Genomic DNA, 135,496 nt, shown 5'->3' with positions numbered 1-135,496 from the left:
TACATTGCTCACAGTTGTGATTTTGGCAGGGAGGCACAGAGCAGCTGCTTTGGTAACCCAGACCTTACAGTGTCCATTTCATGGAGATGCCCTGGAGTTGCAGAACATCATTTACAGTACCCAGGCTTCAGCACTGAACCACACATCATGGGAGAGACTGTGGGAGCTTTTCTGATTGTCCTCTATCAACAAACAGCTGTGAGGCCAGTAAAAATGCCAAATTTTCTCCACACCTCTGTGTTAGCTCTGCAAACCATGTTACAAGAAAGTACATTGTTCTTACATGGCACCTTGTAGCAAAACATCTGTGACTGTTTAGACCACAATAATCATTTTAGGCTCAAAATTCTGCCAAATTTCACCCAGCTGGGGTACTCAGTTTAAGACAAAATGAGATCTAAGCTATACAGGGTAAGTAGGTAGCAGTATGACCCAGCCAGCAAAGCACTGATGAGTAAAGAAAGAGTTTCCTGATTTGAGGCACAGTCCATGTAGTCTCTGTGAGCAGTCAATAGCAGCTGCCATGGGGTCCATGCAAGGACAGAGTAGTCACAGAACAGTCTGAGTTTGAACGGACCCACAACGACCATCAAGTCCAACTCTTAAGTGAACAATTCATGCAGAATTAAACCCACAACCTTGGCAATATTAGCCAAGGTTAATATCTAATATTATATCCATTATCTGACCAACTGAGCTCGTCTCATACAGTGACTCTTCAGTCTACTAAACTCCCAGGCTCCAGCAATCTAGTTCAGGAACCTTATGAACCAGGTATACACATCCTTCTGCTCATTTGTGATACTTTATCATTATTCATATGGCTAAAATACAGTTTATTCTTACCTATTTTGTGAGCACAAACTTAGCTCTTAGCAGGTTTGAGCCACAAATATGTCATCCACAATCATATGGTCACATCAGAGCATGTGTCTCCCATCTGACAGGCCTGAAATAACATTTTCACAAGAACTGCACTGGTTTGAGTCAAATGGCAGGCATGTACAGTAAAGATGACAGTAGAATTAGATGAGCTTCTGCTAGACTTAATCTCATGGGCCCAGTTAAAAACATTGCTAAAATCACCTGGCACTAGCTATATTGAGGACTACAGAATGAGATATAATCCATTTAATGGACACACACTTTGGCTGCTGCTCCTTGCTGGAGTCCTATACATGACATCCTTGCCTCTGCTGCTACTGAAGATTAACTCAAGTACACATATATGTCAAAGTGTTGACGTGGCTCAATCTCACTTTCCTAAGCAATACAGGCATCCACAGGTAGAAATGTTCCATTGAAAGCCACTGGGACATGTGACCAAATTTCTGTTCATATAACCAGTCTGCATTTTTGATTTTACTTAGACACTCCATGTTTTACTGATCCTGTCCTGCTTCTTTGTTGAAGTAAGCAGAAACAGTAGTTGTATATACTTAGAAGTTTGGAAACCAGTTAAATACTCCTTCTATTAATGCCACCCTTGTTAGAGTCACTGTTAAGTCAAAGTACATGAAAGTTCAGAATGCAGAAATGTATTTAGCATGTTACTACACCAGAATTTTTCAACTCTCAATTAATAAAGCTGATACTGAAAATCTTTACACAATGCATGTTATTCTGACTTGTACTGCATACAATATATGTCACAAACAATAATGCAATTAAGTCTTACTTTTTTGTAGTGGCACTTGGGGACTATTTGGATTAAATATAAATTTCTTAATCACCACTTCAGTGAAAAGATTTAGCCACTGTTTTGGCATGGTAGAGCATATCACAAAGTATCTTGATCCTCACTTATGAGATTTACACAGCAATGTCTTGGGTAAGCAATCACAAAACATAGACATCTGTTATCTTTCTTATTCAGACAGCTCCAGAGGGAAATATTATTATACAGTGAGATTTTCAAAGGTGGAAAGGGAGTGAAGTATTCAGTTAATACTGATTTTCAGTCAGATGTCTAACTGCCTTTGTAGCTTCAGAAATTGTCTCATACATATTTAGCTAGTCCTGTGAGGAGCAGGGAGTTGGACTTGAGGATGCTTTTGGGTCACTTCAAGTGAGATGGTTTATGATTTTGTGATTCCATCCTCATCTGAGACCCTGACCCATTCTGGCCAGTATCAAAAAGGTAACAGATACATCAGGGGGTTCATCAGTGTAGTGACAGGGTCAGCAGAGAGGTAAAAGGAGGAATAAACAAATGATTTGGGATTTATCTTCAAAAGGAAAGAAATACAAGTTAAGAAGACAAAGATTTCAAGTAACATGAATTGTAACTCAGACACTGTTTTTTAGCAGTTTCTTTAAACAAAATCATTGTCTCACCCAATCAGACGAAAAGCAATATACCTAAATATTCCAAAGGTCATATTATTTCCAAGCATTTCTTCCACAATAATGAATTGATCAGTACTTTAGCTCTGACAGTGAGAAAACTGAAACTTGGAACCAAAGACAGTAACATTATTTCATAGAAGTAAATGTCATTATTTTTAGTACCACTGTAGCAACCACACATTAGGATTTCAATTATCAAGGAGCTTTAATTGTTTGTACCTTTTTGTAACTGTCCCCAAAACGTCATACCCTTTAGACACATTCCTAATACAATCTCTGCAATCATGCCCTACATTGCTCTAAATTGTCCAGTTTGGAAGCAGATAATCTACTAGCACAAAGCACAGTACAAGACAGTACACAGTAATCCTGAAAATATTTACTTAAAATCTCAGCAAGTGCTACAGCTTCCCCTAAGTTCTGTGATGGAATTAGTGTCCTAGGACATACCCACAACACACTAAATTCCCTGCATATAAATCATTATAAAAATAAATGACAACCGTAGAACACTGCCTAGTAATACTTTTGTCATTATTAGAAAAGAGCTTTTGCCAGAATTTTAAATATTTGAATTAGAAACATTTATATAAGTTTACAGGGCATAAATATTTCCTAATCAAAGGCAGCTTGGAAGAAATCATAAAGGTTACCTGAGATTTACTCAGTCTCATTTTTAATGAAAACTTCATTGATGAAGGTGGGAGGCACAGACACAAAGCACTTCAATTGCTGTAAGATTTTTGATGACTAACTGTCCTTAATTTCAATTAATAATTAGAACTAAACAGGCAAACACAAGTGAATTAAAAACGGAGTCGTTATTAAGATGAGATGAATCTTTGGTCAGTGGTTTTCCTGTTTTCAACACTGACAAAGAAGAAAATAAATAAATACTGATGAAGTTTGCAGGTAGCAATACATGGAGAAGTGAATCATACAAGAACCAGTCATTTATAATAAAAGAACAGATATAAAGAAAGCCAAATCACAGATCTGGAGCACCTCCTTTTTGACAGGATTAAATACTGTCTTGTGTCACACTTGTCTCTCTTCCTCCAGAGGATATCTGAGTGTCCTTCTTTTGAAGCAAAAAAAGTGGAAACTCAATAGAAAAGAAAAACACTTCATAAAAGAGAAATACATGTGTTTACACTCCCAAAAGGATTGTGGAATTCTGTCTTTTTGACAGTTTCTTAAAAACAGAGAAGCAAACATGCTTCTACAAGTAAAATTAGTAAAGTAGAATGTGGGATATGCTTTCCTTAAATAACAGCAAAACAATTGAACCAACTTATTTTTCACATCTTCAGCGCAGAACAAAGCAGTGTGGCAGTTTGCTGGAGGTCACAGAACACCTGATATACTCGTCTATATAGGATACTGTTGGGCAGAGTGATTACTACTATATACAGATCCAGAGGGCTCCCTGTTGTCAGGCAGATTGCTGTGGAGAATTTTAGGATGCTTCGAGTAGTTAATTAAAGAGAAGCACTGGGAGCATTGCGAGGCCATAAATTCCTCCCTCATAGCTTATGGGGCTCAGTGCTGGAACTTTCCATATGGCTGTTTTTAACTGGCATAAACTTGTTCTGACCTTAACCAGCATTTTAGACTAACACTACACAGGACAAAGAGACAAAAGGCAGGGAGAAGTTATTAGTCAAAGAGTCTTGCATATATACTCAATTATATATATGTATAATGGGAAAATCAGCACTCCTGATTTATCCACTGGTATGTTAAAAAATTCAAAGCAAAGACAACATGGCATTTATAATCTAACTGTTCCACACAAACATAAATTAACACACATTTTGCAATCAAACCAGCAAGCACTTGAAGAACAGGTTTGTTGTATCTGTAGGTATCAAATATCATAAAACATAAATTAACGAGTCTGTAGATTATTAAATGACAGTTGAGATGCCAGCTTTCCTTTTTTTATCATGGAAGATATTCCCAGGATCTGTGACATCTGTGGTGGCTAATCCCCCATAGAGAAACTGACATTAAAAGGAATTCACACTGTGGTAAAGCCATACACCATTACAATGTTAGCTGTGGGTTTCCAAAGCTCTCCTGCATTCTACGCTGCAGAGCAGAGCTGGAGTGAAAACTGACAAGGTTGGTTTCCACATTTGCATTGCAAACAATAGCTTTATAAACTGGGACTTTGAACTACCCCACTGTGGGGAAGATTTCCAACATCTTTCACAGGAAAAAAGAAAGATTGCTGCATACCACTGTTCTCATCTGGTGTCCTGAATGTCTTGCATCTTTCAAGAAATATTTCTTTTCAATTGCTACCTGCTTCATTTTCAGCATTAAATGTGATTTTTTAAAAGTTTGATAAAAATGGGGAGATACTGCTATGAAATATCACTGTAATCTCTCCAAACTGTGTAGTTGACATGTATAGTTATTCACAACAGTTTCTCAGAGGAAAAAAATCACCAAGAATAAGGAATGATCAAGTCAATTTTCTGTACAACCTCATCTCAGGTACTTAAATTTGATTTTGTTTCCAGTCCAAAGTCATGCTCCACTGGTCTTCTATTCCTAACTTCATTCTTGCTTTCTCTCATAAAACCCTTCAATTTAACTACTACTTTCATTTCATTTCTGATAATGACAGTGTTATAACCTTTTGTTTTCTATCTTGTGCTTTTGAATTGCAAATCTTTTATCTCTGCATCACCTCATTCTGACTTCATCAGAACCTTGGTGCACTAAAAGTCTTTCAGCACAAACTAGCTCAAAGTGTCACCATTCCTTTTGGATAGAAGGTTAATTTTCAATGATTCCATCATCCTTCCCAAAAGGAAGAAACCCAGAAACCAGCAGACCACTTCATGAAACACCACTATTTAAACTGAAACTTCATTTGTTTCTCCACATCAGCTGTACACAGCCAACTGTTTGTAAGTACCTGGGGCAGCAGTAGGAAACCAGCAACTAAACAGGACAAGCATCAGGAAGAAAACAGGCAAACTGTGTCAGTGAAAACAGAACTGCCATGGAACCCAGCTGCATCTGCATCCAGCATTTGCCTCTGCTAGAAAGATTTGAAATAGGAAGCTATTTCTGCTTCATTACTTTCAGAAATAAAACTTCTAAAAGGGACATGACCTTTAAGGATTTCATACAAGGAACTGTAGAGCTCAAGCTCATTTACAACCCAGGACTAAGTCTTTATAGTGGTATGGCAGTAACTCCACACATAAAAACATCAAAATACTTCATTTCTACAGCATTAATCATACTTTCCGCTAGCCTTGAAACACAGCATTCTTTCATCCAAAACAGCATCCCCAAAGTAATACTACATATTTTAACTTTGCTGCTATGATGAGAATAGCAATTACTGACACTGCACATAGTTTCCACTTATTTAGTTAAAAATTACCCACTCTTTTTAAAGCTACTATTTTTTACTGGCTTATATGACAGCAAATATATAAATGAGACCATATTCACTTCTCATGTACGTTAAATCACCCATTATGTTTATCTGAATTGCAACATTCTCCCTTCATTAAATATTCATATCTCACTAGAGCTTCATTCTTCATTACATTAAATAATTTTTCAATGACTACTTCACCATGCAATATATAATACCTAGGAATAAAGCATCAATAATTAGCACTGGAAGAGGGAAAAAATGGCACGAAAAAGTCTGAAATAATTAAATAATTAAAATAAAGGTTTCAATTACCTCAGAGGAATCACATCCAAAAAAAGGCTGACATATGATATTCTAAAAGAATATAAACAATGTAAATAAAACACTGACACAATTTTGTTCTCCCAGAAGCATCTAAGAAAGGACACCCAAGTTACTGGCTGGCAAACTCTGTAACACCACCAGAATTGCAGCTCAATCCTAGTCTACCTCATCAAGATTCTGCCCCAAAACTCTTTTATCTGTATAAGCACAAAATGAACATATTAATTGCCCTCAGAAACACTGCATCTGCTGGGCAGTGACAGTCTCAGGGAACTGGTGGTCCCTGAAAACACCTGTCTCACTGCACATAAACGCAACAGTAACCCTATGAAGGGCTGCACTTTCTATTTACTCTGTATTTCATTTATTTTTAACCCAGGCACATGACAGATCACACAAGCACTAATCTATGGACAAATGAAACCATCTACATGTTAAAAGCTTTAGAATTCTACTGGGAGCTGATGTAAATCACATTTTGAATCACTGAAAATAAGATTAGGTAAAGCTACAGGAAAATATTCTGAGCAATAACAACTCAAAATATAAAATGTTGTAGCTTCACTCTAGTTTGCATTTATATGGCAGGATATTTTGGATAAGGACCATCTTTCTGTGGGTAATTATAACATCTAGCACAATGAGCCTTTTACTTGTATAGCAGCAAAGCAGCTACCAGAACACACATCAGACAGACAACTTTTAATTGTTATATTCTAATGTTAACTGAAGCAAAACAATAGAACTAGGGATGTCAAAATCCATAAAAAAAATCTGAGAGTTATCACATGAAGATGAGATCAAACATGTTGCTAATCTGACATGATAATCACAAAGAATAAGAAATTATGAGTTCTAGATCATAATGTGTGAATATAGATCCACAAAGTATATTCTCCCAACTACAAAGAAAATGTGCACCTGACTGTGAACTAAGACAATGAATTATGGAACTTCAGTCCCACTAAGATGCAGTTGTTCCTGTGTTATCAAATTTGAAATCATGTCCTTGCATTTATACCCAAATCTCAGCATTTCTGGAGAACCAATGCTGACCTAAATGCTGAATATTATTCTCAAACAAAATGAGTCAAAAAGGGGATAGCACAGTCCTGACATTCCCTGTACACAAAAGCCTCTCAGTCCTCTTCCCAAGGTCCTTAGGTGCATGAACAGGCATTTGAGCTCTTCCAAGGCCTCATGGATGAACTGTTGTTCTACTGAAGATCAGGCAGCTCTCCAGGAGGGGGAGTTGACCTAGTGGTGATCTTCTGAACTGTCTGCAGCTCAGACATTAGGAGAGCAGCTCAACAGCCTTTTTTATGGAAACAGCCAAGAATGGCAGCCACCCTTCCCAACAGCCCTAAAGTGCTAGGATTTGGGCCAAGTGGACTGAGGTTTTCCTTCACGTTTCAATGCTAAAATCAGCCTGAAGATTTTTGGCAGTCACATCCAACTATACAAAGGCAATTTGAAGCAGCCAGAGGCAAAAAAAAAAGTAGGCAGCTGGAAAGTCAAGGACGTGGTAATACATCCCTGCGAGAAAGCAGGAGAGCAAGTGCACTCTCTGAAACAAAGGACTAAGAACTACAAGCCAAGAAATTATTTGCTGTAGTTTGATCCCAGCCATGTTTAGATAAGCAGCACTATAGACATTTTCTGTGAATAAGGAACAGCTTTTATGTGTCTTCCCATATGAAAATTTCTTCTCTTAGCAGAAACAGTCTGTAAAACTCTGAACAAGTATTAAAGTTCTTTGGCTATTAATAGCCCACATTTATGAAGTACCAGTTGTCATCAAGAATACTCAGTGTGCCAGTCACTCCCAGAGTCACAGACCCATCGTTAAATATCTAGCAAGGAGTTGTGTGAACAGTAAAGGACACTGAAACATAAATATACATTTGGCTAAAAATAAATAGAGAAGAAGGAATATGACCAAATTCATTATGGACATAAGAAATTTCTACATTTCTAGTTTAGAATATGTTCTTCCTAAATACCCTTGTAAATTGCCAACAACATCTACATGTTTTAACACATTTAGATAATTTATTTTAAAATAGTAATGTGATTTGCCATACCAGCTGCAGTAGATGTGACACAGAATTCAAACTGAGAGGTCAATTTAGCATTTTCCTTCAGGAAAACTCTTTTATCCAAAAGATATAAATTGTTCATGCAAATAAGTCAGATATTTTAGGTACAACTCACTAGCAGTGGAATTTACCAGAATTCTCCTCTTCTCCAAACATTGCCCAATCTTCCCTCCAGTGCCTTCACATCACATTGAGCTCTAAAGCAAGGGCCTCATTAAAAAAATCCTTGTTTGGTGGACATCCTTGTAGCCTCTGCATCATGAAATACTTGGAGCACCTGGATCTGTTCTTCTAAACTGCAGTGTTATCTTGCATTTAGATAATTTGTGTGAGTCTTTTGTATTCTTAGGGAATCACATTCCCCTGGTCAAACAAACAAGATCCATCACTTCCAGTTGTATTGACCAGCAGAGTTCTACAGAACCACTAATAAATATCCTTCCACCCAAAAGGGTAATCTGTAGGACTAACCTGAGAAGAAAAGCTGATGTTATTTTAAAATATTAACTCGAATCTGTGCTAAAATGAAAAGGAACACAACCGAGAAGTCCAAGATAGTTGCCGACATTTTTCTCCTTTTTTGTGTCCTCTAGAGAACAACCTAAAACTGAAACAGGAAACCAACATAATAGCATGAACGGAAATTTCTTTCATCTAAAATGACCCAAAATGCCCTCCTGGAAAAAAGAAAAAAATAATAAAAGAAAAAAAAAGGTGGAGGGAGGAACTAGTCTTCCCACACTACTGCTAAATTTCTGAGTTAAAAATCCATGCAAATCTAATGCAATGAAAAAAATGTGATGAAAATGAAATTAATGTACTTTTGTACATTTGAGGATTTGGAAGAATCCCCCTTTCTTTTGAACATATAAAATGAAAAGATCCACAACACCCAGAAGGCTGTGAATAATTATTTTTACTAACAGGACTGCCAGAAATTTTTAAACACTTACTAAGCACAAGATTTCAAGATTAAAAAAAAATTAACTTTTAAGTTTTTTCCCCAGATTCCTTTCCTCAACAGACTTCACATAAAGAACTTATTTCAATTTTCCCCTCTATTAAAAATAAATGACATTAATAAAGCCAAAGAGGAGCCATTTCTATTCATCTAAATTCTGCAAGGAAGCATATTTATGCAGATGGATTTGGAAATGAACAGTACAAATCATTCAGAAGTGTGGCTGCAGTGCCTCAGGTCTGGCCTTCCTTGTGACATAAACAATAAACTCAGTTCTGCTGTTAACTTACTGATTGCACAGTGCCACTCTAACAGCATATTCTCACAGCTAATACAAAATACATCTTCATCTTATTTCTTGTGAACTTTCAGTAGCTGAAGCTCTGTATCAGTGGCATATGAAGGCTACAGCACAGAATTCAGAACTACTTATAATGAAAGCCATCAGAGAGCTCAAATTCTTCTGTTGTTTGCACTGAAGTAATTCTAAAGTAACTTCATTTCTAGAACAAAATTGAGTTTTGATTGAATTTGGTCTAAAATACTCCAGGAGTTGTGTTAACAATTAACTGTAAAAGAGTGAAATAGTCTTTTTCCCCTTGTGGGCTGAGTTATACTCTTCCAAGGAGGAAGCACTTAACTGTTTGTCAACTACAGCATTCCTAAGAAGAAACAGTCTATCCTGTTTTGCTCTTCTCACTTGCTGATCAGCAAGTATTTCTATCAACTTTTGATCTCTAGAACAGGTTGGTGTGGGCTAGGAAATCCCCAACCACCAATTCTGACAAATGTTCAAGTATGTTTACCCCTTGTAAAACCTAATCCCAGTTCTCTTACATGGTAGCAAAGATGGTGGCATAACAAAACCAGAAGCTCATCCTGGCTGCAAAGTGCCTGGAATCTCATATTCACAGAATAAACTTTCTTGGTACAAGGAAAATATCAGAAAGCCTATGGTCAATGCTGTTTCTAAAACAAAGAGGTTTGTAATCTATTAGCAGAGTCGTTCTGACTCTAACTGAACAGGTTTAATCAGCTGTCTCTTGGCTAAAAGAGGTCATCACATTTACACCTTTGCTTCCTAATTTAGCCAAATTAAGCCAGGTGCTTTTTTCTTTGGTTATAATTGTAAAAACAGCAGGTATCTAGGCCTATGAAGCAAGACAGGTAGAACTCTGTCAGTGAATAGCTGCCTAAGAATTTAACAAATAAATGTTGTCAGTATTTAAGAGCAGCCCATATAACTTCTTTACTAAAAAATGAAACGTACTTGAAGCATATTCAAGGCAATTATTCACCTCTGTAAACCAGGTGAAAATATTGGGACTGTCATCTGGATTTTGATTCCAAATTTACTCTAGAAAAACAACTACTCTGGTTTATTAAATCAGTTTGTGAGGTGTATAGATAAGCATCCTTGAAAGAATGATAAAATTCTGACAGTCTGCAATAGCCTGGGGAGACTATTCAATTCATTGTGCTAAGGAAGTGCTGTACTTTTGTGAAATGCTTTAACACAGTGATATTGACAGGACCAAGAGAGCCTAAGGTAAATAAATATTGTCTCCCTTTTGAGAAAACAGTTTGCTTCACGGTATCTTCATCCTTAGTAAATGCTTAGACTCACTTTATGAATTACAGTTTTTTTCACAAAATAAGGATTATTTTAATCACTTCAGTGAAATACACCATGACACCTCTAGGCAGGTAAAAAGGTGTTCAGGCATTGTTGAGTCAGGCATCAACAAGCAGCTATAGAACATCTGCATGTTAGTTTTGAAGACCAGAGCCTTACATAATCTTTATATATCCAAAAAACAGGATACACCAAGAAATGGAGATTCATCTACCTAGCAGTTTTTTCTGTATTATTTCTGTATTTGCCTACATGGGAAACTGTAATAGAAGAAAATAATTTCAAATCAAGTAGAATAAAGCTGTTCTACTTCACATCCTTCAGTTTTAAGCAGATATTATCATTTCACAGAACAGGCTGTTACTTTTTGTTTATATTTAGTGTTATACGTCTTTCAAGATCATGTACTGAGCAACAATCTAAAATAAATTAAGACACTCAGCAAGAGATGAAAGAAAACGAAAATAATGAAGAGGCAACATGGTGTAATACTTGTTATAAAATAAAGAGTTGGTGAGATCAGAAGGAGGAAAAAAATTGGTGTAACTAAAGGTTTAGGTGATATTTGGGGTCAGACTCTACCTCTCCTTTGATTGTTTTTTCTCAACAGACCTGCAGCCCCCACATACGTGTGCTTAAGACAAGGCACCTGTATAACTGGAGATGTTCTACCTACCCTGCTCCCTGTCCCTAGTGGGCCTCTGTGCCTTAGCTCTGACATTAACTCCTCATTTCACCACTTCTTGCCAAAGCTGATTAAATATGGAGCATCTTAATGGACTTAATGGATTACTGCATATAAATATCTTCATCTTTATTGCATAACATATAAAAATACAAATTAAAATAGTTAAACCATTGGTAGGAAATACCATTGAATATTCTAGCATATTAAAACCATTAAGAATTTCATGCAAGAAATCTCAAAAATTGCACATACTCCTTTGTCTTCCTACCCTAGCAAAGTAAGAGGCAATATCACAGCCAACACTGCTTATACAATTCTGCCTTTGAATTCTGAACCCTGACTCTTAAAGTCAGCCTTAACTGCTATCTTGAGCTGGGAGTAGAGTTTCTAAATTAACTATTATTACTTTTGTCTGTACTCCTTCACTGTTTATCTCCAAGGCACCATGGCAGTTTGCAGTTGACCACCAGGGAACAAGGCAGAAAGCTGTTAAAACAGAAGCTTTTGTAAATCTTGGGTTGAGTGGCTCCTACTGCTGCTGTGGTAATAGAACAAACCAAAACTGTGACTGCAACACAGACCAAGAAAAAGTTCTGGAGGGACTCTGGGTTAACATTGCCCACATCATTTCTGTCTCCATTGCTGCTCTGTTAGGTGGACCAAACCACCACTTTGGTACAGATCTTTATAGATCCTTAATGCCCTTCACCTTGTCTCACCGATGTGTACTCACATCAAGCACAAAGCTCCTGATTTCTGCTCCTTCTTGAACAGAAGTGCACCTTCTTGGTGCACTTAGCAGTGCACCTCTGGAAAATGTTCTAGTTTTCATCATATTACCTGCTGCCATACCAGCATTATTCCCTTCCCATGTTTTACATCACAAATTATGTCAGAATAATAATGAATCAAATCAAAACACAGAATGACATTGTGTACCTGATGTGAACATGCTCTGAGAGTGAAATTAGACTTGCTAAAATGCACATGTATAAAACTCTCATCTTTTATATACATCATCCAGTGTTCTTAAAAATGTGTTAGTACATATTATGAACAAAGTGTAGTTCAGCACAAAATGAAACCAACCTGCTACAAATTCAGTGTCCAACAAAAATTAGCTTTTATCTGTTGTGGGAACACCTCTTGCATCATAGTTAAGGCCTTATGGATTTTTTTCTGTCATATCTTTCCTCATCAAGCTTTTCTCAATGGTTTTCCCACAACTGTTAACATAACTCCAAATTTTCCAATTATCTGTGAGTTTTGTCCCCATTTGCTCCATGTACCAGGACATGTTTAGCTATGGCCTTCTTCCTAAGCAATGTTTTCTTAAACCTTGCTATTTTCACTCATTTATTCCCTGAATAAAGTAAGTTTGTGAAATGAGGTCATTTTAAGCATATTACTTTTCAAGTTTCAGTCATTGCTATGTAAACACGTATTTGTCTTCTTGTGGTTGCACAAATGAGTGGTAAATAGAGTTAGGTTTACAAAATGAGAACTGAGATCCTAGCACTTTCTAAAAACTACAATTAGACTGATAAGAATTTAATGATCTTGCAACCTACTGGTGAAAACTCTCATTTAAATTACAGTCTTGTTGACTTTTCTTCCTTCACTCTAGTAAAAGCCAAACATATACATATCAATGGGGGGAAGGAAATGAAGTGATACAAATTATACAGAGGTATGTTTCAATGATATTCATCAGTACTTCAGTTAAATATCCCCAAACAATCATTCAGAGTGTTTTTGATGTTAACACTTTTAATCTTTTTGCACATCCAGAACAGATTCTATGACTTTTTTGACTTCCGTATTTTGTTAAAAAGAGAAACAAGACATAAACATGTTTCAGTAAATATTACATATAATATTGATTTGAATTTAACAAAAAAGTAAGCAACCTGACTAGCAATCAAAACATTAGGATTAAGAAAAACACTGTAAACTTTATCTTATTTTATCCTGCAATTCTTCTCAATAATGTTTGTTTATAGCAATAAAAATAAGTATTACAATGTGCTAGATAAGAACATTTTAGGATGATTAAATAAACCTAGTGCTATTTTATCTTTAAAAAGAGATCAGACTTGCAAAGAAATACTCATTAGTAATTTGAAAACCATGTTATGCTACACTTGCATTTAATAAGCTAACAATTTACATTTATGCAGTACCTTTTATCCCAAAGCAATTTACAATTTACAGCCAGAGATTATCACTTCATCTCCAGTGGAACTCAGCAACTGTGAAGTGTTGCTCTGTACAAATTCTGGTAGGTAACAATAAATATAAATAAATATAAGGTTTCAGTTAAATAACTGTGACTCTTATATTTATGCCTCCAATTAAATCAAACAAAAATACTAAATTATTTTTCTGAAACTGCATTGCCTTCTTACCTGCCATCCACTTACAAAATGAGAAACAGGTTCTATAAGAAGCAGAGAAACATTCACCCGTTACAAATGATCTAAAATACAGCAACACTGCTGTTTCCTATGAACAGCGTTTAGGAGTAGCTTGGGATCAGAAACAACATTTAGAAACACTTCTGATATTCAGGCATGTCAATATAGACAATGTTCAAGAGAAAAAAAGATATAAAAAGCATTCAAAATGTAACAAGTTCAACTTTATCCACTAGAATAATCATATTACCTTAAAACAAGTTGCATATTTCCATTTTCTGTGAATTTACTCTCTGGAATGCACACTTTCACCTGTATCAACAAGGATGAAAAAAATCTCATTTAAGAAACAATGAAACAAAACAAAAGGCGTTGAAGGCAATAAGTTATATGACTAAAAATACATTGGGTTTAGGGTAAAAACTGGATAGCTTGCTCTAAGGTTAAACATAATCAGTTTTGGTTTTCCAAGAAAATTTGGCATGAGTGTAACTATGACTGAAATTTGGCTTTCCTGCACAGACAAACAAGGATATGAATGAAATGGACAGAAAGTATAAAACACTGACAAATGTGAAAACACCTTCCTGTCCAATCAGCCTGTAGAACCACCTGACATGAGATACAGTGAAAAACAAAACATGATCTTAAAATTTCAGACACCAGTGGATCATTTCATCCTCAGCACGCAAGACAAAGTCCTTCAAGAAATAAATGCCCAACACTGGGACGTAACATCCAGACCTGACCATGTCAGCACACATTTAAATTGTCTATACAACTCTACATAAACTTTTATAAAATGTTAAGCAATTTTTAGCATTTGTAGTCTCCTTTGGAGACGCAATGACCACAGAAGGGAAGGAAGAGTTTACAAAAACCTACATGCAAGGTCCATTCCAGTCCCAGGATCAGATTCTGATTCTTGCCCTGGGGCCTCCAGAGGGCCGTGGTTCAGCTGACCTTCTACCAGAGCAGGAGAAGGAAGATCTGCAGCAAGAGGCACCTCTGTAAGAACCTGCTGGTGACAGAACCAGACAGATCACTGACCTGATTGATTTCCTTTCACAGGATGCACAAAAGTCCTACAAGAAGTGGCCATATTGTCATTTCCATGTTTTAAATTAATAGAAAGAACAAGTGAAGCACTAATTGATCATCTGCTGTGAAAAGATCTGGAGAAATACTTAAAGCAGCAACAGGAATACCCTGTCAGAATAAATTATAAAACATGCATTACCAGATATATATCTCAGAGTGAATACTTCATGCAGTCTGACAAGGCCATTTTGAATTGATCACACCCAGCTCTTCTTGGACACTCATGCATAAACACTTGCTACAACAATATTAACGAGCAATGACATAAGGAATTTTGGTCTAACCAAACAGACTCCATCTGAACAGTTCCATGCTTAAACCCTTAAGCTCCTTCCTCATCTCCCTTAAGCAAATGAGGGGTTTTTTTTCTTTAAAGTTGAAAAGAATTGATCATATAGCTGTCATTTCATACACTTTTTTCAGCAAACTCTCTCAGTAGAAGTGCAGTATAATAAACAAAAACATAGTTAGGCTACAGTGGAGCCATATTCCTCCTCACAGACTGTGAGGAGGATCCACCTTCCCTCTCATTACACCTCAGGCTAGTTATTTGCAAAGACTTTGAAAGAACTAAAATTGTTTCAGAGTTTTAGTAAATCAATCAGCCAGACAAATACCTCACTTAGTTTTCATTTAATTTTATTTTCTCTGCAACTGATTGGCTGAGGTCACTTTCTGACAATCTTTTCTAAAGATTGTATTCTACCACATGGGTTTAGAATGAAACAAACAAACAAAACCAGAAGTTTCAACCAAAAGTTCTTAAAACTTTCTAAGAGATTTACGGTTTGCACCAGGTCCTAAACATCTGGATATTAAAATAATATTATTTTGGTCACATATAATCAGTAATCTAAAGGGTCAAGTGACCTTACAGTACATTCTTTTTATGCTGCTCTCCTCCAAGCTTTCACTCAGAGAACAAAATTGCAGAGCCTATCACAGGAGCTATAGGAGCACAATACAAATTATGAGTTCCCATCCACATTACATCTTTGGGTGTCAGTACCACTGAAAAGTTTCATGAGACAGTATGTGTACCATAAGAAGATCAATTATCTGCACCTGGCTTGTGGTCAGAAAGTTAAAAAAATTTCAGCTCTAATTTATGCAAAAATTTGTGGAGTGCAGAAGGTATTCCAGGAGAATTTGATCCAGGATGTCATTATCCCTGAGAACAAGCACTACAAGCAGCAGATCACCACCACTGCTGTTGTCTCTCTTCTGAAACACCAGAGTACACCCTTTACCAGTTTAAAGTCAGTCCCTCCTTACAGACAACATGTGAAGGTCTCACTACTACTACACATTCTGGATTGCCAGGGAAATGAAGAAAAACCTAAGAAAGTAAGTTAGTACCTACTGGAACACTATGCTGGTTACTTATTCTTAACATGAGCAACTACTACTACTTAACATGAAAACTGCTACTTCTTTTAGTACCTAAATATGGTACATTTATCAAGGAGAAAGCTACATTAGATGTTCAGTTCATTCAGTCCAAGCTGAAGTTGTTCTTAATTTTTATTTCTTTCTAGGCTGTAGACTAAAAAGCCAAACCAAACTCAAGCCAAATACCAGTCAAAACATCTTTATTTTTTCCTTCCTCAGTCTGAAAATAAAACTTAACTGTTAGTTTGATGTTTCTGTCAAATGGGAATGGAAACGTCTTCTTTTTTCCCTCATTTTTCTTTCCCCCAGAAAAGAAAATTCTGATTACTGCTTCAGAACAATAGTTTGACTAACACAGACATTCCTTAGTGGACCCCATTTAGAAACTGTTCACTTCTGCTAGAATTTGCCAAGCAGCATTATACCGATTCTTCTATCTTCATTTCTCTCCCTTGACATGAACACCAGTGCATACAATATAAAATTCAGTCTCTGCACACACTGTTCTGCAGACCCTGTGGCATCCTACTGAGCTTAAACACCTTCCTTAAAGAAGCGTAAACTAAAAGTGACAGAAGGCTGGACCTGTAATTCTTCTTATTGCACAGAGAAATAAAAATAGGCCTCACCAACGTGCCCTTGCACACATCACCCTCCCCTTTGGTGCTCCCTGCACAAGTGTCCGTATGTTCCCTGCATTTGCCCGAGGCTCTTGGTGGCCATTCCCTCTGCTCTCTGGTCACAGCCTGGGGGGCTCAGTCCACCCCCGAAGCACTGCAATGCCACGGCTCCTCCCAGCTCCTCAGTCAGGGAGTAAAATACAACACCTGGGAGAAGCTGCCACACCTGGTGGGAGTGTGAAGGACACCAGGCTCCAGCAGATGAAAACCAAAGCTGATCCCATGTGGCCCTCTCCAATTTAAATTATCCATTTCCCACAGAGAACTGTATCAGGACTTCTGAACCAACTAACAGACCACTAATAGCTAGAATGGAAACACCTTCAGAAAGAGCTGAGCTAAACCCAGAATTTATCCCACAAAATCTGCTTTACTACTTGCATGAAATTAAAGGTCTTTAAAAAGTAACCATTCATGTAATGTCTTGTACTATGCTTAATCAGATAATAAGCAAACAAAAATGGTCTATTATGTAAATTTCCTTCTCTTGAATAAGTTGGGTTTCCTTTGCATATTACACCACCAAGTGGCCTAACGCTCTTATTTTTTGTTCAATGTGTTTCCTCTAGCGATACCACTACACAAAACAAAATTTAATTTAAAAAGATGAATTGCTACCTAAACAAAAAAAAAAAACAAAACAAAACAAAACAAAACAAAACAAAAAAAAAAAAAAAAAAAAAAAAAAAAAAAAACAACCAACCAAAACTGGAATATCATCTAAGAGATTCAGCTAGACACTTGTTTTAAACTTCCTCCTATTATAGCTTACAAGTGACAATTCAATACAAGTACAAATTTCATCATCTTTTTCCTCTTAGAGCAACTTAAAACTTACTAGGAAAAGGTTTCTCTCCACATTATTTGGGCAATACCCATATCTAATGGAGCATTGTGATGTGCCTGCTACAAGCACAGGCATTTTCAGATATTTTATTCAATTTAAAACACAACAAAAGTAATTAAAATACATACTCAAGGAAAAACAAATGTTTAGGACTTTAACTAAAGTCTGGCCATGTGAATCGAGGAAGTTCAGAACTGGCTGGTAATATCTTAATTGAACAAGCAATCATGAATAAATATAATTTGGTTACATCTCAAAATTTATTAGGTTGGACCCATCAGTTCAACCTAGAGATCAAACTTTTCATCCTCAATTCCAAAGCCCAGCCTTATGCTGCTATGAGATGGTGTGGTTCTATCTGGAAATCCACTCCATATATAGACTATATATATATGTACAGATATATATATATATAATCAACTGGCCTCTGCCAGTACCATCTCTCCTCCCCAAGGAAATTACCTGCTGCAATTGCTAGGACAGGCTGCAGTTCTGGCTTGCTTGCTGTTCAGGTTTCTGCCTTCTTTTCCTCCAAATCCTCCATTTGACTAGGGAAAAGCAGGGATGATGGATAAATCCCATTTGTCCATCAGTCTCCTCTCATGAGGATCCAGCTGAATCCTGTTTAATTTTCCCAACCTGTGCAGCAATAGCAGCCAAGAACCAAGGTCATAAATGTTTAAATTTCATGCAATTTCATGCATGTCTAGCAAAAATTTTGCTATTTTAGTTCAGAGGTGTGCAACAAGGTATTTCTTCAGGTGCACAAAATCACTTCAAAAGAGAGTTATTAAAAGAGGTGCCAGCAGGATTTGGGCAAGGTCACAGGAAAGTTATTTACAAAACACAGACTTGTACAAATATACACATACACAGACTGTAGAGCATGATCCATATGAGTGCACTATGGACAATAAGATAATCATCCCTATGACTGAATTACAATCTTATTATGAAGTTTATTACAGTCATAAGGATCTTGGGGTAGAAACAGATAATTGCCTATTTTCATGAGTAAATGAATTAGACACTTCAGTGCTAAACTGTAAAAAGAGAAAATACATCATAGTGATGAGACTGTCTATTCAAATTATGGGAAAAAATTCCATCTGTCACAGTGGATTTTCTCAGGACATGGAAAATGACAATGTCCCTTTAATACTCACAGAATCAAGAAAATAGTCATATTGATCACATTTTCAGCTAATGAGTAACTGATTTAAAAAGTCATATTAATAACTCAACAATCTAAAATATTGACTACATTCTTACCTCAGCCATATGTGTTCAAGCATTTTTAGAAAGGTGTGTTGGGGTAAAACACTGGTTTAAAATGAATGTCTATCACAAAAACTTTATTCCAATGTTTCCGTGTATCACAGACTACAAACCAAACCCTCTCACAAAAAGCTCCCAGTGACTAACATCCCAGGTATGTTTGTGCATTCACAGAAACCCGATTCCAAAGACTTTGGCACACTCTCCTCCTGTGCCTTGCAGCAGCCTCTGCACCTTTCTCTGTTACCAGGATCTACCTCTTCCTCCTGAAGCAATGATTAAAGCAACAAGGTTTCACTAAGTTTTTTATCTCTCTGTTAACACAGTAAATTATAATGCCTGTGCTATATACTCACTGAGCAAACTGAAACCCACAAATGACCCTGCTTATTGCATCCTTATTTCTTCATTTGGGGGGGGAAAATTACCTATTTAAATAGTTACGGTGTTTGATGTCTAGTTAAATGAATATACACTAATATGATCTTATGCTTTCCATAGGTCTCAATAAAAGTTCTTTAGGAGATGGAACAGGTACATGTGAAAACACTTGGACATCTTGGAAGTGTTGAAGGCTAGACTAGATGGAGCTCTGAGGAACCTGGTCTACTGAAAGATATCCCTGTCCACAGCAGAGAGGTTGGAACTAAGGTGGTCTTTAAGGTCCTTTCCAACCCAAACCATTCATGACTCAATGATCTATTTTCAAACATTTTCTCTGTTAGTAGCTCACAGTGATAACAGATATTATTGTCTCTCACACTTAAATGCTAGTTGCTTTAGAAACTTGACACAGATTAAGAACATGACCCTCAGAAAATATGCAGTGAATTGAAGTTATTAATTCTGCACACTCAACCAACAAGAATCATACCTTGTCTTTCTAATATCAGCGAAAATTCTTCATAGGCTTACAAATGATGTTTCAGACACTATGCCCAGCTAGAGTGTGAGGGGTTTGGAGAGGGAAGAAATACTGATCTTCTAATGGGAAAGCAGAGCTAGAGAAAAGGATGCGAAGCCAGAGTGTATTCTAGGTGTGTGTGAGGACTAACTGTGCAGAAGTATCCTTCTCTGACCCAGAGGATGCTATTGAAGGACACACCTAGCAGCTCTCAGTATTGGCCAGATCTCACATTACTTGCTTGTGTTATTCGCTGAAATTTTATTAAATTCAGGACAAGATTAGTCAGGAAATTTCAGAATAACAATTGAACAAATGATCTTGCCATATGACAACTAAAAGAAAAAGCCTCAGAAAGTCTGCCAATCTTCCTGTGGGAACAGAGGATATAGCAACATTTTTTTCATTCTATAAAACATGTCCTTTAAATATTTACTAGTCTTGTATTTTCTGCATGTGGCCACATCCCAAGCAAAAGCCCTCTACCTCTCACTAAAGTATTCTTAAGAACATTCACTGCATATGTAATAAGAGTTTTAAAGGATCCAGATGTGAATTAGAAAAACAACTGCGCCCATTATAACTGAATTTCAAACTACTGGAGTAAGATCAAGCAGGAAAGCTGTGGTTTATTCCAGAGCACCACCCACACAATTCTCTGAGTAGGATACCAAATGACAGTAATGTAACCAGCAAAATGCAAAACAAAGCTGTCACGTCTGATTACACTCCCAGTGACTGCATGGACAACAGACAAGAGATCTCGATCTTCACAAGCTCTCAAAATAAACCTTTTATTACTGTACAGCCATACATATAAATTTCTAATTAACTTTTTTTTTCTTTTTGGCTATAAAACATTACATATGATTCAACAAACATGAGGAATACTTACAGGACTATTGTGTGGGAATAAATTAAAACTTCTCTTTTGAAAGAGAAACAGTTTATTTTTACACTTAAAACTTGAGAGAAGTGGAATTTCAAGATGCACTGTTGAAGAGGTCTTGGCAGAAAACAATACCTACAACAGTGCTGTTGAAACAGCAATGGCTGCAGCTTAAGCAATAGCAACAAATACACTATTAACTTTGAAAGACTATACAATCAGTGTTGCATTTATTTTTAAAAAATAGTTGCTTTGGGAGCACTCCCAAACAAGGCAAATGAGCAACTTGCAACATTTTTAGGAGGTCAGAATTTCTAAGTTATTTTTGACATGTAATGGACAATATATATACTTTCCTTAGAGTTTTAACCTGATTATAAAGTATTTGCTTCCAAAACCAGTGAGCAAGTTTAGGCATTCAGTCAGCAAGGCTGAGCCTGTCCCAGCCTGTGCAGGACAGGCACAACCATCCCTGCTGTTTGCCAGGGCACATGAGAGACACGTCCCTTGGATGGGTACAGACTCGACATACCTCTGCCAGCCCTTCCTCGGGGAGCACATCCTCTCCTCACTAGCACAGATTTAGGCACAGGTTCTCAGACTCCAGGAGCAGCGAGCCTGTGTCCGGGATGGAGGGTCTCTGGTGAGCTGGAGCTCGTTCCCGACGGGCCCGGCCGGCAGCGGCAGCCAGCCGTGGCCACACGCCAGCCGAGAAGCCCGCAAACCCCGCAGGGCCCTCGCATCCAGCCGGGTGCAGAGTAAACTCTGCTGCCAGAGGGACAGGCTGCCACTGCAGCCCTCCTGCTGCGGCCACCCTCTGCCCCTGGCACACACGGTCATGGCAGGGGACATTCCGTGACACCGGGTTCTGCGAACACAGCAGGACTCAGGCTGAGCACCCACCCGGGTGCTGGGGTCACGGTCCTGGGGCTGTTTAAGGACAGACTGGACGTGGCGCTCAGTGCCAGGGTCTGGGTGACACGGCGGTGATCGGTGACAGCTGTGACTCGATGGCCGCACAGGTCTATTCGAGCCTCGATGGCTCTGTGGCTCTGTGAATCCTGCCGAAATCTCCGAAACGCGGCACTGCCCCGGGTTGCCAGGGGTGGGATGAGGGGCAGGGATGCGGGCACAGCCCGCCGCAGGCGGGGAGCAGCGAGGGGCTGCTGGCGGCTGCGTGAGGGGAGAGGCGCGGGGGCCGCGGGCAGGGCGGGACAGGCGGGATTCACAGTAGATATCGGGAAAAAAAAGAAATTCACTATTCGGGGATCAGGGACTGGAACAGGCTGCCCAGCGAGGTGGTGCAGTCACCATCCCTAGAGGTGTTTAAGAAGTGCGTGGATCTCCCTCAGGGTGATGTGGTTTGGGGGTTACAGTGGCAGTGCTGTGTTGACAGCGGCACTTGATGATTTTAAAGGTCTCTTCCAGCCTTGAACATTCTGTGATTCTGTGATGCCGTGAGGGCTCTGGAGACGCGACGCTGCCCGAGGAGCGGAGGGGGCTGCTGACAAGGGAAAATGCCCCGAGCTCTTCTCTTAGCGGCGCGGAGGAGAGGAGGCTCCCGGGGATCGCGGCTCCCGGAGATCGCGGTTCGGGGATGGCGGGCCCCGCTCCAGCCGCTGCCCGGCCATGCCGCCGCTCACCCGCCCGCCACTGCGCCTGCGCGGGCCCTCCAGCGCGCCAGGGGGCGCTGCCGGCCGCCATCGCCGGCTGCCGGGCCGGGCCGGGCTCCGCCTCAGCAGCGCGGCCTCTCCCGGGCGGGCCGGGCCGGGGCCATGGGGAAGAAGCACAAGAAGCACAAGTCGGACAAACATCCCTACGAGGGTGGGTCCATATGGGGGTGGGCGGGCAGAGGCGGCCGGGCTGCGCGGCCCGAAGCGGACGCGGGCCCTGGAGCCCGCAGCGGCGCCCGCCCCGCCCCGCCGGGCCCAGCGCCGGGGCGGTTCGAACGGCCCGGGCTGAGCTGCGGGGAGCGGGGCCCGGGCTCGGGAGATGGGCGGCGGGCTCGGCTCTGCAGGGCGAGGAGCAGCTGCGGGGACTGGAAATGAGCAAATGGTGCGGTGAAGAAGAGGAGTGATCGCGCGGGGTTATTGAGGACGGGAGTGTGTTTCATTTGGTACCCACACAGCTTGTTTCTCTGCTGGTTTAAGAATATGTAGAAAAGCCACTGAAGCTGGTGCTGAAAGTTGGAGGAAATGAAGTTGCTGAGCTCTCCACTGGAAATGCAGGACTTGATTCCAGCCTCTACGAAGACAAATCTGAGCATGAAAAACACAAGGACAGAAAAAGGAAAAAGAGAAAGAAAGGAGAAAAACAAGTTCCTGGCGAAGAGAAGGAGAAAAGAAAGAGAAAAGTTAAGGTATGTGTTCGTGGTACTGCATTTTAGCAAAAAAAACAATGTTTTGACTTTCTCTAGGTTTCACATCAAAAGGTCAGCAGATATGACTGTAACTTGTATCCTTAAACTGGAATACATCAGACTCGGTGTGTGAGGCGTTCCTGTCTCGTTTTTCAATGGTACACACCAGATAGCTGTCACATTTTCTAAAAAACTAATTCAGTGATACATTGCATTGTGTGGCTGAATTATTTCAGTGTCCAGCAGATGGAGACAGTGCATAAAGAATACAGAATTTTTAAACACAAACTGTTCTTATTTTTTAAACTTTATGAATTTGTTTTGATTAATTTAGAGTGCATTATGTACAGTAAGGCAGGTTTTGCACGTGCTCTTACATTTCCATTACAATCTTTCCAGGAGGATAAAAAGAAACGAGATCGAGACCATGGAGACAGTGAGGGAGAACAGGAAATGAAATGTCAGACCCCTGTCAGAATGGAATTGTCACCAGAGAAACCAATGACGAGCACTTTATCAAAGCAGGAGGGTAGGGGGAAGAAAGAAATTTCTTTTGCTAGTTCATGTTTTCTGTAATTGACTCTTGCTTTATTGTTCTTTGTTTCTGTAGCAAGTGACTTCTTGTTTTGTACCATCTCAGTGTTTTTCTCTGTCTTTTACAAAAGTTTGGAATTATGTTGCTGTACACTTCTTTTGCAGAGTGGTATTGGTACTTCTGTCAGAGTGAGCAGATGTTCAGTAAGGGCAATGAGAAAAGCAGATCCCCTGTGGGTATTGTGGGGTTTGCCAACATATTCTTTTCTTGGTATTGAATTCTCAAGGTGCATCAGTTTTGTTTAGTTGATTTCTCATGTCTTGGAAGTTTCATACCTTGTCAGTTGTGCCTCACGCCCATTCTCCCCCTTTGTTTTTGGTCTAGAGGTGGAGCAGACACCACTTCAGGAAGCTCTGAATCAACTCATGAGACAGCTGCAGAGGTAATGTCTGTGCTGCAGGCTTGCAGAGCTCTGAACTGGAAATAACATCCAGTAAGGGATGGGGCACACACAAAGCTGAGTGAAAATATTATTGCTAAATATATTTCAAAGAGAGCTATTTTAGGAATCTAAGTGCTAGTGTAAGAGAGTGTTCTTAGAACTTCAGCTTAGGCTTCTTGTGAGCACCTCCAGTTTCAAGTTCATAGTAGCTTGAAAAAGCTTTCAAAACCAGGAAAATTTTCCAATAATGCGATGCTTTATTTAGGGGAACCTTTTGAAAGGAAGGCACAAGAGATTATAATTAACTTGCCTAAGTTTCTTCTACCTTAAGTTCTCCTATTTTAGCATTATTTACTATAAAAAGGAAGTATGCATTGAAAACTTCAAACATGTTCTCTTACTGTTTTACTAATCAGAAGTTTTTTAGGTTAAAACAATCAAGTTTGCAGTTCTTTCAAGTAGTCTCTTATTTAAGATAATCTTTCTTGACTGTAAGAGTATCTGCATCTTGTTCAAAAGTGGTTGAAAGATCTTTCCCTTTAGCTGTCTCACCAGACTGAGCTTGAAACTTTGTTTGCAAGTTTTCTCTTCTCTGTACATTTTCAAGACCTAGGTGTGGTGCTAGTTTCAAGAAACAAACTATCAAAAAAAGCCTGTATTGGTTTTGGCTCCCTTTCAGTGCATACAAAAGGCACTTTTGATTTTGAGCTCTGTAACTCGTTTTTTTCTCATAATTTCTGAGTAAGTGATGAATGACAAGAATATTTTTATTATATATATTTCTTTTTTTAAAATTAATTCAAATATAATATAAAACACCTTTGTTAAACTCTAAAACCTTTAAAAATGGGTTTTTTCAGTTTGGGAACACAGGTAGTTATCAAAATTTAGAAATAACTTCTGAAATACATTTGTGTACTTTTTTGGTATATGCGTTTGCATATAAGATCTTTTCAACCTTGAAAGGGAGAGATTATGCTGACACAAGCTATTTCTCTCTTTATAGTTCTGATTTCTTTTCAGCTTACTTATTTCCTTTCTGTTTAATTCCAAACTCAGTATGTTCTTTGTTATAAGTTCAAACATAAAAAACTGTCTTTCATTTCTTAACAGAAAGGATCCAAGTTCCTTCTTTTCATTTCCTGTGACTGACTTTATTGCCCCTGGCTATTCCATGATCATTAAAAACCCAATGGATTTTAGTACCATGAAAGAGAAGATCAAGAACAATGGATACCAGTCCATAGAAGAATTAAAGGTAATGCTTTGAATTTTGTTTTGACTACAAAGATGTATTATACTCAATTGACTTGAAGGCTAGTATTTTATGGGAATAGAAAGATGCCAAAAAGAACCAGTATTTCTGCCTCAAGAAATGTTTCTTGAATTTTTGTGAGCAAGTAAGTTCTGACAGTAAAAGAGAAAAAACTTCTGGTTTGTAAATGTGCATCCCAAAAAGATGCAGATGGTTTCAGGTTTTGTGCAGGACTGCATGGAGCCTGTCAGTTTGTCCTTCAGCCTCTTTTTAGGTCTAGTATTTTTCCAGACTAGTCTGGTGATGGGGACCAAGAGTGAAGGCACCATGAGCTTGTTCCTGTTGGCAGCAACCACTTGTCCTGGTGCTGTAGTGTGCCTGATGATTCAAGGGCCTGTTTGAAAGCCTCCTAAAGCTTTTAAAAGATGTGGGGCCTCATTTTGTTTCATTTTCTTCATCAGAAATACTCTAGTCCTTTAGTTAGCTAGATGAGGATCTGAGAGGTATAATTTGTGTGTAATTAACAATTAGTCAGATGTTAATTAAAAGCACTGGTTGTATTTTCTTGCACATTCTTCTTTAGATCTCCAAAACTTAAGAAGAATATTCCCTGTTGTAACAGCTGTTTCTCATTAGTTTTTAATTTCAACTTTGTAAATAGATGAGAATGTGATAAAACATATCCACCTGTAGAGGCTGCAGTGAGTATAGAAGTGCAGTCCTAGCTTACTTGAATTTCAAACCATCATACATTTTTTCATTTTAACTAAAACTTCGGGATATTCTTTGTAATAATTTAACTTTGAACTGCAGCCTTTCATTGTCTTTGTTTTGTTTGCTGCACTTTGTTTTAATGACTGCTGATTGGCCAGGAGGTGGGTGGTTGTAGCTAAGAGAGCTCCCTTCAAACTTTAAAAGCTACAAACAATACTGAACACTGTAGAATACTTTAAGGATGTTTGTTGGGTTGATGGATTCAAGTCTTAAAACAAAGTTACATACTTATCCCTGTTTACATTTTGTAACAGATTTCTTAAATTCATTCCCTTGATGTATTCTTCTAAATCATTTTCCCTAAAGCTCAAGACACTACATTTGCAAAAAGAATATCTGTATAGTACACTGTAAAATTAACCTTCATTCCAAAATTATTAATGTTTGAACAGGATAACTTCAAACTGATGTGTAATAATGCAATGATTTACAACAAACCAGACACTGTTTACTACAAAGCTGCAAAAAAACTGCTGCACTCAGGGATGAAGATACTTAGCCAGGTAACAAGAAACACCAACCAAAATATTAAAAAGTGTACTGCTTCTTTTTTTGATCTCTGTTTTTTCCCTTTTAGAGGGATCTCTTGAAAATTAATAAAGCTTTGCTTGGTATTTGTCAAATGCTTGTATATTAGAATATAAATATTAGATTGTTTTAGTACTGTTGCCAGGTCAGTCATTGTAGAAATAATTGCATTTAGTATTTCACCTTCTAGACCCTGTTTATATTTACTAGTGTAAGAAAGAAAGAACTGAAAAAAATAAGTCTCTATGGGTAGGTTAAGATTCATTGAAGCAGCAAATAAAAGGATTTTGATGTTATTTAGGAGAGAATTCAGAGCCTGAAACAAAGTATAGAATTCATGGCTGACCTGCAGAAGACAAGGAAGCAGAAGGACAAGACAGAACTGCAGCAACCTGGGGAAGAGGAAAATGGTCCTGGGAAAGACAGAGGAGAACCTGTGGATGGTGACACCAAAGCATTCAAAACACCTAGCAAAGAGCACAAAAAGTGAAGTATTGTCTGAGTCTTTATAGGATACACCTTTTAAATGCTGCAGAAGCAAGATGACTTAGGGTCCAGTGGATGTGGATTTCTGTCTTTCTGGTACTGCTTAGACATTTTCATCTCAAGAGATCAACATTTGCATAAAGCATCCTCATCTGCTAAAACCAAATAAGTTTAGAATCGTTTATGATACAATCACTTTTGTATGTAGGTAACCTTGTATACTACCAATCAACTCCATTCCCTCAATTATTTTCTGTTTTAGTGTCCATTTCACAGAACTTGTCTAGTTTTGGAGAAAGCTTGCAAACGTGCTTTTAAACATTTTGGCACAAAAAGCTACATAGCCAATTTCTATTCCTTTTTATTTGTTTACATAGTAGTAGTATTTGAAACACACAGCTGCCTAGCTACAGAAAGTGTACTTTCTGAAATAGCTTTTCATGTCTAGAAATACCAGATATGAGGATGGTAGATAAATACTGGATACTAAAATTAAGAGTATCTTAGTTTTTTGGGAGAGCTTTTCAGTTACTAACAGAGCATTTGCTGATGTAAACCTTTGTCACGGACCCTCCCCAGCTGTATTAAGTCCAGTCATAGTCAATAGCACTTTTTTTGTTGTTAGCTGAGCGCAGAGTTGGGCTAAAACAGTATTGTCACAGTTCCTGTTGTGTTATTTAGCCAGTTGGTGTTGCAGCCAGCCCCTGAATTGTGTGGGTATATTCACAGGAAGGATAAAGACCTGCTTGAAGACAAACTACGAAGCAGCAGCCTGGAAAGGGAGCAAGAGCAGATTGATCGGATTGTTCGGGAGTCAGGAGGGAAGCTCACCCGGCGCCTTGCAAACAGCCAGGTAAGCACGGGGGGTCTGGTAGCTCACATTTCCACAAGCCAGGTTTCCTTGGCCTCTTGTACCAGTTGAAACCTCACATCTGCTTTTACTGCAGCTTACACCATTTTACACCACTGATCATCTGTGTAACATCATAAGGTTTAAAAAAGTGCTGTTTGAATGCATGCTGAATTTCATCAGCAGAGCAAGTTGAGCTATAGTTTTCAATAAACTAATAGAAAAGGGTGAGTAGTAGAAAGCTCAAGAAAATAAATCTGACCTGCAAAAATCTCATAGTTCTGAAACAGACACATACCTGGTCAAAGGCTAATCATGTTAAAGGAGAAGGAACTCAGTTTGGTAATACTATGCCTGTTTCTACATTTTTTGTCTCTTGGCCTCTGCAGAAACATTAATATTTATCATAATGTCTTAATTCTTTGTGCCTATACCAATAATAAAATTATCTAGTGAAAGTAAAAATTTAGAGCAGCACTCACTTTTGAGTGACTGATTTCCTTTCTTGTTCCTGCAGATAGGACAGTTTCATTAAATGTTTTCATTAGTTTAAGGACCAGGAATTTCAAGTACTGTGTAAATTAAAATAGTCTAATCTTATTTCAGTGTGAATTTGAAAGAAGAAAACCAGATGGTACAACAACTCTGGGCCTTCTGAATCCAGTTGACCTCACTGCAGGAGGTAAGTTGGCACGGTTCAGGTAACAAGCCCCTTCCACATACCTGACCCTCTGCATCTTTGCAGGGGCAGATGGGCAAATCCTGGCCAAGAACTGGATGTCTCTTTCCAGTCTGATAAAGATCTGGATTGGAAAAGCTGCAGCTGAGGGATCTCGTGGATGGGCCTCAGCTGTGGCTGTTGTTAGGAGCAGCTGGTGGGAGCCCTCGGTGCTGTTGCTTCACTGGTTTGTGCCAGCTGCTTGTGGAAGCTGCAAAGGAACACTTTGGCTGCTGGAGAATTTCCCAGGATCCTCTTATTTCTGGTCCATGTACAGAGTGCAGTGTCTGCTGACCAGAAGGTCACAGATGGGTCAGAACTGGGAACTCTCTGGGTCCCAGATCTTTAGTATGAAGCATTTGGATAGGAAAGCCCACTTTGAGAGCCATAACCTGTTTATTTTGAGTTTTTAGCTGTTGGTATTAAAGGAGTTTAGACATCTTCCTATGCCTTCTCTGTTTCTGTATTTTGATATGTCCTGTTGCAGAACCAGGTTACTGCCCTGTAAAGCTGGGAATGACAGCAGGAAGGCTTCAATCAGGAGTTAATACATTACAGGGGTTCAAAGAAGATAAAAGAAACAAGGTTACTCCAGGTAAGTGCTGACTTTTTTAAAAATACAGATCATTCTTCTTATATAAACAGTGTGTTGATGTTGTTACTAGCACACAAATTTGGAACTAAGGATTTCTAAAGATAAAGCACATTATAATGAGTCTCTGCCCACGGCAAGGATGTTGGAACTGGATGGTCTTTAAGGTCTCTTCCAACCCAAAACATTCTGTGATTCTTTGTATCTATTCCACAACTAAACAGCCCATCACAGAGTCCAACTTAAATTACACATACAGAAGAGGCAAGATTTTATCTACTTTTTATCTACATTGAGAAGAGAAACTACCAGACAGAGAAAGGGTTTTGGTAGCTTTAAAAGAGCAGAGGGGAGCCTGAGAACCTTTTTCCAGCATCAGACTGTTCATGTTGTGCTAAGGCACACAGTGTTACTGATATATTTGCAAATACAAATGCATTTGATTTAGATCTTAGTAAAAGTCGTTACACTGTGAACAGATGGTGTTCTGTGAAGGTTGTTTTCACCTTAAGAAATACATTCCTTTAAAGTTTCTTGGTGGGGATTTGTTTCACAGCCCCCTTCTCATTTCTGTCTGATGCATGCAAAGCAGGGTAATAATTAAACAATTGTTGTTCATTAGTGACGTACTTGAATTACGGACCCTTCAGTTCCTATGCACCAACGTACGATTCGACCTTTGCCAACATCAGCAAGGAGGATTCTGACCTCATCTACTCAACGTATGGGGAAGACTCCAACCAGGGATCTTCCAGGTAATGCAGCAAGCACAGCTCAGCTCCCAGGGACAGCAGCTAGTGCAGCTCTCTGCAGGATGCGCTGCCTTTGCTGTGCAGTGGTGGCCCTGCTGTCTTTATAGCTCACAGGGGTTTGTTTGTGTAAGAAACAAGTACTTCAGTAGAAAAACCTGCCTCTAAATCAGCCAAGGTGGAAGAGTTTTGATGCTGCTGATTCCTAGGAGTACATTGTCTAAACTTTGATGTATTTATAGCTGAAGGACTCATGTTCAAAGGCAGAAAAATATTGAGTTGTACAAATGTTTATACAAACTTGGTTTTTTTCACATTAATTACTGCCTTGAATGAGATACAGCTTTGTTAAAACAATTCTATTGGTTTATTATTCTTGATTATAAAAATTTCAGAGCTCTTTTGTTTTATGAGAATTTCACAAGGAGCAGGCACAGTGTTACAAATTTTTAGGAAGAGTAGGAATACTTTAGTACAGTGTAAATGTGAGGGGCCTGTGCAAGTTTGCTTTCGTGTTGATGCAGCTGCCTGAGGCACTGCACTTTTCCACGTTTTCCAGTGTCCCATTCAGAATGAATTCCTCAGCTACAGAAGGCAGGCATGACTAAAGCAATCCATTTTGATCAGATCCTGTGCTACTTTTTGTGTTTTCTGTGCTGTATATATTGGTTTGACCTTACATAACTTTTTTACATTAAATGTTGGATAGGAAAGTAGTTACTTTAACTATCTTTATTCTTTCAGTATTCAAGATTTTTTTATGAAGTCCCAGGATTATCCTCTCTTAATGGCTGATAGTTTGCTTGATGTTCTGACTAAAGGAGGACATTCTAGAGCTCTCAGAGAATTAGAAATGGTAAGAGTGGGTTTGTGTACTATCTGGTCTTTGGTTTTAGCACACCAGAGAAAGATGATGCTCATCCTATTGGTGGGCTTCCTTTTAATTGATAGATTTGGAAAGGAAACTCTGATCTTTGCCTCTAGTGGCAAGATTTTTGGGAAAGGAATTATTGTATTGTTAATTTGTGAATATTAACATATTGTACATAGAGATATTTTTTGTCCATTATCCCATTCCCATGATCATTAACTCCTGTTTCAAGACCAATAAGTAGTAGTTTAAAACTGACATGATCACTGACAGGCTTTTTTTCCCACGAAAATTTTATCACATTCCTAGCTGCCACTATTTGGTTCAGGTGAATTAATATGATTAATATGTAGTTTTTCCCTTTATTTGGTACTGTGCTTTTAAACTCAAATATGTACTGTGTAAAAATACTGAACTCTTCAAACTCTTAGGAGATTCCAATCCTGTCCATGCTAAACATAACTAGAATCAAAGAGGCTCATTTGATAACCTTAACTTAATTGACAATCCAATAATAATTGAGTATCTCCTCAGAACAGTTCCTGTTAACTAAAAAGTCTTGCTTTGAGTTTCAAATCTCAACTATAACTTTGCAAAGAGAAATCAAACCTGAGCTGAAAAAATGTATTTTATAAACATTAATACCCCAAGAAAGACCCTAAGAAGTAGCTGCATTATAACTTGCTTTACAGTGAAAGCACATTATGACCTTGCATACTTACCTCCCTTTAAAAATACTGCATCTTGTAAGATTTTACTTTGAATTTAAAAGAGTGATTTTAATGCTGTCTTTAAAACTCCTTTCTCTATTCAGCCTTTGGAGGAAGCTGAGGGCCCACAGGAAAGAACTGATGCAATGAAAGATGTAAAGGTAAAATTTTTCTGTGTTAACTTCTCTAACCAACCTGTCCAGGCTCACAGATATAAAACTTTCAGGCCTGTACAGCAACACTGAGACTGTGACAAGCTGTAAGTCCTGTGAAAATGGTGTGTCCTTTTGTAGGCATGAGGAGAGTAAGGTTCTCCAAAATATTAGGTCTTAACTAGATGTTAAGAGAACTGGAAGAAAATTGGTTTTCATTTGTAATTGTTCAGAGCTATAGCTTTGTTTCTGTCCTAATCCGGTTTCGTTTAACGTGAATTTGTAATGTAAATGTAAGATACCACACGATGTGTAGCAGTCTTTGAGAAGTTCTCACTTTGTGCCCCAGTAGGCAATACATTATAGATCTCAAAGCATTCTACCCAAACTTTGCTCAGTTAGAGAAAGCATGGGAGCAGGGCTGTTCTCCTGAAGCAGCTCTTCATCAGCAGCCAGTGCCCAGATTCCTTTTGAATTTTGGCCTCAGATCTTCAATAAAATCTCATTTAGGTGAGCAGAAGGAATTTTTAAGCTGTTTTTTAATTGGAATGTTGGTCTTAAGGTATTACCTCATTTGTGCATATCCCCAGTGGTTTTGGCAGGTGCCATTTTCTATCTGCATATGAAATGGAATAGTAAACAGTAACTGTGGAACAGTAAGTTTAACAGGGTGTCTTTTCAGCTTTCCCTCTGTATATTCACTTACTTTTGTAGAGCAGACTAACCTTACCTTTGTATTCTGATCTTCCCTGGACAATTTTGTTGTTTCAAGGCTAAGCTAAGTATTATCCAGATTATTACTTGCTGGTTTGTTTTTTTTTTCAGATCATGGAAATTGATATTGCTGCCAGGTTGGACGCTGCTAACAGTGACAGACTTACAGCTCTAAAAGCAGTTACAAACTTTGGCATGCCTATGGAAGAGTTTGATTCTGAGGGTGAGTCTTAGTTCTGATATGTGTCTGTAACTCTTTTAGCTTCTCAGTCCCTTACAATATTTTATATTGTAAAGTAAATAAACTGTACTTAGATCTTAGTAGTCAGGACTTTCTTTTTTTCTTTAAACAGAGGCTGAAATCTTCCAGAGGAAACTTGATGAAACAACAAAGCTGCTCAGAGAGCTCCAGGATGCTCAAAATGAACGACTGAGTACAAAACCACCCCCTAATATGATTTGTCTTCTGGGTCCATCCTACAGAGAAATGCACTTGGGTAAATACACTTTTTCTGATTGTTTTTGCAGATTTGATGAAGTCCCAGCTGGTATCAGCTCCAAGGAAAAAAAATCTCAAGGGCTATAGTGTAGATTATAGGCCTATTAGGCCTAGTGGATTAATTTAAACACTTTTGGATCCAAAGCCTGATGAAAATCTTGAATAGTACTTCTAAGTATTTCCTCTTTATTCCTAAATGTCCCTACAACTTACTGAAGCTTCTGTATGCCATGGGGCAGACAATAGCCAAATACCAGTAACTCCATGAGTTTTGCAGTGTCTTTGGGGTTGCTGAAGTATTACCAAGTTCCTATTGCAAGGCCAGCTTTGGTCCAGGATGGATCTGGTTATCAGTCTGTTGAGTTACACAAATAAATACCAGTCATACATTCCTTGGTTATTTGAGCAAACCTGCTTGTCTCACAGATCAGCTACAAACCCTGTGTTAGTGGCAGCCCTCTAAGACAGGACTGTGTACAGAGTGCCTGTCTGGCAAGCAAAACTGACTTGTGCAACACTATCCATGGTCTAAACTAAACCACATTGATGTGATTAGATAAGTTCCCCATTACTGAAGAAATGTGACTCAGTTGGTACCACACCAAGTCTAAACCAGATCAAATACTATCTTTTTTAAGTTTCACTACTTACAGCTTCCTTCAGGAGGGAAAACCACATTTGTAGCAACAAGAACAGTCACTCTTTATAGCCCAAGCTTCGTGCTGAATGCCAAAATCCAGCTATTGCTAACACCAGTGCTGTGTGGGTGTCACCAGCCCTCTCCCAGCTGCTGTGAGTGTGGCCCAAGTTTCATTAACCTCCTTTCTAACTGCTGGTGTTCCCTGATGGCAGCAAGCCTTGGGCAGCAGCTGTTTCATTGCTCCTGTTCTCCTTAACCATCCCTTGGTTCCCAGGATGTCTTGCATGGCTGCATGCAGCACAACACAGCTCTGCTGGTCTAGAAACGTTATTTAACATTGTTTCTTTGTGCTAAAAAATTAAACTGTTTGCAGTGATTCAGCAATTTGGTGTCCAAATACAGCATATAAACACATCCTCTTATCTTTTCCAGCGGAGAGAGTAACCAATAACCTGAAAGAGCTTGCCCAGCAAGTGACTCCAGGTGACATTGTCAGCACCTACGGAATCCGGAAAGCAATGGGGATCTCGGTTCCTCTGCCTGAGACAGAGGACAGCTGGGTGGATTTGACAGAGGGTGAGTATACAACAACATCTTGTAGCATCTGTTCAGCTGGAACAAAACCACATCTGCAAATCCTTAGACAGGCTTATGGTAGAACTTGCAGTAGTGTGGTTCCAATTTTCAGTTCTTCTCTCCTTTTTAAATTCTGTTTCAAAAGGAAAGTTGCTGCCTTTGGTCTCAGTCCAAAATGAATCTTTTGTGTGTATGGAACTTTGGTTCAGCTACATGGTTACTTTACAGTCCATCTTACAGCACTGCCAGATTTTAAAGCTCAGTAATTCATTCAATTTTAGTTTTTCCATTTTACGTGAAGTTGCAAGAGAGGATTTAAAATTAAAATTCCTCACTTGCTACAATGAGCACGTTGTGGTTCCTTCTTCTCCAGGCGTTTGGCTGTGCACCCCTTTTGCTTAGTTTGGCCAGCTGTGGTGCTTTGGAAGTTGACAGCAAGAGTTCAACTCACCTCATCCAGCCAAAAGCAGTGGCTGTGTTTGCTGGATTAGAGTCTGGCCAGTGGAGTCCCAGTGCCAGACCCTGTCCTCCCCGATTTAGAACATGCACAGCAGAAGAGTACCCAGAGCAAGGGTAGGGCAGGAAGAATTTCCTCTCACAAAACATAATTCACACAACAAATTTACTCAATCTGTGGTTTATTAAAGTTTTCATTAAATAACATTTTAACTCAAAGAGCAGGATTCATTCATTCCTGTTTTTAAGGAAACTGCTCAAGAAATATCAATTTCAAAGTTATCAAGCCTTTCCCATAACATTATGCAGAAGCTTTGTGACAGAACCAGCTGAAACACAAGATTTTCTGGGACTGTTGCAGAACAACAACAGGGCTAACACAGGCCTATCTCCATAAATATCAAATTATCTGAGGGCATGCTCTGATGTGTATCCATGTCTTCACTTGATGGTGACCTGCTATCTGTTGTAAACTTTCAGACTTTGAAGAGCCTAGGAAGACCATCATTGTCCCTGAGAACGAGTGTGGTGCAGTCACAGGCTGAAGATTCTGTAGCTTACAGCTGTTTGTTTGATTCTGTTTAAGAACCAGGTAAACATCCTTCAGGTGCATTCACCATAAGTGTACATTGTGTGTTAAACTACTTTTGTTTATTAAATTTTGGAACTGATGGCTTTTGAAGGGTTTGTATTAGTTATTTCTGCTGCGTAAATGAACTAAATTATTCTTTTTGCATTCTCTATTATTTTTAAGCTCCTCTGCTGCATTTAAGTTTTCCTAAATTACCAAGTGTCTGGAAAAGTCAAAGCATAATGAAAATGTGCCTATATATGGTGCAGGGACTCAACCAAAATTTTCTAGAAGCAATGTATAGATTTGTCTCTGAGTCTGGGTAGTGCAAACAACATTAGTGTCTGAACATGCAGCTTCCCCTTTTTAAAATTACTGTGCAACTCTCATGGACATGAGGAAGAGAAATAAACTTTTTATATAAAACTGATGCAGTGTGATGAATCAAAAAATTCTCAGCTTTGGGTGACTTTGAATGTGGATCAGTCTCCTCTTAGGAGAAACCTTGCTCTGTACTTACAGTATCCTAAAACTGCAGGGCAAGCTCAGATGCATGACCAGAAGTAAGATTAACAAACCCCCCTCCTGTCAGCAAGAAAAAGTCCCCCATGGCTGTGGTATTGATTCCAGTGTCACCCTGGAGTCAAGAGGAATGAGCTGTAGGGTTCCAGCAATCCCTGACGTGTGCAGTGGCAGGAGCTGAACCAAGAGGTAACTCACAGGCCAAACAGCATTGTGAATTCCACCCTCTCCCCTCAGTCTTATGGCCAACATCATCCTTGCTGCTTTCCTTCCTTCCTCTCTAAAAATGCTGCAGAAAGATTTGTTTTTTAAACTTTCACAATTACTAAAATACATTGCAAAATTTTTAACTGTCAGCCTGGGTTTTTCTCCAGTAGATTCAGTTGTCCCAGAGGAGTTAACAGACACCACTGGAATTTTTTCAGTTCTAAGTCATAGCACCTGAATTATTACTCCAGGGAGTGAATTTTCCTATTAATTATAAATCATTTCTTTTCATGCTACAAGAAAAAGACAAGATCCAGGGCAACTGTGCCAGCCCAATCTTTACAGGTTCCTTCCATAGCATCTCCCTGCCCATCACTCACCTGCCAGATGGTGCAGGAGGTGGCTGCCAGTGACAGAAGTGTTGACATTTCTCATCACCTGTTGAACACATGGATGTCACTCTAAGCATTTTTACTGGCAGCATTTTTTAAAAAGATAAACACCGAGTTTAGTTTGAGTAAATACACTCCCATTAAGTCTGCAGCACTATAAAAAATATGCCTCCTTTTCAAGGGTATCTCCTTCAAAATAACTGCAAAACCAGACATGTTTCAAGAAGTTTTTTATTTCATAGTAAAAACAAAAGTTTGTTCTTTAAAACAGATTCCTAGTTCCAGATGTTATTAGCTCTTCAAATTAGATACAATGCCTTTTTTTCCATTTAAGAAAAAAATTAATGCTGCAAGGAAGATTTTTCCACCAAGATTGTTTCCTCAATGTTAAGTTTCACAGTTCACTCTCAGAAGGACTGCTGAAAGCAATTATTTCAATACAGCTGCTTGTTAAATTGAATTTTTTCTGTGGTCGAATATAGCTCTCATACAGTTCCAGTTCTGGTGAGAAATTAGTCATCCTCTTTTTCATTACACACAGTTTCTGACTTCCCCAAGAAGGCTGTGCACAGCACACCAAGAGAGCATTCTTTTTAAACCTGCAACCAAACCCAACTCCTTCCCCTTTGGAAGCTGCAGCTCTTCTGCCACTTCTGCAAATGAGGTTGAGTTGAAGTTACACCCAAAGGAGTTACCAGACAGGCAACATCATGTAAACAAAAGTATTACAAAATGCTGTTACAGACAGCAATGTTCTTTCATAGATAACTTACATCTACAGTCTACTAGTTCTATGAACAGGAGCACTTCAGAGCCAGCTCTATTTATAGGTATAATGCACTTTTCAAAATAGATTCATGAGACAAATGGTCACTTTAGCTAACATGACATCAAAGACTGCTGAAAGGAGCCTTTGACACATGCAGAGTCCTGTAAAACAATAAATATCTGAAAAAAAATGCTTGCTGAGCACCTCTAACTATAAATATACAACATACAAGAGTAGCAAAAGCTGTTTGAAGGTTTATTCAAATACAACACTGACTTGCACTAACACAACAGTGAGTATGACACTTCCTTCTTCAGCAGAGCCCATGCCTGAACTAGACAACCTCAAATTCAGGTTTCCTTGCATGAGGTTTTCTGTTGGAGACCTACTACAGACATAGATTTGATCTACAGAATGGACAAAGAATACAAGCACGATTTTTAATCCACAGTTGGACAATATTTAGGTTTGTTCCTATCTTGAAACATAGTCACTTCCTCTTCTAAAGAAATTACACAGTAATTAGAAAGCAGCAGTGATGCACACGAGTGCTTAAACACTTGTCCAGGATGGGTTGGTACTAAACCCAGAAACATCAGGAAATGCAGTTTGTAGAGGAGTAAGGCTCAGCCAAACAGGTGCTGTCCTCACTGATCCCTGGGCTGTCCAGCCTAACAGGGCATATGGGGAGAGGGGGAATCCATCCTTAGTTACGGACACAACTGGACACAAGATGTTAGCCTTACAAACTACTGCCATTTCCACCAACAGCAAACAGATTAAGAGATTGCAGTAAGTAAAAAATGCCAATGTAGAAATTAGCAAAGGCCACTAACAGCTTAAAAACCTTACAAACTAAACTAATGTGCACCATGTCCACAATAATCTTACGAGTGCTCTACTCATACTTCCAGTATTGGGGCTCTGCTGAAACATTTCCATTATGAATACTTTTTTCCACACATTGTTTTGTAACCTTCAAAACCAGTTTATGAAAAAAACCTGCATTGCCTTTGAAAGGCAGAGAAACCAGCCAGTGGCTAGACAATTTGTAGAAATAAGAACAGAAAAAAAAAAAATAACCCACCACAACCAAACCCCACCACAGACACAGTTCTGTTTATACAGTATCTGCTACTGTTTCTAACACTATCTTAGTAATTCTGTTCTTCAGCTTCCCAGCAATTCAGAACAGATTGTTTTTTTCTTCCCTAAGTGCCCTCAAGAACACAGCACAGAATCAGAATTCCTGCTGGGATCAGCTGCTGTCAGAGCTCCTCACCATGACCTGTACTTTATGAAATTTAAAGTTAAATTTTTAAGACTCACCATGACAGAACAAAATGCACATGCAGATACTAATTACAGAGAAATACAAAGGAGAACATGTAATACAATGTAAACATGCTGAACTAGATGGAAGTTACTTCTGAACAGCTCTTGGTCATGGAAACATCTGCACAGCACAAGGTACTGCTGTGGAGGAGACAAGGGGGGTGAAGTGACCAACCCCGTACTCTGCAATTCAGGTCTTCTCCCCAGAAGAGCTCAGCACAGTTATCATGTGATACACTGGAGTTTCCTGGATTCCTCTTCCCATCATTCAGTGTCTTCTGCTGCGAAGTCTGTTCAGCATTAAAAGCAGGATCCGCAGTGCCCTCAGTATCTCTGCACGTGTCAGGACAAACACAATACTGTAAGCAGGTGTGTGTCAAGCAGGCAATGGAATGTTTTAACGTGGGAATGAGTTCTACAGTGCACCCACACCTGTTGTCACCAGAGCTGTTCAGACTCAGTGCAGGTAACTGAAAATGCTTCATGGCAATTCCAGGTAAATCTTCAAATTTCTTCAGGAAAAAGTAGTCTTTTTCAGACTGACAGTTGCGTATCTTCTAGGAAGTTCTCAGAATTCTTTATTTAAAAAAAATTTCTCTTATCTGATGTGGAAGAGATAGGAACAGTATATACATGTTTTTAGAATAAAGTCCTTCACATAAGGAGGGAAATTCTATGTCTTCACAGAAGGGAGGCAGATCTAAGTCTATTTTGATTGACTTCATTGTAGCCTCAGTTCAGTCCCATGCCTTGGAATTTGGCTGTCTCAGTGCAAACAAAGTAAGTCCTCAGTTCTCCCTTGCCTTTGACATTAATGAGTCCTCTACATTCACATGAGTATCCCAGCTCTTGTAGTATTTTGCTTGTTTCTTCTGTGACCTTTGAGTGAAAAGAATTAGAAACTCTTGTGAAATTCTTCTGATTATTCACATTAAAGCAAAATTCCACACCCAATTAGAAGCAATGCCTTGGACTCTGCAAGGCTCCTAGGTTTACCTGGATCTTGCCAAGCTCCCCCGTGCTCTCCATTCGGCTGGCGACATTGACAGTGTTGCCCCAGATGTCGTACTGAGGCTTCCGGGCACCAATCACTCCGGCAATCACTGGGCCGTGATTGATCCCTGCACAAACACAAGCACGTGTCATTACTGAGGCACAAAGGGATGGGACTTACAGCTTTCATTGTTAGCTGTAGCTCCAGGGGAAAAAAACATCCCTAAACTTAACTCTGAAACACCTTTCTAGCAATCAGTATTAGTACTGTTCTATAAATATCCATACTGAGGCTCAGGAGATGTGACTCACTCATTGCAAAATGGGAAGTCTAGGGTACAAAGCAGAATTCTTCCTCTTCTAGTTTTAATATACAGAAATGAGCATTGTAATGAGAATACTGTCTTTAGTCAACAGTCACTATCAGGGTATTTCACTCTTCATCTGTATCCTTCATTTCCTCCAAAGTCATCCAGCTGCACTCTCTGCTCCCTCCAGTGATGAGAAACAGCCCATCTGTGGAGGAGCCTGGCCTGTCTGAAAAACCACCAGACAGTGCTGCCTTTGGCTGTCAGCACGTGGACCTACATCACCCTGCCTCACCTGTCTCTGGCTGTGGAGCTGCCCACAGCAGAACTCACCCACACGCAGGCGGAAGTTGTTAAAGGAATGTCGGTTGATGCCGTCCAGTTTGCTCATCAGGGCAATTCCGTACTCCACCATGATCCCAATGTGAGCGTGCTGCCGTTCCCTGTCCTGGGCAAGCCATGACACATTAATGAGCAAATTACCACATGAAAGGCTGTGTTAGGCTGCTACTCCAAAGCACTACTAGAAGTGACTGGAGTGTTTATGAGACCACTCATCCTTGTAACTGCAGAAATGCAGAATTTCAAAACTCCATTAAATTCAGCTGGGAAGGCTACGAGGCAACAAGCGTGATCTGATTAAATTTTATAACAAATTAATGTCTGTCCTCTAGGGTTTCAGCTTTAATTTTACATATTTAAAATATATTATTATATGCATGTTTATGTCATACACAAGCCTGCTATACTGAAAATGAGCCAGAGAAATTGGTGTTAATTCTTCTGGGTGACAGCTTCAGACCTAATGTGGCACTTGAGGATTCTCTTTCTGTGCCAGTTCTCAGGTGTCACAAAAATCCTGTCCAGTTCTGAGATGGCCTTTACTTTGGCTCCCGTTCTTTGACTCCCCTATTATTAGAGCCCTTCTGTTATGCATCTAGGAAGGTTAAACTACAGGAATCAAAGATGAAAGATGTAAAAAGTGTGCTGAGACTACAGACTGAATACCTTAATTCGGAAATAAAATGGAACTAGGAGATAAATAGTGAATTCAGCAGGAGACAATACAATTTTGTCATCTTTTTCCACATTACAGGAAGTCACCCTTCATAATATACTTTTTTGTATCACTTTACCTTTTGTTACTTTGAACACACCTATGCACCCACAGAACACTGAAGGCAGATTCAGAGCCAACATACCTGGTTGTTCTCCTGGCCTGGTGTAACACTGAGACCAGCTGCTGCCATGTAAGTGCTTCCAATTGTTTTTATTTTTTCAACACCACTAAATTTAGGTTTTAACAAGAGCTGTTTGAATGGAAAGAAAAAAACACTTTAGACTTTAATACCACATTTCAGTGTCGTATTTAACCAGAAATCTTATGCCATCTACCATAAGTGTTACACTTAGCAATACTATCACTCACATGAAGATTAGATAAAATACTCAGGGTTAGTTACACAGTTTTGCTCTGCCCACTCACAGGAGAAATGAAAGCACAGAACTACTGAAATAAAGTCCTTAAATTCAGGACTTTCAAACCATACTTCTAATGGATTAGATGACTTAGTTGAAAATCTCAACCAGATGGGAAAATATCTTTCAAGATTGCAAGGCTAAAGTCAGAATATTAGTACAGCATAAAAATGTTTTTCCCCCTCTAATGCTCACAGATCTAGTGAAATATATATTTTGCAGTAAACATGCAATCCAGTGCATTTTTGTCAGAAGCTTAATTACCTCATCAAAATCAGCAATGATTTCATTTAACAGCCTCAAGCATTCCAAGCCTTCTTTATTGACATCACATTCAGTGTAAAACACCTTAAAATCTGGTACTGATGCAAACATGACACAGACACAGTCATAGGATTGGTGGTACCAGTCCTAAAGGAAAGCAATAAACCCACACATTGTCAGCAGCCACATTCCCCCACAGACACTCACACTCGTGATAATTGTAACCAGTAATCAAATTACAGCTTTCCTATGAAGTCACCCACATCTCTTATTCTATCAGAAACACTAAAAAAGTAGATTTGCCTAAGGAAAAACTGAGATTCTTTAAAGATATCTTAAACATTTTCATCTACTTGGACATAGTCACTCTTCTGAGATATCATTATTCTCTCTGAGGACATGCTGGCTGGCAGAATGAGATTTCTTTAAAAAAAAATCATTATCAATGAACTTCTCTCTGGGAGATACTATCTGCTCCTCAACTACTTTCCCTAAAAACTATGACCTGTCCTCCCAGGTAAAATACAGTAAATCTCATTTAAATATTTGCCAAATTTTAACTGTGTCCTGACTAATTCTGAGAACAGATTTCAGAGACTGACACTAAAAGTTTAAAAGTTTTCTTTTTTTTTTTTTTTTTGAGGCCATCTGGTTAACAGGTTCTTGGGTTTACAAGGGTCTTGGAATACAAACAAGAGGGAAACATTGCAGAAGTTCACAGTCTGGTTTTTTTCACATCGTATGTAATATATTATCACAGAAATCCAATTTGCGGTCCTTCACATAGGAAAGACCCAACACACCTCATTCCGTTTTTCTCCAATGAAATATGCAGCAACGTGTGCTGGAAGTACATTTTCCAGCAAAAGCCTGTTAACATTCTCCATAGTTTCAAATTGTTCATGTTCTTTTTTAAACTTATTCTTCCACAGACAATCCAGTCGACAGTAATAGTCAATCTGCAAAGAGATCAAATATGATAAATTAAATCCATAAGATAACTCACTGAAAAATATTAGGCAATTTTCTCAAGAAGTGTAGTAGCAATAGTTTTTTCAAGGTCTTTTGAGTCTATATAGTTATGAAAAATGTGCTTTGAGAGCAAAGGTCAGAAAAATATGAAGCAGCCACTAAGACCAAATGCCATTTGGTACCATCAGGTGTATTTACCAAAATGACACTTTAGTGATATGATTATTTTTAACTTGAATTGCTATGTTGGTTTAGAATGAGTACTGATATATAAATACAGATAGATCAAAACTGGAAAAACCAGGAAGTTCTCACTGTGATGCAAACACTGTTGAAATCTAGAAAAATGTTCCCATCCTTTCACAGTAATTTTTTTTTTAATTACCAAAAACTAATTACAAGTACATTATCCACAAGACCATAATATTAAAAAAGATAAAAATACGTACTAATTTAGAGCACAATTTCAAGGAACCCTTTTGTATTTTATTTAAATCAACTCGCTGCAAGTAAAGGAACTAAGGGATTGCTTTTTAAATACATACCTGTTTTGCAAGTAAAACTAGAGTTATGTAAAACAGAACCAGATATAAATTTGTCATTATCCTTGGGTCTTTGATGAAAAACCTGAAAATAAGAAAGCAATACAAAGTCACCTGTTTGCTTTAAGAAATCTGCAGGATGGAGGGTTGGGGTGGGAGGTGAGGGGAAGGGGGTGCCTGTCCAGACTTGCCCCACGGTGTCACTGCTCATTTGTGCCAGTGGCTGGCTGGGGACAGGGCCTGTCCTGACAGGGAGAAAGGATAATCAGGCAGCCCAACACCTGGAATGGTGCATTTAACACCAGGACACGCTGGGTGCTGAAACCTTGTTCTGTAGCTGTTGTAATGAGATGCTCAAGTAAACGTGGCTTTATCTAAATGGAGCCATCTTAATTTCCACCAGACTGAGTGCCAGCTCCCACCCCACCCTACAAAAACACAGCCAACAAAACCGTGAGGTAGGAAAACTAAATTTCTTATTTGTGGAAGGAAAGACAATAACAAATTAAAAACCTGAATTCCTAAGGCAAAAACAGCAGTTAAATCATGCCTGTATTTGAACCACCACTCATATTTCATAGTAAGATAAGTCTTACCACATCTATTACTTTTTACAATGCAAATTAAATTCTCTTCATATGAATGAATAAGTTCACTCAAGCTTTTTTAAGGTGTGCTGATAGGTTACAGCCTCTGCAACATAAATTTATTCTAATCTTCAGCTATGAGACTATGCTGAGGAATCTGACAAAGACTTAAAAACCAACAGTAAAGCCTTTGCATGGGATTTCTCTTCAGTATTTTCCATTTCTGCCATTAGATCAGGTAAATTGTTACTTTTCAAAATACTTGCACTTAGTACATGAAGAGTTCACCATACTATTGACTACCAAGGTCACACAAGCACAGCTTGAGCCTCAGACTTTTAGCAAGGCTTTTCTTCATAACATAAGATCAACCTTACTATGACATTAATATTCTACTCTCTAGTCCTTAATGTAATCCAAGGCTTCTAGGGATCTCAGAAGCCACATTACAGATTTTTTTCAGGGCATATACACTTTATTTAAAAAGAAAAAGAAAAGAAAAGGAGACATGGTCTAAGAGGATTTCCATGTTGTTCCATAATTTTATGTTTACATAAAGGTTTGCAGTGTCTGGCTTAAATGATTTTGATATTTCAATATTCCAGTAAGTTCACAAAAAATCAAACACCTCCTTAAATGAAACATTAAAGGATGAGAAACTTTACAGTGCACCTGGTACTGTTGCCATAGATGTCTTTGTGCTGAAGAGTATTAAAAATGATGAGGTAGACAGTCACAGCAATGGACAGGAGGAGAACTTTGAGTTCGAAGCTCATTTGAAGAAATACCGAGCAGGCAATGAACCCCAATATACAGCAGTAGGCATAATACTGTAAAAGAGGAATGTAAAGAGCCTTTGCTTTATTCAGAATTTATGTCTAAGAGATGTTCAAACCACAGCAAATGCTCTGAGTTCATGGTCACTACAATTTAAAACAAAGAAATTACAATTGCTTAAAGCTTTATTTTTAATGGCACTGAAGGGATGAACTTAATTTTGATTTCAGTTTACTTTTTCAATTTGTTATGGGTAAACAAGTATATTTGAACAACAAAAAAAAATCAACACAAGAAAGCAATGCTAGATAAAAACTGAAGTGTTGAGAATTTATCTTCTGAAGTTTATTAATTTAAGCAATTATTTGTTTAAAGTTCAAGTTCCTTTCTGTTTATGGACAAAGCACAGTTTTCCCATCTGTAATAGCACAGGCCTACTACAGAACTGTGAGATTCTTGGCTAAATAATTAACATTTCTGCTGAAGTGAATGAAACCAGAGCAATTTATGAGGCAACTCCTAATCAGAGCCCATATATAACACATTATACCAGCTCTGTCATCCTAAAGACATTGAGTCTACCTCCAAAAGATACTGAACACTCTCCCTCAAGCCAAACCTCTGAAAAAGGAACCACTATGTAGAGAACACCAACAGAGGTCTGTCAGCCACTTAAGCCCTTTCACTCTGTAAACACATTTATAGTACAGCTCTCATCTTTCAGACTCAAACATCATCATCATCCTGCTCTGCTGGTTTTTCTTTAAGGTTTCAGACCTACTTCTGAGTCTGAAATTTCTAAAAACGGCAAAGCCATACTCTACTCAGTACAACAACAGCAGCAGAATAATCTTAATTTCATGAAGAATTTTTCTGCTGTCAGATACCTAAAAAAGCTGCCTTTTATACAGCAACAGAACCCGCCATTTGTCAGTAATATACACAACATTCAAAGATCAGGCTTAAGTAAGATGCATTCACTACTTACAGTTTCCTCTACGCAGGAATGGGTTGTGTTTCCAAAAGTCTGATTTGCAAACATGCAAGAACAAAACATTACCGGTGAGTACAATGTGCATTTCACATGTGTAACTTAGCATTTGTCATAAGCACCTGAATGAAAGGCTCCTCACACAACCTGCTGCTCATAATCAAAAATATGTTCATCATCTAAAGGGGTGGCAGGTGACAGAGGAGCACCAAACAAATGAACTCAAAATAGAGCACAACTTCGGCATTAGAGCATAAAAAGTGAAACCCCCAGAAATAATACTTATGTGTCACTAGTAAGTGCTGAATTTACCCTTACAGAAATGCTAGAGACCACCTTTCAAATATGCTCATAGAGCAAAATAAACCAAAACCTCAATTTTATACATGAATACTCCAGACCTCTGAAAATCCCTAAAGGATGCACAGGAAAGCTATTTGTAAAAATACAAAATATCCCTTAAAACTTGTCATGAGCAAGTCTTCATGTTCAACAATTAAAAAAAATAAAAAACAAAACCAAAAACCTTATCTTTATAAATAAAAAGAAAAAAAAATATAAAAATGTTGCCGTCCATCTACATGATAGGGGTTGGACTTTGATGATCCTTGTGATCCCTTCCAATTTAGGATGTTCTATGATTCTATACCCACCATCCAAAACTCCTTTCATTTTAATCCTAGAAATTAAAATGGTACTCTACTCACATAGGTGGTAGCACACAGGTCATTTGATCCAGTAAAGTTGGCAGGTTTGTTCTTTTCAGGTGTCTTGATTTATTGGAGGGGAGGAAAAAAACCAACAAAACACATCAATAAAACCACCATACAGACTTATTAGCAGGTAATCGCTGACTTTTTTCTCTGTAAAAACATTTTACAAAGAGTGCTGATCTGGTTGTCTTTTCAGTGCTACTGAATAAGTGTTGAAATACAATGGCATCCCACGTAGTTGTATTAAACATATATGCACACACAAGCTGCACGAAGGTTAAAATCTGCTTATTTTCTAATTGGGGGTAAAGTTTTACATTATGGCTGTGTTAATTTAGCAGCTATCTGGCACAAACGTGGTTTTGTCTCAGCCCCTAGTTTCACAGCTGCTGTTCCTGTTTTCTTTCAGTCAGTCTCTGGTGGTGTTCACATGACACCACTGTGAGTCAATTCAAGGACCTAAGCCAGCAGGAAAAACACCCAGTGAAAGAAAATTAAGCATTTTCTGCAGTATGGCTTTCAGAATGAGCTCCCCATGGAATCAGAAGAATGGCAAGGCAAACAAACACCTGGGATCAGGAGGACATCAGTTCTAGTAGTTAACTATCAGTTAAGTGGAACTGTTAACACACAGAGCTTGTTGAAATAAAAAACATGGCACAGTTATTCAAATGTACAGACCCCAGGTGCAAGATAATATTCAAACTAAATTTAAAAGACAGATGCAGTTTCCCTCTTACTCCAGCAGCACCTATACTCAATGCTTTTGCTTTTAAAAGAGAGCCAAGCTGTATTCTTCCTCCCTCCTCCACATTACTACCAGTGGGTGCAAATACCACAGGGAACTGCCTAAAGTGCTGCCTGCCACTGCCAAACATTTAAAGCCACATTAAAAAACAGAAAACATCTTAGTGATGAGAGTTACAACCAAGAGTTGTTATAAGTGCCATCCTGAAAACAAGAAAAGCTGGTGTAAACTAGAACTGAAGTGTATCACATGTACTTTCAGTTCCACAAACCAGGAGCTTTTCTTTTTAATGCTTTTAATTGCCATCATCACTATCCCTGTGCAAATCCACTTATGCTGCAAACCAGGCATTAGAAAAAGCAGCAAAAACTGGTACTTGATGAAAAGAATACAGGAAGTTACTTGGATTTTACAATAAGTTTATCAATTAATGTAATTACTTACCAAATTAAAAATGGCTATAGTCAGCAAGGCAGCTATAGTGATGACTGCTAAAGGCAGCCTCAGCAAAGGCATTGTTTGCACCTTTTCGGAGAGGGCACACAGATGGCGCAGGAGGGGCCACTGATCTGAGCAGCACTTCTGTAAACACAATTAATTAGTTTCAAAACAGGGATAACACTTTGATACAGGGGAAGAAATATTTCTAAATATAAAGTTGACCTTTTTCTGAAGGAGAGTGTCAAGAGCCTTAGCTGGAATTCTAATTTAGAACTTTGAATCTCGTCATTCAGAGCCAATGTCTAACACCTTTCCCCAAGTTAAAATAGAGACAATGTTTCCTTTCTTCAAAGAGGTTGGGTGCTAAAATTTTCTGAATTTGTGCTTTAAAAATCAGAATTATGGCCTGTTTGAAAATTCTAGAGAAAAGTTAATAAAAATGAAGTAAAAAAAATTGTATTTTTTTTAGTTATAGAGCTATAGTATTATATATATAGTATATATTACATTTTCACATTAATAAATCAAAACCAGCCCCATTCCTGCCATCCCTATATCCTCCAATTGTTGCTATAGACAAAAACATCCAGTAGAGCTTTTTTAATGACTGCAAGCATTATTCCATGATGCTACACAAAACACTCCCAGCATAAACTCAAGTCTGATGCAACTGCAGTCTTGGAATTTTCTGTTTTCTTCGTGTGTTTCTACACATGTAGAAAAAACACATGAATGCATATACACATACCCCTCTATCTCTACAGACATATATGCAAAAATCCATCTATATACATATATAAATACCATGCATACATAAAATCCATACATCTGTCTAACCATACAATTAAATGAGTCATAAATCTTTATCCCAGAGTGCAATTTTCTCTTATTTTTAACCCCTTCCCTCTCCCCACCCTGCCCCCAGGCTGTTCTTGAACGGAGAAGGACTCTTTTTTTCACCCTGCATCACTGATGTTTCCATCACCGTGGGCTCTCCCTGTCACAATATACTTTTAAACAGTAATTGCATGTGTTTAATAATGCAAAGAAAAAGGAACTACAAGTGCAAAGTGTCCTAATTGATGTAATGGTGAATTTGGAATCCTAACCGCCATGAAATTGTTGCAAATAAATTATTCATATGTTTGTAATTTTCATTACACTTCGTACACTATTATGAAAACTGATCTTCTGTTCCAACTCATTTCAATGTTGTTTCCAGCACAAAGAATAACAGTATTTACAACCAAAATTACTATTAATGACAAACAAAAATAAAAATACATTTTGAAAAACCAACCCCACGTCTTCCCTCCTACCCATCTATTCTTGCACCCAAATAATTCTGAATTACTGTGAGAATTTTCAGACATGAAAATCTGTTTCAGGCAATGGAATCTTCTGGTAACCTGAGGTTCACAGTTCCTGTAACTCCTACTGAAATTACTAAAATTTCATCAGCCTAAAAGACAGATCAAGTTGCTGAAATATATCCACCCACTTTTGAATACAGACAGTGTTTTTTAAAAGTAAACTTACCAGACATTTCTCAGCAAAGCACACAAACAAAATAAGCCCAATGATGACCGCAACAATTCCAAAGGAAATTCCCAGTTTTGCAGTTCTAAACAGAAGAAGAAAGCACTAAAAGACCAAGTTTAAATATGATTTTTCTTCAAATAACACTGAATGACCACAACATCACACAGGTTATGGTTGCTCTGTTGCACAATCACTGCTTTAAGAGATTCTGCTCCTGGTGGCCTGAGCCACTGCCCTGTGCATAAACCACATGGAAACTGCACTGCAACAGCCACAAAAAACAAACGTGCCATAAACTTCTGAATTATCTACCATCTGCTTTCTCCGAGGTGTGACAAGCAGCTCAAAGTTGCCTCCTTGTAGCTCTACAGAAAAGAATCACTGAGCACAGTTTAACCAGCCAAATCCCATTTTCCTACTGCTCAATGTCCTTACAGCCAACTGTTCTTATAAAATAGTATTTCTTATCAAACTGACCACCTACCTCCCTGTGTGTACTAAGCAAACAGAATATTAAAGAAATATTTCTATTTTATTTTCATACTGATATCTTGTCTCTTATGCCAACAACATGAATGCACTCCTTTATCATGGGGTAAATTAATATATGTTTTTAAATTTAACCCCTCAGGAACTCCAAAGAGTTCCATGCACATGAGGTTCATTTTAGCCATTGGTTAATTTGAATTATAAATAATTGAAATACCAGCACTTACTTGGGCATGATAAACATCTGGATCACAAATATACAGAGGAACACAAAACTGGCACACGCAAAGTAACTCTTCAGTTTTAGAATAGGAATGGTGCGATACTGAAACACAGACAGAAAAAAGCATCAGGGTAATTTCAGGGCTGATTTTTCTTTATTTTATTACATTATTGTGATGACACATATATACAAGTTCATATTGTATTATTAAAAATATACCCAGGACTAAAACAGAACAAAAGAAGACCACCACCACAAAAAAAAAAATCTCTCTCTTGGACATCTTTCAAAACAGCCCAGTCCAAAGGGTAATTTCTAAATTTCCAACCTAGAGGGAAATGCAGGCAGAATCAGAATATCAGCTCTCCACAGATGCCCATGGTCAAAATCCTTATCAAGAAAGGACACACACAAAGTAAACCTAAAGTGTGTGTACAGAGCCACACCAGGAACATCCACAGCACAGTAAATTCAACAGCAGTTATTCAAACTGAGAAACTACACTGCACTTAACAAATACCAGCACTATATCTACAATGAAACAGCCACAGAAAACAAAGTGGTTTCATTATGGATGCAGAAATCCTTTTTTTCTTTTCTTTTCTTCTTTAAATCTCATAACTTTTGAGGGAATTAGTTTATATAGAAAAATTATCAAACCCACTAACTCCCTTATGGCAACAATTTGACCACAGATTAGAGACAAGCTCTTTTAAGTCAGCATTTGCATTCTCAAGAAGAATGATCAGTTCAAACGACTCCTGAAATCTGCTTTCCATTAGTTACCAGAAACTCTTAGGATGTGCAATCACCTCCAAAATCCAGTTTTAGAACAAAAAGTTTCAAACATATTCTTACGCTGCTCTGAAGGGCAAATCAAAGACCAAAAGGATTATTTTGCTCTTACCAACCTCTTTTTCAAGACCAGGTTCTGCAAAGATCAGTGAGAATCCACAGAAGTCATCTGATTTGCCACACCACGGCCTGCAGCCAGAGGGACAGAGGGGTTATCAGGAGCACGCAGAGCCCAAAGGACAGGACACAAAATCATCCCTGCACTTGGGACCCCACAGCCACTCCCAACACACATCTGATGCTTCTGCAGGGTCTGCAGGTTTCAGAACTAACCAGTGGTCATGTTTTTACTCATCTGACAGGCAGATCCACAGCACTCACAGACAGCAACATCTGCCAGTGCAAAATGTAGCTCCAAACCTTCCCGAAGGCTTATGGACAGGAAAGTATAACAGCAGATGTTGGAGAGGGCTTATAGCCCCCAGAAACTTCCCCTAAATAATATCAGACTCCTATCAGGAATACCTGAGGTACAGCCTTCCTGGAATTTAGATGAAAGAAACACTTTTTCTGCTCAAATTCATTGTTTTGGGAATTTGTTAGGAATTTAAATATTGTATTTTAAATTACAACAAAACAAAAACAAAGAAAACCCAAACCACTTTTGACATTATACATAATTTTTTCTTCAGGATGGCACCCCATTTAATGAAACTCCTTGTTTTAATAAAGCAAACATTGAATGGCAAGACTGATCTCTGGCTTCTTGCTAAATAATGCAGTAACACTCTCACTCAAACTAAATCCAAAAAGAAACTAAATAAAAAACAAAGACCAAAAAAAGGGCAAGACAAAAATCCTGATAACTTTATACATAGATTTTATGTCTAGGCTTAACTTGAGAATGCAGGTTAATCTCAAAGAAAAGATGAAGAATAAATTACAGTACTGAACTACTTACGTAGTTGAACTGAGGCCTTCGATGGTTGACATCATTTCATCATAAATATCTTCCTCTATCCTTCCCTTCTGAGATGAATTTCTGAGGATGAAATGAAGTTTGTGTGACAAATGCCACTCAGAAACAAGCAATGGGTACAGAGCACACTTTCTCAGCACACAGTGGGGCAAGCTTCCAGGGAAAATGCAAACCAGAATGCTCCAAAGTGATTGAAAAATACACCATGAGCACTTTACTAAGCATTTCTCTAGCTACTCTCTAGTTGTCATTTTTCAAGAGAGCACTTTGACAAACTGAGGGAAAGTTTCACAAGTGAAAATCAGCTCCTCATTTAACTCAGTGCTACAGGTACCATTGTAAGTGGCAATCCTTTACCACATTGTAATGGTAAACACTAACAGCACTAACAAAATCCAAATCTTTCCACTGATATTTAGGGTTCTCCCTTCCCAATCCCTCCCATCCTGCTGCAGCCCAGCAAGCAAAATGGAATCTGAATGACTGGGGGACAGTAAGACAAGAAGCTCCTTTTAGAGTCTGCTGACAATAACAAACATGAGCTGAGAAATCTTCTAAAGGCCAAAGATTTAACTTAACCTTTCTAAGGCAGGACTACAATACACACAGTGATTAATCAACCGAATGATCACATCCTTACAGCACACTGAACTGGAAAAGGAGCACAGGAGCACCAAAAAAAAGAAAAGAAGGTACTTGACAAACCTATCAGAAGTTCTCTGGCGCCCAGTAGAACACAAAGGTATTTCCTAAATAAAATAGGAGTTAAGAATAAGTTACACTCTCTTTGAATAGCAAACAACTATGGGAAACAAACATCAAGAAACTGCACAAACCCTTTTTTTCAGAAATAAAAGAAATCAAGAAACATTCCCAAACAGAAATGTTTATAAAAATCAATCCTTTCCAGCAACGTTTTCTGCTTTAACAAGCAAGAAGTGAGTGTTTTCTGACAAAAAAGATTGTTAGGAAATAATTAAACAGATTTTCCCTCTCATTTTTCTCTACACACCAAAATTACTAAGCAAGCACCAGCAGAGGCAAGCAGACTGGAAACCACTTCCACACCTGAATGGATGGATGGGTGCTTAAATTAAAATTTACTACAGCTGTGGCTCCAGGACCACACCTGAAAGCATGCACATCTACTTCCAGCTTTCAAGGAAGGGAAGATGGAAGGAAAATTTTGGTTTTGTATAGTTTAAAATCTTAAAATTCTTAGGAATTCTTGATCTGAAAAATTCTTTACTGATAAAATCCAGTTGCAGGGACTGTTTATTTTCTATACATCTCAATTAAGTAATGAGTACATCTATCTCTTTGGGGGTTTTTTTTGGTTTTTTTTGCAAAACCACATTTACCAGGCAGGGTCTCAAGACTGAAAAACATCAGGAAAAACAGATAGTTTTGCTTTAAAGCTATACTGTGATTAAAGTATGCTGGAGAGATTGGCAATCTGAATATGGTTAAATTCTGAAGGAAGGAGGTGTTGCACAGACAGCCTCTCAGTTGTGTGCACACTGAGTACCGGGGTGAGAGCAGACACCCAGCACAGAGGTAACGCCAGGCTTTGCGTTTCCCACCGCGGGCACAGTAGCAGTTTGTAATCACTGTGGGTTGCCCATCTCCCCTCCAGACCGACCTTCCTGGGCCTGCCCTGGCAGCTGGAGGAGTCGCTGCTGACGCTCTCGCGGTGGCTGAGGTGGGCGAAGGGGCGCGCGGCGCCCCAGGACTCCAGGTACCGCGTCATGCGCACGGACGCGCGCATCTTCAGCCCGTCGTTCACCCGCGTCTTGGGGAGGTGGCTGCTCGACAGGCACTGCTTGGACTGACAGAGGGAAACACGCTCGTGTACAGAACGGAAACTCCAAAATCACAAAATGACAAATTACAGAATGCTGAAGCTCTGTGTATTGAGTAGTTTACGCAAATCTCGCCGTTTGGGAGGGCTCTGAACGCATCAGCAACATGTCAGCCAACCTCAATTTCTTTATCTTGTTTAATTAACGTGAGCTAAAGCAAATCACAGCGCACACAATGAGTTGCTTCAGCTGCCTTTACGAGACTTCCCTTGCAACACTGCAACAGTCAAGCTTCCAGATTTATTTACAGTGATGCAAGGGCTCAAAGGCTCTTATGAACAGATACAGTTTCCTTGCAGTCAGCACTACGGCAGGGGAAAAATGTGCCAAATTCCTGAGCTGGGGTGTATCAAAACAGTGGTTAGAAGATCCCACAAATTACAGACTCCACATTAGATTATATGCCTGTGTCACAGGTGCTGAGGCAGGCAGTACAGACACGGTGTACAGGAATACCCTTGCAGAACTACAGGGAAGCTAAAACTGCAGAATAAACCCAGACATCAACGACTGATAATTCTCTAACATTTCACAAGTATCTTCAAGGGAGCAGAGACCATTTTAATAGACATAGGTCCTCATTCTGCGAATATCTGCTGTGTGCATCTGGGAGGGGGTTGCAGTGATGAAAAATGTAACCAAGATAAGACTGAGTTCCTGCTAATTAAAAGTAGTTCTATGTTGTTCCTTCCTGTAGAGATCAGGAAGGAAAGAAGTTTCTCATCTGCATTCTTTTTTCATTTGAAACATTTTGCTCATCAACCACAAGCCAATTCAAAATAGCAATACTCCAGTTGTTTGTAGTTACCAAGCTCTTAAGGAGTTGCTAACAGTTGCTAACTTCACATCCTGAAAAGAAGGTGAATCTTACTTTTCAGATAGTGAGGAAGATGTCTGATGCTATTTTACAGGGAAAATTTTAGCTGAAATTGGCCACATAGTACGGGTATTCTTTCATTCTTTCATCTTGATCTTTTGACCTGGGTTTTTGAGACACTTCACACAAATATATAGTCAAATATGTGGTTTTACTCTAAGTGGGTCACATAAGAGGTTTCAGCATAACACTTATTACCTTCAGTGTAATAAGCATGTCATAAAAAAGAGGATGTGCTTTCAGATCTGAACTCCCAAATCCAAGCTACTCAGGTGGCTCCCACCATTATTTAATTCTGTTCCTGAATGAAAAAGCTGCATGCACCACAGAAACCTACATATTTATAATGTGTGTATATACTTGAAGAAATGTATATGTTTAAAAACAAATACATACCCTTGGATCGACCACTAAGTAGGTTTTGATATTCATGGATTCAAGGTAAGGATCCCTCAGGTGTCCATTCCCTTCTTCTACTTCATAAGCTTTGCCTAGGTGATTTAATGTTGCTTCAGTGATGTGCACACGGCTGAGAACGGGAGAAAGAACAAGAGACCCAAACACTCACAGAAAGGTCACATTAAGCATTTCATTTACATTTCAATGGCCACTGCTGACATTTCTGCTTTTCAGACATCCCCTGCTCTGGCAGCCAACTGAAAAACCCTTCCAGTACTTAAAATTATATTTGCAGTCTTTTACTATACTACATTCATAGCAAGCATGCTAAAAAAACACTTCCCATAACGAGATAGTATTGGTTTAAAATTAAATTGAAATATGCAGGGAAATAAACGAAACAAGAAGGAAGGTGATCAAAGGAGATCTGATGACTCACAAGACAGGCAGGCTCACACACGGGTTGTGAAAGCGGCAGGGAAAACTCATGAGCAAAACACAAGCCAGGACTGCTCTGTGCTAGAAATGCACGAGGGTGGGGGAGACACACACAAAGTCCGGGAAAAGAAAGCTGGGGAAGGCTTTTTGTTAACTCTGAGGAGAATTCTGAAAGTCTGCCTTTTCTGACTGAAACAATCCGAGGAAAAGGCAACACAGCAACAGCAACAACGCACTTCTGAGGAGGGCAGCCAGGATCTTTCTGTACCTATTCACACTTTCCCTTAAATGTTATTTCCCTCAGTATCCCAAATCATGTATTTCCACATAAGTTATGAGTAATATCTTTCCATATAATTTCTCAACAAGAGACTGAAGGGAGTTCATAAAACAGCATTTCTAAAGTTCTACTTTCTCATTGTTCAACTTCCCATGCTTCTCTCACTTTTCTTTGGCACAGAGGGGTTAGACACTGTCCTACAATCCAATAGCTCGGGGCTGGGAAAAGCACAGCTCCAGAATGGAAACTGGGAGTGTGCAGCCTAACCACAGAGAGCAAGGGAACCACTGTCCCACACACCTCTCCTTCCTAAAGCTGGACATAGGCTTGCATGAAGGTAATGCGTCCAAAACCTGAAAACTACTGGCTGTAGCTTCTAAGAAGAAATAAAAAAGACTTCCTCAGTACTTTTTTAAGGCAACAGTAAGAGTTGAATTGCAGAGGGTGCATGCTTTTATTTGTTTACTGGTAATTTTCTCAAAAAAAAAATTGTTATCTTGACTACACACTTTTGCAATTAAGGTGAACCTTCAAATCTGAAATTTTATAGTTTGCTCTAAAGCATCATTTTCTTCCACAGACTGGGGCATTCTGGGAGATGTCTGTGCCATAAGCCTTAAAACACAGCCACATGCTGCAGCAAGTTTGTGTGCTTTTCCACTTGCTCCAAAAAGCAGTACATTTGTTCACTACCCACCACTTTGCATTTTACCAAGCTTCCTCTCCCTTCTCCCTGAAATCGCACAGTGCCGTAGGACATTTCCAATATTACTGCAAACCTCTCTTCAAATCAGATGCCAATGATCTCTCAGCAGTTACTAAGTGCTCACTGGATTCCAGGATAAGCACATCACCAAGAGCTGCTGTCACAGGCAAGCTGGAGCATGCACTGCTGCCCTCGCCATGCCAGGACAGAACACCCAGCACTCTGCACCCTGTGTCCCATGCTGACAGGGGAATAACACCTGCTGAGCTTTCAGCTATTTACACATTAGAGAGAATTGGTCATAAATGCATTTTTTGCTTTGGTTTTATGCTACTCCTTTCTGCTTTAGTAGTGCATTACACTGTTGTGAGTGTAAGTAATTTTTTAAATCACAAGGAAGATGAACAAAGATACTCTGTCACTGGAAGGAAAATATAAAGCTAGAAGTTTTCCTGCATCCTTTCAAAAGTCTTTAGAATTTCTTAATTTCCAGAAACTCAAAATAGGTATGTTTCCTTTTTTAAACAAAACCTCTACCTGGCTCCTAATGACCAAACTGGTTCCAAAGGAACAGGACTAGCTAACATTGGAATGAGGAATCCCCAACAAATAATTTCCCTGTGGAGCAGGAAACAAATACAATGTCACATTTGAACAGTGAAAACCCCTTCCACCTTGTCAGGCTCAGTCTTCAACAAGTGGAAGGTTTTTCCTCTGGACAGTTTTGAAACACAAGAGGAGTGAATACTGCACAGCTATGGGTAGAAGAAGTAATATGGATAATGTTTCTGAATCAGCATGACAAACTCAACTAGCTTAATTCTTTACCAGTTTATCAACTGACAACCTGACAACCGTAAGGGAATAATCAGGGTTTTCAAGATTAGGCAAAGGCCCTAAACGTGACTAACAAAGCATATTTTCCTGCCATATTCAGAGTCATGCTGTTTGCTTTACCAACAAAAGAAATTTTACAACTCTATATTCTTGTTTAATCATGCTGAATCAACACACTAAACCCTTCAGCCTGGCTGGTGGTGTGACTGTTAACCAAGCTCCAAGTAGTTTTCTTTCTGTTTCAGTCACCAATGCAACAAAGTATTTTGATATTCATAACCCTTTATGGCTTGAGAAATCACTTTAACTTTTAAGTTACAAACATGCACCTAACAGCTGTCTGAGGTAGAGAAAGCTATAATGTCACTGGTTAGAACCACTTACTAAAAGAAACCAATTTGTGCAGACTACCATGACACAGAAAAAAAAAAAATCAAGGTCTGATTCGTGAATGAAAAAATGAGAAAAAGGAGTCTTATAGTGGCCCTTTTTAGTGCAAACTACCAAAATAAGAAAGAAAAAAGAGGGTTTCTTAGATGAATTCTAATCCTTAAATTTAACTTAGAAAACAGGAAAAGAGTATACTTTCCTAAACACGGAAAATGCAACTGCTGGTGCTTTTGAAAAACATTTGTATTTGTTCTGTTCCACGAGCCTCTTAGAAAGGCTACAAGAGATCAGCCTCAGACCCAATCCTTGTATCACTGAGCAGCACACATGGCAAATTATATTCCTGCTCTGCCTCAATCCTCCCATTCAGCACCACTCCCTTCCCTTTGTTTTGCCCATGGCAAATGCACAGCCATCAGCTCCAGACTCTCCTTGCTGGGATACACCCCATCAGATTGAATTTAATTTTTGAGTTGTCTCTGGGGTTAGTGGTGAGGGTGGAGAATACAGAGCTAATATAAATACACTGGGAGTGATCAATACATTAGCAGAAACACTGGGTAAAGACCCAGTTTGGCCTTGTTGACCTAAGGAGCACAACTGCTCTTCAGCTAAACTCATAAATGTAGAATTATCCCTGCGTACAGCACGGATTAACTCAGTCAACACAATGAAGATGCACCGTCCTCCCAAGAAGGGAAGGCCAAGAAGCAGTCGCTTGCCTAAGAATAGAATTTTATGGCTCATTGGAAAGGCAATCAGAAAAGGTTAACACTTTACAGCTCTGCTGAGCACAGGTCTGTCCCGTTTGCAGGTGCCCCATGAGGAGGAGCCAGGGCCCGGGCAGGGCTGCCTCACCCCGGCACGCCGGCGGACTCCATGCGGTTGGCCAGCGACACGTCGTGGGACCACACGTCGTACTGCCACTTCCGCAGGCCGATCACCCCGCACAGCACGTTCCCAGAGTGGATCCCCACCCGCATGTTGATGTCCACGCCCGTGGCTTCTCTCACCTGCCTGGGACGGAGGCATCAGGGGGTTAGAGCAGGAGAATTGGCATTTCCTCTCCTCCTGTTTAGTCTCATCATACACTTGGTGCAAAGACCAGACAAACTTATGATCAGAACTGTGCAACTACAGCTAATAAATACACTTTGAATGCTGACAAGCAAACTGGTTACCTAATTCAGTATCTGCACAGTGTGTGTATTTTAAACAGCCTTCTGTGTAATACTTACTTTATTGCTTCACACATGTCGAGCCCCATTTTAACACAGTTCCTGGCATGAACTGGTAAGGACACAGGCAGGCCTGAGACACAGTAGTAGCAGTCTCCCAGGATTTTTATTCTCATGCATTCATTCTCCTGCAAAATTACACCAAATCTTTTTAACAGGAAAAAATTAACTGCAAGTAGGCTAACAGCTCCAAAGGCTCTGTTTTGAGAAAGTCATGCTTTGTTCAATCTTTGTTGAAACAAAGCTTACTTCTTTTTTCTTCACATCTGAATGCCTGGACATTGCTCAGGCATTCAGAGAGAACAAAAATGACCACTTTCTGAAATAAAACCATCTTTTTTGTTTCTCACCTGTTTCTTGGAAATGTGTGCATTTGAAAAAAACTATAAATAAAATAAAACTGTCACAGAATTTACCATCTAGAGGATGAAATCTACTCATCTATCTTTTAATCTTCATCTGAACTATGAGCAGTTTTCCCTCTATTTTTACATGTCAGCCTCATAAATAACAGTGTGAGGTATCATAACACCTCCCAGCACTGAGGGAAAACTTAGAAATTCAGATGCCCAACCTGGTAGCTGTGCAGATGCCAAATGGGATTTTTTTGTTATTTCAAACATGACTGAAGAGGAAGCTGGCACACAATACAGTTTGCTATTGCTAGTGAAAAAGCCCAATACTAAATGGCAGAAAAAAGATTTTTTTCCTAGCTGTGCAACAAAGGATACTGCTGCCAATGACTGGCAGGAGAGAGCAAAAAGCCTCTGATACTGTCTTTTGTTAACAGTTTACTGAATAATTTTAACTACAAGGGTTGCAGGCAAGCCAGGGCTAATTCTGCAAGGCTGTGTGGTGTTTGACTGATGAGCAGAGATGGCTTAACTTGGGCCAGCCAACACCTCCTGCTGTTCAACCCTACCTACTGTGGGAACACAGTTGCTAAATCAGCTCCAAAATCAGCCAAATGTGTGGCAATTTCCTAAACTGATTTGTTCTCCCTCATCACTTAAAGCCTTTAGGGAACATCCGTCATTCTCCACATCTAATCCATCCCAGTGGGTCCTGAGCAGTGCCACAAGTGACAGCCTCAAGGGATGAGCAGGGAAACCCAGCCCTGGATTAGAGCTGCTGCACTTCAGCATCCAGCTCAGTGTCCAGCTTAGCCATCAAGTTTTATTAGGTAAATTGGAGATTGCAACATTTGTACATTATGGAAAAGATGACAGAATACTGTCTGGCAGAACAAAAATAGCACAAAAAGCAGAACCTCTTCTCACAGCTCAACCACAGAGTTGCAAAAGACCTTGACTCACTAAATCCAGACATTAGAGTGCAATTTGCAGACAGCAGTGAGAAATTCAAATGCATTACTTAAAATCTAGAATTTTTTCTATTTTTATATATGCAAAACAGTTATAAAACCTGACCAAATGTGTTTAACCTCAGCTTCTACTTCAGCATTAAAAACAATTTTGCCATTTGGCAGCTAAAATGACATAACTTTATATCTGCTTCTAATCAATTACAATAGATACAGAATAACTTTTATTTGTCAGTACTTAAACATTTAACAGCAACTGAATTCAGATAAATGCAAAGATTAGCCATGTCATTCAGTCAAAAATGTTACTAGCAGGTTTTAATCAGTGGCATATTTAAGAATTCATTCAATGATGTCCCAAGGCTTTAATTACAGCAATTTCCCTCCTCTGCTACATTAATAAGTTTAGAGTTTTCCAACTTTTTCTGACACTTTTTTTAGGATTTCACAAACACAACACACATAGGTGATACAGTCCCTGTAATGTGAGAAATAAAAACCTGAGTTTGTGATTTGAGCTGCAAAAGATTAACCTCAAGCAGCATCTGGAAGTGGTAACAATTCCTGCCAGGCTGAAGGGTCAGTATTGAGGATATGTCTTAATAGGCACCATTTTAAACTACTCCCCATTCTTTCAATTTTTGTAAATATCCATTAGTATCCGGAAGCTTTCTTTAGCTCACTTCTGAGCTAAAGAACTGTTAGCCTGATGCCTCTGAATTTATGAGTTTAAATGTGTGTCTGAGAATTCTCCATTTGCAGTCAAACAAACCTTGGAGCTGAGCACAGCAAAGCTCCTCAGTGGAGTTTGTACTCAGAACCTCCTACAGCCCTGCTGTAATCACTTACCACCATCAGACAATTTCCTAAATTATACAGATAAACCTCCACACCCAAGAACTGGAATTACAGTAGCAACTTGCTAAATTTCCCATTTGTGTTTTACATTTTGTTTTAATGTGATTTTGCCAGATAGCTTTAAAGCAAAAACGGACCTGCCTTCCTGACTCAGGACTAACACCCAGCTGCCTCCTGTTGTGCAAAAAGACTTCTTTTTCCAAAGGCCTTTATCCTGCAGCACAAACTGTAAACCTACCTTTGCAATCTGATCAAACTTTCCAAAGAGTTCATTCAGCATCACTACAAGTTCCTTAGGAGAGCAATCACTGGCAAGGCGAGTGAATCCCACGATGTCAGCATAAAGAATGCTAGACAAGAGCAAAAGGAAAAAGCAGGAAAAGTGAAATATGAAGATACGTCAATTCCACAGTCAGCATAACTATTGAAATGCATTTAACAGAAAATACCTCTCCCCTCTTTGGGAAACAACTCCAGCAAAAAGGGCTTAAGTATCTCCCCTGATTTAAAAGACAGCACACCAGTTCAACACACATTATCTTCCCATTACAGGAAAGAACCTCACTTCAGCCTGAAAGTCTGCCTTCAAATTTTAATTTCACCGGACCATATGTACTGATAAGAATCAGAAGTTTATATTAATACAATTATTTCTAGGGTTTCCACTTACCTAACATTTTGATGCCTTTTTACATATAGGCTGTGGAAGTTGTTGTCATGCATTTGCCTGTTATCATTAGTTTCCTTCAGTCGCTCAATGATGGCCAGCTTCATTTCCATAGAGATATGAGCAGGCAGGATGGATAAAAGCAAATTTTCCTAAAAAAGTGGGGGAGGAATAATTATGCAAAATTATTAACACAGCAAATTTGAAACTGTAGAGTTCTACTGACTGCAAGAAGGCATTAAAAAATGCCTTTATTCAAATAGCTTTTGAGTAATGCATGTCAGGTTTTCCAGAAAACATTTTTACATTTCTATTCTCCAAATTATTGATTTCACAATTATGTTGCATATTTCTTCTTTCGTTCCTTGTGGCCTAGGTGTGACATCCCTCTGTAACCATGAAACACACACACAAAAATGTCAGTATTCAGTACTACATTTTCTGGATAAATTACATTTTCTCTTGTCCACTAATGTCAGTGTTATGTTGGCATTGTTTGATAAAGCTTCTGTAAAAGCTTATGTTTGGTGCCTAACAATCTATTCAGTATTAAAAATATTTGTAAATTCTCAAATGCCAGAAAAGCAGCAACAGATACAAAAGTGTCAGCTATGTGCTGCTGTAGCTAAACTGAAATAGTGCCACTGAAATGAAGTCATTTGAGCTGAAGGAGAAAAACTCCTCCAGACCAACTTCCTCTGTTTGACTATTCAGGGCACTGTTTTACATTGGCTCTCATTCAAAAGCCCATTCTTCAAAGAAGACCCTGGTAAGCTCCTGGGCAGAAGAAGATGACAAATAGAGAATACTTTGAAGGAGGAAGGGCTCTCTCACCGCAGAGATGGAAGAGGAAATGTTGTGTGGAGCAGCTACAAGAAGGAACCTTTTCAGACAACATCAACACCAAGATTAACACATTGTGCAGCCAAGTAAAATGCTAAATGCTGTCCCCTGGGACCAAGTCCTTGTCCCTTTTCCTGAATACCCAATGCAGCCATGTGCAGGGAGCTGCCAGGGTTATCCAGTGCCTACCCCTGAGGAGAAATACCCTGGGATCACATTGGGAAGAGACAGTCCTGGAGTGATCGTCTGCACAAGGTGCAGGCAGCAGTTTAGTTTGAGACTGATTCCAGAAAGAACTGATTCCTGGGAAAGAACTTAAACTGACAGCGGAATCCCAGGGAATACAACAGGGCCATTGGGAGCCTGACACAGCACAGTTTTCAAGGAAGCTGTGAGGAGCCCTGAACTGCAGTTCTCACATCTTTTTCACAGAGAAAAAGTGGGTGGCAGAAAGGATACCCAGAATTCCCTGACAGACTGCAACACCGATGGAAAGAAAGCTCTCCATAGACTTAAGCACATTTACATTTCAAACAAGCAACCATTCAAAAAAACAATCCCAAACCCAAAATCCTGAACACCCATGGAAGTCAGCACGTGGCCCAGGAAATGAGAGCACACTGCCTTCGTAAGGTGATCAGAGGCTTCCCTGGCAGCTGCGCCAGGAAATTCTGCCAGGGCTTTCATGCAGATTTGTCATCTCATCTCACAAGATTAGCATCAGAGAACAGATCGCACTAGCAGGGTGGCATTTTCTTCTTTCCAGTTTGATCAGGTCAGTCACTTTTCAGCCCCTTCTTGTTATCTAATAACTGGTGGGCAGAGAACACGGTAGAACCTTCTAGAGCTCTTCTTAACCCTATTTATACCGGGAAAGGTGCCCCAGTTTCAGCTTTGGTATCTCTCTACAGTCCTTCCTCAGTAAGAAATTCGTGTTCCTTGCTTATTTTTTGAACATTGGAGTTTATGGAAATAAATATTTTAATCTATTGTATGATTTATTTTTTCTCCCTTTGCATCCAATTTTCTTCTTCTAGCAAAGGAAAAATAGTTTGTGAGAAAAGAAAAATTCAGAACTAATAATACTTTAGAATTCAATGCAAAAAAAAAGGTGACCAAGAAAAGCATAAAACTAACTGCTAAAATTACCTTACAAGTAATTTCAGGGCATTAAGGCCTCTTAAGTTACCTTAGACCAGTCCCAGGAACAGTTTATTCTAGGAAAAAAGGAACTAAAATGACTGGCAATTACACTGCTGTTACAAATACTGTGAATTTCATGTAGACAAGCCCAAGAAAACAGCTTCCTCCCTTTTACTTCCTTCTTTTGTTACAAATGGCACAATTTTTATTTTTGACACTAGGTGGGTATCTCAAAGATTGGCCCAAGCTTTTCAACATGGATTAGTCACCAACCTTATGAATTTATACAGACTTTGGAAATGAAAACAAGGAATTCATAACATGAACTAGCTCACTCACTTGTTGCCTCTTTTCAATCTTCAGTTTCATTCGGACTTGAATGCACTTTAAGGTGTATCTGTACAAATCCCAAGAAGCAACCTGCATTTGGCGTTTGTGAAATGCACCCATGAAGTTGCCACAAAGGAAAATTACAGCATTGGCAAGGAGCTGCACAAGAAGAAAAATATTTACCTACTGCAGGGCAGTCATTGATACTTCACTCACACAAATTAGTCCCATAAAAAACAATCAATCCCAGACCATGTCTCATTTCCTCTTACCCCATCCCATAACAAATCACTGTTGCTATTACCCAGGATGGACCTGGCAGATATAACTTTAACTGTCACAGGCAGAATCATGAAACAGAAGATCCTGTGACACCATTTAACATTTATTTGCAGGCACCAGTTTGATTTGTGGAAAACCAGTGCACAGGCCCCTGCCTCAGCACGCTGTGGAGCCTGGCACACGGGGTGTGCTGGGGTGCTCCTTTGAACACACCCTGTGAGGAGTGTGGGGAGCAGGAAAGCAGCAGCAGCACTGCCAGCCCTGCTGACAGCCCAGGGCAGCAGGGCCCTTTTGATCCACCCTGTGGATCCAGCAGTGCCTGATCAAGGCAGGCAGACCCACCTGAGAGAGCACAGACTGGGAAGAGTGACTGTGACCTAAGCCAGGCATATTTTTAACATATTTTTAGTTTAAAAGTTAATATAACCCCGCTTTTTCCACTTAGGTCAGAAAAACAAAATGCACTACAGATTTAAAAATTTGCAATTTTACAAAAAGCCCAAGGTTTTTTGGGCCCAAGCTCCAAATCCATGAACTTGAAACATCAATGTGGAAGTCTGGAACTCTTCTAAACAGAATAGTTATGCCAAAAGCAAAGGGCTAACATGACTAGGGTATTTCATTGTGTAACCAAGTTATTTTCTTACCTGAAATAGAAAGGATTCCTTGTTTTCTTGAGGAGTCACACTTACTACACTTACCACAGTGCTTAGAACAATAATATGGGAGAGAGCAGAAACAACACTAATTATAACAGCACCTCTCATCCCAAAAGGTAACATGGTATAAACTGTGAAGATTATGAACAGAAAGAACGGCACCTTTGGAAAGAAAAAGAAAAAATAAAAAAGAATCACACATACATGTCATTAGGTGAATCCCAAAAATCACTACAGAAATAGGAGCAAAGCAGTAGGATTCCTGATCTATTTCAGGGTGAATAATTAGATACTGACATTTCAAAACACAGTTAAAACCATAAGATCAGTGGTGGTTCTAAGAATTTTGAGGGATTAACAGCTATAGGTTCATAGACAAGATGGGTTAACATGACATACTGCCTATAATTTTTTCACTTTTCCTTGCCCTTTATCCTGAACTTATCCTTTACAGCTGGAGATGCACTTTGGGCACATTTTGTACTCACACATCAGGAACAGTGTGTTGCAAGGGTAGCAATACCAAATAGAATCAGATTTCTCACCTGCTGGAAGATATTTTTCTAATTTTAACATCACCCAGTCACATGTGTATGTTTGCTTCGTGTTTGATAAAAACCAAAAATCCAACCAATACTTCCTGGTCCTCCCACAGGAGAATAACCTTTATTACCACTGACCACATATTTAGCTGCAGAGATTTTACAAAATGCAGAACTAAACTGCTCCAGATGAGTGGGAAGGTCTGTAAAACTTAAACCCATATTTATACACTTGTTACAATTGTTAGCTTATATATAAATATGGAAACTAACAATCCTGATCAGAGGAATATATTGCAGCATTCCTGGCTCAGCTCCTTCCCACCACAGCAACTGAACTTGTGCCATTCCAGACTAGAGCTTCCTTCAAGGAAGTCTCAAGGTCCAGTCTGCCCTTAATTTTTTCCCAGAATAGACAGTTTGACTGAGACAACACTAATCAGACAAAAAGGCAAATAAAAGTTTTAATTCAATGAAAATATTTTTCCGTGTGTATCTTACTATTTTAGCTGGAGTAAAAATATTTTTTCTGCCCTATTTGCAACCCCCATCACACAATGTTCTGAATGCTGTGTGATAGTTTTGTAAGCACAAGCAAAGGATGGACAAGCAAAGGCCATACCTGCATTTAAACACTAGCTTTAATTAGTGATAAATTCATAACCTGAGGTGAAAGTCTGTAATAAATCTATTCACTTTTCAGAGTAGGGTGTCCTTACATTTTAGACATAAAATCAATATGAATGAATTATTACCACATGACGACACCACATTGGCTTGCAGCACTGAAAGCAGCAAAACCAAATGTTGCTTTGTTACATATTTGCATTTCGAGTTAAGAACAATACATTTGGGGGTGTTTCCTAAGGTAATAGGCACTTCCTTAAGTTAAGAAGTACTGAACAGCAATGCTAAATGTACAGTGCTGGATCCAGGCCATAATGCAAGCCAGATTTTGGTTGTTTAACTGATAATTTATATCTTTCTTTATTCAAATAAAAAAGGGAAGGGGCAGAGTTCTCTTAAAACAAGATAAAAAGTAATTTTTATTTAATTAAAACTCTTCTGCTTGCATTATGAGATCTTAGGAGGAGTTTCCTACAAATTATGATATTTTTGGCTCCATGAAATCACCCAAATTCTGATCAGAGATAGCAAGCAATGAAGTTTAGCTACACCCAGCAATGCCAGGATGTGTCATTTATCCTTATTGTTCACTTCACCTCTCCCACTGACTTAAAAACCTGCTCCCTAAGGCACACCCAGCTTTGGAGCCTTTTATATATTTTTTGAACCCCTCTTAGACCCAAATAAATTAAGAGAGAAAGTATTATTAACAAAAAAGTCACTCAGAGATGAATTCATAGTAATTAAGATTTAGAAAAATCCTAAATAAAAATTCAATTTGATTACAATTTAAAGATGCAATTCCCACATAGGTTTATGCAATTATCCTTTTTTTTTCACTGAAATGTATTTTCAGTATAATATAGAAAACCAACTAAAAATTATTGCAATAAATCAGTAAATCCAATGTTTAAAAGTTAACTCAAATCTCAGAAGAGTTATTATGCAGTTACAACATTCTGAAAGGCTAAAGCACACGAACACATTCCTACAAACACATCCACAAGCAGCTCTGTGTGAGTACCTGAATGAACACGACACACATACCTGTTCCCAGAGCTGATAATCAGTTCCTTTTTCAAAGAGGGATACGTATCCCACGGTGAGGAAGCAGATCCAAATCACGACTCCGAAGAAGGTGAGCCACCTGCGGAACAGGGACTCCATGCACAGCAGCAAGCACATGACTGCAAACACGGCCAGGGCAGCGCACACCGCCACGATGAAGGCAAGGTGGGACTGGGCTTCCTGCAAAAGCACAGCAAGGGCTACAGCTGGGCCAAATGTCCCCTTTAGAAAAATGAGAAATGCACCTATACTGCCCTGGAAACAGCTCGGATACCTTTGAAATAAGTTAACCTGGGTTTTTAAGTGGACTAGCTGTGGCAGCACAAACGCTGATCTTCACACATGCAGATATAACATAATAAATACTGGTAAAGATACTCATTCTACCTTAGTTCCACCATTATTGTTTTCCAAACTAGCTTACAATGCAAACCCCAAACCACTAAGTTCTAACTTTACTGTATCTATAATGCAGATGTACCCAAAGAAATGTATTTAGAGTTCAAACTTTGCTAAAGTGGTGTGTAACAGTGCTCTAAATTTCACAGAAGATAAATTGTTAAAAATAGTGTTGCTATGTTTTTCCCTTCCTAAGAAATAAAAGGTAAAAGGGATACAAGTGCAACTGGTAAGATTTGATTTGTTGCTAAAGAGAGACTTTAAGACCCTTTATGAAGCACAGTGTTTGGAAAGCAGTGTTAAAAGGCAATGAAGGATTATTACAGCTTCTTTACTACCTTTTTGCTTTGCTACCTTTACTACCTTTAAATCAACTCTTCTTGCCAGCCATCAGCTGCGCTTGTACAATACCAAATTTTTTTACAGAAAGTCAAATTACACTGCACAACAAAAAAATCTTTAAGCTGCATCTTTTCTGTGCCTATAGGATCACTGCTCTTTGCTAACTAAATATTGGTTCCACCAAACATCCATTGTACCAGGAGGTTCCTCTTGTCTTTTTATTAACAAAAGAAAAAAAAAAAAAAAAAGGAAATTAATATCCACAAGTCTTTTAAGAAAAAATCACCTCAGAAATAACCTGATGAAAAACGAACAAGTCACCATAATATTTTACATTTCTTAAATTACTCTTAAAAATATGAGAAATGCAGGACATTTTAACTTATGTTCTTGTTTCTTCCCTTTTAGTACTTACTATCATAGCTACCATTCAATACAGATTAGTATTTGTTCCTAATATACAGAAAGGAAAAACAATCCTTATAGTAACCGTGCATGTGCCTGACAACCTTCTCCTCTCTGCCCATCCTTTCAAAAACACACACAGTATTACATGCACAGTTACTTCATATCTGTCAGCACTGCAGCTTTGATACCATGTTATATAGCCACAAATGTTCAGTGTGCTATCAGAGAGACTCCTTATCGTTTCTGAAAACATTGAACACACACAGAAGGAGTTTACTCACAGCAGTGACAAAGAAGATTACAATCAGAGTAGTCCAGAAGAGGATTGCAATGAAGAGCAGCAGCAGCAGGAGGGGATGCTGCTGGCTGGTGTAGCGGTACTTCTCGTAGAGCGGGTCTGATATCCTGCACTCCTCGCTCTCGTTGAAGAAGTATTTCCCTTTAGCTGGCATCTTCTCCCAGGCTGGCTGCTCCTTCTCTCAGTTCCCAGTGCACACAGTGACACAGCTGAAGCCACTGCTTCAAAGAGAAGCTTTGTCGTTTTGCTGCCCCTGTGATCTTTAGGCACACCAAGTAACTCACGTTCTCTGGCTTTACTTCTCATGAGCATTAACTTCAGATGTCCAATGCAATTAAAGGCAAGAATTAACCTCCCCAAAACCACAGGCAATTCATCATCAGGTCTAAGCATGAAGCTCCAGATCAACTTGCACTGGCGCAGATAAGCGTTTTTGTCATGAGGTTTTTTTAATTATTGCTTTGCAAGTCTCTAACTCCTTTCCATAAGCTTGAATCTCACTTCCTGGGAAGAATCCTGCAGAGAGACAAGATTAGTAAATTCATAGTTAATCATACACAGTGTTCCCCAAGGGAGAGAGAATAAAAATAGTTGATTCCTTAAACTTTCCTTGAACTTTCTACCTGCATGCTCTGACCAGTGAGCAAAAGCTGCGTGCTGCTGGTGGGTGGGAGCCCAGGAGCCTTGTGCGTGGGCAGTGGTGCCCAGCAGTGCTCTCCAAGGGCTGCTCTGCTCCCCCTGCCCTGGCAACTCAAACATTTTCCTGTACAAATGTGCTACATGGGCTTTTTCTCCTTTTGAGCAAATGACACAGCTCCTGTGAGAGTGTTGTGTAACTGAATGCTCACAACTCTTTGGAAGTTGTGTGCATCTGTGTGTGTGTACACACAATTTTTAATCACTATACACTTGGCATTCTTTCTCAAACCATGCATCTTAAAAATGAAGAAATCCTCTTTTATTCATTTCACACTTTAATTAAGGCATAGAAAAATGAGAAAAGAATACAGCTGTCCAAGCCAAAATTCATTAAACTTTTTTTTAAAGATACTTAACATCTAGTTCTGTGTATTTCATTCCACTCTAAGTAATACTGTTTCCAAGGCAATACATGTGTTCTGCTAACAATGAACACTAAGGAATAAACCGTACTGTTAATTTTTAATGACCGGTGTTTTTCAAATAGGTTCATGAATATATTTTATTCAATGCCAAGAGCCATAAGAAAGAAGCATAAGGATGTGATGGAGAGAAGCATGAAAAATAGGATTTCATAAGTCTTATTAAAACTTGATAGCAGGACCACAGCTTCTTTGCCAGTCGACTGCTGTCACCATGGTGCCCAAGGCCACTGCTCCACAGAGGAAGAACCCACTAAAATCCACTTTTTTTTTTCCTCAGAAAAGCCAAATCCCAGCCACTTTCAAAAACCAAATGCTTAACTGCACATACACATTCAGACTGTTTTCACACTAAAAGCAGGAAAAGTTTCAGAAACCATACTGAGCAATTCTGTCTCTGGTAAATAGAGCCAAACACTAACATACTATCCAATTATTAATGTGCAAGCAGGCAAAACCAGATATATCAACAGTGAGATTGGACCAAAAAAAAAGTGTGTACTTCTGCAAAATGAGAAACTAGAACTTCTTTCCCAGAGTATGCAACAAACTTGGATTAATCACAAAAAAAGACCATATTGCTTCACTCTCATTCAGTAATAGAATAAATTTACATATATATTAACATATTAATATGTATATATGTAAAATAAGCAAATAAAATTGAATTTTTTTCCATTTATATTTAATGGTATACAAAATGTCTCACCTGCACTGGTTATTATTGAGCTTTTCACCATAATTAAAGTCCTCCCATTTTTCACTTACAAAAATTATTTTGGTACTCACACCATTTGCATGTGCATAATTGGGCTCTTGATAATAAGTGTGAATCTCAGAAACCACTGGCACTTAAAGGAGAGATGAAGAAGAAACTGAAACATTTGCATCATGTTTTACTGTATTTTCCAAGTCAAAGGTAACTGCACAATTCCTTCACTTGGACATAAGCCAGTTTTTTCCTGAAGAAGAAACTCTCAGAAGGTGTGCACAGGGGCAAGTATTTCAATCTGAGTTTGTCTTTCAGTAACAAAGACAACACACCCCAGACAGTGGGAAGGTTTGTCTCTGATGCAGAGAGGCAGAAGCTCATGGAACAGCCTGAGGAATCCCTTCACCATGGGGCTGGGGGGCAGGAGCTCACTCTGCCCGATGTGAATGGCTACGTGAAAGAGATGACAGGCTTGCCATCCCAGTTCCTTCGAAAAGTGTATTTCAGAACAAAAACTATGAAGATTTGCTGTAATATACTTGTAGAAATATGATTTTGATGGTAATTTTTGGGATATAGAGGTATTTTGAGAGGGGACTTTATTTTTCCAATTAGCAGAATCCATTTTCAAAAAATAACTCTTAATTGCTAAGCCTCAATACATTCACAATTATGTGGAACAAATGATCATGTCTTGGGCTACTTAATATTAAAATCCAGGAAAAATTACTTCACAGCTTGCTTTCTGTAACTCCTCCTGACTATGTCAATGAAAAAACAGTACCAAGGACAATGTCTGTTCTACAGGATTATACTGTGTGGCTGTGGTTCAGTTAACTGATGTTCAAAAAATGAAAAATGGGTGCAGTGTCAGCCTGGAACTATCTCTGAGTATTATTGAAGAGATTTACAGGACATCAAATTGAAGAGATATATCTTTTCAATAGTCTAACCCATTTTAATAAAAAAGAGATAACTGTCTCATTGATTTGTTTCTTCCTGGCTGATCTTCAGAGATACACACCGCAAGTAATTATGAATGACCTCTGGGTCACACAATTTTCTTCTCAAAACTCTACAAGGTAAAGAAACTCCCCGAAAGTTCTTTATTGATTCAAGAATCCATAACGCATTGCATAAATGCTACTTCAAGATGAATAATTCAACTCCGAATTAGTTTCAATTTGAATCCCATGTCACACTACCACTACCACCTCCCACTTTTAAAGTTCCCACTTGTTGTGTCTTTGAATTTTTTCCAACAGCCTTCTGGAAATGCAGAAGGTAGATTTGAGACAGAGAAAGATTCTGTCTGGATGATATCACACACTGGAAGAAGGCTCAACTCAACATGCTCCTGTTTATATGTTTAAGGATCATGTGAGCAGTGTGCACCACAGCATCACTTTTACTCTTTTTGGTCATTGTTTCTTGAAGGTTTGTTGTTATGACACACCAAGAGAGGTGTAACTCTGAAACAGCAACAGGCCACAAAAACCAAAGAACACTCCCAGAGGCAGCAGGGGCAAACACGCTGAGCCAAATGGGGATGGGATCTGGGCTGTTGACATAAAGCCATGGAGCTCTGATCAGCAGCTTATCAAGAAAAAACCTCATTCCCTTAGAAGCCTTCACTGTGTTTGGATGAAAAAGAGAAGGAATTGTCATCCAGGTCAGAATACATAAGAAATAACCCTGGCAGTATGGGTTAGAAACTGCACTGGGAACCAAGGGAACAGCCACCACACATATCAGTATGATTTAGTCGAATCTGTGTGAGCTTCATAGCCATTTGCAAACCAATTAACATGAAGAATTTTTGCCCAGTGAATATGTAAGAACACTGGACATGTGAGAGGTATAAAAAAAACTGGAAACAGAATATCTTCCAGAACATGAATCAAAACACCTATTACCTCCCAAACCTGTGTTTCAAGCCAGTGGGAACAAGGATTGTGCTCAAATTCAGCACCAGAACCTCTTCTAGGTAAGTACTGGGCAAGACCTGACAAAATCACAGCCACCTTTCACCTGCAAGCAAAGAAGACAACATTTCTATCTCCCACAAATCTGGGTATGGCTCTATGCTTTCCTCCCCATAAATGGGAGTTTTCAAGCACTGCTAAACTCTCCAGTCTCCTACTGACACATCGATGGAATTTTGTCACAAAAAATACAAAAGCAAATATTTAATTTCATTTCTGCCAGGGTTGAACTGAAGCTCTGTTGTTCTCCCAGGCTAGTTGAAACTGCCCACCATGCTTTGTGTCAATCCACCACATTTTCTTAGCACCTTGCCCGGACTCAACAGCTGCAGGGTAGCCATGGCCTGTGCAGAGCCTGTCGCCCAAGTGTTTTAAGGAAACACACACCAGCCCAGGGGTGTCGATGGGGTAATTTCAGCCCCTTCCTCCCCAGAAATTGTCTGCATGGAGCAGCGTGAGGGCAGACGGGGAAGGGAAAAAGGAGAGAGCATCCAAGACAGAGAGTGCAGAGCACAAAGTCACTCATCCCAGGGAGCTCTCTGGAGCTCTGGCACAAAGAGCAGCCTCCCCTCAGCAATGCATGGTGGAGCAACAGAAAGAATGATTTGCTATCTTGTACGGAAGTCAGACTGAAAACAGCAAAACAGCTCTTGGGATGGCCTCCTTGACTCTGCATCTGCAGAGAATGAGCAGTTTCCAGGTTCTAGCTCAGTCACAGGCAGGGAAGTGGGCCTGGAAAACCTGCACCCTCCTGCCCAAACTCTCACACACACCAGGATGGACAGACAGACAGTGAGCACACCCTATTCCTTCTCTCCTGTGAGAATTATTCACATCAGCTCCTGACCAAGTTAAAGCCTCTCCAAACAGAATCCAAGTATGTTGTGGTTCTGTTTTTAATTTCAAATCTCCTGATATATTCACAACTGAACACAGTCACAGTAACCACCTGGAAAATTTATAAAGTATTTTTTCTCTCAATTGTTCATTTGCCAAGGACTCCAGACTTGATCACCCAGAGCTGCCTAGTTACCAAAGAGCAGTGTCTGAAATATTAAAACAAACCCTAATAGCAAGAAGCAAATGAATCAAAATAAATTGTCTTATTCCTCTCAATAACTTCTGCATAAAAGCAAGCAGAACCATTTTCTTCATTTTTAACTACTACAGCACCAGACAGACAGTACAGTTTTGATTTCCATTCCATCTTTTGTTTCACACAAATAACAACTGTGTTTCTGAAATTACTTTAGCAATTTCCATGACAAGAATGATTGCTGATCGTAATTATCCATTAGCAGAAATTAAAAGGGAATCAGGAATCTATAAACATGCAATAAAATAATTGAAGGAGATTCGTGGATGAATTATGAAACTCAAGCAAAAATAATCGCCAGTCTAGTGGACTCCACAACTAATTCAGTCTAGGAAATGAACTTCAGCAATCCAAACACCACAGGAAATACCATTCATGTTAAAGACAACACTTCTTCCTCTTAGACTTTGTTTTCAAGTACGAGCCTGCAGCCACCTTAGCTTCTTCTACTCATACAGAAGTATTGAGTGGAGAACAGGTGTGTTTTTAATGATCTGTCTGCTAGCAGTGAGTTTCTTTACAAAGATGAACTTTTTTACTTATATTTTGAAGTTTTTCATGTGAAATTTCACCTTCCTTAATTACATTAAATTGCCAAAGGGCTCCTTCTGCAATACAGAAAAAAATTATCTTATTGATGTTCATCTTCTATTTTTTCATAAGAAGTGAGCATACTCACTTCAACACATCAGCACTCAGAACTATACTTACATTCAAAAATGAAATCAATATAGAAAGTAGTCTGTCATTTTAGGTTTGCCCTTGCACATTGAAAGCCACAGCAATGATAGTGCTAAATGTACTGCAAAGAAAGCATTGAAATTGAACTTTCTTATTTCAGTAGATTGCTTCTTCTCGTAGTGTTTGCTCTCCAATACTTTTTAAAGTAGGAATAAGTAACGAGCTGTTTAATTTGGAAACAGTTTTTCAGTCTCTTGAAGAAGTGGAAGATGTGAAGTAACAGAGGCTGTGGTTTCCTAAGCACCAACAGCCAGCTCTGACCAGCCAAAGGAGAAGGTCTCACCCACCCAGAGCCCCCATCCTGTACCAGGCTCTCTGCACAGTCCCCTCACAATCTACAGCACGGCAGCTTTGGCAGGTCACTGCCCTTCAGGCTGGGGGAGTGCAGCAGGCAGCAGAGGTACAGATGAGCTCTGGGGCTGGCCCGGGGTTTGGAAAGGAAAAGCAAACCACAAGTAGGAAAGCAAGCACAGCAGTGAGCTCTTAAACTGACCCATCACTCCTCACAGCTCCACAGCCTAAGGAAAAGAATATCAAGAATACCACTGCTGAAAGCTGGGGGCACGGGGAGGGTGTTTGTGCTCATTTTAAAATACCACTGTTATTACAGGATGTGCTTTGAAGAAAAAGATTACAGTCACAGAAAGAAATCTCTGTGCTACTGATCCAGGTAGGACAGAAAATGGTGACAGAATATGGTTCAGAAACCCAATTGGTAATTTAAGACAAGCTCACAAACTGAGTCAGTAAAAAAAGAAAAAAAAGAGTCCATATAACCAGACTGATGCAACTAAACTACACAGGAGAGTTTACTACTGTTCTAAGGTACTTTTTATTGTGAAAACACATAATGGTTCAACCAACAAATCTATTAAGCCTTATAATTAAGTGCTGGGTCTGGCTCAGCAGGGCGGGGGAAGAAGCAATCCTTTTATAATACTGGTTTTCATAAGCAGCAAACTCCAGGGTGTGAAAAGATACATCACACCAGAAGGGAACTGAGCTGTTCTTTGCATCTTTCAAAACCAAGGTGTGTGATTATTTCTTTACTTCCCGACCCCCTGTCACATCTTACAGATAGATTTTCTGATTTTAGCTGATTTAAAATTGAACTTACCACCACAAAAGTCAATATTCCCCTTACACTTTCAGTTTTCAGACCTACTTAAAATTCATGTCTTTGGACACAGTGTCCTCAGAAGCCAGGACAGTTTGTCACTGAGTAATTTCAGTTTAATTATATCAAAAGCAGGGTGCTTGTGCAGTTATTGAAAGTACTAAAACCTGCAATATTGAGCTACATAAACTGCAGAAAAAAACCCTGAAACACAGAACATTAAACTTCAAGACCATGGGGAAAATTATTTTCAGCTAAGACAGGAAGAGGGACAGAGTCTCTGTGTCTCTAAGCCCCAATTTCTACAAGAATACCCCTGATTTTCACAGAAAGTAAAACTCCTGGCATTTTCAGAGAATCTGTTTTTAAGAAAAAAAATGCATCACACTAGGTAATACTGAGTCTTTACTGAAATCAGCAATAAAAGAAAAATTCAAGAAAGATGTGTTTGGATGGTCTTTTTTTTTTCCCTAGCCATTATCTCATTTAGGTCACAGAACTACATCAAATAGCAAAGAAAAAGCTCAGGTGGACAAGTTTTCTAATCTCAGTATAATTAATTACACCTAGAATGAATCTTCTGTCACCTGTATTGCAATATTTTGAATATGCCTCAGATAATCTATTTCAATAAAGCAGTCAAGAAGCACTGATGTGGCAGAGAACCAGGGTGTGACTAGTACTTCTATGACTGGATACAACAACAGATGTGCAAAAAGTGAAAAAATTACAAAAAATTTAAAAAACACCATGAATGAGAGTGTAATGGGCATCACAGATTGCTCTCATTTTTTCCTGTCTCACACAGTTATTTAAGGGGAATGTACAGCTCAACACAGAAATGAGTCTTGCCCACCTCTAGGGTAAATAGTGTGTTTGCACAGAGCAGGTGCAATGGCAATATGGCACAGGACAAGGCAGGAAAAAAGATAACACCTGCCCTGAGCAAGATAAGAAATCAATTCCCATTTCAGTTGAGTCCATCTAAAACCAGTAAAACAGAGAAGGGGGCTCTTCTCTCTCCTATCTACAATATTCCCACCCCACTGAAGTGAACAGAAATCAGAAATACAAACTGGCAGCTGAAATTCAAACAATGCATTGATATGAACAACAACTTTGGTTTCCGTGGGGGTTTTTTGTCTGTGTCTCTAATTTTTACCAAGGCAAGTTTTTTTTTTTTAATTATTTTGTCAAACATGGTTGTTTCTAGCTTAGTGGAATTCTAGAATTTCTGCTTACTCAACTCTCCCCTAACCAATCTCACTTTGGAAGTAAAACTCAGCCCAAGGACAAGAGATGAACACAGAAAGAATGTGACAATGCATCAGTACCTGGAGCAGTGCACTGCAGGATGGTATTGCAGGACAAATATTTTGGTGTAAGTATAAAATGCCCTTTACAAAAGCAAAGTCTTTATACTATTTAAGGAAGAAGGGGGACGGTACGGAGACAGATTAATTCCCATCCCTTTTTATTTAATGAGTAGTACTTCAAGACTAGGTCCTACCAAATACCTGCTTTAAAAATGTTATTTCTCTATAATATTCATTACTGGGGAATTTTAACATTCCCCAAACTAACCATGCAACACTTGTTACACCACCACATCCGTACTTCACAGCCAAAAGCACTAAAACTAACACTTTCAATAAGGAAGTTCCCTCCCTTTGAGGTTAAATACTAAAAACACCACCAAAGAAACAGACATTTCTGACGGAAGCATTGTTTCTAAAGTCATGTCCTACCTCAGGACACAAAGCTGTCAAACACCCACAATTCTTTTTTAAAAGTTTTCCAAAATGTAATACCAGGTTTCTGAAAAGTCCTTTGTGGAGTCATTCTGAAATAAAACAATGATAAAGGATTGAAAACCTCAGAAATCTGGTTTTGGTCTCACTTGATAGCAACACACTAAAAAATTTGTTAGGGGTTGTATACACATTTTTCATTGATCCACCAAGGGCCACAGGAGCCAAACATTCACACAGGCCCAGGTAAGCTGCTTTGGCTCACCAAGAGGGAGCTGTGCAGAAGCACAGAGAGCTTTCCAGTGACAACAAACATCCCACATGGAATTTTGTTTCCACACTAAGCTTTGATTGTCTACTAAGATACTAAAATGTCTGAACACAGATCTAATCACTATCACTGTTCTTGTTTCATCTTATCTTTCATCTTATCACTTCCAAAGCTTTGTTTGACAGCCAGCCCTGACAACAGTGTTCCCAATGCCAACAGGCCACTGGAAACCTGCACCATGCCAAACACTGACTCCCCAGGGGAAATGTGGGCACCTCACCTGGCACAGCTCAAACAAAGCAGACATTAAATTCTCCTGAAGCAGCTTTATCCTTTGGATTTGCTGATACTCAGGCCAGTTAATGAGTATTAAAGCAGAACTAATTAATTCCAAGCCTGAAGTAATACTAGAGACACTGCAGATCTTCAAGATGTGGCACAAGTCACTTCTCCAAACAGCTTGCAGTTACTGCCTCACAGCTACACGAGGTTTACAGAAGAACCTTCCAGACGCATCACTGACCCCAAGTGAAGGCTACACTGCTCAGCCCCAGGGCTGGCTGCCCACCCACCACACCAGCACTGAGGAGGCATTTTGACCAGTGTGAGCTGTGCACTGCAGCTTGCTCCAGGCTCTTATTTACTGGGACCACTGATGAGAAACACGTCCTTGTTGTTTGCTTACCATTACAGGCCACAGGATGCATTGGCAAAATCCGTATTTCTCCACTCCACCATGGTCTGTTCAGTCATTCTGAAAGTCCCGCAGGAGAGTCAGTGCAGCCCACTCAGGTTAAATCCTTGACACTAAATCTTTTGATGTACCATTCACAGGAACCTGCAACAAGACAGGGAATCTTTACTCCAAGGACCATTGTAGGCATTAGCTATGCTTTATTTCTTCCCCTCATAGTTCAAGAAAGAAAAATCTACTCTATCTCCATCATACATTTTATGAACCTTTACTCTGACAATCAGTAGAAGAAAAAGTATTTAACTGTACTGTCACATGCTGCAGCATGAATATAACCTGACTGAAACAATCACCGATGGAAATGTCTGAGAAGAAGGCTCAAGACTGATGAGAGGCCTCATCTTTATGCTAACTGACCCCAGTGCTTTCTGAGCAAGACACCAAAGGGCACTCTGCTAAAAATAGCATAAGAATGTTTTAATAACTTTCACAGCATTGTAGATAGTGAATGCCCTACTTTTACAGTAAGTTTTGTAACACATAAGACCAAATATCAGCAATTAAAAAAAAACACTCCAAGATGGGTAACTTAAATTTAAAAAAATATCATTCAAAACAACTTAAAATATTGCAGATCAGCAAATATGACAATATGCCAGGAAAACAGCTGGGAAAAAACCCCAAAAGCACACCAACAAAACATTCCTTCCCTGGACCTTGTAACTCTGGATAAAGACTATCTACTGCTAGTGTGGAAATGAAGAGATTCTGACACCTAGTTTGCTTGTCTTGCAGTACAAAAGGGCAGAAGTGCATATTCCTAGGATGTTGGTAACAGAAAATTGTGTCTCCAGTTAGGCAGATGATGACAAGACACGGTTGGGTATCATCCTTGAACCCAGTGCAGCAGGTACCTAGTAGGGGAATTCATATCGCACATAACAGCCCCTGGCTTTGTCTCCCTCTCTTCCTGCTTCATCCACATTCTGGGAACAGCTCTTCAGATGTGAGAAATGCTAAAGTTCAACACCTCAGCACAGTACCAGGTACTGGCAGGAGCCCTGGTTCTTCACTGTTCTTTGTCAGAATCCAGCGCTCACTCACCAGGGGCACAAACTAAGAGGAGTAAATTGTTATACAGCAGTGTTGAAACAATGACCCAAAGCCAGGCCCAGAACAGGAAATCAGAATTAAGATGGCACTGAGGAACCTGACTCAAGTTAAACACCTGTGCTGGGAAGAGACATTATCAACATATCTTTGCTGCTCACCCCAAAGCTCTGTCACCAGGGACCCACTTTGGAAAGCAGAAGGCAAGGGAAACTGCCACATAATCTGGCACAAAATCAGAGTGAATGCAAAGTATTTTATCACAACAAGAATTAAAGTAAATCTATTGCCATTTTCTGTTATTTTTTTGGCTAAAATATACAAACTACTTGAACCACCGCTCAAAATAGGGACTCCACTCTGTCACAGTGGGTTAATGTCCAGCTCATATCTAAGTCCTGGGCCACTTCCAATAGATTTTGGGCAGGAGTTAGCTATACCTAGCCAAGCCCTACATGCATCAGCATTCATAAAAGTTGGGTGAAAGCTGGAAAAGATTCTTATGAAAAAGGTCAAAACCCTGACAAAGGCTTTTGGCAGCCTTGGAGAGAGATGAGAGGAAAAACCACAAGATATCTCAGAGAGTTCATCTGAAAAGGCAGATATAAATCTGCTGTGTCTGTGCATGCGTAAAAGCAGATAAAAATAAGACTTCATTAAACCTGTTACATGTTCAATTTGGAATGCCTAAATAAGCTGCTGCTTTACTTTCACTGTGTTATGTATCCAGTATTAGGGATGAGTCTCTGATAAGCGTGAGAGATGCCTCATGTTCCTTTGAACTGGACCACTGTCACCTGGAGAGCAGCATGAGGAGGATGCTGAATAGTTAGAGAATCTCAGAAATATCATAATGCCTTTTAGAAAAATCAACTGTGACAGTTTTTAAAAATCATCCCATGTTTATGAAGGTGCTTAGTTGTAGTAATTCATACTTATGACACACCTTAGAGAATTACAATGAGATTTAGAGAATTAATGTAATGACTATACCAAGCTGACAGTTTCGCTGACTTTTACTATTTTTTATTATTATTTTTAAAAGCTATGCCTAAAAACAATTTTGTCCAGACCCTTTGAGGAACAGTCATAGGCAAGATTCCTTTTAGTTACAGAGGGATGAAGCTGCTGCTCCCTAGAAATGTTCTTGGGATCAGGTTCTGGGGACAGCATATTCCTGTCCTACACAGACATTATAAACAAAGATAATGCACAGGAGAAACACTTCACATCAAAATGTAAAGGGAAGAGAGTTAAAAAAGGAAAAGGTTCTCTGTATTTGTAACTGAAGTTCCTCAGAGGCACAGTCTGCTGATAAGCAGCAAGTTTCCGGCAGTAAAGTGATACACAAAGTACTTGGAGCCAGTTTTTGATCTGCAAGACAGACAAGCCTCTCTGCATTCAGCACTAACCACAGGCACCTATTTCCCTAGCAACAGCTTTTATTCTGACTGAAGAACATTTAACCAGTTACATTATGAGCCCTGCACCTTGCTGCTACAGCAGCAGCTGCTTCTCACACCTACCAAATTGTTATTTGTGTGGCATTGAGCTGCTGGATCAATGCTGCACCTGCAGCACAGATTTGCTTGATCGTGTTTTGGTGGTTTGGGGTTGTTTTGTTTTTTTTAACTATCTGAACTTTATCAAGCTAAAACTTGTCAAAAGGGAAAAAACCCCCCAAGCTTTACAGTATTAAAAAAAAAGTAACTTAGTTACTTAGTAACACCCCTATTATTTTCCAGATGTTTCCTTTGTTTTAAGTTTGGAGTATTAGAGCACAGAAAAGTACACAACAGTCATGTATGTAACAAGTACAGTCCTTGACTAATTTTAATTCAACCAAAGGAGACAGAAAATGTACCAAATTAATAATGCAACACCAAATATGCACCATCAGATCAACTAGCATAATGAGATTTAAAAAATAAAACTGAAAAAAATTGAGAAATTACAATCTAGGAAGTAACTGAGAAAAAGCAATACCTTTCAATGAAAATGTAACTGAACTATACAACTCATCCATCCCAAGTTTGTCTCCAGAGCTTAATGATTCAAAGACCTCACATTCTGCACAGAACCCCAAGGAGAAAGCCAGCAGTTACACACAAGGAAAGTGCTCAATCAAAACACATCTATGAAGCACCTCAGGAGCAGATCTGGGAAGGGCAACCAAACTTGAGAGTTCACTGGTCAATTCTTCCCTGGCAGATCAGGGAGCTCCTGTAGAAGTACAAATCACCCTGTTAATTAGTGTCAGATGTTCAAAATTCTGATTGCTTCTGACTCTCACTGAAGCTGTTCAGCACAGTTTAAGAGCAGGCCTGAGAGTCAACTATTGCCAAAAGCCCAAGAACATTATTTCAATAACCACATCCTGTAGTTAAAGCACAATAAATTCCAGAGCTGTTTTTCTCCCTTGTAATGCCATATTTCCACCTTGTGAACATACAAATTCTCAAAACCTTCTGAAGCCCTTAGCCCCTGCATGAGCAGGATAACTAATGTGTTTAAAGGAAAGAACTCAAATCCATTTCTTTTGTCCTTCCTATGGCTTTTCTGCTGACAAACTCCAAGTGTGTGGTATCCCCTTTCTTCTCTCCTAAAGGAACTGACCTAATACCAATATCCACCCACAAAAGGTGCCAACAAAATAAATGAATACTCACAAGACATTTTAGGAATATAGTAGCCTGGAGCTTATAAGACAAAAATAATTTTGAATTATAACAATTCATTACAGTAAACATCTTTGTTGGCACTTGAATCTTTTGCTGGACTTTATTCTCATACTTCCAGAAACATATAATTCCCGGAGCCTGATTGGTTGTGGCAGGAAGCACAATGCTGGGCTCTAAATATCACATAAAATAATAATTAAGTTATTGTGTAATAGCATTATATTTTCAAAAATAAATATATAATTAGATAGAACGCATGATGTTAAGGATAGCAGAATGCCCGTGCTTCAGCTCCCACTCACAGCCATGGTGGTTACAAAAACAACACAGCAACCAGTGCTGTAAATTCACTTACAGGAGCAAGGGGGGATCTTTTAACGCCAGTTTTTCAGCAGCAAATGCAATCAGCATCTCTGAGCAATGGCGTGACAGAGCAGGGCACGAAATCAGGAGGTTCCTTTCGCTCCTTTCACATGGCTGAAACACAGCCACTGTTCCTGAGGCACAGCTGAGGCTGGCAGCACTGCCATCCCTTCCTCACTGCTGAGGTGAGCTCTGTACCTGCCCGAGCAGCAAACCTGGCACAATGGGGAGGGCCGAGTGGAACGGGGGGCGGCTGGGATGTGCTCAGCTCAAACAGCCCCACAGCCAGTGCACGCTTATTCACACACCACCATCCTCCCCACACACAGAGTGCAGTTTAATGAACACAGAGAGGAGGTTTTGCTGTTCATTTTAAAGAAATAAACCCACAGATCCTGGCTCTGGCTCCACAACAGGGGCAATTGTCTACAGCAATATATGCTCAACAAGTTTTTCCTCCTCTTCCCTTTTTCTCCCCACCACTTATTTCTATCTTGTTGCCACACCATTCTTTCGCTATGTGCATGCCACTGTTTCTAGGACTATGGATCAGCTCAAAAATAACCATTTGTCTCTCCTAGGTTTTGTTTCTTTTGCCCAGGAGGCAGACAGGATCAGTGACAGTGAGCTGAAGGTTGGAAGGCAGCTCAGCCAGCACAGCTGAGAGCAGTTGGCTGCAGAGCAGAGGCAGAACGAGGTGACAGCAGGAATGTGCTCCTTAACCCAAAAATGCTGCTGCAGCCTCCACAGGGAGGAACAGTGCTTCCACATGTGCCCCAACATGAGGAACAGCCCAGAGAGATGCTCGGCAAGAGCCAGGAAGAGATCAGCTTCTCAGGGGAAAACAGACCTCTCAACGCCTTTAGCACCGAGCAAGTAGTTAGGGTGGTCTGAAATTCTCTATTTTAACGTATGAAAAAAGACATTATCAGTTCGGTTATGCAGAGCCTGTCACCTGCAGGAAATATTCAGGACTGTAAAGAACAGTGACGGAAAAATATGTGCAAGCAGGGAAGACTCACCCCAGCCAGACTGGCTCACCCCACCTCTGAAAACTGAATGAGGAGATCCAGGATGCTTTCCCAGAGCGGGGAGTTGTAATTGCATCACTTTTCTAGATGAGCAGTGTCAACGCTTTCAGCTCTGAGTCAGTCCTGAGCCCGTCAGTGCCCTGTGGAGGTCCCCGGGGCACTGTGCTATTAGGAGTGATGACTTTCACAACAGGCTGCTGAGCAGGATCCAAACACAGATACGCTTATGAAAGAATGAGCTGCTACTTTATTTTTCAGTAAGAGCAAGAACACACTGCCAGTGCTTTGGGAAACTTCCAGCAGCCAAATTACTGTTAATGTCCAGAGCACTTTCCTCTTTTGTCTGGGAGCTTCCAGGATGAGTAAATAAGACCTTACGTACTCTTACTTCTATCAACATTTCACAGAATGAACAAGCCAGAAATAAATCAGACTTGCTAGAATCTCCCTGTGAGCACCACTCACATCTTTTGACTGCCAGGTTTATGCTTCCACAGCAAACACACTTCAAGTGTGCTACCTAAAAACTCAGTCATTTCACATGGAGAAAAAAAAACGGTGTTCTTCCCTTCCAACTTAGAATTTTTGCATGGCAAGATATACACGAAGAGGATCTGTATTCAAGAGGAGGAAATAGGGGAGGAAGAATCAAGGGACTTTGCAGATAAAAAGAACAGTTTGAAAAGTTTAGCTCACTCTTTTAGACGGAGGGGAGTTGAGCACACAAACTGGAAAAATATCAATCATTTGTGACCAATCTGCAACTTCTAATATGTTTTTTAACTTGCACACCTTCCAGAGGCTCATCTCCAAACCCAGTATTTTTTCCATTTGATTACCAGCCTCAAAAGACATATGAGTTCACAGTGAGAAAGAAAAAGTCAAACTTTTACATCTGAAGAGTGTTTCTGATGTAACACAATCTGCAAATATTTACAAATCCAAACCCCACACACTAACACTTCATCCATTTTGTTGGTTTAAAATTAATTTCAACTAACACTTCATCTATTTTGTTGGTTTAAAATTAATTTCAACAAATGAAGCAGAAAGCACTGAAATACAATATAATGCACAATATGACAAACCCCATATTCATATTTATCACTGAGTCAGCCCTGTTCATCCAGGAACTAACATTCAAGTGTTTCAGGGTAAGGAAAATCATAAGCCATATGCAACCCTTGAGTGACCTTACCTGTGCATAAAACAGGCAAATCTACATTTCTAGGTACTCTATGTATTACACACAGACATAAAAAATGCTGTAACATCTATTTAAATCACAAAACACTGGTTTACACCCAAACTTCTACTTTATCACCATGCTAACCCTAAGCATACAGACTTAGAACAAGGAAGGGAAGGAATAAAATGTAAGTGAAAATGTCTGGTAGGTGTTTTTGTTTAAATACACTCCTTAAAATGACTCTTAGCAAATACTGTATTCAGGCACATATACATTGGACTATACCAATAACTCCATCACTGTCTATTTGATAAATATGTCTATAAGCATATATAACCACAAAGAAACCCCAGATGACAAAATAAGTTGAAATTAATTATAAGCAAACAGTCCAAACTTAGGCCTCAAAACATTTAAATTGCTCCACAGCATTTTCACAAGACACTGGAAGTGTTCAGTGACAACCATAGAAAAAGATTTTCTGTGTCTTTCACACAAGCTCCCAGATTTAGGTGGAATTTTAAAAAAAGGTGTGTGGGGGAGACAGCAGATCTGCAAGAAATGTGCAAAAGTTCAAGTGACATTCAGCGAAAACCAGCGGGGTAAAAGAGAAAAGTGTCCCATTGGGAAATATATTGTACACTGTCAGCTGCAGACACCAAGCACAAATTAAGACAGCATTAAGACAAGCTTTTATATTAAGACACTAGCCAGTGTCTAAATGTGATGAACATGGAAAACAACATTCACTGAACTCTCCACCCAAACCACTGACTTATAAAATCCTGATTTCCTAGACAGGATGACAAAAAAAGAAGTAAAATAAAGTAAAATCAAAACTGCATATCAAACAACCTACCTATAAGAGAGATTTTACATGCAGTATGAGTACTAGATGTCCACTTTATCAACAGCATGGCTGGAAATAAATCTGTACTGTGAACATAAAGCAAGGACTCAAATCAGCCACAATAAAGAAAACTTAAGATTTTGCAGAAAAATATATCCATGACAGCAAATATAATAAGTAATACATCAATTTTTCTAAGTGATGTTAGATTTTGTGAATTTCCTTTAACATTTCCTCCTTTGGCAGAGATGGATCTGGACGTTAGCACAAAGCTGTGTTTCCCAGGGGACACTGACAGGGCCGCGTGTGAGTGACCTCCCCAGAGCTGGCACAGACCAGACACAAGTGGGGCTCCCCCCCTGCAGCCAGGGAGCAGCACAGGGCTCCTCCTCCGAGCCCTGCAGGGATTCTCCCAGTTTGCCCTGGTTTTATGACCCTACAGGAAGGATCAAGGGGAGGTCAGTCTGAGGAACAGCGATGATTCAGTGAATGACGCACCGAGGAACTCAGACAACGGGTCAAGAAATCCCAAAGAAGAAAAGGCAGATCCTCATTCTGGCAGAAGTCAAACAAAAGAACAGCCAGGGAGCTCATCAATAAAGGCACATATTTGTGTCAGTGACTGAGCAGGCAGTGTCTAGTTCTGACCAGAAATAAGTCTCTTGCACAAACAAGCTACAGTGCAAACCCAAGGTAACTGCATCAATACAAAACCCTATGCCACAGTCCAGAAACAGAGCATATAATCTTCATTACATATTTCTTCAACTTGTATGCTTGAAATTATTGGGAAATATACGTAAAAAACTAAAGATCCTAAGAAAGTGTTATAAGTTTGCTGACTTCTCCATTATGACAGGAAGGAAGTTATAAGAATGTTTAAATCCACTGACACAGCATTAGTGTTTTATCAGAATATTAATGTTAGCAGACATTTTTAGTGGACCCTAAATCACAAAACTGTATTTTAAACAAAGCTTTTAGCATTTGACTGCAGAGAAAACTCACCTTAGGCCAAACTCACCTTAGGTGATAAAAAGTCATTAGAGAAGTGAGAAACCAGCATACAGTTCTGAAAAGCCTTTTTCTTTTTGTAAGCAATTGATAACTATGTTATCAGTTGCAATACTTTGCATTACTGCAATATTGCAAAGAACGTGCAGTGACCCCTCAGGTTACTATCATGTTGTTTAAAAAAGCCTTTTTTTAAAAAGAGAAAGGGCAGGAGAATAAAACTCACTGTTGCCTATGTTCCATGCTGTTATCTATTTAGCAACATATAATGGAATTAACAATTAATAAATAGGTCATAGGAATACAAGCAATCAGCCCAAGCAGGTTAGTACTAGAGAAAACTACATCTTGAAACCATGCTGACTCAGGTTTTACTTCCCATAAAAAGGCACACAATATGGTTTGTGTGCTACAAATGGTCTATCCAAATTACCAAATTATCCAGATTTTAAAGACTTTTTTAAAGGCTACCATGGCAAAGAAAACTACCTACCTAGTTACACAAATTATGAGCAGATCAATTAAAACATGAGGATTAATACTGTGTAAAATTTCCCATAGTAACTGCCAGTGTACAAATTTACAGCCTCCTGTAAAGAAAAGCAGAATAAATTGTCTCACATTTACCTTATGTTGGTTAACAGTATACACGGGTAATAACTAAGGCATTTTAATTTGCCCCCTGACCACATTTTGTGCAGCCACCCACTTAGGTTATTGTCTAAAAACCAGTGTGGCCATAATTACCATGTTTCTTCCCTGATGTAAGAATATACATTTATGTCAGAAAATATTTATGCAGCCTGTGTGCACTGCTGGGGAGGTGAGGAAGCTCTGCTGTCATAAAGCAGCTCTGCTCTCTAATCACAAATCCCTCGTGGCTGTTACAGGAGCTGACACACATCTGAAGTTTGCCTGGACATTACTAAAGCTCTTTAAACTAACAGTCCTTCATGTGACAAGGGGACACGGGAAAGGCTGGATGGGTGGCACTGCACGGAGGAAGGAGCAGCACTCAGCCTCCTCTGCCGAACAAGACACCAGCAAAGATCATCCACAGCCACCTGGCTGCTCCCTGGCAGAACAGGTGGCTGCTGCATTAAAAACCAGTTTTTCAGGTCTGAACTCGAGTTGTATGGTAACCATGCAACAGACCACCCGAGGGTCTGTGGCTGGACAGAGGGTCACACAGCAGCACAGCGAGCAGGAATCAAAGGCTGCTTGGATCCCTCTCACAGAGCAAAGAGCCCTTGCTGGGGGTGTCAAGCACAGGAACGGGGATATGGGAACCCTGGGAAGCACTGTCCAAACCCTAAAGAACACTTCAAAGAAGGAATATTCAAGGAACAGCGTGCTGTAGTTTGTTTTGCACTGACCAGCAATCACCTAGAAAACTTTAAAAATTCCCCCCAAAAGTAGCTCTGTCTTTGTGACTGTCAGCTATCTCATGCCTCCAAGAGTTAAGTATTTTTAGCTCATGGGACTCAAGAATTTGTTTACTTCAAAAAAAAAAAACAAAAAACAGTCAGAACTGATTTTAAGGTCCAGGGCATTTGTTCTCAGGGTCCAGGCTCAGTGAGTGGGTGCAGAGAGGCAGCACCCAGAACCCTGAGGTGCTTAAAGCATTTGCATATGGGCTGGACACAAATACAGCTGGCTGGTGTCTTGCAAAGAAGGCACAAATCAGGGTGATACCATCACTAACCTGCATACAAAAAGAGAACTTATTAAAATTCAGCCACAAGGCTGGAAAGAGCAGTGGAGTTGTTCCCCACTCAGAACTGATGGGGGGGGGCACACTTCCCCTGCCAGGTCACTGCTCTGACAGTACAGTTCAGGTTACAGCAATTAAAAAGTGTATCTGGACAACCTGATTTCCAATGTGATAGGCAGCTGCCTTCAGAAGTGCTTTTAAAATACACCAAGTTTCCAGAGGACACACACTGCCTTCTCCCTTCTGGTGTCTCCAGAGTGCTCCCCTCCCGTCAATGGCACTAACCCAAGCCTGACTCTGGATCAGGGCAAGCTCTTCCCAAGTCCACTGTAGTATCATTATGCAATAATAATACAACACAATTAGGTCTCCTCCGCCTGCAACCCATCCCATTTCTGTGAGGGCAGTGCACAGTTAAAGAAATCCTTCCTCCTCCCCCCGATCTCACTTTTTTCGCCTCTTGAAAACCCTTCAGTTTCTAATGATAACATTTTTATAGCATGTAAAAACTACAACAACTGATTGATGGCTTTCCAATTCCCAGAGTTCCCATACTTTCTACAACCAACACTCCTCAGACTTACCAGCAAGTAGTAACTTTGGTTGTTCAGGGGTTTTTTTGGCCACTGCTTCTTAAAAAATTGGCTGTTTGTAAATGCATAAGAGCAAAGAATGAGGCCTGGGATACTGATACACAGAATGTGATGAAGCTGCCATTCAAAAAGATAAAAATAAACAAGCACAATATTTTGGATTCTGTGACCTTCAGAACCGATGCTTTAGTTAGTTTTCTTTATTTATACCAATAGATGTTTACATATCTTTACATGTACACTTTTCATTGGCAGCAGAGAACTCCAGAAAAAGCCTAACCATCAACAATGCAGTTTAAAACAAGTACAGGAGAATCTATTTCCAAATACAGCTGCCTGCTTAAAAGTAGGACAGAAATTATTTCAACATGTAAAACAAGTGCTTATTGCTACTCTGATAAACCAGTTTAGCTACAACTACATCCAAATTCCCTGTGTAAACATGCTTGATAAACGGTTATGGAATACAGAGTTAACACAAGAAAAGAGCAATTCTTATTTCTTCCTTCAATGTATCCAGAATTTTGAAAAGCAAAACTTCCCTTTTTATACTCCCAATATACTATTCATGAATTGCAATTTAATTTCCTTTATCTAACAAAATCATTAAATAATTGGTCTGCACCTGGCCAGAAGCAATTAACACCCACATGCAGCCCTGCTCAGACTGACAGCCTGTGTCACTGAGTCGTGTTCTACAACTCCACAAGTGAGCTCTGAACATGCAAGCAGTCAACACATCAGCTCCCTGGGGAAAATAAAACAGCCTGTGTGGAATTCCACCTTTCGTGGCACTGTAAAATCTGCACCAAACTGTTTTTACTAGTAACTTCACTGGGTTTTTCCTATTTCTTTGAAAGCTAAACATGATGTTCGTACTGTTATCAAGTTCTCACTTTTTCAGAGCAACTCCTAGCTTTGAATACCTTCCAAAGTGAATTTTGTGTTATTGTCCAGTGTGCAACAGCACTGCACAGTCTCAAGCAAACCACAATATACATCAACTCAACTGTTCCTGTAGTGCTGCAAAGCATCCTCTGCCTTATTTTAAAAGTTCAGCATCCTGAGGGAGGAGGGAGGGGGGGGTTGTAATTGTTACAATTAGCAATCAAAAAATAAAAAGTAAAAACTACTAAATTCAAAACAGGATACTCCTCAGGAACTTGACAAAAAAATAGATGATTTTTAAAAAGTACTACAGTGAAATATTTTTACATTCATTTCCTGCTGTACAAGTAAAACAGAGGAACAGAGCTCACTCTTAAGAAATACTGAAATTGGGATAATTCAGCTGGCAATACCTCCAACCAAAACTGAGTCCAGGTCACTTTTTCAGCATGTTTCAGAAGAATGACTTATGACTTGGATAACCAGGAGCCCAATGTTACAGTACAGCCACTGCTGATGAGGAGGGAATTGTCCCTGCCTGTCTCAAGAAGTTCAACAGTACATTCTGGCCACTTCCTCTAGCCTGGTTGTTCTGTTCCTACAGAGGAAAAAAATCATACTTTAAAAATGCCTATTCTATGAAAAACCCTGCGTTTTGTCCATTTAGCTTCATGAATCATCTCTGCAGCAGGTCAGATGAGCACCAGTGCTGACTTCAGGGCGGGGTGGAAGCACAGGGGCAGGAAGTGAACAGAGCTGCTGCCTTTTAGTGACAGCTGCTCCTTGAGCCAGCTTAGCTGCACCATAAAATCACAGCCTTCAGTGTGCTTAGTCCTGTGTTCATATGCAAAGCCATATATTTCTAGGAAAAAAACCACTTTTTTACCCAAACATCATTAGTCATTGTTACATAATAAGTGAGCAGAAAGGGATTTAAAGTTCCCATGATGTTCCCAAAAGAGGCTGTGCCCTCGTGTTTATACACAAGACCTTGCTGGATAAAAAATCATTAAATTTATGAACAAGGTAGACACTTCATAACAGAGCAAAACTGGGCCCCAAAACCCCAAATTCAATCTGCTCACAAGAATACAAAGTGACTGGTAGTTATGTCAAACCTAGAGGAAGATAAATTTTAACCTCAAATCTGAGTTCCTGATTAAAATGTATTAGCAATGCCTACATACATCTAACACATTTTCTGTTATATTCGTTTATTTCAACAAACATGTATCTCACAAATATATAAATGTTTGTTTCCTTGACATTGAAATGCCTGTCATCTTCACAGATAAAACTGCCAGCAAAGAAGGAGGAAAAGGTCAGGCAAAGAGTGTCGGGAGTGAGAAAATTCTGATAGCAGTACCCCAACTCCTTTCAAATGAGAAAATTGAAACCAAAATTCTCTTCTGCTACTGGGACTTATTTTTTTGATTTATTCCCTCATGTGCTCAGTAGCAATTACAGGCAATAAGAGAAAGACACACAGAACAGCTCCAGTACAAAGTTCATCCTCTCTCAGCTTGACCCAGTCAGGGTTTTTCCCCACAGCCCGACTAAGTCTGAGCTTGTTTGAGCAAGCAGGTCCTGCCTGAAATACTGCAGCAGATGGGCTCAGGTTGACATGAGCCAGATGCTAAGAATACCTGGCATTTAAGTGATCGGGGCTTTATTGCCCATTTCCATTCATTTCAGCTGAGTTTGAATAAACGTCAGGGAGCTCAGTCTGTCCCAATCCACTTTTGTGAGCTCCTTCCAGCTGCACTCCTTGCCCAGCCCTTCCATGGGCTCTGTCATCCTGCTGGAATGCTTGTTCCCTCACCGTTTTGGTTACTTGGATGGAAAATAGTATTCAAGTAAGAATTAGTCACTGCTAGGTGTTTTAATCATCAACTAGTTCTTTCAAAGAACCCCCAGAATGAATGTATATTTTTGTATAAACTAAGCAGAAAATGTCTCAAACTGGACATTGAGTAAATAACTAAATATTGACTAAAACCCAGGCTATATTACAAATGAAGAGCATCTTACTGCAATATTTTATTCAACTCATTAAAAAGCAAACTTATGATTATTAGTCACTACAAAAATTCATGGACTGAAAAGTAACAACAAACTAAAATTATACAGTCACAGATAAACTATTTCTACATTTGTCTACCTGTAAAACACTCACGGTGTTCCTTGAAATAAAGCATGCAGTCTAAAGACCTGACAACTTTATCACAGCCCTTTAAAGCTTTTTTGTATTTATCTGAGTCTGTTTGTGGCTTTACAACAAGCCATTTACAAGGCAGCATTATAAAAAAAAAACAAACAAACACATAATAATTTACTACTATTCTTGCTGAACACCTCAAAAAATTCATTCCTTTTGTCGTGGGCTGAATGACAACTTGCATGATGAACAGTGCTTGTCTGTGCATCCCACACTGCCCCTGCGATGCAGGACACTGGAGAAGGAGCCTGGAAATCACCTCCTGCACTTCACCTTGCCAGAAGGGAGCAACCTGAGCAGAGCAAACACAGACACGGCAGTGAACGCAGCACACACGGAGCACTCGAGGCAGAAGCTGCCAGAAGCAGCCAGCTCTGCTCAAAGAGACTTGTCCCTTTCTCTGATTTGCAGCCTTGGTAATCTTTGTTATTTCTGTTTTTAACTAGAATCATTACTTATTCACTTTAGTTTTGTGCCCAGAGACAGGAGTTAAACACACCCTGTTGGTTCCTTCTCTCTAATTACAGACCAGAAGCTACTTTTAAAGCTGAAAAGAGGATTACAGAACAGCTGTTAAGAGAGGAACGCTTTGGCCATTAGATGTGAAGGAAGCTCTTAGGAAAAGTGGTGCATACAGCCCTGCTGTCACAGGACAGCCAGCTTTGACTTTGTTTCTTCTTTAAGGCACCAACAGACCTGAAGCCTCTAAACTGCAGGGCCTGCGCTGTAGCCATCAAACCAGCAGCTTGGCTGCTACAGAGGAGGAGGTTTGTTTATTTTTTATAAAAGTGCTACTGAAGAGACTACACAAAACCAAGCTGTTTGAAGGGCACATTTTGACACATGTCATAATTCCAAGGTACTGAGGTAAAACAATGCTTTGGTTAGAAAAGGAACAGCAGCCCCAGGGTCTACTGAAATTCTGCTGTTTATCTTTGAGTAACCTAGACAAAATCATTCCACCTTTCACCCCCTCGTTTTATTAACTGAAGAGGTAACCAGCAGTAGCAACAGACACGTGTGCAGGAAATATCATTACAGCATATTTATGTTATCATATGTTTTTATTAGCAAAGAAAAACACTTCCAAAGGAAAGATCCACTGTATGGTTTGCCCCTGCCTGCACAGATGGGCTACCCTGCTGCTCAGCACCACAAGACAGAGCCTGGATCCTATCTGAGGAGGCTCAGGAAGATAGGCTGGCGTTAAAGGTGAAAGACAAACAACAACAACAATTACTTAAAGTGATTTCCGAGTCTCTGGAGATAACAATGATTTTTTTATAAGTGTTGTAAAACTCCATATTTTTTAAGACAGCATTTTTTTCCAGATGACAATGTTTTGGTTTTGTTAGAGAAGGAGAAACTCTGAGATCGATGTCTTTACTGTTGTCAAAATGTAAAATATAAAACTGTTGGGCTTTTTTGGTAAACACAAGACAGACTCTTCATGAAGTCCGCTGTAATGGCCTGGGGGAAAAGTTGCACTTCCTTATTGTAATACAAGATGAACTAACTGCACAGTACTTACAAACTATTTCACACTGTAACATCCTGTCAGCTTAACAAATAATCATCTTGAAACTTTGCAAATGCGAGTTTAACAGATTATCTCCCTATGAGGTTCTCAGCCTTTGAAAGAACCAGTTAGCTCCCCAAATGGTGCTTTAGAGAGTTCACTTCACAATTTGAATTTTGACCGGGTTTTATCAGGGAATGGAAGGGAGATCTTTGGCTCAAGTGGGTCCTGGCTTTCACCTGCAAAGCCTTGTTGGTTTGAGGAAGGTCTGTAACTCTCTGACAGCGCCCATCTCTGCAGCTGCTGGTGGGCTCAGCTGCTGTCAGAGAGCACAGGAGCAGAGGAGCAGCGCTCCCCAGTGCTCCCCAGTGCTCCCCAGTGCGCCCCAGCTCTCCCCAGCGCTCTCCAGACATCCTGCTCCTGCCCAGCTGCTCCTGCACGCCTCAGCCCCAGCCCGAAAAACCCTCCTCGATTTACACAAAAGCGTAGGTATTTCCACACAGAAAAATCCCAAATGACACTTGCAGTACAAAAATTTTGCAGATGCTGAGTGCATTGGATTAATCTGAAACAAGTCCACGTAGTCTGGATCCTTTTTCAGAAAGATAAAATGTAACTTCAACACAAACTGTAAGACTGAGGGAACAGTAACTGGGTGAAGTATTTCACCCTATATTTTACAGACTTCATAATAAGTTAAAATCAGAACAAGTAATTTTGATAAATTCCGTAACTTTAAATTCAAGTCAAAGGTGTAACACGAGAATAAACCTAAAATTTCAATTTAGAGATTTTATTGTTATTCCATGGGGAATACTGTCTTTTTCTATTTTTTTTTTTTTTTAATCTAAGATCAATCGGCAATTACACAAACACGCAGAAAACAGTGATCATCGTCCCTAGGCTTACACCTTAATTAGCTCTCAACTAGCACCTGCTCTTTCACTTAGGACATAAATGCCCACATACATTAGGGAATGAAGTCTCTCCCTTGTTTACTCTTAATGGTGTTGACATTAGCTTCATTAAGAAAAATTTAGGAAGTTTAATGGCTGCTTTACAAGAACCTCCAATGATCCTAATTGTTGTTACTAATGGCTTGTGGAAGCAAAACTAACATGCTATAGTGGCCCTTAGAAATCCGTATGGGCTTACTGTTTTCAGAGAGGTATTCCACGTACCCCTCAGGAGAAACTGCCAAGGTGTGGTGACTTCGGCAAATACTGTTTTTAATGTCACCCACTGCAATGAAAACTTTTCTCAGAAAAACTTAATTCACTACAAACACAAACATACTATGACTGCAGGGTATCACAGGTAGTACCATACATCTCAACACATTCTTTTTCTACCTACAGAGGATCATAGAAATCCTTCCAGATCAGGACTTAAGCATTTGAAAGATCAGGATACCTACACAAACAAAAAAAAAAAAAAAATTTTTTTATGAGTTCCTTTTGGAAGTTGCCAAGTCCCTCTTTTCTATTAAAAACAAAAACCAACCAACCAACCAAAAAACCCCACCTTGAACCCCTTAATCATTAAATCTCGACAGAAAGTAGTAAGGTCACTAATGCAGGAACATTTACAGCCTATTTCCCGCTATGAAGAAATTTTCATATTGCAGTGCCCAGATGCTTTATTTCCTATAATAAATCTCAACCGTTTCATAGTCAAATCCAAAGTTTTTTAGGTACATTTGTGTGGATTTCCTCCACCTTGTATTTGCACAGCACTTATCACAGCATGGTCTTGGGCCACAACCAAGCATGTCAGGCTCTCAGTAACACAAATAATTTTATTTGTATATAACATATCTGACAGGAGAAAAACAGACTTCTACGCTGAACCAAATTCAAACATTGCACTGCATATTTACTTTGCATGTCCAAAAAGGATTTCAAAGTGTCTCTGCCCAGTCCTCAGCACTTGTGCTGACCACATCCTTAGTGCTGCTGACAGAAGTCTCAGCCTTAGCAAACTCCAGTACAGTCCTGTGTCTCTGGTGAGGGCATGCCCCTGTCCTAGGACATCCCTCACCTGCCACTGGCAAACATCAGATCCCAGCAACTGTGGCCCAACGCTGTACTGTGTGTTCTAAAGTGTTTTAATTCCTTTATTGACACTTGTTATAAAAATGCCGTAACGCATCCCATGGAGATCAGAAATAACTTACCTATTCAGCAGTAAAACAAGACACAAACCAAACTTCTGCAAAAAGACACAAACCAAACTTCTGCTGATATTTCAAGCTCACACTGATATTGAAGTACCTCTTTTGTTAAAAACCCTATTGCGTTAAAAAAGTGAGGTCCAAAAAGGATTTGAAATGCCCTCTACTAAAAATAAGCCGGCTTTTGAGAGCAAAAGACAACCCCCAACTTCTCCATTCACGTGCCAACACTCAGGCCTCACAGCTTTACCAAATACACCTTTTCTGAGCAAAATAAACTTGTAGAAAAGGCTTACGGGCCTCAACATTTGTTCGCTGTTCCCAGTTGTATCAAGTGGTGTCATACGAGGCAGTAAATAACCATTACATGGGAAACCTATCGAGCCTTCGACCCTTCCCGCCGCGGTCGGCGCAGCGCGACCCCCGAGCCCTCACCCCGCGGGGCATCTCCCCTCCCGGGCAGCCTCACCTGCAGCCGGCGGCGGGCCGGGACTGGGGCCGGGGCTGGGACGGGGCTCTTCTGCTGCTGCTGCTGCTGCTGCTCCTCCTCCGGCTGCCGCTGCTGCCGCTGCTGCCGCCGCCGCCCGGGGTGTCTCTGGGGCCCGCGGAGCCTCCCCGGCGCGGCGAGGGCGGGACCGCGGCGGCATCGCCCCTCCTGCCTGTGCCTCTCCTCCCGCCCGGGGAGCGCCGGGGAGCGCCCAAGGGGCTCCTTGCCTGCTTGAGGGGCTCCTTCCCTGCGTGAGGGGATCCCTCCCTGCGTGAGGGGATCCCTCCCTGCGTGAGGGGCTCCTTCCCTGCGTGAGGGGATCCCTCCCTGCGTGAGGGGATCCTTCCCTGCGTGAGGGGCTCCTTCCCTGCGTGAGGGGCTCCTTCCCTGCGTGAGGGGCTCCCTCCCTTCGTCAGGAGATCCCTCCCTGCGTGAGGGGCTCCCTCCCTGCGTGAGGGGATCCCTCCCTTCCTGAGGGGATCCTTCCCTGCGTGAGGGGCTCCCTCCCATCGTGAGGGGCTCGCTCCCATTGTGAGGGGCTCCCCCTAAGCTGTGCCCCGAGAAGTGGAAACAAATTTCTGCCCTGCACTCTGAGAAGTACAAAAGTTTACAGCCCGGTTTTTTGGGGTTTTTTTTTTTACATCTGGCCGCTGCTGTGGTGGCTCTGGCAGGGCTCCCAACCTCTCCTCAGCCAGGCTGCCCCCGGGGACAAGGGAGCCGAGCGGGGCTGTACATGAGGGAGCCGAGCGGGCTGCCCAGGAGGGAGCCGAGCGGGCTGCCCAGGAGGGAGCCGAGCGGGCTGTACACGAGGGAGCCGAGCGGGCTGTACACGAGAGAGCCGAGCGGGCTGCCCAGGAGGGAGCCGAGCGGGCTGTACATGAGGGAGCCGAGCGGGCTGTACATGAGGGAGCCGAGCGGGATGCACATGAGGGAGCCGAGCGGGCTGTACATGAGGGAGCCGAGCGGGCTGCCCAGGAGGGAGCCGAGCGTGGCTCAGCCCCACGGCTGCGGGTCCCGCCGCTCCCGGGGCTGGGGCGTCCCGGGCTGACCCGTGCGAGTTTCACTGGGCTGGCAGGGACTCCTCAGGGCATCAAGGCTCCGACACACGGCCACTAACTCAGACAGAGCCTGGCTCTGCCACACGTCAAGCTCAGTGCAAAGCTCACTAGAGGCGGCAGAAGGAAATGCTGATTTCCACGGATTTTTGGATTAAGCTTATCTGGTGAGCTGTTAGTCACTGGCAACCGCACACAGCCCATGGCAGGCAGGTGTGTGCCTGGCTACCTGCAGCTACAGCCACGTGTTAGTCATTCATGGAGGTACCATTACTGCTATAATACCTTAGTAACTAAATACAATTTGTATTTGTGTCCTGCCAGCCAGCTGGTGCTTTCCCCTCTCCCTAGGCCCGAGTGATGTGCTTCAATTGACTCTGGGAGGGAGCAGCAGCTCAGTGCACACATCACAAGCACGACAGCTTTCTGTGACTCTCTAAATCCTGTTCCAGTTTTGATGGGAAAATAGGAAAGGCTGTGTTGTGTGAGACTGCCCAGCCATTAGGATGATTTTAGGTTGAATTTTGGAAAAAAAAATTTAAATCCAGTTTCAGCAATGTGAGACAATAGACAAGGAATACAGCTGGAGAAGTGGATACGTACCTGAGGCACAGGACAGTGCAGCAAGTGAGCTGGACTCTGCTCCTCTGAACAACCCCCCTGCAACGCTTTTATGTGCACTCTTGGGGAAAGTACCTAACCATACCTTGGTCTTCCTGTTTTGGACATGGTGTCCTAAAGCACTCAGAAATTATAGGAACATTCAGATGGAAGCAGTGCACAGGCTGTTCAGACCATTTCTTAGGGGAGAGGAGAAGGATTTTCCAGTAGAATGATTGTTAGAAAGAATTGTCTTCACTGGAATTTGGATTAGATAACAAGACTTTAAAAACTACAGGAAATGGAAAATACATTGTTCTGCTGAGATCATAAATGGAGTCGTTTCAGAACAGATGGATTCAATTTATCACTTCATCAAAATTTTGTGGACCTTCCGAGTACACAGATTGCTTAACATCATTTCTGTATACCCAAAAAAAGTATTTGCTATCCCAAAGTAAGATCTAGAATTGCTGCATGATTCAACACGACTGACATTCTAGGGGATTTTTTAATGGCAGCAGCTCCAAAGCATTCCACGTGCTTTATGTACACTGTTGTGCAGATTACTCTTAAACTATCAGCAATTACTGTAAAACATTTTTAGAAAAAAAATATGTAAAAGGAAAAAAAATATGTAAAAGGAAAAAAACCCCCAAAATATGGAAATTAATATTCCGTTCACTGCCTCCTGCATGTGTTACACACTTCCCCCGTTCCTTCTCTGCTGCTGAGGTTTCTCTCAGGCAGGGCTGGCTCTCACAAGGAGATGCTGCCACCCCTTGCTGGACAGCACCCGGCACTGCTGGGAGCTGCTCAGCGCCACCACCCAAGCACAGCGTTCTGTCCTGGGTGAGGAAAGGGGCAGCATCTCACCTGTGCTTCTACTGGCTTCTCTTTTTGTCCCTGTAAATTAATCCAAAATAAATTTCCTATGCATATGTGGTAGCTGCATATGTTGGATGCTGTGGAAATGTAGCCTTTCATTGGAGATCCATCTGAAATGTCCAGATTTAAAACAGCAATCCTTAGGGTTGTGTTTGCTTCTGTGAAAGCTTTCTTCACAGACAAGCAACCATTTTTATTTTCAAGCTCTTACACTGAAAAATATCCAGCAGCTCTACAATGATATGTACATATAGAGTGTATAAATTCGGAGTATTAAATACACAAACCTAATCTTTCTCAAGATTAAACTGGATATCATAAATCATTTTAGAGATTTTGTTAAAATGCAACACATTTGCTGATAAAAATCTAAGAAAATAAATTTTTTACTTTTCTGTGTAAGCCATTTGTAGATAGGATGTTTAAAACAAATGCAGTTGCAAAGTGAGTTATAGAGCTTTACAGGAGTCAGTTTTGTGCAACTCAGATGTGTTCTTCAATGTGAATTGCCACAGTACCCAGGGCCATGAATCATTATGAGACAGAGAAAGATCACTGTTTTTAAAAGAAGCAGAGATAGAAAAACACAGTAAACTTCAAGTATAATTCTCATGTGAGGGGTTTTTTCTCTTAGTAAGTCACCATGGGTTGAACCTGCCTTCAGTTTGTGTGTGCTTGTACTATTAATAGTAAAGGGTATGACAGCATTTGGTTCTAAATAATTTTATTTGCAAAAAGTTTTAACACTCAGCTTTTCATTTCCCACAAATGAGTCAGTTAAGACTCGCAGAATGTTGCTGACCAAATAAATGTGTGACAAAAGCAAATCAGAAATATATTTATCACCTCAGAAAATATTCTTTTAAACCTTTAGGAAAAACTTGAAAATTAATATAGAGCAGACTCTTTTGTGATTATATAAAGTAGCACAATATGTTAAGCTGTACTTGTAAAACCAGCAGGTAGACTTTCAATATATTCACTCCTTTTAAATATTCCTTTGACATCCTGTAACACAATAGCATGTAGGGTAGCATGCTTTACCATGCTGCCTTTTTGTAGTTCCTCAAATACCCAGAAACAGTGACACAGACAACCGTAATTTCTGCTTTTTGTCACTAGTTTCATGATTCTGATTAAAAAAGACAGAAATAAAATGTTGTTTTTAATGAACTCTACAGTAGGAAGTATTTATTAGAATATTGTTTGTTTGTTTGTTTTGGATGAGATTTAGCATCTATTTACCACTGTGCATCCGCATACACTCCGCTCTCTGGTCACTGATCAATTTAGAGAATGAGACAAACAACTTGAGTAAATTATTTGCCATTTCCTGTGAAGATATCTAATAACAGAACAATCCCAATGTGCTAGGCACGACATGCTTAGGAAGGATGTAGTAAGACATTATTTTGAGCTGCTACATTGCTGTCACCCTCATTTACAGGACAATATTAGAATCAATTGCTGAAGACCATTAGGTTTGTGCTGCTAAATGCAGGAGCATCTCACAGGAGAACGTGCCTGCCTGGCCAAAGAGAAGGCAGAGTTTCACTGATGTTATGTGGTTTGCATTTTTGGCTCTTGAATCAATTGAACAACCTTTGGGGAATAATTTGCTGTTTTCTATAAACAGAGCAATGGATGTCATACACATTTCTTTGGGCACATGAAAAGCTATTTGGGTCTCTTGTCCTATTTGTTGTTTGTTATAAAGACAATCCTACTTCCTAGCGTTCTAGACTTCATTAAAGTTAGTGGAACAACAAAAATTTCTCCAAAGAAAACCTCAAGCTCACAGCACTGGGAAATGATAATTAGGGAAGGTACTAAGAGTGCAAAAAAGTGTGTGACTGAGGAGCTTATGCAGAGTTTCCTGGAGGAACTGAAGGACTTAGGCCTAAGTCCCACCACTTGCAGCTTCAGCACCTGGGCTAGGAAGTTTTGTTTGAATTCTTGGATTAACAACCAAAAAATCACCTTCATCTCCTCTCCTATTCATGCCTAAGATTCTATCTCCAGAACAAGAAAATGCATTATGCCTTGAAAAATCAGTGGCTGGTTAATTGCTTAAACATTTTTACCTGTACCTAAAGATGTGATTTGTACTGAACCACAGGCTACAGATCAGCCTGGCCTTTAATTCTGTATACTCAAGTTGACTGTAATAAAATGGAACATTTTCTTCTACAAATTTAATTACTCTCAGCAATGACAGATGATGTGGTCTGTGGCTTCCTAGCAAACTGTTGATGGTCTTTGTTGAGGGGTCACTCTTTTAGTTAATTGGTAAGTTACACAAGAAAGGAAAATAAATGAAAAGAAGGCCATTTCCCTATTAGATTCCCTAACGCTGCAGGTGGAGTTTGTCACAAAATGATGTTATTGATTGAAAGAACACAGAAAAGAACAGATCATTTTATGTTCACAGTAAATGATGAAACTATTTACCTAACTGTTTTCAATTTGCACTTTCAGTATCTCTGCATTAGTAACCTGCATTAGTATAACTCCTATATTGGAAAGAAAATAAGAATATTTTGGAAAAATCAGTAAGGAACAAATGGACCATGCATATTGTTAGGAGAAAATGCTCTTATGTAAATTGGAATACAATTGTAGAGCATGAAGTTCTAAAAAATCCACTAGGAAACATGGATTTACTGAAAACAAAACAAAACACCAAAACCCACCCAGCTCTGTTAAAAATCAGTTTTAAAAGTGTGTGGACAAACTTCACCTGATTCAATCAATGTAGCCCTATTATAGTGAAACCAATGAAGTAAAAATTATTTCTATTACCTGAGGATGTAGCCTTTCATATTACCTCACTGAGCTTACGGAAGTAGCTTACCTCTTGAGGATCAGTTTATTTAGATCACAATGGGATTTTAAAAGAGAGAACACAAAGCAAAACCATAACCCTCCCTGTATTTTCCTTTATACTGAGAAATGGGTGTGTTTTCCTGCAAGTAGTTGGTACTTTCAAATAAACTAACATAATAACTGCCCCAAGCCTGAGAGGGACTAAGGTGAAAAATACTTTCTTGCTATCCTGAAATCGCAGGGTCCTGCTTGCTATGAGTGAAATCAGTGGAAGAACTCCCCTTAAATTCAACAAAACCAGGCTGTGGTAACTTTTAGAGTAAGGCAAAAGAGTAACCTCAAATTTCCAACAGTAGAGGTTTCTCTCCTTTGCAATAAAATACTGGAATTTATTGATATAGTAACATTAAAATTATGTTCATACTGCCTCTTCACTACATTTGTTTGCAGTACAATACATTATTAACTGAAATCGGCTGGGCAGTGATTAATTTCATGAGGTAGAGTTTGTCTGGCACTTTAGCTTGTCCACATGATAGTTGGTTGTACTGGCATTACAATAATTTTTTCTCAATGTGGATAGACTACCAAACTGGGAAAAACCTGGCTAGCTTCTAACAGGACTGTATCCCAAATGGATACTCTCTGTTCTTTAAAATTGATCCATCCAGCTCATAAAATTTATTTCAAGTGAGGCCAGCAGCCAGTTTGGGAGAAAGGACAGCTGTATGTGATGTACTGTGCAGGACAGATGAGGCACAATGGTAGGAAAAGCCTGTAAAAACTGAGACACTGATGAAGATGCTAAACAGGAAATTAAAAAATATAAGTTTCCAATAATGACATCTGAGAAATAAACATCAGTCCTTACTTATGCCCTTGTAGTGTTTCACCAGCTCATCACAATTGTTCATTAAAGGTTTCCTTCACTAAGCAGCACCAGAACATTAAGACTCTCACAAATGTACAAATACAGTAATTACAGTTCACAACCACTGGGTTTTTGTGGACAGGTTTCTATGTCTAAGTGTGATAATTATAAAAAAATCCCTACATAATACAGAAACTATAGAACTGTATTATTTCGTGACTTGTTATTGTTTTCTATAGCTTTTGCTTTAAAAATTCTCCTCTAAAACTGTAACATTAAATATCACTTTATTCAATAGAATAAAGTGAGGTAATCCATTTGAAGATTTAGGTGTTGTTTTGTTTCTTAAAAATCAGACTGTCCATGCAAGGTAAAGTTACAAACCAGTGCTCTCTGTAATTGCACAGGTTGTATTCCTTCTTTTTCACATTAATGCCTCAGCTTCCAGATCCCACTGTCTGTATTTGCCTGGACTCTCCAAGAAGTTTGTTCTGCCTCTGGCAGACCTCATGTGACTGTTCTGAGAGCTCAGAAGGGCTGACTTGTACAAAGCCCTTGGTGCAGGAGCACTAAAGCTGCCCCTGTGCACAGAGGCAGGGCAGCCTCTTTCTTGGAGCCAGTATTGCTCTTACCCCTTGGCTTTTCACCCTACTAACACGGTGCCGGTATTTTTTTGCAACAAATTTCAGTTTTCTCAGTTCTACTCTTAGATTAGTGGGATCCTGTGGGTAATTACCACTACCTGAAGGTGCTACTGTCTGCACACAAAAACATTATAGAGCAGAAACCTTCAAACTACCTTTTGTAGCTGGAGTTGGTGGCTCAGACACTGCACAGAAGAGATTCAGTAGGTGGCTACACACTGCAGGTCAGACATACTTGAAGTTGTCAGCAATTATGCTTTATGACATTATCATGATGGATAAAAGTTGATATCATAACATCAGGTTAGTAAGATACTTTAGGATGAAAACAATCTTATAGGAATAAGTACATTATTTTATTAGTTATTCCTCCCATGTACCTTGAAAAATTTTGAAAAGGAAAAACAAACATGCGTTGAAACATGAAAGATTTCTACCTGATGTTGGGTTAGCCATTGATTTTTCTGAGAATGTCTTTTCCTAGTTACTGATTACCAGGCTGCCACAAAGGAGCTTGATTCAAGGTCCAGTATAGTGAAGAGGGAAAAAACCCCAACCCAGCCCTAATCAGTCTCCTAGTTATTGTAAGAATGAACAACAGTCCTGTTTGGAAATAGGTCACAGGAGGAGGGAAATGCAAACAGCAACCATTAATGCACATTTCATCGACACCACATCATGTTATTTTTGTAAGAAAAATATTTCTTCACACTCCTGGTGCAATAATCTGTTGTGTACGGATCAGCAATATGTATTTGTTTGGGGATTTTGTTGTTGGTTTTTTGTTTTTGTTGGGTTTTTTTTTGAGATGGGAGCTTTAAATTCAGAACAGATATTTTTGTGTTACATTGTCAGGCAGCATAAATGAGCAATTTGAACCAGGATTATTTTCAGATTTCGCTGTCACCAAATCTAGCACAACAAATGAACTTTAGACCTGGGAAAATGCAGCACAGCGCAGATTAGTTTCACTAACAGCTATTCAGAAGCGTTTGATTGCTTAATGATCTTTAAGCTCAAGAGTCAAACATTGCTTCATACCAAAGCAAAAGTTGTTTTATATACCCACACAAGAGCATTTCTTTATTTTAAACAAGCAAAGCACTCACCAAATCTGCACTCATGGTTCCTCAGATTTCTCTGCCACCACACAAATGCATTCTTTACAAGCCAGCTCTTGCATGGAGTCAAGTGCTTTTTTCTGGCAGAGTTTTGCACTATGGGAAAGGAGGACTTCATTATACAGAAAGACTAAAAAAATCAGCCTCACATCCCAACATCAGATTGTCAAATAATTTACACAGAAACTAGCTTCAAATATGGATATGTGAGGGCTAAGGGGACACATTCTTACTTCAGCCTGCTCAGTCAAAGGGGTTTTGGTGTATTTTCCTTTAAAGAGCTGCTGTAGCAGCAGGAAATACCCCTCTTAAAGCACTAACAATCTGCATCCCCTCTGTGCTTCCCTCTAACCTGTTGGACAGCATTTGATAAATGTCACTGCACCAAAAAACAAAGGGTGGGCTCAGAGTAGAAAAAGGATTAGGGAACTCAATGGAGCAAGTTTCAAATGTCAAGAGGTGTTTACACCTGCTACAGAGCAGAGACACCTTCAAGAGCTTCTCTGCTGAGGTCACTCAGTGTCCCACAGGTAAGGCCTGAGCAAGGGCACCCACCAGAACCCACAGCACCTCACTTCCACACACCTTGGAAGCACAAAGATCACATTCGTCCTAATGGCTTTTATGCTGAGGATACACAAGATTTTTCATCTTTCCCTACTTGTAGCTGTACTTAAATGATTTTCAGGATCCCATCAGCTTTTAACAATTAACTTACAGCAAAATAAAATTCACGTTCTTTTTCTTGTCCAGTTTCATCCATATCCTGCACTGCTAAAGGAAGGAGCAAATGGGAACAGGCCATTTCTGAGCTGGCTATTGCCAAGAGGAAGGCCCATTGATCAGCACGGCCAAGATGCCCAACAAAGGCACCACATGTCTCTCTTACAAGTTTTTGGAGTCCACAAATTAATAAAATGATCATGGTGAGCCAACCATTAAATACACAAAGAATTAAAATCAAAGCTTTTCAAAAATATCTGATCTAAATTTTAGTTATCTGAAATGCACAGTAATTTGATCTAGCACTACAATGCCCAAGTAACAGCCACTTTCTGTCTCTTTTTATTTTCTTTTCAAGCAGGTATTTGACAGAAACTTTGGGCCTGTAAAGACTCAAAATTACAATTTTAATTCCTGTGTTACTCAGGATATTGAGTAACTTGCAAAGGCTTCTTAATGTTGTTTATTTCCTTCCTTGGGATCATCTCAAACATCCTAACAATCAGCTTTAAAGGTTAGTTCATTAGGCTTCACAGCAAATTACTACAGGGAAGAGCCTAAGAGTACTTTGGCACAGAAAAATCCACAACTACGAAGAAATCAAGCACCATGAGAACAGCAAAGCTGTTTCAACCTGTGGATGGAATAATGAGTTATGTATCTATCAGAACTGCTAGTAAATAACTCCTGGAAATACAGTCAAGACACACATTTGGGCCACTGCACCCAGAAAACATTTTTGAGGAAAACTTTTGAAACCACTACAAATTAGGCAGAACATAAAGCTCTCAAAATCTGCAGCACTGCCCCCAAGCCAATTTCAGAAGACAAAGAAAATGGATCCTTCCATAAGTTTTCCATGTATTTGAGGATGAAAATTAGACACAAATCATACATTAAGAGATCTTTACATGCGTGTTATCTTCCATTTATTCTCAGGAATAGTTTTCCTGAAAGGAAAACTAAGAGACCAGGGCCACCTGAACAAAACCAACTTGCAAACTCCAGGCAGAGGGGCCCAGGACTCAGGGGAAGGAGCTGATACTGTGAAAAATGTTACTTGAGTAACTGTCCACAGTGCTGTGAAGGGGGAGACAGGGTGTCAAGAATGGTGATAAACTACAGTAGTTAGATTAAACATTTATTTTTTTCATATAGTCACAAAATCTTCACAAAAGTATTGAAACTCAAAAAGGAATTAGACTTGAGTCAAATACAGAGATGAAATGTACAAGACAAATGAGCAGGCAAACTAAAAGGTCTTGAAAGTATTTTACTTCAGATTGAAAAATGAACAGTTCAACTGTTCCGTTTAAATAAAGTTTTGCAAGATATACAGTATTTTATGAATACAATGCTGGTCATTTGAGGCAACGTAAAATACCTCAATTTTTCCTTCATGCTTTTTTTTCTTTTTTTTTTCTTTTTTTTTTTCTTTTTTCTTTTTTTTTCTTTTAGAAAGATACTGTTTACCAAAAAGAAACTTGAGCAGTCCAGGAAAAGCTATTTTCCATTAAATTTATGAAAACCATAAATTGAGGCAAACCTAAGATTCCCAATGGAATCAAGATTATCTTCCCGCTACCACCACCTTAAAATTATCACATGCTTATTGGAACACTAATATCTGCACCCTAGGAGTACATCTGCTTTCAACAATGAGGGTGATTCTTGTAAAAACACTTCAGTGTGGTAAATGCGATACAGATCTTTGCAAGTATTAAGTTTTGGAACAGTTTTGCTAATAGCAGCTAACAATACTGGATTAATATAATTTATAAATAATTGTTCCCTAAGCGGTGAACATAAGTCTACACATTCACAATAATCTAAAACAAAATAAATAGTGACTATGCATAATGTGGTACAACTTTTACTAGTTTCTATGAAGAAAAGCTGAACATCTTGATAAAATTATCTTGATCAAATTAAAATATGACTCTAAAAATTAACAAAAAATTGTCAAATTAACATCTCTTAAGCTTAGTGTTGAAGTAAATGTTATGACTTTCTGTATTTTTGGAATATATATATATTTTCCTTTTTGAAGTAAAACACTTTAACACATTGAAAATGTTTATTAATTTAAGTGATGACATCAGTTCTGGTCTCATTTTACTTTAGAAATCATTGCACTCATTAGTGCCCATAAAGGTCTGGTTGGTCTGTACTATTCTGTAAATGTATATAAAAAGAGTTTCTCAAAGCTAACAGTACTTTTATAAAAGCATCATCTCAGAACTGCTGCATTTAACACAGCCATGTACACAAAGTACAGACTGTCCTCCTGACACAAATATGTGAAAGTAAATGCCACCTAACTCTCTCCCACTGAAGTGTCCCAGCTCCTGTTCCAAACTGCCTGGGAGTGCAATTTCCCATTTCATTCGCATTCCTGGCATCCAAGGTACTGCAGCCTAGGCTTGTGACTGAACCACACACACGTGGAGTTGCAATGAAATGAGAACTAGGTCAGTGAAGAAATATTATGAGATATGAAAGGTTTGGGTCTTTAAGGCAATATAAAGTATATTTCATTATTTGAAATTGTTTTGTTTTTATTAATTAAGTGTAAATATAAAAATGCCTAAGAGGGGAGTGAGAAAAAAATACTTTAATTGTAAAATTTACTTAAAGCTTCAACAGTTATTGTCTCCTACAGGAGTTAGCAAAAATATAAAAGACAAAAAAACCCAGACCTGGAAGGGGGAGGAAAGGCACAAACAAGGAGGTATGGGATTAAAGCAGCCCAGGAATGCAAACATCTGTAACAAACTGAGTTTTGTTGTTTTGTTTTTTTTAACCCAAAAAAAAAAAAAAAAAAAAAAAAAAAAATCATCACTACCATCAATCAAACAAACAAACAAAAAAAGGAAAAACAAACCCAACCCAAGTGGCCTTCTGTTGTTCCTTTTAAAAAAAGAAGGAAGGGTCAAGGAGAGACCACTAAGGGGAGGAAGAGAAGGATGCAACTATAAAACCCCACTGCCTGAAATGATGGCACTCTAGAAAACAAGGTGAAGGTTACTTCTCAGAGATGACAAGCTCAGTGTCTACACAAAGTACATGTACACTTTATACAAATGAAAATCTTCATTTGCCACCATAAACCTTTCTTTCAGAGAAACAGTTTTTGCAGATCAAAAGTTCTATGAGATCTTCCAAATGCCAAGAAAATAAATTCTGAGCAATATAACTAGTAACGTCTCTTTATATGGATGTTAAGATGACAATTCAGATTATTTTCCAAACTAATCCTGAGAAAAATTCATGTTTACAATTTAAACAGTAATGTTATGTAAAAAGTATTAACAAATCCACTATTACAAATGTCAGTTTTCCTATATGGTCATCTATATATACACAATAAAATGGTAAGTATATGCAAAAATAATTAAAAAATCATGCACAAATTACTTTCACCTTTAAAGGCTGGGTTTCCCTCAAAATACAATTTTTTGCCTTTTTTTTCCTATTTTTGTGTTTTATTTGTTTGTTACCACCCCCTAGACACACTGAGTACTATCTCTACAGGTCAGCATGAGCTGATGGGAAATACATTTATTTTACATTCAAGCTTTTATATCCTAAATGACCCTGTTGTAGCATATGACTTATCAAATGAGCAGCCTTTTTCCTCTTTTAAAAAAATTATTTTTTCCTTTTTTTGTTCTTTTTTTCTTTTTTTTTCTTTTTTTTCTTTTTTTTTTTTTTTTTTGCAGTGATCAATCTTCATGTTCCGTTCCGTGGCGAGCTGGGAAAAAAAAATGCAGTTGCTAATCTATGTCTGAACAGTCTGAAGCTCCAGAAGAGATCCAAGGAGTCACTATCAAACTATCCTGTAGCATGAGATCATTGCACACAGAAGAACAGTCATAAAGTAGGCAACTATCTACAAAGGTCTGACAGGGCTGCATCCCTCTTGTGTTTCCTCTTTTTGCCGTGGAAGAACTGATGGTGTGATTTGCTGCCTTGGTGTTGTTTGTTTGTGACTGAGGTACCGTGGCTTGAGTTTGTTGGACCTTGGAAGCCTTTGTTAGAAGAGCGAAATAAGCGTGCAGCTCCGTGCTGTGGAGGGAAGAGAACATGGTAAATCCGTGTTCATGGGAATAAAGCAATAAATCACACATTGCACACACAAGGAGCACGGTGACTTCTGAAAACACACACTCCAAACACTCGCTGTGGCAGAAGAAACCTGGCCATGGCTGAGAGAGCAGCACAGCACTGCCAATCTCCCACTTGGGTGGTTGCAAACAAATGTTCATCTCCAGCCCCAAACAGGTCCAGAGAGGGGAGAAGAGCACTTGGAATTTGGGGAAGTATAAAGGTGTTTTACAGAAACATCCATAATCCAAGACAGCACAGGAAGATTGTTCAAATCTGATCAAGGACTAACCTTATGCCACATCTTTTCAGAGATGCAGCACATCAGATCATGGACATGCACATTGCAGCCTGGAATCAGTTCTGCCCAATAGCACAAACACGTGCTCATGGCACAGCCAAGGCCAGGTGTGTGAATTGTCTTCTTAGAAGACAAATCATCAGCAAATAAGAGGCATGTCTTCAGAATTATTTTCAGGAAAAATATTCCAGAAGGCTCTGGACTATGTTTCAAACATAAAAGATCTAATTTCTGAAAAAGTGTAAGGATTTAAACCGCAAATATCCAGGGTACACTGTAAATAGAGGCATAGGATATTTCCAGAATACTGAGTTGCCACAGAAGCATTCCTCAGTGTGGGAGATCTCATAAGCTCTGCTAGGTGTCGTCATAAGGATGTTTGGCTATAGGGAAAATGAGGGGCAATGTCATATATCAGCAAAGAATCTTTACCTCCCTTCATGGAAGACAAATCAACAAGTGGCAACAGCTAAAAGAGCAGCCAGTCAGAGTTTTAAACACGTTTTTGCTAACTGCTTTCTGTGAGTGTAGGCACGCCTCATTTCTCAAATTTTGCAATCAAAATTCGATTGATGTGCTTTTTGCAAATGAGGAAATGGGTGCAACACAGCTGTGGTGTACAATTTGGTCAAATTGGTAATACAGAGGCAAATTTGGTGTCCCAAAATAAAATCAGACCAATTTCATCTGTTTTAAAGCTGGGAAAGACACAGATGCAAATTCATCTGTGCAAGTTTAACAGAGAACCAGGTGGCTTTAGATACAATCAGTGCTGGAAGCTTTTTAATGGGGCAAAAGGGAGGTGAAAAGTGCAGTGTTCCCTTTCCAGAACAAGTTCCCCTTCTATGGGGGATATGTGTAATATTCCAATAATCTACACAGTTGTTTTCAAACATTTCACAAACCTGAGATTTGTTAGTGTTGCTGGATGTATTGGCTGTTTGGCTATTTTGTGTTTTCCCACTTGACTGGGAGGATTCCAGTGACACTTCTTGTGACCCCACTCTGTTTGTGGTAGACTGACGACAACTCAACTGTTTAGAGGTTTTGCAAGGTGTTCCATCAGAATCCTTAAGGAAAATGTAAAGGATTAGTGAGTTTTTCTTAAGAGTGACTATTTCTAAAAGTGAATTTTCCTTTAAAAACAAAGTTAACAGTGGACAAAACTGAAAACTTGTTTATTTTACTAGATACTAAAATTCTTTCAATCCAGAATTCTTATCGAGTAAAACAGATTTAAAGATGTATTGATGTGTGATCCTGATTTTAAGATTTGCCTTTTATTTTTAAAATAGAATTCCCAAGCAGATTTTTTTCAAAGCTTTTGGCTTGTTTGTTTTTTAAATCATGTGGCTTAGGACTACCAGCCTGTTTTACTTTTGAAATACAGTTTTCCCAGAGAAAAGAGGGCTTTGTATGTGCTATATTCACTTTCTATATGTATTGTGTCAAAAACACACTGCAACTTACATCTGTAGAAATTGCATAAGAGTTAACATCTTATGCAAGTTAGGATTCTGGATGAATTAACTGACTAGGATTGTGAGCTCCCAAAATGTATTTTGTGACAATATAAATCAGAGGAAAAAAAATCCAAAGAAATTTTAAAAAGCAAAGTCAGAAAACCTCCAGTACTTACTACATCACTAGAGCTGGACAGTGTGGATGATGATGATGATAAAGGACCTGATGAAGAATTTGAAGAGTGTTTACTAAGTGTTTCTGAAGTTTTATTTCTAGGTTTTCCCAGTGCTTCATTTTCTTCAGCAAGATTATTGTTGCATTTGTCCAGCTGCTGAGTATCTACTATCAAGGTTACTCCATTACCTAGTAAAAACAAAACAGAAGCATTACCACACATTTAAGTGCAAAAATCTGTTCCCTTGGGTTTTTTTAACATAGCCACTCAGGTACAAAATACATGTTAGATCCCACAGGACATGCACAGACATCTGCACACACCCACAGCCTAAATCCATGCAGGCACACGTGAGTGCATCCGTGTGTGTGCACTGCAGGCCAGCACCTCCCAGAGGGGTGGTGGCTTCCTGACAGGATCCATTAATGCACTGAGCATTGCCCACGGCTTGAGATGAAATTAGGGACATTTCCTAATTGTTACTGCAGTGGAACAAGGCAGTGTCAAAGTTCAGAGGTGCTGCTGTAGATTGTTTCATGCCACACTTCAACAGCACTCAAATACATAGGTATAAATTCTGTTTCTATATGCCCAATACCCAGCAACTACAATTTTTCTTCTGCTGAAGCTGCTAGGATCAGAAGAACTCCAAATAAACTCCATTACTTTGTAGGATTTCCTACACTGAAAATTCAAGATATAGAACTCTCGTATCTCACTAAGGTCTGCCTTAAAAAAAAAAAAAAGAATTGGACCATAAATCTGAACTAAATCAACAGGACAACCACTGTTACTGTCACCATTACCTTCCTAATATGGGGTTATATTTTTCTTTTTTTGATTGCTGTTTTATCTCAAGCAAGGCACTTAGGAGGCAGAGATTTACACAATGCCTGTGCACACAGGCAGCTGCAAGGGAGGTGCTGGAGCCCCTGGCACTGAGCACCAGTGTCTGCCATGCCCAGGGACAGCAGGGCCACCAGGGCCTGCGGGCTGCCAGCCCCAATGGCACAGAGCACAGTCAGATACAAATCACCAACACAGCTCTAAAAAAAGGAAAAGAAAATCCCAGCCTAGCAAAAGAATGGGTCCTTGCAACATCTTCTATGATTGCTAACAAGAGAACACTTCTGATAGGGAACATTCTAAAGTTAACTGGAGAGTATTAAAATTAATTTTAGTTGGAAAACTTTCAGAGAGTAGAAACACCTGCACCAAAAGGTGGCAACTGGCTGCCAGAGTCAGGAGATGGGCAGTAGATTAAAGGTGATTCAAAAGGGCAGTTCTCTGGCTAGATTTTGTGTGTTTCCAGTTGTTAAAAACAAGATCATGATTGGTATTTCGGGACTTTTCTGTTTAAAAGACTTATTCCACTTATAGAGTGCATCCTGGCTTAAGTATAGCTTCCTTACATATATGGTATGCTAGACTTTAAAATGAAAATTTAAAATGCAGAATTTAAGATTCAGGTTTAAACTAGCATGCCCAGTAATTCTTGCTAAAACCTTGTCAATGTTTAAAGGACAAAGGAAGTGTGACACTGGCAATGTGCTTATATGAATTGGAAGCTTTGGAAGCAAAGTCTCTTTTTGGAAAGCAGGACTCATTACAGACCTCTCTACTGACCAAATCTATTCTAGTACAATAAAGACGGGGACATTTTACTCTTGTACAAATCTGACTTTTCTGGCTGAAAAGAAAGGAATACTGAACAAAAAAAAAAAAAAAGGAAATTGCTATTAAGATGCACACTTGACTTATGTGAGGCAAAAGCAACAACAAAATCTATGCAAGCAAAATGTGCAGGAAGTTTTGCCACCCCTCAGCCCTGCTGAGTCAAAACTCACCATTACATGAAGATTCTGTTCTGCTTTGCATTCCCCACTGCTTGGATATCCAGTCTCTGTATGTGGCCACTTCTTGTGTTACTCTAATTATTCTCCCTAATATACTGCAAATCAGGAAAAAAACAAAACCAGCAGCACAATTAATTTTTAGACACAGAAAAATATAAGCAATGAATGTCTGAGATTTAGAGCTGGAGAGTTTACCTTTCTGTTTCGTTGTTAGGATAATATTTAGCTATTGGGGAAACTGCATGGCTCAGGACAACATAGGCATAATCAAAAGCCTGCTTCACTTGCATGGCACCATAGGAACTCCTCCCAACATCATTACCTTAAAATAAGAATATAAATAAATGAGCAAGATTGAAACTGTGGTTATCACCTTTCAGGCAGGAGACAATAATCCGTTTTAAAAATTGCCCTTAAGTCCCAACTAAGTGCAGCCACCTCTTGTAGAACAGGATTAGCATAAAGTATAAATATTTGAAAGAGCTTAAAAGATCTATAGATATTTAGATGTAAAGAAGTCCAAAGCAGCAATTCTCTGGGTAAAAGTACAATACACAAAGAAAAAAAAATTCCTGCAGTGCATCTATTAAAGCTTTAAGAGTACTGCTGTTCCATGTGGTTTCTGAGGATACCTGGCTGTAGTGGATCCTCGATGTACAGCATTGATGGTCTGTAGCCATCCAACATGCTTTTCTGCACCTCATCCTTGGCAACATAAGAGCCACCATCCTTTATTCGGATTCCAGTCTTCAGATAATTGAAGTGCCGTCCATACAATTCAAAAAACTCTATTAAAAGAACACCATAGTTGGCATTGGGCATACAGGCATCTTCCCTGGGATGCAGCTATTAAGAAGAGAGAAAAAAAATTCATTCTTTTAAGACTTCAAGTTCTTCTCTTTTTCACAGAAAAGATGTCTAAATCCAGTAATAAATAATAATAAAATAGATGTCTAAATATAGTATTTTCCCTTGATAAAGCAGTTTTATATCTTTAAAATAAGATGCTATGACAACTTTTATAAAATAGTTACCTCTTAAAAAAAGGCTGTCAAGCACTAATCTTTTTGCATTTGAACTTTTATTCCAATAAGTGAACTTCCAGCACTAATGGCAGGGTTCTTGTGAAAAAGCAGATATCTGCACCTCACAAACCTGGGTCTGCAATACAGACTTCTCCTGTGCACAGCTATATACAGGATCCCCTCTGCTGTTAAGTAAGCAGCCTGAGAGATTGTGAACAAAACCAGCTCAGAATTGCAACACATATGAAACCTGACTTTTTGGATTATTTTTTTAAGAGCAAATGAAAGTGCTGTTACTCAACATAAGAATAGAACGGATTCAGAGAGATTTGGGGTTTAAACTATATGCATGTTGCCCTCATTTCTTTTGTGTTCAGCAGGGAACTGCAAAGGCACTCAGCAAACACCGAGCTCCAGTTGTTTTACCATGAATGACACAGGTCATATCACATGTATCAAAACCATATGTATCAGTTCCTGGCACTGGTACACCAACAGAGGTTCCAAACATCTTTCCTACCCGGAGTGTCAGCATCAGTGAAAGAACAGAAGATAGGTATCCAATTTTAAATGAAAAGGGGGTGCAACCCAAAAAATAATGGTATAGCTTAAATGATTAAATTTAAGGGTTGATCAAATTCCTTCTTAAGTTGATGTCCTTATGCACCAATGGCGTTGATAGATTCCACTGAACTTACCTGAAGGAAACTGACAGCCATTAAAAAGAGACTATAAGAACCAATTCCACCTGTAAATACTTCATTAAGGTCCCTCTGCAACAGGAACTGTTTCAATACTAAAACTAGAAATGGTAACACAGGATATTTCTGAAAGAGAAAAACAAAGCTATTACAATACTGTGATGCATGCATACAGTGGATGCTAAGAGAGCATACTGAAACTATCTGCTCTATTATATTTTGTCTTAAAGCTTACTACAGGTCTAACCTATCATTTTTAATAACAGTGGAGAAGCCAATGCCCTGCCTGGGACCAATATAGGTATTTTACCTGTATTTACCTGGTGGCAAATATTAACAACAGAATAAAGTTATTAAATCATAAAATCTGAAGTATTTGGGCTGAATATATATACATATATTATATATATATACACACTTGCTTTTCTCATACAAAAGGAAGAACTGTGGAGATGTCAACATCTGTAACAAAACCTTCTTGCTACAATTGAGGGGTAGCTCAAAGTGCACTGAGAATTCTGTCCTGCAAGTACTTCAGATGCCCAGAGGTAAAGAAAGCCCTTCAAAATTACTACACCCAGGTAACAAGTGAAATATCTTTGGGTAAGTGGACCTTGAATGGGTTTATCTGCATGGATTCCCCTCAGAGGTGTGGAGAACACAGACCCTTGGGACAGCAGAGGAGGCTGGGCTACACCTGCACTCTGTACACCCCCAGCAAAAGAGGGTCAATAATATCACTGCTTTTATCAACACAGAGCCAAAAAGCTCCTTTCACAGATGAAAGATGGGTCATGATGTCTGTGACTGCAAAATGATTAAAGGGAAAGAAGAATTTTGCCAAGAACTGCTCTGCATGAGCCTTACTGTGAGTATTGCGAGCCCTATTCAACTGAAGATCCCTAACTATCTAACTGAAGATTTTGAACTATTAAGAACTTCCAGTCACAAGCTGAAGTGTTGAATATCAAAATTTAAAGATGGGTTTTTTCTCAGAAAATTGTATATTCTTAATAAAGGCTCCAACTGCCTCAGACTTCCTAAATAATGTGGATGAAGAGAAAGAGGCATTTTGAATCCTAATGCCAAATATATGACATCTCATTCAGGTTATGTGGGACAAAATAAGGCCCAAGAGAATGCCCTGCCAGTGTTTCACAGAGAGTGCCTCAAGAACACCCATGAAGTCACTTGGCAAGAACACACCAAGTTTCCTGCAGGTCAAACAAAGGACCCTCCACAGCAGCACAGCCACCCGGTGTCCCCTCTTCTGCAGCTGCCCACGCTCGAGGCCAGCTGTGGTGTGGCACAGCTGCACAGCCTGGGCTCAGCCTGCTGGGAAAAGAGTCCTGTGGGAAGCCTGGCTGGGAGTGCCTGGGAGCTGCTTCCCATCTCAGCTGCCCCCTGCCCTGCTGCTGATCCTGACCCCAATCCTGACCCTACCACAGCCCCCACATCCTCCCTGGCCACTCCTGCCAGGCCCTGACTGGCCAGTCTGGGAACTGGCCCTGGCTACTGCACCAGACCTGCTCTGCCTTTGGGCTGGGGTATCACGGGCTGTGGCCCTGCCCCTGCTGCCACACAGCTCCTGCTCCATCCCCAGGGCACAGACACAAGGCCAAAGGGTCACAAGTAACCCAGGCAACTCGATTTTCTGGGCTTTCACACACAAAAACACCTTCAGGCTTTCATGAGAAGACTATTTCCCATCTTGAAATTCAGAAGTGTGTACTTCAATGAACTGCAGTTAGAAGAGCAGAACACTTAAAACAGGGATTAGTGCATTTTCCTTAATCATTGTACCATTAAAATTACTCCACATTTTATTCTTGTATTTTAGTATCTTCATGCTTTTTAAGGCAATCTATCTAAAACTTAAGAACATCCCTCAGCATTTTCAGACAACAAAACACAACAGAGTAAAAGCGTATCTCTAGTAAAGATGCAGTCGAAGTAAAACAGAAAACAAAATTAAGTTATCAAATACTCAGCATGTAGTTCCATCAGAGTGTTGCCTAACCTTGATAAAATCTTTGATGAGCTGGGCTGCTTTAACCCCATTCTGTACATTAAAGCTTATATCAACTTTTACTTCAGTGAAGGAATCTGTCAATTTAATAATAGGTACCTGCAAAAGAAAGATACAATAAGTCAATACAGATTTCCAAGACACACTTGGTTTTATTTGTAACCTGTATGCACCAATAAACCTGAAAATGTTCATGAATTTATAGAGAGGAGGTAGGCAGAGAAATCAGGGCTCCTATTTATGAACTCACCTTGATAATCTGTTTACATAAACTTTGCTTTTCTAACTCACAAATGCTACTTTCAATTTACTGTCCTGCTGAACAGAACTTAATGCTTCACCTTCCAGGGGATTTATTTTGGATTGGTTTGGGTGAGTTGCTGCTAAAGCAGCTCAGCTCTGGTGGGAGCCACAGACACCAGAGGGAGACAAACACTGGAGAAACACAGAGAACTGGTCCTGAGACAGCAGAAATGACAGTTCATGTCACTGGGGTCATCACTTCCTCTCCAAAATGAACTTCTATCATGCAGTAAAAGATATGGAGGGTACTCTGATGTATCTCCAAATTACCTCTCTCTACTAATAATGGCTATGACTTAGATATCCCAATACTCTTAAATACTTACAATTCGCAAAAGGTAGGAAATTATAATGGAATGAATCTATTTTTTGCAAGACATATCACTCCCTATTTAGACAAGGCTGTACTTAGTACTTCTATATGATAACTGACTATACCTGCTTACTTGCATAACAAAAGAAGAAATTATTTACTTATGTAAAAACTCAGTCCAGAAATGCACTAGTTTAAACATATCAATGCACAACACTGACTAGTTCAGTATCTCTTAAAAGCAACATTGTGCATATGAAGTATCAGACAATTTCCACAATAGAAAAATGGTATTGTTATTGCACTGTCAATTTTTTCTCAGTAATAAAAATCATACTAAATAAAAAAAAGTTCTGTATGTTCTGTTTCAAATTTAATATACAAAAGTTTCTGCTTACAAAATAGTTTCTGCTTAAGAAAATTCATTCTTTTAACCAATATCTTCCTTTGATTAGAAATTTAGCTTAAAACAAGGAAACACACTCTTCCCCCATACTTACAGTTGCTTTATCTAAAACCTTTACTGAGTTTTCATCTGCTACATTGTGCTTTCTAAGAGCTTCTTCCAAGGTCCAAAGAGGTAACGTCTCCCATTTTCCAAACACAACTAAATCAATATCACTGAAATGAAAAAAAAAACCCCACATTCAAATTAAAAGACCAATACACTTAAAATACAAAGAACTGACATCTATACATGACTTGAATAAAGCTGACAGAACATAGCCTAACCAAATAATTAATTCTGATTTTTCTGAGGAAATGGTTGGAGATGAACTCTTACACTTGGGGAAATACAGACCATTTCAGGTTACCTAGAGAAGGGGACAGATAAACATAAATCAGCTAGGCTGCAAAGCCTAAGATTAGTCTCCTCAGGCCACACTGTGAGCAGAGAGGGATCAGCTTCTCTGGAGTGATTCAGAGCAAGAAATGAACTGTAATGAATCACCACCTTTGGGCTGTATCCATCAGGAATGTGGATTTAACAGCCTGACACCAAAAGGAAAAGTCCCGTTTCCCATCCTCTGCCCCCAGATGCATGACCCTGTCTCCGCTGTGCTCCAGGTCTGGCGTTTGCCTAATCCACAGCAAATCAGTTCAACCCATGAATGGGTCTGGCAGAAGCCTTCCTCACTCCCCCTTTAAAGAACCCACAGAACATTCTGGGGCAATTTCCTGCCTCTTTGCATCTCCAAGTTGGTTTTCTGGATGATCAGAGCTCCAGAGGCCACAGGGTAAGCTGCTGGTCTGCAGTGCCAAGAACAGGAAGCAAGGAAAGCAAAGGGAGAAGAAAACATGGCAACTTGGACTTCAGGAAGCAACAAGCTATTAAATAAGATCAAGCCACCTAATTAATTTCACTCATTAACTCAGCTCCTTGAAGGGGTGTCTCCACCCCACTACACTTCCTCCCTATGCACACACATAGCCATTTCCCTACACAGGGAGCTGACACCCCAATTCAGTCTCTGAACTCAAACTCAAAAAGGGGCTGGTGCAACATCTGAAGCCACTGAGGGTTACTGGGAGATCCTGAGCTTCTCCCTCTGTGCTCCCCACGTCCTTTGATTTCCCTGCTTGGCCAGGAACACAAAGGGGGTGAGCATGTAACCCCACAGTTATGCTAGCAGGATGCTTCAGAGATATAGAAAACTGAGTAACACAAAACACAAAATAGTTTAGAAATAATTCCCTCTGCAACAGATTCTACAGATCTGTTGATTGACAAATACCACTGCTTTAACAATCCCAAAGAAAGTACATCTGCACTAGATGAGCTGTCTCCTGCCAAGCAGCAGTTCAGCCACACACCTCTGGGCTGACAAGGACAGGCAGCACCTGGCTGCTTTCAGAAATGTGCTCAGAACTGGCTTGAAGAGCAGAAAATGCTGCTGGACATTTCTCTTCTAAACTAAATTAGTGTTAAACCCACTGCTGACAGTTAAAAACAGAAGACATTTTTCTGATGCACAGAAAAAGCAGCTCTGTTGCCACCTTGAGCACAGATACTGCCAGCAAAGGGACACATCCAGCAGCAACAACTGTCTGCCCAAAACTTCAACAGCAGCTTGAGTTAATGGAGATAGAGCAAATCTCAACAAAGAGACACAGCACTAAAACACACTTCAGGCCTTTCTGAACCCCAGAGCCTGAAATCTAAACAAACACCTGCTGAGAGGTAGAGAAAACCTAGGGCAAAGGGTAGCTTTGAGAGAAGGCAACAGTGAATTAATGCCTAACACACAAATGATGACTGTTTTGAAAGTTTGGCAAGCACTGCCACAGGAAGGTTTTTTTGTGGGTTTATTTGAAGTATCTGCATCTGTTCTCCCGCAAAACCTCACCTGAAACAAATACTCAGGGAAGACAGTATATGACAACAGAAAAGCATTTTTGCTACATCTGTTTCAAAACAATCAAGCAAATATAGTACAGTACCTATCAATTGGCCAGGAATATCTGTCTAGCATTCCCAGCATCAAATCAAATTTAATTAAGCCTATTTAAAATAAATTTTTAAAAATCCAGGAATGAGGCCAAATGTGAAAACAATGAATATTTGTACACCGCACTTCTGGCATTAGAAACAAAAACTGAGAAATCAGACTTCCTTACAACTACTGAAACTAAAGCACGTACTACAGTATTTGTCAATTCTTTTACAAACAGAGATGGAATGATGAGGATATCCCTCACCTGCAGTCAGTACTAGATGTCCCCCTGTTCCCAAAGTATGGAACTCAATTCAAAAGTTATCCTCAGATTTATGCTATTTAAATGTGTTTATCCTCTGCAGCCATTTAAGCCTTTCACTCCATTTCTATATAGTTGTCATAAATACTCACAATTTCTACACAGAAGATACCAGTGTCACTGATTGAAGACTATTTATGAAAACTAACAATAAATTTGGAAAAGGTAGATGTTGACTGTTGTACAGATTTCACAACAGACGACCAAAAGAAAAAAACCCAATTCTCTATGTAACGTTTTCTCTTCAGTGCTAACATTAACAATGTGATGTTAAAAGTTTCAATTTAGTAATTTGTAGACATAAAATTTAGCTTTTTCTGTTAGAGCCAGCATCTTTTGGTATTAATGAGGCCAAATCCCAAAATAAGCTTTTTATGGCCACATGGTAATTCAGATGTTTCTAATGATACATGCAAGATCTATACAGACACGTGTTACAGTCAATAGTCTCATTTATTGTATTTCTGTACACTTTGCAGTGAACTAATAGCTTAACACTTTCTTAGCATAAGGAGTATTGACACAAGTAACCCAGATCCTGGGAGAGTAGATAAATAACCCCAGGGTTACAGCTCCAACAAGTTACTTTTCTTTTGTGTGGAATTTACACTGAAAAGTTACTAACCTTGTAGGTAAATATAAACCAGTTTTAAAACTTCCAAATATCTGCACCTGAAATACAAGAAAAGGATATATGAGAAATCATATGGGAAGAAGTAAGAAAATTTTCAGGCTTCAGAAGACAAAGATGTCTATTAAGCTGCTTGTAAAGGCTGGCTGTTGCTACCCTCCTCTGGTAGACTTTGGTATTACTAACAGGCACTCATCACTTCTGTTAATGCACACACATCTTCAATGTACTACAAACAGCTCATCCACATTGTTTTTACTCATAACACATTAATAACTTTGATTTCTCTGATAAAAAACTGCTTTCCAATGCAAAATTTGTTCCCATGACAAAATCTGTCAAAAATCCAGAAACCAAGATCTGAAATACCTAACGGTGACAAAACATTTAAGAAAAACAGTATCAGTTAAATTTGCTTTTTGTTTTTACCTCTCAGTATTTAGGCATTTTTAAAGTTTAACGTATTTCCATTACTTTGCATACTTGAAAAAAATCATTCTATCATGACCCATTTTTTTTCTGCATTACAAAGCAAGCAACATAACTCTATTTCTGCTTAAACAACAAACAAAAGTTTCATAAAGCTTCACACCCCACAGAATTCCTTTATTATGCTGGATTTTTACTAGCACTGGAGGTGTAAATCATCAGGTTTCCCCTGTAAGCTCTCATTACTTAGCCAAGCCTCGCAGGGAGGTCGGACTCATGTGCTGAGTCTCAAAGGGGGGCTGGGGAGACTTCAAAGTAAAAAATATCTACACATTTGGGCTAATTTTCAGCCATTCTTCTGATGTGTTTCCTGGAGCCACCTTATACAGACTTGAGTATTCTGCTTTAATGAGTCTCATACACCAGCTTGATTGCCACCTATTTGTATGTCAAGTGACCCACTTTTTATGTTTTTCCCCTTCAGGATAAGAAAAAGGGGGAGACAGGAAAAGATGATGTTTTGCAAGTGCCTTAATACTTTAGTAGTTTGAGTGTTTCTTCCTGATTATTTTTTATCCCTTCACTCCTCTTAGTCCCTCACCCCACAATAAAAAGTACATACACAATTTAATATTGAAAGTTCATAGCTTCTCAAACTGGCAAAGTCTGTGAGAGGTGCCATTAGCATGAGCATCAATATTGTACAGAAGCATAAAGGCATCAAAAAGCAAAGAATGTAATAAAAATAATTATCACTATTTTTAATCCAGGATAGTAATAAAAGTACCCTCTACAAAACTGGGTTCAGTCAAACTAGGATTCATTTCGGCACCAAAAACACCAGGAAAGTGCTTTTGCACAATAAAACAGCCACTGATGGGTTCAGAAAAAACTAAATGTGCTTTCACATTATCAAACAAAATAGTGTGTTCAGCTGAACAGCAAAGAGAGCCTTTACTGAATAAACAACCCTGAAAGTATTCATAAACTTACTGATACAACATATATGACCTTTACTGAAAGGAATGAGACAACATCTGCTCTTGTACAATAATCTGGAGTATAAGAAACACTGAAGTATTAAAAAAGAAACCCACACCCACACTTCAACCACTCTCTCACAAAAACTGGAAAGACAAAAGCGGAAGAGTGGGAAAATCAAAACACAAATTTGAAGGATTTTGATTCATTATCAATTTGGAATTTAAACTGTTGAAGCTCTGTAGCCATGCCTGTATTTAAAGCATCCCAAACACAGAACACTATTATGGCTTGAGATGTGAGCATTGGTTTTTGTGGTGTGCCAATGCTGCTGATCATGTTTTTATTGTTTGTGGACAGAGATCCATATTTGCACTCATAACAAATTCAGTCTTCACAATACTGTAATGACTCCTACTCCTCTATGTTATTGTTACTGTTTATCCCACATTTCTGTGACTGTGTTCATATTAAATTCCACAGTTCCCGAAGGAGATTTAATTACAGTATGTGTCCAAATACATGCTCACTAGGCACAACAGAACCTGGAAACCAACAAAAGCTTGGTAAATTTCTGGTACCAAAATCCCTCTATCAAAGCAACAAAAAAAATCCATCCACAGCCAATTTAGTTTCCTTTTCTTCTACATCTTTCAGTAGAATTTTCTGAAGTTTGTTGAACTAAATAGAGTTCATCTTTCCACTTTCATTCCCAATCACAGTATTTTCATAACTGAAGTGTTTGAAGCATCCAACATTCCCTCTTTTCAGATCTCTGTGGTCACATGGACATGAAGTTAAGGATATTGTGACAAATGTATCCTAAATTCGACTGTGTAAGTACTTATTTGTTTAGTAGCTAAATTTTGCTACTGAACTGGTCAAAAATCTTTGTCTTAAAAAGTTTTCATTTAAATGTTTTGGGTTGTTTGGTTTCAGCGTAATTAAAGGGTTTCTTATGGTCAGAGCCCTGCTGATGCCAAGAACAGTTCTCACTTACTAGGAATGTTTCCTTCTAAGCACATTCCCTTGAGTAAGAGAGCAAATGACACAATTGCTAACTTCTATAAATAAAGTAACAGTTTAGGATACCTAGTTTTACCCCCCCTCCATCTGCTTTTTCAGCCTTTTCCTAAGTAGAACAGGGGAGGGGAAAAAAAAGGACGTGCTCAGACATATTCCACGTGTACATTCTCTGTACATTTAAATTCATAGAGAGTTATTTTCCTTTTCTTGGTATCTAATTTTTATGTATTTATATATTTTTTATGTCTTACCTATGTGTTTAGTGAGAAACAACAAGCTAATGTGTATGTTTAACTTACAAGTTTATTTTAGCTGGTTTGGCTGAATAATGACTCAAAATGAACAGCTTAAACATTAACTCATCACTTGACACTACAGCTAGGACATTGGACCAGATAACACTCCACCTTCTCAGAGCATGTACTCCAAACTTGAATCTTAGAAGTAGCTAAACCAACACAGATTTTCAAAACGTTAGTGATTAACTCAAGGGACTGAAAAATTACAGGAGACTGTCCAAGTCGTACACAGTTGGGTTCAGCAGTTCAGTTCCCAAGCTGATCTGGCAAAATAAGTGTTAGAAAAATAACATCACAGTAATGCTGTTGTCACCATTCAGTTCCCTTTTAGCCTCCAGAAAATGAAAGGACATACAAAAGGAGAATTCTTCCTCAACGTAACAACTGCAGACAAAATGCAGTTGGGCTTCGAAGAACAGTTACTGACTTGAGAAAAAGGAACTGGCACACTCTCGCTCTCTCACATTTCCAAGCACAGCGGAGAAAGACAGTCCTGGCAGTTTTAACTTGGCACTAATTGAAAAGTGAACTTCAGTTTTTCAGCCACACAGTGTGTGCTTCCTCTCAGTCATGTTACAGCTAAGCCCAGTGGTCAGCTGTCACTTGTGGTAGGGTTTGTAATTTGCTTCCCCTCCTTAAATACCTTGTGGCTACAAAAAACTTTCAGCAGCTTAAAGGAAGACCATTTTCTTAAGGATGCAAAGTTAATACATAAACATACACATACACATATATATGTATGTTATGTATGTATGTAAAAGGTTATTTTTAATACAGAAGACTTCTACAGATCAAGCCTGTCCTACAGAGTATCTCTGGAAGCAGTATGTTCTTGTGCCCCATTCAAAGTGCTAGCAGTAACACAGACAGATCCCCTGGTAATAAATCCATTCACGCCATTAGACTAATTAAGTTTGCAGCACACAAACTTGCCTAGGAAATAGTACCATCTCTAGGCTGAAGCAAGCAGTGGTTTTGTGAAATCCTCCAAGGCACTGGCAGGGTGTACCACAGCACCCATACCCACCCATACCCACGCCATTCCCTGCACTACTGCCTGTGACAGCCCTGCTCCTGCCCTTGCTGAGGGTGCACCCGGCTGTCCCACGGGTTAGAGCAGAGCTGAGCACTGTGACACTGCTGCTCTCTCACACAGTTCCCACAGAAAGGTTACTGCCTTTGCCCAAAGAGAAAATTGCCAGATACACAGAGTAATGACTCAAGTACCCCCTGCAGCTGTGCCAGGGCAGCAGTCACCCTTTGGAGAGCTCCTTCCATTCCGTGCTCACTGATACACTGTCCATCACAATAACCACTGTGAAAATGTGCTTATATTTTACACACAAACCCACACACCATACACACAGAGCTTATACAGAATTCACATTCAGTCGTATTCTGCCAATTTCTAAAAAGGCACTCCAAAAAAACAGGTTAAGAAGATCTGAAATGAACAGTAGATCTAAGTCACTCATGTCAAAACACTGTCTTTTACTGTGGCAGGATCAAAGAGCATTTCTTATACTAGAGATTCTGCTGTCTGAGTCTGGTTTGCTATTCTGGCTAACAAGCCCTTATTTTCAGCTACTGTTATCTACAAATAGATGACTACAGCTAGAAATTTACATTCTGGAAATGAACACAATATTAGTAGAAGAATACAATTATACTAGATTCAATTATGCCAGAAACCCAACTGTGTCCCCATAAAACCACACTGACTTATAAATGCAACTTCTCTTGTCTTCTTTTTAATTTAACCTTTATCAAAAACCCCACAGCTCTGCACAGGAGAAATTTTTGTTTTGAATTAGTATGTACTAGTAAAAAACCATCTTCAGTGGAAAGAGGCATTATGGATTTTAAGCTCAGCACACAGATCTACAGATTTGTTTCTTCCTAAACACAGGCTCCTGAGCTTTTTTAATTTGGAAAATATATCAATTTAGTATAACTGCCCACATGTAACATGGTCTATGTAATGTGACATTGCTGGTACACTTAAGGTACAATAAATCTATACTTTAACAGATTTGTTCAAGATCACAGGTCCTTGGAGTTAAAGTCCTACTATTAAAGATAAGAGCTTCAGAAGATTTTTTTTTAACACAATACATGCATACGTCTGATATGCTCCCATTCATCTTAAATAAATATTAATGAGACTGAACATTATGCCTTATATCTTTTCTTTTACTGCAGCAGGACTAACTTGTCTTTGGTCCTATGTGTGATAGAAAATGTTACCCTGTATTATTAGAGAAAGGAATATCATCTCTCTCATTTCACCAGAAGTTTTTTTTATGTTTAACATGGAAAAACAGACAGCATTTGCAATATTCAATATAGGAAACAGGCACAAAATGTTGCTTTTACTATTAACAAATAAAACAGTGTCCTACTCACATCTGCATTAGGCCAGAGCTCTTTGATAACATTTTCTATTCTGTTCACCACTTCCATCCGCATTCTCTCTTCTTCAGGTCTGGGAGACATATACTTATAAAAGTCAATGATTTCTTCATGAAGACTAAGGGAAAAACAAAAGAACAAAAAGTCAGAAAAAAACCCCACATGTGAATGAAATATCAACTATTCTAACCAAAGATGTGTTTTAAACCACTAGTTCCCAATTCTGTTAAGATACAATTTTAGACCAGCATGGAATTAAAAAACCCCACATTGACACCAATTTGTAGCATTTAGTTCCACGTTAGCTTCTTATGCCAACAGGTCAATATTGCACTTGATTTGCTGAAAGCATGGAAGCAAATCTAAATCCAAGTGCCTTCAGTTCACATTGAAAGTCACACTCTATTTTAATGCCAGCATAACACAGAAATGGTTCAGTCTTCAGCTATGAACGCAGCTGTAGCTCTGAGTACACACTTCACAGAAATTTAAACAGGAGGTTTTTAGCCAGCACTTCCCAGTCAGCCCCTTGGCACCAGGCAGGGAGTTTCACGCAGCAGTCTGTATTCAGTACCATGCTTGCAGAAGTTGACAGTAATTGTGCCAGTACTAGAGCTAGAAAAACTACTTCTTTTACTGCTTATAAAAGTCACATAAACTAAAAATGTACTTTCCCCCATAACCCCAGAAAGTAAGTAGTACACATGCAGCAGCAGCTGCTCAGAAGAATAAATGATTGACAGACAGTCAACCCATATATAATTTACTATATTACATGTGTTTTTCATTGTCACTAAGTTATGTTTAGCTTGCCTGTAATGAGAGCTGAAATAAAAATGTCTTCATACAGTGCTACAAATTTCTGTGCTTCTGTAGCACCAGAAACACATCATCAACTTGACTAATAATGTAATTCCAGCCACAGGGTAACTAAATTAATTTCATTTGTTTCCTGCAATGACCATTATAGTAATAGCTAGTTATCTTTTAAGAATGTATTGTTTCTAGTTACCAAATACAACTGCATCTTTCATTAAAGCTCTGAGGGACCACCAGAAGAGTGCAATTTATTAAGACCAAGCTCTTAGCTGAGATGGAGAATCTAATAGTTCCCTACTGCACACACAAATAAATCAAATGTTAATAACTGGAAGCTGTATACAGGTGTCAACAAAGCTGATTAAAATACCCAACAGTTGTGTTTAACAGAGTCAGAGCAGGGAAAGAACTCAAACTGCCTGTGTTAAGTTCTTCCAATACTGCAGTGTTATGATCCACACAAGCTTCTCTCTCTCTCCACCCCCAAGTTAGGGGAACAGTCACCAAAGCCTGGCAGCTGGTGCTGGTCACCACCATGACTCTTTATATGGGTAACACTAAGAGAAAAACTCCTGTGACAGAGGAAATCTCTTACCTCCTCCTACAGCTGCTTTCTTGCTTTTCCTTGGAAGCTTACGTTCTGGAGTTCATGTGCACATTCCAAACCACTGCTTACACCTTACTCCAGACTACTCTGCCTTCAGCTTTTCAGCCATCTCGTGTTCCTCTACCCTTCACTGCTATTCCACGTGTTGGCATTTAAACTTTCTTACAGTTATCTCCCCAGTGCAAGTACTGGATTCAGGTGAGAAGTATGTGATAAAGGACAAGTTGAGCACTCCAGTGACCAAGTTCACACTCTGTCCTCACTGCCAATCACATGTACTGAATTGTTAATTTAGTTTCCACATGCTTGATCATTAAGCTGGCTTTCAAAACCAGAAGCTACAAGGAAAATGGGTAAAACTCCAGTAATTAAACTCCTGAAAATGGAAATTATTTTTTCAACAGCACTTTGGTAAACCAGCTTACTGGAAGCTGTGGGAGTCAGGTCTGTCTTTGGGGGGTACACAGTGAGGAACTGATCAAGAAACCCAACCCCATTTCTGCCTCTGTTCCTCTGGACTATCTGCAGCAGACTGGTTACATGCACAGGGCACATGATTTGCCCCAGAGCAGTGTTTTCAGCAAGGACTGAATGCCCACATGCACTTCAAGCCACAAACACCGTGTTGCCTGAGGGCACTGAATGGCAGGAGACGTGCTGGGATGATAGCAAGGGAATATCCCTGGGGAGGAATTCATGCGTGGCACAGCACACATCCACACTGTCCATCAGTAGAGGGCCCAGCTGCTCGTGCTTTATGGGAGTTAATTGTTGCCCCATCCCATCAGGGAACTTTGAAAGAACAAGGCAATCAGAAAAGAGGTCCCCAGAGTGCACAGAGAGCCAAGCCATACAGACACTGCAGTTCTCAGGGCACTGCTCTGTATGCACTCCAGTGACACTCTCAATCCAGATAATTATATCAATTGCTGCATTGTTTAGAAGCACATAAAATAATGACGTGTTGTCAGAACCAGATGTATTTCTGTTTCTAAACATAAATGAGAGATGTCTGCATTTCTTTGAATAGGATCCTTCTTATTCTTAGGTAGTCATGAAAAGCTTTGTGCCAAAACAAAAAATTAAGTTACCTGCAAACACACAAACTTACATTACACAGGCACAGAATGTTAGTAAACACTGCACATGTAGAAAAAAAATGAAATCTGAACTTTTTCAATGATAGAAGAAAGGCTTAAAGACTACTAGAGAGAGCTCTCATTGGCACTCCAGTTGGAAACAGTACAGACATATCTGTGTTTCATCTGCTGCAAGACTGCCCGCTGCCAGGACCTCCTGTGCTGCACAGAGCCACAGTGTGCAGAAGGCAGGCAGAAGCTACAGGGGCTCAGGACTACACCTGGATCCATATTTCCCTGCCCAAAACCAGGCTGCTGCCAAGAAATAAGGGAATGATTAATTCAAGCCAAGGCAAACAGAAGTAGGCACACGTGGATTTCAGAGCAGTACAACATGACTTAGAGGCGTGACTCTAATTAATGTGGAGTTAACTCATGCTGTATTGAAAATTAAAACTCAAGGTTATTCACTGTCTTAATCAACATCTATTACAGTCGCTGTTTTTCAAAACAATTTGTAGGATTAATGGAGTCTGTTGACGAAAGTCTCTAGTGAAATTTTCTATATTTAGCCAAAATTAAGATCAAAGAGACTGAGATGCTCTTTTTGGCATCGTAACAGTATTTTTTTATTTGATTATTTAATACCATTACCTTCATCAGTAATTTCAGATAAAAGTCCTTAAAAGGAGACTTGTTTATAGAAGGAAATCACCCTGTAATGAACCTGATTTCACTATTGAGAGATACTTCATTTGGCTCTATAGTTATACTGAAGCATATCCAAAACATACTTAGGATGCATGGAGAGAATTCTCTGCCATGCATAAGGGCATTAGTCTGCCATTTCTGCTATAGCAAATACAAGTAAACAAGTGGGTCTTTGTCCTGTTCTTCAGCAAATCTTAACACATGCAGAAAAGTAAAATAAAATGTCCTCTTACACTTTCTCTAAACAGGTTTTAAAATGAAGTTCTACCTGCATCACACAGTTTTTTGAGTCTGTTAAGCTGATTCCACCAGAATTTCAGAGAGACTAGGGGAGGGAGAGTGATGCATCATTAAAAAATAAACTATGGCTGCAGAAGTTGTAATCACAAGAATGACTTCCCACGGTAACATCACTGAATAGCTCCATGAAGAGCTCAAGAATGTGAGACTCAAGCCTTTTAGGTGAAAAGTCGCAGCTTTTGTGAGGTGCAAGTACCACGGTACATAGTGCATTACATTACTTTCTTAGTCTGATCACAACTTGTGGGCTCTAAGTGTATAACTCAGGAATCTCAAGCTCCTTTACATAAGACTTTGTTCTGGAGTATGAATCTTGCTGCACGTCTGGCAATCAATTAAAAAATAATCACGTATGAACAAAATGTCATTTCTGTTTGATATGCAGAGCACACAGATAACGTGGCCAAGCACGTACACTTGATGTGAGCACTTCAGCTCCCTGACACCTAAACCAGCACAACTCTCTGCTGCTGCAAGTCCAGAACTGGAACCAAGAGCGACACTGGGAGGGAAGTCACACTACGAAACACAACTACAAGTGTCACTACAAGAGATACTGAAAGTGTCACTTCCCACTCAGCTCTGGATGCAGAATAAATGAGCAGCCCACTGTCATGGAATTTGGCGGCCTGGAGGAAGCCAGCCTGACTGAACCAGTAACCAGGGCTTGACAGCCACACCAGCGACTGCCTCGAGTGGGACCATTCCCTCGGCTCCCACCATCCCGAGCAGCTGAGCAGCAGAGCCTGGTCCTGCCAAAGCAGAGCCTGGTCCTGCCAAAGCAGAGCCCAGTTCTAAAGCAGAGCCTGGTCCTGCTAAAGCAGAGCCCAGTTCTAAAGCAGAGCCTGGTCCTGCTAAAGCAGAGCCCAGTTCTAAAGCAGAGCCCAGTTCTAAAGCAGAGCCCGGCCCTGCTAAAGCAGAGCCCGGTCCTGCCAAAGCAGAGCCCAGTTCTAAAGCAGAGTCCAGTTCTAAAGCAGAGTCCAGTGCTGCCAAAGCAGAGCCCAGTGCTGCCAAAGCAGAGCCCAGTGCTGCCAAAGCAGAGCCCAGTTCTAAAGCAGAGTCCAGTTCTAAAGCAGAGCCCAGTCCTGCTAAAGCAGAGCCCGGTTCTAAAGCAGAGCCCAGTTCTGCTAAAGCAGAGCAGTCAGAGAGGTTAAGATCATTCTGACCCGTTTTGCTTAATCACAGAATAGCAGTTAAGTGTTGCTTTGTGTGTCAACATGCTGTATTATATTAACTAGAATAATTGGTTTTAATTGGAAAAATTCCTGCTTTGGTCATTCTGGAATTGTGCTATACTTCCACTCTCCTGTGGCTCTTCTTTATTCTTCATTTCACAGGAGAAATTAGGCAGGCATGCATGTTCTAATTTGTCTCATCAGGGCGTTACCCATGGCTTCTGCTCCAACTGTTCAAAATTCTGCTCATCCATCCCAAAGAGCTTCTCTGCCTTGGGCTTATATATCCCCTTGCACACAAAAGGCATTTGCAACGTCACTGAAGATAATATGAAACAGTGCATATCAACTATACTCAAAAACCCCGTCTAGTGCTTGTGCACTACAGCTTGGTTTTGGCAGGATTTCTGAAGGAAGTTTCACTTGCAGAATGATGAAAATCTAAATTATTTAGGAACTCTGTGGATGGTGGGCTGAAGCAAGCAATAAATACACAGGTGACTTTCATCTTCCCAAACTCTGTTCTTTAAATTGAAGAGTTTAAGAGATATTTGCAACATAGTCTTGCAGCGCTAAATAAGCCTTTTGTATCTGAGTTCTCTTTGGATAAATAGTTCCTAAAGGACAGTGTTTAATTGCCCCTATCATTTGAAGTCTCCTCTGGACTAAAAAAAAAATCAATGGAAACAAGGAGAAATACTGTGGAATTTCTGGATTGTAATTGTCTTTGGAGAAGAATATGAAGGAACAACCTGAGGTATTTTAGCCACTGAAAGCATCAATACTTAAGAATCCAAACTGCATCCATCCCTTCACTCCCAAAAGGAAAGTTAACATTGCACAGGAGAGAGAATAACTTCAGTTTGAAGCCTCCTAAGGTACTTTACTAAGAAAAAGATGGTACTGATAAACTCTGCCAAAACTTCGTAAGTTTCATGAAGTAAAGAAAGCTTCTACCCCCACCATTCATGACCTACTTGGTTCTGAAATAGTTTTGAACAACAATTATACTAAGTTAAAGGAAAGACACAGCCCAATCCTCACTTGCCCTCTCACAATAGTATTGGGGAATTAAACACCTTCCTAAATTAACCTTCAATTTTAACACAGATCTTCCACAAGCTTAATAAAATATTTTCTAGATTACTATTACCATCTACATGTGTTGAATAATGAAGTAGGAACAACAGCAGACACTAAAGATGACAGATTATTTTCCCACCTACAAACTCAGGCAAAACCAAACAGTCCTGAAGGGAACTGTAAATATGAAGCATCTGCTGAGGTCCTTTCCCTACCACCTGGGCTTCCATAGCAGACAAATCCTTTTAATATTTGCTGGCTTAAGCTACTGGAAAAAAAACCACTTAACTGCATTTGCAGGTGATTTAATAGGCACTTAAGTTTCAGGGTGACTGACACATCAGTCCTCATACGAAAACAAAATTATGCATAATAAAGGAAACAATTTTCAAAAGCCTCAGAGACTCTGACCATCAATTTTTATCTCCTTAGTTACTGAACCATATCAATATATTATAGGTCACATAGTAACTATATTTTGAGACACATGCGCCCTACAAAGCTTTAAAATCAAACATCCCATAACATGTCCATAACAGCAACTTGACAAAACCAGGAAAGCTTAAGGAGCTGAGGTTTTGATATCAGACATTTTTTTCTTCCATTCACCCATCTGAATTATAGCTTCGCAGACCATCTTTTCACAGTTTACCTAAAAATGGACATGAAGAAAAAAACAAGTATTCCACTGCCATATGATTGCTAAACATCACTAAAAATCAGGATATCCGCTGTATAAACAATTTCTTAAGGTGCAAATGGAGAATTTCCCTTTGCAGACAGGTAGGCAAATGAGATTTCTCTCTGGCCCCATTCATTACAGCCCAGGTGTTTGTTACCACAGCCTGGCTTCCCAGACACAGGGGCTGTTATAACAGGATTACACAAACCACCCTAATCCATCCAGGGCAAAGTTAGCAGGCTAAATCCCAGCACCTTTATCAGCTCAGGTAAAGCAGCCACTTCTTCTCAGAACTGTGGGGAGCCCAAGGAGGAGCCCTCACCCCCTGAGCCCCCCCAGACTGCAAAGGGTGAAAGAAAAGATGCAAGCAGAACTGCTACAAAGGGCAGAGCTACACCCAAAAACCCACCTCTGGTAGCCTTCAGGGTTTACCCAAGAACAGCTTGGTCCTTTCTAAGGACTTTTCTTTAAGTCCTTTCTAACTAGTATTTGTTGTTTGCTGAGTAATTCATGGAATTGCCTTTTAGGACCACGGGAGAGCAAAATTTTCACAAATATGTGAATGATTTAGGAACCCTGATCTTGTTTTCAGGACTAAAGTCTTTTGGGATTAATCTGATCATGCAGATACTGAGGTTTGAAAACATGGAGATAGTTTGTTCACTTCCACCAATCATGGTGGACTGATTATGCATGTTTCTTCAAAAGCTGTGGAGGCAAAAAAAAAGCCACTAAATTTACACTAGAGGACCTACACTTTCTATCCTGTGCAAATACTTGAAAGCCTATTTCTTCCTCCCAGTCAACACCCACAGCCCCCAAAACCCTCAAATTAATGTTGTTTTTTTCACTTATGTTCTGTATTTTATATTACGTTATGGGTTTAAGTGCATCATAAAAGGCACTAAAATAGCACTGCTTTATGGAACCAGTATAGTCTAGTAGAGACATTAAAACACTGGACAAAGAAGAAATGTGGACAGTTCTCTTTTATTATTTAAACTGGTATCTCTATCTTTCCAGTTTTTTTATTTATTTTATAGACCCTTTGTTTCAATCAGCATGAGTGCTCTCTTCTTTAAACTGATTTGAGCTGCTTCTAACTAAAATTCCCAAGCATACTCTTTAGTCAGGAAGTAATGTAACAGACTTTTTTCCTATCAAAGTAAAAGTGGGCATTTTTTGTCTGTTTATAAATTTCATTGTGTGCTTTGCCTTCCTTAAACACACTTGGGTGTACTAGAAATTTTCCTACAGAAATTCGTCTTTCAAGAGGGGGAAAAGTCCTACTGAACTTTAATTATAAATCAGATGCTTGAATTAGTCCTACCACTAAGTGATTTGAAATGTAACTCGGCAACTAATCCACTGGCTTTTAAATACATGCCATATGCATGCTCAGTCTTGCTCTTTATTTTTGCAGCAGTTCCAGCAAAAACATCAAATGCCAACTGGAAAGACTGTTTTGAGAAATACCCTTACTTCCCACTGCCTTTTTTTTTTAAATCACACTGTACATAAAAACAATCTAGCTGAATCACTGCATGTGTGGGAATAACCTTCTATTTCTTCCCTGGAAAGTATCTACTTATCATCCCTCCTTCCCATCTCTGTAAGCAAGTGCTGTGAGAGTCTGCTGCTTCTCTTCCCTCAGGTGATGGAAGATGCATTTTGCTAACAGAGGAGTGAAAAAAAAAAAAGAGAGAGAAACTGCTACCTCAACTGATCTGAAAGAAAAAGTACTTACAAAACAAAAAGATGAAGCAGGAGAAAAAGGTTTTGTGCAGCAAAAACGAAGTGGGAAGAGCAGCAATGGGAAGAAGTTGATTTATTTCATAATGACAAAGAGTTCAGCTCTAGTAATATCTAATTATCTTGAAACACACCAGTAATTCTAACATCTCCTATAAAAGACAGCCACATGATTTTTCTTTAGCTCACCTGCAAAACAGTGTTAGTCTGCTGGAACAGTTGCACATATAGACTCTACAGTTTCCAACCTCATCATTTAAAAATACACATATATACATATATTTCTGAAGCCTTAAAATGCAATTATTAGCATGCACTTTGTATATTCTGGAATTACATTTCCAACCACAGAAAAGTTGAAGGTATCTATTTCCTACAGTGGGGAATTAGTAATTCCTCATCCTGCCAATTCCCTTTGCTTAAAAAATCACTCAAAAAGACCAAACAACAGTTTGTAAATTTGCTTTAAAACAAGAGCTTAACTTGAGCTCTTACTTAAACTTTAACAAGAGCTCTTACTTAAAGAGCTTTAAGTAAAAGTAACTACCAATATCAACAGCAGTTCAATTAATATTAGCTAAACTTTCCCAGTGAAACAGCAACACTTGGGTTTGTGTTAGAGTTGTAACAAAAGCTACAGCTACTAAATTACTGTAACACAGGAATACCTCTGACCCCCTCTGAATCAGCACAACAGGTACGAGCAGGGAGTTTTAAAACAAATAAAGGTCTATTACATCAGTTCTGCATATCACACCAGTGGTGTTACTATTAAACCAAAGCAGAAGGAAATAGCAGGTCAGGTAATCTGCCTTTCTGTCTGTCTCCATAAAGCCAGGCTGCACAGACCTTTATACAACTCTAGTATATTGCTCCTATTTTGTTAGTGTAGTAAATATTATCACATAAACAAATAATCTGTGACCTTCTGATAAGTGGCACCACACGGTATCTGGGCAGAGGTGACGCTAACACACTCCCAGCAGACTGATGCCTGAGCACCAGACAGATGACTGAGCACTGCTGGTGGATAAAAGCCTTGGGAAAAAACCTCCACCTGAAAACTCTGATGGGAGCAAAAACCCTGCAGCACAGACCTTTGCCACCACGTGCACAGCAGCAGGTCACCCAACAGGACGCCTGGCAAGCCTTGCACAGGGTTTTCTCACACAGAACAGAGTGGAAAAAACTCTACTTCCACACACACAGTGGGTCCTGCCTGGCAAATATTCTTGTTTATGACTTGATTAATTATTTGACTTGAAAGATTAGTTAAATGAAAGGACGGACAGCAATGTAATTATTAACTGCTGTCTTCTTCCATCAGATAGATTTACAAATCCAAATGTCCACTCCAACCAAGCCCAGGGCAGTCCCTAGGAAGGAAGGGGCACCGCCCCGATGCCAGGCTCACCCTGCTCGCCTGAAAGCCAAGAACGAGGCAGGCTGAGGTGCTGCTGCCACACACATCAGTTACACACCCGAGCACACTGCAGAAACCCTCTGCACGTCCATCTGTGCTGCAAACCTGCTCAGCAGGCAGGGGAACCAAGAACAGAATAAAACTCTGAACATCTCTCCTTCAGGAACATGGGAGCAAACTGAAAATAATTGAATATAAAAATATTAAGTCTAATAACTAGCCTCAGTTGCAGTTCATTAATAACTTTTCAGTTACAGAATAAGAACATTTTCAAGTTAATCTGAAGTGCCAGTATGCCATCTGGAAAGTCAATGCAGATTTCCAAGCCTTTCCAGCATTTTCTTATATTCACAGACTTCTGGATGGTGGGGTTTGTGGATTTTGGGGGGTTTTTTTGTGGTTTATTCCTTTTGAGAGGAGAGATTTTTGCACAGCATTTTGGAACATTCAAGGAATACAAAAACCAAGCCCCAAGTTACTTTGCTACATTTCCTATATCAGAAGTATTAAAAACTCCTTATGAAAATATCTGAAGCTAGCAATTACAATTAAAGTCACCAGGTTGAGTTCATCGGTTAAATTTCTATTCCCTGAGCAAAATGGAGAGTGACCTCAAGTTACCTGTTTTGAAACAAGTTTATCACCATTTATTACTGATTACTGTGGTGACACTG

At 39.5% G+C, this 135,496-nt stretch overlaps 3 protein-coding genes across 4 annotated transcripts in view; 1 reads left to right on the top strand and 2 right to left on the bottom strand.

The window, feature by feature from the left end:
* The first annotated feature begins 22,640 nt into the window (after positions 1–22,640).
* Positions 22,641–35,551, top strand: BRD7 (bromodomain containing 7). The gene is made up of 17 exons (XM_063410503.1): positions 22,641–22,798; positions 23,125–23,333; positions 23,733–23,862; positions 24,253–24,310; positions 25,424–25,568; positions 26,732–26,842; positions 27,169–27,353; positions 28,083–28,206; positions 28,810–28,885; positions 29,409–29,516; positions 30,136–30,268; positions 31,007–31,118; positions 31,948–32,004; positions 32,821–32,932; positions 33,063–33,206; positions 34,281–34,424; positions 35,361–35,551. The coding sequence occupies exons 1-17, from the start codon at positions 22,750–22,752 to the stop codon at positions 35,423–35,425; spliced, it is 1,962 nt and encodes a 653-aa protein (XP_063266573.1). The 5' UTR covers positions 22,641–22,749; the 3' UTR covers positions 35,426–35,551.
* Positions 35,552–36,785: 1,234 nt separating this feature from the next.
* On the bottom strand, positions 36,786–95,782 carry ADCY7 (adenylate cyclase 7). Of its 2 annotated transcripts, XM_063410502.1 has the most exons (29): positions 95,637–95,782; positions 77,816–77,968; positions 76,857–76,951; positions 68,320–68,852; positions 66,869–67,069; positions 64,641–64,814; positions 63,721–63,870; positions 61,399–61,547; positions 60,967–61,078; positions 58,547–58,674; positions 58,167–58,325; positions 54,655–54,787; positions 53,162–53,347; positions 52,225–52,268; positions 51,502–51,582; positions 50,657–50,729; positions 49,750–49,847; positions 49,031–49,115; positions 47,495–47,632; positions 46,297–46,359; positions 45,587–45,625; positions 44,494–44,651; positions 43,238–43,319; positions 42,524–42,679; positions 41,721–41,867; positions 41,180–41,287; positions 40,311–40,425; positions 39,673–39,797; positions 36,786–39,555 (listed from the first exon to the last, which is right to left on the bottom strand). In XM_063410502.1, the coding sequence occupies exons 4-29, from the start codon at positions 68,488–68,490 to the stop codon at positions 39,409–39,411; spliced, it is 3,222 nt and encodes a 1,073-aa protein (XP_063266572.1). In that variant the 5' UTR covers positions 68,491–68,852; positions 76,857–76,951; positions 77,816–77,968; positions 95,637–95,782; the 3' UTR covers positions 36,786–39,408. The 2 variants fall into 2 exon arrangements, with proteins under 2 accessions (XP_063266572.1, XP_063266570.1); XM_063410500.1 differs by lacking the exon at positions 76,857–76,951.
* Positions 95,783–105,510: 9,728 nt separating this feature from the next.
* The window catches only part of TENT4B (terminal nucleotidyltransferase 4B), a 41,393-nt gene continuing 11,407 nt past the window's right edge, over positions 105,511–135,496 (bottom strand). Inside the window, exons 2-12 of the mRNA XM_063410993.1 lie at positions 125,186–125,309; positions 120,039–120,085; positions 117,157–117,277; positions 116,032–116,139; positions 114,009–114,137; positions 112,918–113,131; positions 112,481–112,607; positions 112,277–112,380; positions 110,430–110,617; positions 109,696–109,860; positions 105,511–108,450 (exon numbers count right to left, since the gene is read on the bottom strand). Of these exons, the coding sequence (XP_063267063.1) occupies positions 108,271–108,450; positions 109,696–109,860; positions 110,430–110,617; positions 112,277–112,380; positions 112,481–112,607; positions 112,918–113,131; positions 114,009–114,137; positions 116,032–116,139; positions 117,157–117,277; positions 120,039–120,085; positions 125,186–125,309 (1,507 nt within the window). The 3' untranslated portion in view covers positions 105,511–108,270. The remainder of the gene's footprint in view (positions 108,451–109,695; positions 109,861–110,429; positions 110,618–112,276; positions 112,381–112,480; positions 112,608–112,917; positions 113,132–114,008; positions 114,138–116,031; positions 116,140–117,156; positions 117,278–120,038; positions 120,086–125,185; positions 125,310–135,496) is intronic.

Source organism: Prinia subflava, chromosome 13, assembly GCF_021018805.1.
Source record: "Prinia subflava isolate CZ2003 ecotype Zambia chromosome 13, Cam_Psub_1.2, whole genome shotgun sequence".
In the NCBI taxonomy this organism is placed as follows: Eukaryota; Metazoa; Chordata; class Aves; order Passeriformes; family Cisticolidae; genus Prinia; species Prinia subflava.
Note: the sequence above shows the minus strand (reverse complement) of the source record. Positions and strands in the feature narration are given on the sequence as shown.

Bases quoted from the DNA above. Each gene is read 5' to 3' on its own strand.
- ADCY7 (XM_063410502.1), bottom strand. From the start codon at position 68,490: ATGCCAGCTAAAGGGAAATACTTCTTCAACGAGAGCGAGGAGTGCAGG. The intron at 54,788-58,166 runs GTGAGGCAGCCC...TCCCGTTCTCAG, and splicing joins GAGTCCGCCGGCGTGCCGGG to CCGTGTGCACATCACTGAAG. The intron at 41,288-41,720 runs GTAATTAAGCTT...CCATTCAAACAG, and splicing joins TCATTGCTGATTTTGATGAG to CTCTTGTTAAAACCTAAATT.
- BRD7 (XM_063410503.1), top strand. From the start codon at position 22,750: ATGGGGAAGAAGCACAAGAAGCACAAGTCGGACAAACATCCCTACGAG. The intron at 25,569-26,731 runs GTAATGCTTTGA...ATGTTTGAACAG, and splicing joins AGTCCATAGAAGAATTAAAG to GATAACTTCAAACTGATGTG. The intron at 28,207-28,809 runs GTAAGCACGGGG...ATCTTATTTCAG, and splicing joins GGCGCCTTGCAAACAGCCAG to TGTGAATTTGAAAGAAGAAA.